This window comes from Ovis canadensis, chromosome 2, assembly GCF_042477335.2.
Source record: "Ovis canadensis isolate MfBH-ARS-UI-01 breed Bighorn chromosome 2, ARS-UI_OviCan_v2, whole genome shotgun sequence".
NCBI classification, from domain to species: domain Eukaryota; kingdom Metazoa; phylum Chordata; class Mammalia; order Artiodactyla; family Bovidae; genus Ovis; species Ovis canadensis.
In genome coordinates this window covers 23,298,192-23,442,370 of record NC_091246.1, presented here as the reverse complement: position 1 = coordinate 23,442,370, position 144,179 = coordinate 23,298,192, and the positions used below count along the sequence as shown (strand labels likewise).

The window sequence follows — 144,179 nt, the reverse complement described above, 5'->3', positions numbered from 1 at the left end:
AATTTCACTGCTTGACAGAGCCATTAAAATGACAATGAAGGGATTTTTTAAATGATGGGAAAACAAAGAGGGAACAAGAAATGTTGGGAAGCTCTACAAGTGACGGGGTGGTGGCTGCCTCTATAGGCACACACACACATACACACACACATACACACACACACACACACACACACACATGGAGGATCCTGGCCAGCACTGGGGAAGCAGAAACCAACTGGTTTTAGCCGGGAATCCTGAAGACCTGAGAACTGGCAGCTCCAGAAACCCCTTGAGGTGGACACGCAGCACCCATGAGGACTGGGATCTGTACATGAAACCAACCCTAGATTCCCTTCCCTGGCAGCTCATACTGTAAAGAATCTGCCTGCACTGCGCCTGCAGGAGACACTGGCTTGATCCCTGGGTTCTGAAGATCCTGTGGAGAAGGGAATAGCAACCCACTCCAGTATTTTTGCCTGGAGAATTCCATGGACAGAGGAGCCTGGCAGGCTACAGTTCATGGGGCCACAGAGTCAGACAAGACTGAGGGACTAACACAACAGGTTACCTCTGCACCCTGTTACCCTGGGTGTCCCACCTCACTCAGAGGTGGCTGGTGGTCTTTCACAGTGGGAGAGACACAGTTGAAGGCGGGGTGCTGAAGTGAACTCCAGGAAATCATGGGAAAATGTGTTCTCCCTGCCAGCCCCCAGTCCTCTCCTGCCAGTGGGGATGGGAGGGTGTTACCTGATCAATGTGACCAGCCCAGGAAGAAAGTCTCACGGCAAAACGGCCCAGGAAGATCACTCTAAAGGGAACTCAAAGTTAGCAAGCCCACTGGGGTTCCATCTGGTCCCCCCAAACCCCATCAGTGTCCTGTGAAGAGACAGGAAGATCCTGCTTTCATGGAACTAGACCAAAACACTATGAGAGAAGAAGAGAAAGGAAGGGAGGACAGAAAGACTCAGAAAACAAGCGTGATGTGAGTATGGTATGTGTGTTTGTGGTGTGTGTGGTGTGAATGTAGTGTGTGTACGTGTGTGTGGTGTTGCCTGTGTGTGGCATGTGTCTGTAGTATGTGGTGTTTGCATGTGATTTGTGTGTGGTGTGTAGTGTGTGTGTCTGTGGTGTATATGTGGTGTGCTTTTTGTGTGTGTAGTGTTTGTGTGCTGTTTATGGTGAGTGTGTGGTATGTCTGTGTGATGTGTAGTATGTGCATGTGGTGTGGTATAGTATGTGTGATATTGTGCATAACTGGTGCACATGTGATGTGCGGTGTGTATCTGTGTGTGTAGTGTGTGATGTTTGTATGTGGTATGTATCCATGTAAGGTGTATGTATAGTGTGTGATGTATATGTGGTGTGCTGTGTGTTGTGTGTGTGTCCACATGTTCTTCCAGAGGCTGTCCCACACAAACACATAATAAGCAACATCTTTCTCAAGTGAAATTGCTGTGGAGACCTCCTGGGATTTGCACATGGTTCTGGATTCCCCAGCCTGCAGCTAATACTTCCTGCTTATTGGGCAGCCTGGGTGTGAGAAAAGATGCCACAATTATAGGCTCAGTATAAATGATTTCAAAAAATTTAGTAGACAGACACCTGGTAGAGCAGTGCTTCCGTAAAATCAGCATACACAGAGAGACCCAGGAGTTTCGATGGAATGCAAGGCTAGGGTGGGGCCACTACTGTGGTCTGAATATTCGTGTGCCCCTAAAATTCACATGTGGAAACCCTAACCCTCAGTGTGCTACTTTGGTGCAGCTGTAGGGTGGCCTCTGCCGGGACCTCTCCCTCCCTCCAGGTGCTGAATGCTTACCACACACACAACCCCATGCAGATCCCAAGCTGAAAGCAACGTGATGGTCCAGCCTCAGGGGTAAGCATGGTGCTTGGGCTCTGTCATGGCAACTAATGAGCATGTTTGCCAGGAGGAACTTATCTACACTTTTTAAGAAGTCTGGTTGTGGTTAACACACACACACACACACACACACACAAAACATGCATGCATATGTGTGCATCCACCCACCAGGATGTTACACCTACAAGAAATGTCCACACACCGCCCCCAAAATGTGTGATTTGAATTACTATAATCCGATCTTAAATTACTTCATCACAAAAAAAGCAGTGGTAACCATTGTTGTTGCTGTTCAGTCGTTCAGTCATGCCCGAATCTTTGCGACCAGATGGACTGCAGCACGCCAGGTTTCCCTGTCCTTCACCATCTCCCAGAGTTTGCTCAAACTCATGTTCACTGAGTAAATGATGCCATCCAACCATATCATCCTCTGTGGCCCCCGTTTCCTCTTGCCTTCAATCTTTTCCAGCATCACGGTCTTTTCCAATGAGTCTGCTCTTCGCATCAGATGGCCAAAGTATTGGAGCTTCAGCTTCAGCATCAGTCCTTCCAATGAATATTCAGGGATGACTTCCTTTAAGATGGACTGGTTTGATCTCTTTGCTGTCCAAGGGACTCGCAAGAGTCTTCTCCAGCATCACAGTTCAAAAGCATTAATTCTTCAGTGCTCAGCCTTCTTTATGGTCCAACTCTCACATCCGTACATGACTACTGGAAAAATCATAACTTTGACTAGATGGATCTTCGTCAGCAAAGTGATGTCTCTGCTTCTCAGCCTTTTGGATAAGATCAAGTGATAACCATGTGATATGATAAAGAAAGTAGCTAACACTATAGTACTGGGGAAAATACCAAAATTAAGTGAAATATGCCATCTTTTGTTTTGAGAAGAAAACTGCACTTTTATGCTTTATTTCTGGGGCAAATAATGACCAGGTTAGCTTCATCAAATACATCTTTAGTCAATCCATGGGGAACTTGACTGATGGTGGGGAGAGCACAACAAGGTGACTGTGCTGTGGAATTCCCTGGCCCTGATATAATTAAGCCAATGACACAGCCTCACCCTCTTGGATTCAACTCTCACATTGTGGGTTACCTGAGCAGCCCAGCAGCCTTCTTCACTGTGCCCAGCATTGCTCTACAGAGGGCTTCCTTAGGTGATGTGGGGATTCCTGGGTCCCACAAGGGACAGCTTTGCTCCAGATTCCTGGTGAGGGACCCAGTGAGCCAAGTGGGTTGGCAGATGGAAACTGGGCTAGAGATGGGTGCCTGGTATTTCACGACTCCAATCACGTGGATCAGATCACGGCTGGCCACCTCCAGCACGCAGGCACTGCACACATCCCTCCAGCAAAGATACACATAACTGTATATAAAATAGATAACCAACAAGGACCTACTGAATAGCACAGGAAATTCTACTCAATATCTTATAATAACCTTATAATAATAATATAATAATCTTATAAAAATATAATAATCATAAAAATATAATAATCTTATAATAAGGGAAAAGAATGTTAAAAAAGAATATATGTATATTTGTATATATACATGAAAAAGTGAAGTCACTCAGTCGTGTCCGACTCTTTGCGACCCCATGGACTGTAGCCTACCAGGCTCCTCTGTCCATGGAATTTTCCAGGCAAGAATACTGGAGTGGGTTGCCATTTCCTTCTCCAGGGGATCTTCCCAACCCAGGGATCGAACCCAGGTCTCTACGTATATATACATATGTATGTATAAATGAATCACTTTGTTGTACACCTGAAACTAACACAACATTGTAAATCAACTACATTTCAATAGAAATTTAAAAAAATGAAAGATTGTGTGTGAACTTTTGTTTACCTGGATTAATCAGCATCTTTTAGAAGATGGGGAGATTTGATCTTGAAGATATGAGTATGCAGCCTTGAAATTTTCTTTTCTAAGATATGATGCTACTAAAAGTGTAAGAAAAAAAAGAGAAGAAAAATTCCCAAGAAGACCCATAATTAAAAACTATCCCTTTTGAAAAACAAAACAAAGTGTTTGAGAATGGTGTTTCTCGAGTGCTTCGCTTTCCTCATAAGGGCACTTGGTTTTCTGGGAGAAAAAAGGAAATCAGAGGACTCCAGGTGCAGATAGGTGTGTTTATTAAAGCGAACAGACTGTGCAAACTTTAGTAATAAACAGTCATGAAAGCGTATCATTAAAGACATCTCTCTTGAACCTCCCCTTCCCTTCCCCTCCCCATTCCACCCCTCTAGGTTGATACAGAGCCCCCCCACCCCCCTCACCCCCCCCCACACCCCCCCCACGTTTGAGTTTCCTGAGCCATATAGCAAATTTCCGTTGGCTATCTATTTTACATATGGTAATACAAGTTTCCAGGGGAGAGAGGTTCAAAAGGGAAGCGATATATGTATACCTATGGCTGATTCATGTTGAGGTTTGACAGAAAACAAAATTCTGTAAAGCAATTATCCTTCAATAAAAAAAATTAAACAGAAAATAAAATAAAGACATCTCCAGAAAAATTGTATCAATAAATATGCCATTTTACCTGAAGAGCTTGTATAATAAATACATGTTTTGCATAGATTTCCAATAGCTCATTGTGAACACACTTAAGCTCATGTGGAGAAAGCTATGCTAAGAATAATAAAAACAACTACCAACAATGCTAGAGGGAGGGCATTCCCTGAGCAACATTTTATTTCCATCACAGATGAGTGCTTCTGCTCTGAGAGAAACCACCAACACAGAGAAAGAGAATGCTCTTCTTCTCTGCCGGGTTGAGGCTGCAGCAACAGGAGTGACTGCACACCTGTCCAGGCTCCCCGGAGACCCGCCCCCTGCTCAACCGGAGAAATTCTGGAAGATGTCGGCTGCCTCCACCCAGTTCTGGAAGCAGGCCAGCCCCCGCTCCCGGATCTGCTTCCGCCCTTTGTCGGTGATGACCTCCCCACTGGGCTTCAGGATCACAAGCCTGGGGATGGCCGTGATGTGGTACCTGGTCCTCAGCTCGCTGTGGGAGAGAAGAGGGCGGCTGAGGGTCAGCATGGGACAGGCCAGTCCGCTGCACGTCTGCAGGGACCGGCGCCTCCCCAGAGCCTGCTGAGCCCGCAAAGCCTTAGCACCCAGCCTGCCCGGCGAGCCCTCCCAGTGGGCTGAGGATTCCTGTGGGCTCTTCTTGCTGCTGGCTGGTTCTCAGCCAATGCTGCCTCAGAGGGGCATCCGGTGATGGGACCTTTCTGCATCTGTGCTGCCCAGCGTCATAGCCATGGTCACCCGTGATAACTGAGCACTTGAAATCTGGCTGGTGAGCCTGAGAAACTGAATTTTTGGTTTTAGTTCATTTTGTTTGTTTGTTTATGTATTTTTTGGCTGTGCCAAGTGGCTTGCAGGATCTTAGTTTCCCAATCAAGGGTTGAACCCATCCATGGAAGTAAGACAGAGAAGGCAATGGCACCCCACTCCAGTACTCTTGCCTGGAAAATCCCATGGACGGAGAAGCCTGGTAGGCTGCAGTCCATGGGGTCGCTAGGAGTCGGACACAGCTGAGGGACTTCACTTTCACTTTTCACTTTCATGCATTGGAGAAGGAAATGGCACCCCACTCCAGTGTTCTTGCCTGGAGAATCCCACGGATGGGGGAGCCTGGTGGGTTGCCGTCTATGGGGTCAGGGTCGGACACGACTGAAGTGACTTAGCAGCAGCATGGAAGTAAGAGCACCAAGTCATAACCACTAGAAGGTGAAAAGAAAGTGAAGTCGCTCAGTCGTGTCTGACTCTTTGAGACCCTATGGACTGTAGCCTACCAGGCTCCTCTGTCCATGGGATTTTCCAGGCAAGAGTACTGTAATGGGTAGCCATTTCCTTCTTCAGGGGATCCTCCCGACTCAGGGATCGAACCCAGGTCATTGCGGGCAGACGCTTTACCCTCTAAGACACCAGGGAAGTAGACCACTAGACCACCAGGGAATTCCCTATTTCAGTCTATTTTAAATTTAAGTAGTCACATGTGGCTAGTGGCTGCCAAATGACAGTGCAATTTTAAACCCACAAGTAACCTAATAAATCTGGATCCTTCCTATCTCAAGAGGTTTAAATACATCAGGTACCTATAATGGGAAAAGTTAAAATTCCATAAGTTTTAGACAAATGCCAAGGCTTACTAGACTTTCTACCCTATAAATTCAAGGACATGCTGATTAACATTTTACCTTCACATGTAATAACCCCTCGTGTGACCATTTTACAAAATTATTTGTATTCATTTAGGGAAAGGAGTGGTCTGCCTTCTCAGTTTTGCAAATCTCCCCATAACCTTCACAGGGATTATTGCCCTCAGGACAGGACAGCTGGGTGCAAATCCCGTCCTGCTACCAGCTTGCCAGGGCCTCAGGTTAGCAGTAATCTGATTTCCCTTATCTGTCGCCCTCAGGGTTGTGAACCTGAGAGGAAGAAGAAATGCATTTGAGACCCTCCTGTTACCAAACCTCCCCTGTGACACCTCCATCAGGTCCTTCCTGCTGCTTTCTGGTGTCCTGCTCCAAGACAAATCTTAATTCAAACTAGAAAAAAAAAAACCAAAAACAGTATCTACACCCAACAGAGAAAATATGCCTTGCTTTCACGCATCTATGAAATGGTGACAAAACCAGTCATGTTGTTGGTCATAAAGGGATCTTAATAAGTTTCAAGTAATCAGTGCAGATTGCTTAATCAGACCATAACATAATGGAACTGGAAAGCAACAACCAATTTTTGGAATGAGTTAAAAACTAAATAACCATACGTTATCTATGAAATTGTAAAGCAGACTTACAAAATAATTAGAACAGGGCAATATGAATATACTATGGGTCCCAAGCTATAGGTACAATTAGACACAGAGAGTTGTCTTACATATTCTTGTCCAAAACTAAAAGGCCTCTATATAGATGAGTTCTGCGTTTAATTCAAGAAAACTGGAAAAACAATGATGAAGCAATTATAGAGAAAGTAGAAAGAAGGCAAAAGAAGATAGAGGACAAAAATCACTGGACTAGGAAATGAATCCACATGGGGTGAGCAACAAAACAAAATCTGGTTCCTAGACTAAGAGAAAAGCTCTATCGAGATTGAGAAGGAAAAAGGGACAACACAGGGACATCAGCAGTCAGGCAGGCCTTCGAGGAGTGAGGAGGAGGTCTGAAGACACTTCATTGCCCCAGCTTCTCTTCAAAGAATCACCCAGTGTGGACCCTACATCCCCACCCTGGCAGCCTCTGCCTGGTGACAGGTGTTACCCTGGAACCATGAAGTCATCTCTGTCTCCTCTGGGAGCTGTGTCCAGAGAGAGTAGACCAAGCCTCAGAAAGGAAAGAGCCTTGTTGCTGGGCAGAATGAAGTGATAACTCAGCGTTTTAACCATTTCAGGGAAATGTGAGAGTCCATTCCCTCCTCACCCTGCATGCAGTTCCAGCACTGGCTCCCTCCCTTCATCTAAAGCAGCACATCCTTATCCCTGGCGCAACTGCTTCTGGGTTGTCATGGCAACTTCTGGCTCCAGTCTCTTTCCATCTCAGCCACTGGTAGCCAGGCTGTTACCAAGCAAATCTCTCTACTTGCTTCAAGTATCCATCAAACAAGTGCCCTGCAGGTGCCAAGCCCTGAACAATGTCTAGTTCAACCTCTGGGACTACAGAGACCACCGCCCCCACCAGACACACACTCTGACAACAGGAGTGACGCTGGCTCAAGCTATGGAGGGCAGAGGCCTCAGGGGCCAGACACGCACCCGGTGTCCTGAGCTACTAGGAAGAGAAGTGAGAGGCTCCAGGGCTGGAGGATGCCGCATGTGTAAGACCTCTGGAGGTGGGAAAGTGTATGGAGTATTCTGGCATATTCACTGTCAAGTCTGACCAGAACACAGATGCAAACGAGACAACAAAAAATAAAATGAATGAGGGTCAAATACTGGAGGGGGATGTTTGAGACACGGACTGAGTGGGTCTCGCATGCCTGGCAGCATGCAACAGAAATTCCTGCTGGCAATCAGGGATTTTTCTTTATTCCTTACTTGGCTCTTGGGCTCATAAAGAAAGGGAGGGAAGGCAGGACAGACTCTGTCTTCAATGTTGCTCTCGCCCAGCTGCACACACAGGCATCAAGGCAGGACCTGCTGTCCTCTGGTTTTCTGATGACCTGCCTGAGGCTCATAGAGGACAGCAGATGACGCGTGTGGACCACTGGAAAAAGACAGCCCGGGTCCCTCACCTTCTCACAGCACCAAGAATGCCATGCTCTGCACATATTGAGAACTTCGAAAAAGGCCTCCTGGAGGCTTTCTACATTCTTTAGTTCTCCTTGGTGGCTGTTACTTTCATTTATGCTCACAATCTGATTTCAAAATGCAGGCTGGGATAAGCAAAATTTAGGGCTTAGCTCCAAGAATTTCCCACAGAATACCACATTTCCTAATTTATAAATTGCAATGACAGGATTAACAAAGTTTAATCTGGGAAGGGTAGGCCCCAGGAACTAACTTCCCAAACTGCTGCCCAACCCCCCCGACCGATCGGATTCCTCCTAGGTGAGGCTGGCAGCCGGAGATGGCCAGGGCCTAGTGCAGCCCCAGGCCGGGCCCTAAACAGCTCAGTACCTGCAGTGGACCAAATGCGCCTTGACCAGTTAATCCAGGAAGCAGAGAGTACGCTGTAAGCACCCCCCCAACCCCACCCTTATCCCCACCCCCAGCAAGGCTGTGCTGAGGCTCAGTGTCCCCTGGGAGAGGAAGCTGGAGCAGAAACAACTGGCTCCAGAGCCGGGGCACCCATCTCTCCACTTCAATAGCACATCTGTGAAATGGGCAACACGGAAAGTACTGCTACAGAACCAGCTGGCATAGCTCTGAACTGGTGCATCAGTGCAGTTCTCATCCATCACGTGCCCTGTCATTATATTCAGCAACTGAATACCTTGCCTACAGTCACCCCACAAGTAGATCCCACAACTGGACTCTGCCGAGGCCCTGAGCCCTTTGCTTGATTACTAACGCTGTCACTTTCAAAAATTAGTGTATTCTTTCAAAAGCGGTGTGTAACTTGGATGCTAAGCAAATCAAAACTCCTTTTACAACCACCACTAGATGTGAAGCTATAGGAAGTTTCAACCAAGTAAATCATGGTCATTTGGATGTCTCATGGAAGACTTTTCCTAGTCACGCCTTGAGTGAGGTCTTGGGGAGCAGGGAACCTGACTTGAAGGGCCTGGATCTCACCTCTTGCTTAGCATCAGCAAAAGCATGCGCTGGGGAAAAATTACTCCTCCAGGGAACTTTCCAAAGTTAGCTTTCATTTTTAAGTGTCCAGAAGGAAAACCGTTTCAGAATAATTAATTTGGGGGAATGCCGCAATTGAATACTAATTCCCAGAAAAATGTACCACGTGGTGTTATTAAAAAAAAAAAAAAATCCAGAAATTCACCTCCATATCTGTTAAGGGGAAAGTGGGGTAATGCACTTGGTGAAGAACAATTAACCTCAGTCTGGACTCTTACACCACAGGTGACCCCAACATGCCAGACAATCGGTGCCTGTGCCCCACTTCCCTCTTCCAATCCTCCACAAAGTCCTCCCATGTCCTCTCTCTTCCCTAACACACCACCCCCCACCTTCTCCCTCCTCCCCTCCATAGATCCCATGCCCACAGCCAACAGAACACCAGGGTTGGGACTTCCCTAGTGGTACAGTGGTTAAGTTTTTGAGCTTCTAGTGCAGGGGCTGTGGGCTCAATCCATGGTTGGGAAACTAAGATTCCACATGGTACACAGAATGGCAAAAAGAAATTAAATTTAAATTTAAAAAAAATAGAGCGCTAGGGTCAATTTCTAGTTTGTTCACAAATTCTGAAATCCATGTCACATATTTTTCTGAAAGCAAGGGTGGGGCAAGATCCCTTCAGAGAGCATGGATTTTTGTCACCTCTGACATCTGTCTCAAGAGTCCAGGAAGCTGCTGCTTCTTACAGGCATAGGGGCAGGAGACACCTTTATGAAATTTCGGTCACTGCCAATAAAACTGAAACTGCAATCTGGCTTGCAGGAGGTTCCTCCAGGACTTGAGTCCTGACCCTTCTCCCCAGCACCTGGTAGGCCCAGGCTACTGGGCCAGGGTAGTCCACCCATAGTCTCCAGTTCTGACCTGAGCATCCATTCTGGATTTCCCTCTCCTACTCTCCAGATAAGGGTTGGTATCTTCCCTGTGCAGTGCCGGTGTGCTCAATGCTGTGTCCGAATCTTTGAGGACCATACGGCCTATAGCCCGCCGGGCTCCTCTGTCCATGGGATTCTCCAGGCAAGAATACTGGAGTGGGTGGCCATTTCCTCCTCCAGGGGATCTTCCCAACCCAGAGATGGCACCTGCGGCGATTGTGTCTCCTGCATTGGCAGGCAGATTCTGTACAGCTGAGGCCCCTGGGAAGCCCTCCCTGCACAGTAGGGTGCAGCATCTCAGAGCTGTGATTTCTCGAATGGGCTCCCTGCCGCAGAAAAATCATCACCAGAACTTATACATTCAGATTCCCAGAGCCTCAGATCCACTGAGCCAAAGACGAGGGTGGACCAAGGTCCGCGCCCACCGAGTTCCCCGTCAGCCAACGCTAGAGCCTCCCTGGGAAGCCAAAGCAAAGAGGCTCAAACACGAAGGGGTGGGGATGGAGGCTATCAAAGAGGCCCTGAGAGCTGGGAGAAGCCCGGGGATGAGGGATTGGGGTGGGGGTTGGTGTGGGAGTTCCCAGCACCTCCCACACACACGGTCTCCACTCACTGCCGGTAGGGGTCGTGGAAGGGCAGCGCCAGCCAGGCACCGTGCAGTTCCTGCATGAATTCCAGCATTTCCTGAGCGCTGCCGTCGGCGGACACGAAGACCACCTCGAAGGGCGCGGGCGGCCGCGCCTCGTCCACGAGCTCCTCGTAGAAGTCGCAGAGCAGCGGCGTGAAGTCGCGGCTGGGCGCGCACCGGCCCGCGGCGAAGTATAGCGCCACTACCTTGTTCTGCAGCGCCGCTTCGGCCTCCACCCACGCGCCGTCGCAGGTCACCAGGCGCCGCCCGCCCAGCACGTCCACCATGGCCGGGCGCGGGGACACCTGCGAGGGGGGACACCTGCGGCAGAAGGACACCTGAGGGGAGAGGCGGGGCGGTGAGCGCGGGGCACGGATAGTAGCGGAGGAGCGGACCTGGGTGAATGAACTCAGGTGGCTGATCCCTGCGGGGGAACGGTCACCTGCGGGCGGGCAGCGATGTCTGGCTCCCTTCGCACCGCCGGGCGCCCGGACCTCGGCACCAGCCTGAGCCTCGGCCTCTGGCGGGAGCACGGACGTCCGTGCTGGGGTGAGGGGGAACACTCACAAACACCCGCGACCCCAGGTGTAGCGGCCGTAGCACCAACAACCGCAGCACCGGCCTCCAGGGAACCGAGCGGCCCCGCCCCTGCCCCGCCCCTTCTGCCTCTGCCCCGCCCCCTCCTGCCTCGGCGCCCCGCCCCACGCCTTCCTCCGCGACCCTCTGCACTTCCCACCTACCTGCGGAGCTCTCTGTCCTGCGCTGCTCGCCGCCTCCGCGCTCCTGGCCGGCGCACTCTTCTCCGCCACCCTTTCATGCCCTCCCCCTCCGCACCCTCCCCTGGGCCCCGCCCGCCGCTCCCTCGCCCTAAGTCCCCGGGGCGCTCGCCCCACTCGGCGCTCAGTCCCTCCCCACCTGCCCCAGGGGTCCCACCTGCGAGGAAAGGTAAGAGCGATTCGATCTGTAGGGGGCAGGGATCCAGCGCTGGGGAGACCTGGGCCCTGTTCTTTCTCGAGGTTTGCCTGGAAGTACTGCGCCCTGGCAGAGAGGGTCCCTGCAAGAAATTAGGGGCGGTTCTTAAAGAATGTTTTATTCGGAGAACCAGAGTATTACTGTGCCCGGCACTGGGATTCAGTAGCGAGCAAAACAGTTTCTACTTCCTGCCCGGGATGGTTGAGGCATTCACGCGGGGCTCATTTTAAAAGATTTAGCGCCAAAAAAAAAAAAAAGTTCAATGGTCAATTTAAATAGTATTCTGATGTTAATGCAAAAAAAGTTTGTGATGAGCAAAACATCAAACGTGTCAGGACAGGATCCCACCACCGTGCCGTTGGACGCCGACCGAGCTCCTCTAGCCCTGAGTCCCGGCTCGCGCCCTGCCTCTCGGTGCTTATGTTCCCGATGGGACAAGAGGGAAAAAAAAAAAACAAGGTGAATGAGGAAAACACAGAGCCCTTGCGATGGAGCGAGAAGGGAAAGGAAGCGCGGATGCGGAAGGCGGGGTCTCCCGCAGATGAACTTCCTGCAGCCACCCGATGTCCCCAGGGAAATGGGACGAAAATGCGCGGACAGTTTTCACTTCTAGCCCCACCTCCTCGGTTGGTTGTGTACGTGCGCTTGGCAGAGCCAGGTCTAAGGGAAATTCTGTCCGAGGGTTGATGCTGTTCCTTGAAGCATAGTGCCAAAGCCCTGATTCACTGTCCTCTTGGAAGAAGGGGGGATTTGTAGGCGAAACGGAGGGGAGGAAAAGATTGAGAGGAACTACAAACACTATAAATCTTGCATGTACAGGTCCCTGACATTTCTTAAAACTCAGAACTAAGATGAATGTAGCGAAACTAAATATCGTGAAGACTGTATTTTTCATCTGTTTGGCTTTCTTCGTTTATCACCATAGTGGGGAAAGTTGGGAACATTCCTTTTAGTGATGATGCCACCTGCCCACCGACAAAGTCCCGATTTTTGGTATAAGTATTATGTGCCCTCCCTGTGCTGGGGAAGGGGTAAATGTTCCTTCCTGGGAGCATAGCCCACTCAGTTACCATGGTGAAAGGGGCACAGCCTTCCAGGGAAGAGAAATCCTGGGGAGAAGAGCAAGCTAGCGCCTCTCCGCACCTAGGGACCCTCCTCCTGTGACTGCTCTGAGTGAGTGTGCGTGTAAGCAAGCCAGGGACCCCTCCCTCAAGAACCCCTTCAAGAGGAACATAGGCACAGCTCAGCTCTCCTCCAGCTCTGCATCTACTGAGTGTTCTCAACCAGTCTGTGAAGGGACTTTCCTAAGGCCCTTCCTGAGCCGTGATCCTGTGTCATTTGCTTCTGACCCATCGCGCTGGCTGATCCTTAAGGTGGGAGAGGGCTGCAGATGCTATGAGAGGAAGCCCAGGGCCCTTTCCTTGCCTCTTCTGGAATCAAGTCTCCTACCCCTTCTCCTCCACTGAGCACAAGAGCAGCCATAAATGGAGTCCTGGAAACAGGATAGGGTGACTAACCCCAGCTGAGACATGCAGCATCCGTTCATACCTGACTTCCTTCCAGGGCATCAAAGGGTGGCTGGATTGCTGGCCTCTGCTAACCAGCTTTATGTGTCCTGGATAATCTCAGCGGAACTGAGCAACATTCTTATTCCTAATGCTTGAGAGCAGCTCCATGAGGGCGTCCTCACACTTGCCTCCCTCCCCTGCCCCCTCTCCCAGACCCCTGCCATTACTCTAAAAATAGTTTACTGTTCACATACTCTACCTTATTACCCATTTCCCACCTGAATTTAAGGGCAGCATTTTCTGCACTGTCTCTGTCTGATAACTTCAATTCTTTTAAAGGCTTTCCTCTGTCAAACTTTAGACAGGCTCCTCTGAACCCTCTTCTCCACTAGGCCTTGTCCTCATGATAAGTCTAGAGTAAGATAGTCAAATAGCTAGTTTAAAAATCCCACTAGGAAATTATAAATAGATGGGGAACTTTAGGGGGCTTTGAGAGACCATTGTAAGTTAATGATTGTAAGTTAAGTTAATCAAGAAAGCAATCAGAAAATTGTGAAACAAAGCAGGCTTTCCTAATAACAAAACTGTATGTCAAGTCAGTGACACCTGAATCCTGCTGGTTGAGGTCAGTAAGTTAATGACCCCTAGAACATGTTCCTCTGTGTATGAACTAAAAACAAAAATAGGGCTTCCCTTGTGGTCCAGTGGTTAAGAATCTGCCTGCCAATGTAGAGGACACAGGTTCAATCCCAGGGTTGGGAAGATCCCACATGCCTCAAGGCAGCTGTGCCTGTGTACCACAAGTACTGAGTCCATGCTCTAACACCCAAGAGCCACAACTATTGAGCCCAGGCATCACAACTATAGAAATTCAAGTGCCCTAGCCTTCCGCAACAAGAAAGAGTAACCCCTGCTCCCCTCAACTAGAGAAAGCCCTCTTGCAACAATGAAGACTCAGAACAGCCAATGATTAAATAAATAAAAATCATATATATATATGGGAAAGGTGATATTCCAGAGTAGAAGACCCTCATTATACAGAAGCCTGAGATGATTAACCATATTTTAGCATATGTTACCACCCTTCTGCTGATTTGAATAGCACCTTGACAATCCAAGATTGACTACATAGCGATCGAAAAACTGTACCACCCAGGGTGGAGGTGAAGCTGATGATGGAAGCTTGATGTCTAGTCAAGAATGAGGAAGAGAGGACTTCCCTGGTGGTCCAGTGATTAAGAATGTGCCTTGCAATGCTGGGGGCACAGGTTCAATCCTTGACTGGGGAACTGAAATGCCACATGCCACAGGGCAACTAAGCCCATGCACCACAACTGGAGAGCCCATGTGCCTCAACAAAAGATCCTTCATGATGCAACAGAGATCCCAAATACTGCAGTCAAGACCTGTGGCAGCCAAATAAATAGATGAATACTTTTTTTTTTTTTTTAATTTAAAAATGAGAGGGCTTTCCTCATGGCTCAGTGGTAAAGAATCCACCTGCCAGTGCAGGAGACATGGGTTCAATCCCTGGTCGAGGAAGATCCCACCTGGAGCAACTAAACCCTGCATCACAACTTCTAAGTCAGTGTTCTAGAGCCTGGGAGCCATCCTGGTGAGCCCACGTGCCACAAATACTGAAGCCCACACACCTTAGAGCCCGTGTTCTGCAACAAGAGAAGCCACAGTAATGAGAAGACCATGCACCGCCCCTGCTTGCTACAACTAGAGAAAAACCCACACAGCGGCGAAGACCCACCATAGTAAAAAAATGAATTAACTGATTGATTTTTTTAAAAAGAATGAAGAAGAGATAGTCTTCTCCCCCATCCTACTTTTCCTTTAATTGTAAAAATGTAGCCTAAGTTCTCAGAGCAGAGCCCTTTTACCTGCCCATGTGTATCCTTCACAAGCATCTTATACAAATAAATCACTTCTTTTTTTGAAAATTTGTTTATTATATTTTTAACTGAAGGATAATTGCTTTATAGAATTTTGTTGTTTTCTGTCAAACCTCAACATGAATCAGCCATAGGTGTACATATATCCCCTCAAATAAATCACTTCTTATTATCACTTTGCCTCTCCCTGAATTCTGTCCACGCTGAAACATAAAGAACATGAGCACCACTGAGCTCTGAGATGTGTTCTGTGGTTTCATTCAGGGCCCCTCATTGGCCTGCCTCAGCCAGTCCTCGCCAAGAATCCTGCTGTCATCCCTCACCCCTGAACTGACCGCCCCGGCCTGCCTTCAGCAAGAATCCTAGGTAGATTTAGCGAGAGTAGCCCACCCTTGATGTCTCCTCTCAGTAGTTTTCCATTCGATGACTCTTGGTGATGGACAGGAAGGCCTGGTGTGCTGCGGTTCATGGAGTTGCAAAGAGTCAGACACGACAGAGCCGCTGAACTGACTGACTGACTGACTCTCCTTTCTTAGGCATAAATCCCCACTTGTCCCTGCCTTAGGAATTGAGCTCAACTCTTTCCCCTTATTGCAGTAGTATGAATAAAATCTTATTTGCCTTTAACTAGGATCTGGCTCTGTTTCTTTTGAACAGTCTTCAAAGACTGTGACACCTCAGTTTGCTTATAACCATGGCATAAACTGACAGGCAGAATGTTTCCAGAGCTAACTACTGGCTGGCTGGGTATGTGGGGTCTTCAAAGGCTCTCCAAGGAGAAACGCTCCAGTAAAATCATGGCTCTGCATTTCTGTGTTCAGCATGCACACTCTCTCCACTTCTGAACGAGGCTATTCCTCACTAGAGAAACTCCTTTTCTAAGCAGGAATGTTTGAGAAGTTCCCATCAGTGCACTTCTGCTCTGTCCTGTCTTTTGTTGACACACTGAATTGCTTCTGCATGACAAAAGAGGGACGTGTGAAGAGCATGGTACCCTCAGCTGCTTGACATAAAGTTGACTTTTTCTTTTCATTGCCAAAATGTACAGATGATGGTTCATTTCTTTGTACTACTGCTTACAAATATATAAATAGAACTATGAAAACTTTTTTCTGCTCTGATCAGCATAGCAAACAAATTAGATATCCTAGTGTGCAAATATTACATTCTGAATTTCCTGGCTTTAAATATTCATGCTTACTTATTTTCCTGTATTTAAATATTTGTTCCTAAGGATTGGTATCATGAGGTTTTCGTGACTCATTTTCCAAAACAGTGGTTGGCCCATTGCAGGGAAAGGACGTTGAAGTGACAAACAGAAGCCTGGGTTTATCAATGATGAGCTGTGGGGCCAGGGGCAAGTCATCCTCAACAGATACCAGCTTCTTAGAGATGATAATGTTTAGCACTTCACACAGGCCTTGTGATGGACAAGGAAGTGGTCCTTGGTCCCATTAGTTCTTCCTGGTGATGCTTTTAGATAATTCTAGAAGCAGTTGGATTGCTCCACCAGATGGCTTAGAACAGAAAAGTGCAGGTGCAGAAGATGGCAGTGTGTCTCACATAGCTTGGGCTACCATAACAAAGGACACGCGCTGGGCAGATCAAACAACAGAAAGTTACTTTCTTACAGTTTTGGAGTTGGATGTCCAAGTTCAAGGTTCTGGTGAGAGCTCCCTTCCTGGCTTTTCAGCCATCTTTTCACTGTGTCCACACATGGCAGAGAGAAAGAGGTGAGGAGAGAGGAGGAAGAGATATCTTTCTTCCCTTATAAAGCCATAGTCTATTGGATTAAGGCTCCTTAATCCAGTGACTTCTTGTGATATTGTTATTAATAACAACAAAAAAAATCTGTATTTGGTCTTTGTCCCCCAATCCTGGTGCAGAGCTCCTAAAGCCCTTGGGATTTCCTAAGTGATGAGAGGAATAAAGGTATCTTTTTTATGTTAATGGGGTGCTTTTTTATTTGAAATGCTCCAGAGGACAGGGCCTGGTTACCAAAGGAATTAACCAGGTGCTTAGAAGGTTTGAGCTTTCAATCTCAACCATCCTATCCCTTGGGGAAGAAAAAGGGAAAGGAGGTTGGATCAATCTCCAACAGCCAAAAGTTTAATCATTCTCTCAGCAAGTTGGAGAGTGTGGCCAACTATATGGTATTACTCTCAGTTCCCACTGTTGTTGCCACCAGGGTGAATAATCAGATATTGGATGTTTCAGCCAATTGAATCATCAGGACAGAGGGTCATTGTAGTCACTGTTACCAACAGTTGCATCAGCATCATACACATTGGATGTCAATCATTAAGTTCATTAGGTTGTCCAGTCCTGACAGATGTCATTTGAAGTGTGAGTGGCTACCAAAAGGTATTGAAAACCCTTGAGAGAATACAACAAACTAGATGGGTTAATATGATGAGGATGAGGAGAAAAATAGCCAAGGACTGAAAAATTCCCGAGCAGAGATTCCCAGAAGCCAAGATTTGTTTTCAAGCCAAAATTTCACCAATAAAATAACTTAGGTTATGATCAAATACAGGTTTTACTTGTCTAAGTCAATCTATATTATCTTTATTTATTTACATAGATACAGCATAATGTATTAGCAAACACACATCATTATAATTTAGGAAAGGATGAACATGGGAATGTTTTCTTTCAAGAGGTGATGTTAGGTGAGCATCCGCCTAAATTTGGCCTCTATGCTATGCTGGCAAATAGGTATGCAAACAGAAGAAAATCAAAGGTTAAGAGTTCAAGCAAATTATAAATTCAGTTCCCAAGCTTGGAGAACAGCTAGTTTGAGAAAATGTTTAGATTTGCGTTTGAAGCAACTTTAGATGATGGAATGAGGGTGGCAGTTTCAATCGGATGGATTTTCCAGGTTTGCAGTTTGACAGTCTTTAATCATGTCCTCACGTGTCCCATACGGCAATGGAAATGGAGGTTATCCACATATGGTCTGTTGTAGTGAGTGCTCTGAGGTCTGTAAGTGGTGATAAAATAAAATTCATATTCTATGGCAAGATGAGAAAAAAGTTAAACATAAAACTTTTCTTTCCTCTCTTGGGCTCCTCCTTCCCTTTTAGTGTGTACTGTGCATTCACATTAACCAGACCTCGTTAGGAGATAACCTCCCTCCTTAACCTTTTAAGGGACCACGATGACCCATTATACATGGATGTGGTTGCATGAACTGTCAATAATACTTCATTTAACGTATAGCCCTTAATCTTAAGCTTTCCTAGTGACTCGATGGTAAAAGCTAATGCAGAAGGAGACGGGGGGTTCGATCCCTGGGATGGGAAGATCCACTGGAGAAGGAAATAGCAACCCACTCCAGTATTTTTGCATGGAAATATTCCATGGACAGAGGAGTCTGGAGGGCTACAGTCCGTGGGGTTGCAAAGATTTGGACACAACTTAGCAACTAAACAAGAACAACAACCTCTGTCTCAAAAGATTAAATAACTTCGGTCTGACCTCTAACAGGTAGAACAGTTCTTGGAGCTTTCTGGATGGCTGTTCCCACGTTATAATTCTCAATTTGGCTCAAACTATTTCTTAGATCAACTGATCAATTTTTCTTGATATGTATGGTGTAGTCAGCAGAAAATCAGAGTTATCCAACAGAGGACACCTGGAACCTACCGGAAACCAGCATAGGACCCATTGAACCCCACTACCTTTTTAGTACTGCTCAGGTATTCTGATGAGTTCTCCTGATATTGCATCCCGTTGTTTGAGTGATGGTCCTGAAAATTTTATTCCAGCTGTTTTCCTTAAGACTTGAAGTTATAAGGGGCACCAGTGCATTTCCTAGGCAGGGACCTAAAGGCATCTAGGCAAGACATCCAGGGAAACATGGATGGCTGGGGTTTTGTTAAGTTTCTTTTAAACTAGTTGATATATGGTCTGAGTAAAACTTCTGCTGATGAAATGAGAGACTGAATTATTCAGCTCCAAAGAACAAGAGAGACTGACCTCTACCACCATCAAGTAAATACTGCTCACGGTGAGGTGAGGAGGTTCAAGGGCTGAGACAGAGGCTGATAACCTAGCACTTGGAGCACCGATGGCAGTTTTAGACTGTCACAGGGAGAGACTGAGAAATACTGGAGTTGAATTTATCCAAGGGTAACCCCCTGGGGATCTAGACTCAGAAGCAGCCACATTGGATCTACCACACTGTCCTCAGAAAGTTGTTCAGATCATATCTCATGTCTGAATTAGCCTACCAAATTAATAATGGGAAACTGTACTCAAAAGCCCAACAGCTCCCATGCAGACAGTCACCTGTGGGAATACCGCTGGGTTTAAGTATGCTTACAAGTACTTGATTAGAAATTAAAGGAAATCAGACCCCGAAATGGCAAAATTTGGGTTCTTCTGGCTCTCCAGAAATTTTTCACATAAAATTCTTATTTAGTTCTTGTTTAGTTGCTAAGTTGTGTCTGACTCTTTGCCACCCCATGGATTGTAGCCCTCCAGTCTCCTCTTGTCCATGGAACATCTCCAGGCAAAAATACTGGAGTGGGTCACACTCTTTTGGATCTCTCTCTGCAGGGTCTACTGGAAATAACAGCGGTAAGTTTTTCTCTTTTCTAAAATTAGATTAGCAGAGGAAAATATTTGTAGGCCTAAAAAAAAAAAAAAAAAAAAGAGCTAGCTCCTTGTATCCTCTGAATTCAAAAGTCTTCAAATTGTTAACATTTTAGAGAGCTCTTATTTCAAACCACTGTATCTATTTTAATTGGTATACAAGAAGCCCCAAAAGGCTTCAGAATTCCAAAATAGCCTAATGGAAAGATTTGCAGATGGTTAACTAAAGGTTAATGACAAAAGGGACAAAAACTTTAACTCCTACTCCTTTTAATACTCCTTTATTTGAGTACTTATTCTAATAATCCTCTCTCTCAATTGCCTTTGCACTCTAAAGACACTATTAAATGGTTGCTTTTAGAAATGGGACTGAAACCCTGTAACTCAGATTGCGACTTGAACCAACAAACCAGTTAGAGTACTTGTCATGTTATCAGGGTCCTTTCATGAATCTCTTTGAAGATGAAGCATTTTCATCTGTAGTTGATTTTAAGTGCATTCAGAGAAGAATAGAGAATGAAAAATACCTGTCTGTGAGTGACAAAAGGCTTAAAAATAGCCATGGTTAAAATTGACCAAAATAATAATAATCATAGTGCAGCTGAGAAGCAAACATTTATTTTGTGATGTTGGGCTTCCCTGGTAGCTCAGCTGGTAAAGAATCTGCCTACAATGCAGGAGACCCCGGTTTGACTCCTGGTTCAGGAAGATCCCCTGGAGAAAGGATAGGCTACCCATTCCAGTACTCTTGGGCTTCCTTGGTGGATCAGCTGGTAAAGAATCTGCCTGCAGTGCAGGAGACCTGGGTTTGATCCCTGGATTGGTAAGATTCCCCTGGAGAAGGGAACAGCTACCCACTCCAGTGTTCTGACTTGGAGAATTCCATGGACTGTGTAGTCCATAACTGAGTGACTTTTACTTTCAATACTATAAAATAATAACTGAAAATTGTGACTGATAACATTATAGCAGGACATATTGGATTTTTAGGAATTTCACATAATTTCTGAATTATTTATGTTAATATATAACCATGTAAATAAAATCTAAGAAAGTTAAACAGTTTTTATTTGGATTATGTTTCCTATGTAACTTAACATGTCAAATAAGCCTAATAACCTAATAAATTAAGCCTAATAAATTATAGGGAGGGAGAGCAACTCTATTGAGATCTTCCAGGGACCCTCTGGAAAAAATCCCAAAGTTACTTTGAGGTCAAAAAGACTTTGATAATTGATTTTGGGAACTGTGTCAAAAATATGAAAATGTTTAAGACACTTGATCAAATAAGATCACAGTTCACTGTAAAACAACACTATGTTATTCATTCAACCAAAGTGACAATGAAAAGATTTCAAAGGCAAATACAGAAAGTTGTATAGAGCTGACCCCTGAACAACGTGAAGGCAGGAGCACAACCCTCTGTGCAGTCAAAAATCCACATGTAGCTCTGCAGCTGGCCCTCCAGATCTGAGATTCTGTATCCTTGGATCCAACCAAACTTGGAACTGTAGTATCATAATACCTATCTATTTAAAAAATATGAGTATAGGGGAACCTGTGCAGTTCAAACTCATGTTGTTCAAAGGTCAGCTGTAGTTGTAAAAAACCCTAGCTCTTTTCATAGAGAAGACTCAGTTTTCTCAAGTAATCAGACTCAATAAAGACAACATGAAGCACAGGAAATTATTTTCATAAACAACAGAATCTTTGTTTTCTAGGCAGACTACTTAAAAAGTAAAGAAAAACCTTTCACAATCAGCAAAGCAGACTAAGAGTCTAACTAAACTTTGTCCTTGTAGCAAATGAAAGAACATTGTTTTAGTTTTACATAAGTACCCTATTTATAGACAGCATATTAAAAAGCAGAGACATTACTTTGCCAACAAAGGACCGTCTAGTCAAGGCTAGGGTTTTTCCAGTGTTCATGTATGGATGTGAGAGTTGAAGTGTGAAGAAAGCTGAGCGCCAAAGAATTGATGCTTTTGAACTGTGATGTTGGAGAAGACTCTTGAGAGTCCCTTGGACTGCAAGGAGATCCAACCAGTCCATCCTGAAGGAGATCAGTCCTGGGTGTTCATTGAAAGGACTGATGCTAAAGCTGAAACTCCAAAACTTTGGCCACCTCATGCGAAGAGTTGACTCATTGGAAAAGACTCTGATGGTGCGAGGGATTGAGGGCAGGAGGAGAAGGGGACGACAGAGGATGAGATGGCTGGATGGCATCACCGACTCGATGGACATGAGTTTGGGTGAACTCCGAGAGTTGGCGATGGACAGGGAGGCCTGGTGTGCTGCGATTCATGGGGTCACAAAGAGTCGGACACGACTGAGCAACTGAACTGACTGACCCTATTTATTAAAGCTCATTTTTTAAAAACCCTTGTATCTATTCAATTTTGGCCAGTTGTGATCTCACAACATAAAATTTATTTTCCATAAACCTCCTGCAGTTTTCTATATCCATTTAGGTTTTGTCTTATTTTTCTCGAACAACCAGTCATTTTATTTTAGACAATATCCCTCTCTTTTAACAAAAACACATCCTATATTACTTGCATTCTCTTCATATAAAAATATATCCCATTTTCTTCCCATATGTTATATACAAAGTTGTTTTCCTTTGTTCTTATTGTTACCAGTTCTATTTTTACATATTGATGATAAATTTTAATGATTACAATCTTTACTTCCCAGTGAGAACTAGGAAGCAGACTATCGCCTATTAACATCATGTAGTAAATTAGCAAATGTATAAATACAATGACTCCTCTGTACCCTCTAGGGATTGACTGCAGACCCCAGTGGATACTAAAATTGGCAGATGCTCAAGTCCTTTACAAAAAATGATGTATATCATTGCTGTTGTTGTATAGTTGCTAAGTCGTGTCCAATTCCAAGACCCCAGGGACTATAGCCCACCAGGCTGCTCCAGCCACGTGATTTTTCCAGGCAAGAATACTGGAGTCGGTTGCCATTTCCCTCTCCAAAATGATGTATATTTGCAAAATCTACATACATTCTCCTATACACTTTAAATCATCTCTAAACTACCTACGATACTTAATGCAGTGTAAGTGCTATGTATATAGTTGCCAACATGTGGCATACTCTCTGAATTTTTTTCTGAATATTTTTGATCCACAGTTAGTTGAATCCATGCTTGCAGAACCCAAGGATGCACAGGGCCAACTGTACATAATTATAAAAATACATACTTTGTAGAGACATGTTTTTCATAGCATCGTTTTTTTAATGTGTCAAATGATATATTGATCACAGACCCAGATATCTACTGTCTATCCATAAAAATTAAAAAGCTAAAAGTAGACAAACTTCTGTTTAGTGATCAAAAACCTAAACATTCAAAATATATCCATTATATAGTTAAACTTAGTGTAAATTTTCTTATTTAAATTATTCTTAATAATTATGCCTAGATTAGACATCAAACAGCTAACCATTATCTTAAGTTATTTTTCTTATTGACAATTTTGTAATGTAGAGATAGCATGACCTAATTTGAATAGTAAACCCAGGTAGGAAAAATTGTATGTTTGTGTTACATTTAATGCTGACAATTCTGAAGACATTCCTGTTTTATTAAACCAACACACTTAAACTAGATTTTATTTACCCAAGATTATACCAGATCATGTGAACTTAAAAAATATTTGTGTTAGATTCTATATTTCTGTATTTTACAAAGACTTTTTAGAAGCATTTATTCTTCTTTTAGCCAATTAAATAGAATACTTAAAAAAATAGCACATACATAATATAAATACTTAAATAGATACACATAAAAATATAGACTGACACAGAGACCTTATAGCTTTCATTTAAAAATTTTAGCCATGTCTCAGGTACAATAATACAAAACCCAAAAGAATAGCTGGATACTCTCTGTGTTTCTGGCTGCTGGGCTAAGTTAAGTTTACCTACTCAGGTGACCAGTTTTTTGCTAAAGTTTTTTTTTTTTTTTTGGATGTTGTAAGGATTCTTTTAGAAAAGATATTTTTGGAACAAGTTTGTTTTTGTTTCTGCATACTAATCAAAGACTGCTTTCCACTCTCTCTGAAAGATGTGAGGTTCTTTTTTCAAGGGTGCCCCTTCAGGTTGACTTGTCTAAATTGAAGTTTCCCCAAAGTGGCCATTAACAGTTCCAAATTATCCAAAAGTTCACCCATTTCCCCAAAAGGCACAAGTTCCTGGTCCATAATGGGTATATATATGGGAAACAGGATCGGTTTTTCTTTTGGCCATACCACACAGCCTGTAGGATCTTGGTTCTCCAACCAGGGATCAAATCCAAATGCCCTGCATTGAAAGCACAGAGTCTTAACCACTGGACTGCCAGGGAAGTCTCCAGAAACAGGTATTCTTGAGGACAGTGAAGAAAGAGTTTTATACCAAGTAGAACCCATCTTTACATTTGAATTCCCTAAAACAATCTCTGGGGAGAGTAATCCTGTTGCTGTTAAGCCACTGAGTCAAGTCTGACTCTTTTGCAGCCCCATGGACTGTTGCACACCAGGCCCCTCTGTCCATGGGATTCTCCAGGCAAGAATACTGGAGAAGGTTGCCATGCCCTCCTCCAGGGAGGGGATCTTCCTGACCCAGGGATCGACTCCTCCTGCATTGGCAGGTGGATTCTTTACCACTGAGCCACCAGGGAAGCCCCAATAATCCTACTGCTGCCTAAAACACAGGGAACCACAGATTTCTGCCCTTCAGAGAAGGGGGACTTACCAAGAAGCTTCAACAAACAAAATACAGGTATGTAAAATAAAGTCAGAGTTCAAAATGCAAAGAGAGTAGCCCTGGGATCCAAGAGGAATCCTTGCCCTCTGAAGCCAGCAGTGGAATCCTTGCTTGCCTTCTTCTGGCTTCCAGTAGTTTGCAGCAAATCGATGGTGTCCCTTGGCTTGCAGATCCATCTCTCCAGCCCTCCACCTTCACAAGGCTTTCAGTGACACCAGTCACACTGGATCATGGGCCCAGTCTCCTGCAGTAGAGCATCATTTTAACTTTAATCACATCTGCAGTGCCCCTATTTCCAAATAAGGTCACATTCTGAAGTTCTGGGGATCAAGACATCAACATATATTCCTTGGGGGACATGATTCAGCCCATTACCTGAGTCTAGAGGAAGGACAGTTATTTCAAGGAGGAGGATTGGGAGACTTTGTATAGAGAGGAGCCCAAGAAAGAGGTGGTGGGAGCTGAACTCAAGCAGATTGGAGAGAGGAAATGGCAAGCATCTCGATTTGGCTCGGGTGGACATTTGTCGGGAGGGTGGATGGAGAGGATGATGGAAGGCTGATGGTGCCAGCTCAGGCAGGGCCCTGGATGCCTGGTATGTGTGATGATGATGGCATTTAATCCATGATATGTGCCAGGCACTGTGTTATGTGCATGCCCTGTTTCGTGTTATCTTATTCAGTCCTCCAAAAAGTCTCATAAGGTATCGCAGAAACAAAGCAATATATGTAGCTGCTCTCTTTACAAAAAGAAACTGTAAAATCAGAAATGTGGACTTTTGTTTTATGAAAATGAGAAATGGTGAAGCCCAGAAATACTTTCCTTGTTCAGGCACTGAGGCTTCCCCTCACTAACCCCATCCTCCATTCTTTCTGCTGCCAATCCTCCACCCCTAAGAAGTGTGAAAACCGAAATGCTTCCTTTCTGAGCCTCCTGCAGGCCTGACCAGTGGGAAGTAAGGCTTTTCCTGGGATCTTCCTCTCAGTGATACAAAAGGAATAAGCAGAACCCCCTGTCTGGTGCTTACCTATCTCCAGAAGGCTGGCAAGACGGCTTATAAGAAAAATAAAACACTAATTAATATTGTTGTATGTTATATATGATGGGACTTCCCTGGTGGGTCAGACCAAAAAGAATCTGCCTGCAAGGCAAGAAACATGGGTTCGGTCCCTGGATTGGGGAGATCCCCTGGAAAAGGGAATCGCTACCCACTCCAGTATTCTTGCCTGGAGAATTCCAGCCAGAGGAGTCTGGCGGGCTACAGTCCATGGGGGTCACAAAGAGTCAGACACAACTGAGCAATTAACATGTTGTATGTGAAAGTCATTAAGAGAGTAAATTCTAAGAGTTCTCACAACAAGGAAAATTTTTTATTTCTTTAATTTTGTATCTATGAGATGAAGCATGCTCACTAAACTTATTGTGATGATCATTTCATGATGTATGTAAGTCCAATCATTACTTTGTACACCTTAAATTTATACAGTGCTGTAACATATCTCAACAAAACTGGAAGAAGAAATAAAAATCAAAAAGAGAAAAAGTAAAATGAAAGAAAGAAAAAAGAAAAAACCTATCTTAGGAGTTTTCAAAGTATGTTCTGCAGAATACTGTGTGACCCAAGAGCCTTTCAGATGGCTTACAGGGTAGAAACTTTTTTCATAATAACACTAAAATGGTATTCATGTTCATTGTATTGACATTTGCCCAAATGATACAAAAGAAACAATGGGTAAAACTGCTGGCATAACCTCAGTCAAGCCAGCAGGACCAGACTGTACTGTAGATCATATTCCTCCCTCACACGCATTCACACACTTAAAAAAAAAAAGGCCAGTTTCACTCATGATGATGCTATAAGAGTTATTAATTTATTAACTCTCAATCTCTGAGTACAAGTCTTTTGTATTCTGTATGACAAAATGGGAAGTTCACAAAAAGGACTTTTGTTACGTCCCAAAACACTATGGTTTTCTTGAGGAAAAACACTTGTGCAATTGTTTGAATAGCAAGCCAAACTAGCCACTTTTTCATGGAACATCATTTCCTCCTGAAAAATAATTGGCAGACAAACTGAATACTTAGACTTGAGTATTTGGCAGATGTTTTTTCAGAAATGAAGAAATGGAGCCTGTAGATTCAAGAAAAATGACTGACATTTCTTGTTGCCTGTGATACTATTCAATCTCTCAATCTTGAAAAGCTTATAACAAGAACCATGAGCTCAAGAGACTTTCAATCATTAAAATACTTGAGAGGTGGGTGGTGATATTAACAATTGTGATTTTTTTCATGTACTATAATAATTGGATCAACATTTGGAAGTTCCACGTACCTCAGTTCAGTTCAGTCGTTCAGTCGTGTCCGACTCTTTGCGACCCTATGAATCGCAGCACGCCAGGCCTCCCTGTCCATCACCAACTCCTGGAGTTCACTCAGACTCATGTCCATCGAGTCCGTGATGCATTCCAGCCATCTCATTCTCTGTCATCCCCTTCTCCTCCTGCCCCCAATCCCTCCCAGCATCAGAGTCTTTTCCAATGAGTCAACTCTTCGCATGAGGTGGCCAAAGTACTGGAGTTTCAGCTTTAGCATCATTCCTTCCAAAGAAATCCCAGGGCTGATCTCCTTCAGAAAGGACTGGCTGGATCTCCTTGCAGTCCAAGGGACTCTCAAGAGTCTTCTCCAACATCACAGTTCAAAAGCATCAATTCTTCAGTGCTCAGCCTTCTTCACAGTACAACTGTCAACTCTCACATCTATACATGACCACAGGAAAAACCCTAGCCTTTACTAGACAGCCATTAGTCAGCAAAGTAATGTCTCTGCTTTTGAATATACTATCTAGGTTGGTCATAACTTTTCTTCCAAGGAGTAAACGTCTTTTAATTTCATGGCTGCAATCACCATCTGCAGTGATTTTGGAGCCCCCCAAAAATAAAGTCTGACACTGTTTCCACTGTTTCCCCATCTATTTCCCATGAAGTGATGGGACCAGATGCCATGATCTTCGTTTTCTGAATGTTGAGCTTTAAGCCAACTTTTTCACTCTCCACTTCCATTTTCATCAAGAGGCTTTTTAGTTCCTCTTCACTTTCTGCCATAAGGGTGGTGTCATCTGCATATCTGAGGTTATTGATATTTCTCCCGGCAATCTTGATTCCAGCTTGTGTTTCTACCAGTCCAGAGTTTCTCATGATGTACTCTGCATAGAAGTTAAATAAGCAGGGTGACAATAGACAGCTTTGACATACTCCTTTTCCTATTTGGAACCAGTCTGTTGTTCCATGTCCAGTTCTAACTGCTGCTTCTTGACCTGCATACAGATTTCTCAAGAGGCAGGTCAGGTGGTCTGGTATTCCCATCTCTTTCAGAATTTTCCACAGTTTATTGTGATCCACACAGTCATAGGCTTTGGCATAGTCAATAAAGCAGAAATAGATGTTTTTCTCAAACTCTCTTGTTTTTTCCATGATCCAGCAGATGTTGGCAATTTGATTTCTGGTTCCTCTGCCTTTTCTAAAACCAGCTTGAACATCAGGAAGTTCACGGTTCATGTATTGCTGAAGCCTGGCTTGGAGAATTTTCAGCATTACTTTACTAGCCTGTGAGATGAGTGCAGTTGTGCGGTAGTTTGAGCCTTCTTTGGCATTGCCCTTCTTTGGGATTGCAATGAAAACGGACCTTTTCCAGTCCTGTGGCCACTGCTGAGTTTTCCAAATTTGCTGACATATTGAGTGCAGCACTTTCACAGCATCATCTTTCAGGATTTGAAAGAGCTCCACTGGAATTCCATCACCTCCACTAGCTTTGTTTGTAGTGATGCTTTCTAAGGCCCACTTGACTTCACATTCCAGGATGTCTGGCTCTAGATTAGTGATCACATCATCATGATTATCTGGGTCATGAAGATCTTTTTTGTACAGTTCTTCTGTGTATTCTTGCCACCTCTTCTTAATATCTTCTGCTTCTGTTAGGTCCAGACCATTTCTGTCCTTTATCAAGCCCATCTTTGCATGAAATGTTCCCTTGGTATCTCTCATTTTCTTGAAGAGATCTCTAGTCTTTCCCATTCTGTTGTTTTCCTCTATTTCTTTGCATTGATCACTGAAGAAGACTTTCTTATCTCTTCTTGCTATTCTCTGGAACTCTGCATTCAGATGCTTATATCTTTCCTTTTCTCCTTTGCTTTTCACCTCTCTTCTTTTCACAGCTATTTGTAAAGCCTCCCCAGACAGCCATTTGGCTTTATTGCATTTCTTTTCCATGGGGATGGTCTTGATACCTGTCTCCTGTACAATGTCATGAACCTCATTCCATAGTTCATCAGGCACTCTATCTATCAGATCTAGGCCCTTAAATCGATTCCTCAGTTCTACTGTATAATCATAAGGGATTTGATTTAGGTCATACCTGAATGGTCTAGCAGTGTACCTCAGTGAACCAATATTTTCCAAATGGCCAATGCCTTTTGGTACAAAACCATGCACAGATTGAAAAATCTGTTCAAAGTGCAAGATAACTGATTTTATTTTAATGGAGGACAAAAAGTCCATTGATATGATTTCAGATTGCATATTGCAGCTAACCTTTAAGAAGCTACCACTAGTCAAGTGTTGATGTCATATCAAAGAAGGATATTCACAACTATCTGAAAGGCTCTTAAAATTCTCCTCTCTTTTAAAACTACAGATCTAAATGAGGTTGGATTTTCTTCATATACTTCAATCAAAACAGCCTATCAGGCTTCCCTGGTGGCTCAGTGGTAAAGAATCTGCCTGCCAATGCAGGAGACTGGGTTCAATCCCTAATCTGGGTAGATCCCATATGCCATAGTATGCAGCAATGCAACTAAGTCCGTGGGCCACAACTACCGAGTCTGTGCCTTAGAACCCTCAAGCACCAACTGCTGAACCACATGCCGCAATTACTGAAGCCCACACGCCTGGAGCCCATGCTCCACAAGAGAAACTGCAGCAATGAGAAGCCTGCACAGAGCAACTAGAGAAAGCCTGCGTGCAGCAATGAAGACTCAATGCAGCCAAAAATAAATAAAATGAAAAATAAATCTATCACAGAAGATTGGATGCAGAAGTAGATATTATAATCCAGCTATCTTTTATTAAGCCAGCCATTAAAGAGATTTGCAAAAAGGCACACAGTGACACTCTTCTCCAAACAAAATAATTACTGGTAAAAAATCATTTTGTAAAAAATATGAGTTAACATGTAATGGGTTTATTAGTGTTATTTTAGATAGCACTAGTGCTAAAGAACCCACCTGCCAATGCAGGAGACTCAGGTTCGATCCCTGGGTCAGGAATCTCCCCTGGAGGAGGGCATGGCAATCCACTCCAATATTCTTGTCTGGAGATTTCAAAAGACAGAAGAGCCTGGCGGGCTACAGTCCATAGGGTCACAGAGTCAGATATGACTGAAGCAACTTAGCGTGCAGCACGCACGTAAAAATTTTTATTATTTTTAAGTTCTAATACAGTAAATAGGAATACATTTACCACACATGAATAAAAGGTCTTTGGCTCCTCAATCATTTATGAGACTACAAAGGATCCTGAGAACAGTAGTCTGAGAAGTCTGCAGTCTTCAACGTCAATGCTAATGTCTGTTTCATGCTACAGAAGAATTCATTTTTGTAAGTAGTGCTGGAAATCCCTTCTCTTGTGCTGATCAGAGGAGCTAAAGAATAGAGACTATTGATGATCCAGGGCTAATCATGATAAAGCAAGCCAATTGCACTAATCAAACTGAAGAACAGAAACAAGAGAGAGTTTACCTGCACCCTCTTTCCCAAAGACATTTTGCTGCTTTGATGCCTCTCCTTTCACTGCAAAGAGATCCACCTGTCTCTGCTGCTCCCACCTGTGCATACACCTTTAATGTCTGTGTGATTGTCTAGGAAAAGTGAACCGTATTTTACAGAATTATGTGAAGTTACAAAATACACCTAGTGTAGATGACATTGATTGCTTTAAAACCACTTCTTAATCACTTCACATTAAATTTATAATGGAGCTGGACTTTCTGGGCTTCTAGCCCCATTCCCAGGCTGCATGAACCTGACCTCAGCATCCACCTGCCAGCAGCACCCCTAGCTCTCCTCTGCTTCTGGGCGGGCCTTCACATCCAGTTCAGGCCATGCTGCCCATTGGGGGCACTTTCCTCACTTCCACTGTGTTTGGTGATTGTTGGTCTTTTTATTTCAAGATAACGAATCTAAATAGGATTTGGAGATAGTTCAATGCAAAGGGAAAAAAAAAGAAAGAAAAGCTGCAACTCCCCAGGAGCACGGGTGACTCAATGGCCAAGCAGAACTCAGGGGCCCTACGCTGATTCACAGCACAGATGGGGATCCAGCCTTGGGGAACCCCAAAAGTCAGGGCCCTTTCCCTGGGGACTCAGGCTCAGATCAGCCAATGTGCCCAGCCAGGCTTCCCCACCCTCATTTCCTCTTTCCAGTTTCACATTGTCTTTTTTTAACTTGTCTATTTCTATTGGTTGATTTAAGTCCCTTCTGGAGCAAGGAGGGAGGAAGATGAGTGGGCTGTGAGACTGTTAGTGACTTATCACATTACTGACCTGAGACATGACAATATGTTTTGACAGAATGATACAGTTAACATCACTGTGTGAAGCTGTTGGAGCTTAACACTGATTATTATACAACTTATGATTGTCATTATCATTCACGTTTTGCTCTGTTGGGTTTTTGTTCCAACTTCGTGTATATTATAAACATAAGTTAATTACCATTAAATTTTCAAACATGATGCATTGCAAAATTTTGAGTGAAGAAGAATGTTTCAGTGAATTTTATTCAGATACTTTCTCTGATTGTCTGAGAGACATATATACCAGTGTCTCAGAAGATGACAGTTCTTCAGAACATAGTTCTGATTCAGATGATGTGAATATTAGGCCAACAAAAAGACAAAAAACTTCAGTGATTGATTCTTATATGGAAAGTGAAAATGAAACTCATGGTGCTGGAGAAGACTTTACAGGTGTATCACGGGTAACTACTGAATGCAAGAACCCGCAAAGTGTTAGTGAAGTAACAGAATTAATTTTCAACCAGCCAAAGTAAAAATCGCTGGCCACAGGCATTACTTTCTGCAAAAATCTCCCAGTTAATAATGAGTTAATAAAGAACTGTCCAGTTTGGGCAGAGATGGAAGGATGTGTTTCCAGCTCTCACTTTTAGCATTCTAAGAATCCCCATCTCTCCAGCCTCTCATGTCTGTCCTAAGGGTTCTTTCAGACACGTTGGGAGAGCAGTTGGCCTGATTTTGGCAGGAAGTTTGATAAGCTGGGTGGGAGTAAGAACAGGAAGCATGAACACAGCTATAATATTTGATCTTACTTCATCCTCACATCCATCCATACAGGAGGCTCTGCATCAGACCAAACTTGGTGGCCTCTAGGAGCTAGCATTTGGATAATGAGAAAACCATACAACTCTCAGGCCTGCTCACATTTTTATCAACACCAAGCACAAAGCAATCATATCCAGAAGCCAATGGTATCCCCACCAAGGAAAACTATCTTCAATTCTTAACTAAAAGGTCAAAGACAAAGGCAAGTATTCTCTATGTAGAATTTTTCCATCCCAACTTCTGACATGTAGAGGCAACAGCATCTGGCATCTCTCCATAGACGCTTAGCTTCTGGTGTTCTTTTTGGCCCCTCCATGGACTTTTCTTATCTCATCTGTGTGCGTCTTTAAGCTTTTACTGTAAAGAAAAAAAGGGATTTGGAAAATCACATAAAACAAAGATGCAGCTTAAGATAAACATCCCCATGTAGGCCACAACACAGCCTTGCTGCAGACCAGGAATGTCCTGCAGGCCTCTCTCCCTTCCCAGGAAGGGGACCGAAGTGTCCTGGCGTGCTGCTGGCTCAGGGTCTGCTTGCAAGGGCAGACTTTCTTCCTATCTTTTCAGGCCCTCCAGGGGCCCAACATACTCATTCTTCTCCCTCTAGGTCACACAGAGATGGGAGGATGCCACCCACTGTTAGAACAAATGTGATCTGGGGGCTCAGCGCACTCATTAGCCCCATTCTGACACATGCAGACAGCAGTTCTTGGGGTCCGCTGAAGAAAAGGAGTCTGACGGCTCTTGCAGGCAGCCTCAGACCAGCCATAGAATAGTGGACATGGGTAGCGCAATGGATACAAAACTAAAAAGACACAGTTTCCAACTTGCTGCCTTTAACTTGCACAGGAATGAGAATTACTAACCTAGTGCGGTAACCAGACTCTGACAATGGTTGCCTGTGGGCAGAGCAGCCTGGCTTGCTACAGTCCATGGGGCTGCAGATTAGGACACATCTGAAGCAACTAAGCATGCATGCACACACGCAGCAGTTGTAAACTACTCTCCTTAAAAAAAAAAAAAAAGAACAACATGCATCTGCCTTTCAGTTTGCTGGCATGGTAAGCCTTGCAGTTGCTACAAGTGTTGGCCTAAGGCAGTGCCCTGGTTAGACAGTGAACTCTACAAATGTGACTGCCCCCTGCAGGGAGTACTGGCCTCTCTGGGGATATTTCTCCAGCTGAGCCACCTTTACAAACTACTAGTCATGTCTGACTCTTTAGGACCCCATGGACTGCAGCACACCAGGCTTCCCTGCCCTTCACTATCTCCCAGAGTTTGCTCAAAGTCATGTCCATTGAGTCAGTGATGCCATCCAACCATCTCATCCTCTGTCACCCCTTTCTCTTCCTGCCCTCAATCTTTCCCAGCATCAGGGTCTTTTCCAATAAGTCAGCTCTTCACATCAGGAGGCCAAAGTATTGGAGCTTCAGCATCAGTCCGTTCAACGAATATTCAGCGTTAATTTCCTTTAGGATTGACTGGTTTGATCTCCTTGCAGTCCAAAGGACTCTCAAGAGTCTTCTCTAACATCATAATTAGAAAGCATCAATTCTTCGGTGCTCAGGCTTCTTTATAGTCCGACTTTCACATCTACACATGACTACTGGAAAAACAATAGCTTTGACTAGATGGGCCTTTGTCAGCAGTAATGTCTCTGCTTTTTAATACACTGTCTGGGTTTGTCATAGTTTTCCTTCCAAGAAGCAAAACATCTTTTATTACTAATTGCATGGCTGCAGTCTCTGTCTGCAGTGATTTTGGAGCCCAAGAAAATAAAGTCTGTCACTGTTTCCATTTTTCCTATTCTATTTGCCATGAAGTAATGGGACCAGATGCCATGATCTTACTTTTTTTAATGTTGAGTTTCAGGTCAGCTTTTTTACTCTTCTCTTTCACTTTCATCAAGAGGATCTTTAGTTCCTCTTGCTGTCTGCCATTAGAGTGGTATCATCTGCATATCTGGACTTGTTGATATTTTCCCCAGAAATCTTGATTCCAGCTTGTGATTCCTCCAGCCTGGCATTTTGCATGATGTTCTGTGTAGAAGTTAAATAAGCAGGGTAACAGTATATAACCTTGATGTATACCTTCCCCAATTTTGAACCAGTCTGTTGTTTCATGTAAGGTTCTAACTGTTGCTTCTTGACCTGCATACAGTTTTCTCAGGAGACAGATATACTTCCTGATGCAGAGAGAACTTTCAGATGCACAAAGTGGATTTAGAAAAGGCAGAGGAACCAGAGATAAAATTTGCCAACATTTGTTGGATCATAGAGAAAGCAAGGGAATTCTGGAAAAACATCTATTTCTACTTCATTGACTATGCTAACGCCTTTGACTATGTGGATCACAACAAACTTTGGAAAATTCTTCAAGAGATGGGGATACCAGACCACCTTACCTGCCGCCTGAGAAATCTGTATGCAGGACAATAAACAACAGTTAGAACTGGACATGGAGCAAAGGACTGGCTCAAATTTGGGGAAAGGAGTACAACAAGGCTATATGTTGTCACGGTGCTTATTTAACTGCTATGCAGAATACATCATGTGAAATGCCTGGTTGGATAAATCACAAGCTGGAATCAAGGTTCTGGGGAGAAATATCAACAACTTCAGATATGCAGATGATAGCATTCTAGTGGCAGAAAGCAAGAGGAACTAAAGAGCCTCTTGATGAAGGTGAAAGAGGAGAGTGAAAAAGCTGGCCTAAAACTCAACATTCAAAAAACTAAGATCATGGCATCTGGTCCCATCACTTCATGGCAAACAGAAGAGGAAAAAAATGGAAACAGTGACAGACTTTATTTCCTTAGACTCCAAAAATCACTGTGGACAGTGACTGAAGCCATAAAGTTAAAAGACACTTGCTCCTTGGAAGAAAAGCTCTGACAAACCTAGATAGTGTATTAAGAAGCAGAGACATACTTTGCTGACAAAGTTCCAGACAGCCAAAGGTATGATTTTTTCCATTGTAACAGCTGGACCATAAAGAAGGCTGAGTGCCAAAGAATTGATGCTTTCGAACTGTGGTATTGGAGAAGACTCTTGAGAGTCCCTTGGACAGCAAGGAGATCAAACCAGTCCATCCTAAAGGAAATCAACCCTGAATATTCATTGAATGATCTGATGCTGAAGCTGAAGCTACAATACTTTGGCCACCTGATGTGAAGAGCCAAATCATTGGAAAAGACCCTGATGCTGGGAAGGATTGAGGGCAGGAAGAGAAGGGGACAGAGGATGAGATGGTTGGATGGCATCACTGACTCAATGGACATGAGTTGGAGCATATTCAGGAAGATGGTGAAGGACAGGGAAGCCTGGCATGCTGCCATTCATGGGGTCGCAAAGAGTCAGACACAACCGAGTGACTGAACAACTGGTGGCTCAGTAGTAAAGAATTCATCTCCCAACGCAGGAGACCCGGGTTTGATCCCTGGGTTGGGAAGATCTCCTGAAGAAGGATATGGCAAACCCACTCTAGTATTCTTGCCTGGGAAATCCCATGGATAGGGGAGCCTGGTGGGCTACAGTCCATGGGGTTGCAAAAGAGTTCAACACAACTTAGTGACTAAACAACTGACTTTTTAAAGTGATCTTCAATAGTTTCCTATATTTGCCTTTCCTATGTGATTTTCCCTTTTCTATGGAATCTTGCTCCTTTTCTATTTAGAAAACACCTTTCAATATTTCTTTTAGAATAGGTTTAGTACTGTTGTGTTCTTCTAGCTTTTGCTTTTCTGAGAAATTCTTTCTCTCTATGCTAAATGATAATCTTCCTGGGCAGAGTATCCTTGGTTGTGGGTTTTCCTCTTTCAGGACTTTGAATATATCATGCCACTCCATTCTGGCCTGCAAAATTTCTGCAGAGAAATCAGCTGATAGTCTTATGAAGGTTCTCGTGTGACTGACCCATTGTTTTTCTTTTGCTACCTTTGTTCAGTCATTAAGTCGGGTCCAACTCTTTGCAACCCCATGAACTGTAGCACATCAGGTTTCCTTGCCCCTCACTATCTCTTGGAGTTTGCTCAAACTTGTGTTCACTGAGTTGGTGATGCCATCCAACCATCTCATCCTCTGTCCCTGCTTCTGCTGCCTTTAGAATCCTCTCTTTAAGTTTAATTATATCAACTCTTTATTTTAATTATAATATTTATGTCTTAGTGTGGGACTGTTTGGGTTCATCTTATTTGGGACCCTCTGTACTTCCTGCACCTGAATAGCTATTTCCTTCTTGAAGTTTGGAAATTTTTCAGCCATCATTTCTTCAAATACATTTTTGATCCTCTTCGGGCTTTTCTCCTTCTGGTACCTGTATTTTTCATGCTTTATATTATCCCACAAATCTCATATGTTGCTTTCATTTGTTTTCATTTGCCTTTTTGTGTGCTGTTCTGATTGGGTGATTTCCATTATTCTATTTTCCAGATCACTTACTTGTTCTTCTGTGTTACTTAGTTTGTATTAACTGCTTCTGGATTGGTTTTTATCTCAGCAGTCGAGTTGTCTAAGTTTGATTGGTTCCTTTTTATAGTTTCTAGTTTCTTGTTAGAGTGATCTGCATTTCTATTTAAAATCTTTATTTCCTTCAGCATTTTTATTACCTCTTTTTTGAGCTCAGTGTCTTGTAGACTGGTGAGATCTGTTTCATTATTTGTTCTTTCATGGGATTTTTCTTTTTCTTTTAATTGAGAGTGATTCCTCTGATTTTTCATTTTACTTTCTCTGCCTGTATAACTTTAGGAGAAAATTATCTATTATGGTCCTTGAACGGGTGTTTTTCTGTGGGAGCATCTTGGTGTAGACTGCGTGAGTCCAATATTTTTGATTTTGTCAGTGTGTGCTGGCTGTTTCCCATGTGATGTGCTGTGCTCAGTTGGTCAGTCATGTTCGACTTTTTGCGACCTCAAGGATTATAGCCCACCAGGCTCCTGTCCATGGGGTTTTTCAGGCAGGTATACTGGAGTGGGTTGCCATTTCCTCCTCCAGGGGATCTTGCCAACTCAAGGATGGAACCTGTATCTCCTGCATCACCGGCACTGCACATGGATCATTTACCTCTGAGCCATCTAGGTTCCACTCAACAGTGGGTGTAAATAATGCTGTGATATCAAGAGCCAGCACTGGTTATTGGGCAGGGGCTCCTCTCTGTTCCATAGCCATCACAGCCCTGTCAGGGGCAGGGTCTGCTCCCCAGTTGTTGGAGTATAAGCCCTGATGGATGGATTAAATAACATTCTGTTGCCTTTGACTGCATGCTCTGTCCCAAAGGAGGTGAGTGCTGAAGCAACTGAGGTCCCATTTACCAGCTGTGCTGTAGTCCATGGAAACGTGGAAGCAGCCCAAGGTCACATCCTTTTCTCCATTGTGTTTCTCCTACACCTCGTCCTGGGCTGGTGCTGGGGGCCAGGGCACTGTGGCTACAGGGACCAAGGTAGTTGTGCTGCCGCATGGGACCTGGCCGCCTCTATAGCAGGTCTCTCCCAGGACCTGATCATCCCAGATCCAGTTCTAAACAGTGGTAAGGGGTGGGCAGAACCAAAGCACTCCTGCCAGGAAAGGAACTGCTGCATATTCCTCCCCAGGGGCTGTCCATGTAAGACGTGTGTTTCTGAGGCACCACCCAGATGTGCATGCCAGCAACCCCTGCTTCTGCTGGACCTGTGCCCCACTGTTAATACACTGACAATGGGCTCCAGTGGAGGACCACACTTGTCATTCCCATGCTAACGATGGGCTCCAAGGTTCAAACCATATCACACCCCAGCCCACCAGGCTGTCTCTGTGCAGCTAGATCGAGTCTTCTCCCAGGCCCCATCCACCCCAGATTCAGTGCCTAGTTGCTGCTGGTACTGGAAACCCCATCTGGTATGCATTTTGGGCTGGGAAGTACAGCAAGGTAGCAGTCCATCTCTCTCTGCCCTGATTGTTGGTAAGCTGGCATGCATCCTGCGAGCAGGGTCCTGACCACTCCAACCCCTCTGTCTGGCCTCCCAGCAGGCAAGGGGGATCCCCCAGAAAGTACCCATCTGTGTGTACCCATCTGTGTGATCCTCTTGCCCAGGGTCCTACTGTTCCTTAACAGACTTAGGTCCTCGGGACTGGACGAGGAGTGGACAGGATATCTGGGACAGCAGCACCCATCTTGCTGTCAGGCTATGGGTAAAACTGATCATGGAGAAGACAGAGGCGACCCTGATGTACTACGCCTCATCACACCTCCCCTTCTGAGAGCCTTCAGTTATGGGAGATGATCCATTCCTGTCTGAGCCAATGTTTTCTATCACTGTTGTGGAAAATACCCTAGGTGTTACTTTGTCTAAAATTTCTATCTTGTATAAAGTATCATGCCAGATACTTTTCCTACTGACTGTGATGGAATCTCAGGGAGACGAGGCAGTTCAGAATCATGATTTGACAGGTGTGTCTAGTCAGACCCGCAGTGCCTTTGCCCTTTCCTGGGGTCACTGTGGTGGAGGTCACACTCACTCCCTGTGACAGCCCCTTAAAGAGGTCCTAAAGGGGGCAATGAGCCTATTTTAAAGGTGGAGATCTGAAGCCTGACCACCACACCCTGCATGACAGGGCATGAAGGCAGAGATGAGTCGCCTGTTAGGACATGAAGAGCTGAAATGATTTCTTGCTAAGAGATGGTTAGTTTCCAATTAGATTCCTCATGTACAATAATGGAAACCATTAGCTCAAGGTACCTGTGTCAACTGTCTCCAGACTCCCCATGTACAACGTCCTTCAAGCCTCTAAAAGCACATGGTGAATGGCTGGCACTCTGTCCTTTCCGTGTAACCCCTGCCACTGCTCACTTGCGTGCGCTCTCGCTCTCTCTCTCACACACACACATATACACAGGACCTTGACCTACTGTCATGGCACCCAAACTTGTTTTGCCAGAACAGAATATATATTATGTTGTTGCTTTGCTTACAGAGGATCCCCTAAAACACAGGGCTCTGTGTACTACCCCCTCGCCTTCTCTGCTGCAGAGATCTGGTCCACAGGCAATGACTCTGTCAGAGAGGACTATCGTTTTCAGAAGCCAATGGGCAGCCCCATAGACATCAATTGTAACTACAAATGGAAATCCCTGTAACTAACAGTGCATGGAGGGCTCTCTGATAGATCACAAATATGTGGCATGAGGAAGTTCATGCTTATGATCAGTTGCTTTGCCCTGTCTGACTCTTTGTGACCCTATGAACCCTAGACTGGCAGCCTTCTCTGTCCAAGGACTTCTCCAAGCAAGAACAGTGGAGTGGGTTACCATTTCCTCCTCCAGGGGATCTTCCCAATCCAGGGACTGAACCTGAGTCTCCTGTATCTCGTGCATTGGCAGGCAGATTCTTTACTACTGAGCAACCAGGCAAGCCCCCATGAGGAAGTTAAAGTCTTTACTGAAAAGAGCTGATCTTACACAGAGGTCTGTGAGAGAATTAAAACAGAGAAATACAAAGTGGGAGTGCGTGTTGGAGGATACAGGACACAAGCAGGTGTAGCTCTCACTGGTCCCCTCTGGCCTGAGTACGCTAACACTGACGATTAATTATATTGCCTGAGATGGTTGTTGAGATCAAACTTCATCCTGCCCAACTCTCCTTCTTTGCCACCCTCACTGCCCACCCTCCAGTTTCTCTAACATAACAACCTATGTGCTTCCTCACCCCAGGGCCTTTGCACATGCTGTTTCTTCTGCCTCTCTTCACTTCACTAGTCCTCCTCCCGCTTCAGGACTCTGCTTAAATGCCCTGTCCCAGCAAGTCCACCTTCAACCTCTGGACCATGTCAGTTCAGTTTGGTGGCTCAGTCGTGTCCAAATCTTTCTGACCCCATGACCCGCAGCACACCAGGCCACCCTGTCCATCACCAACTCCCGCAGTTTACCCAAACTCATGTCCATCGACTTGGTGATGCCATCGAGCCATCCCATCCTCTGTCGTCCCCTTCTCCTCCCACCCTCAATCTTTTTCAGCATCAGGGTCTTCAAATGAGTCAGCCCTTCGCATCAGATGGTCAAAGTATTGGAGTTTCAGCTTCAGCATCAGTCCTTCCAATGAACACCCAGGACTGATCTCCTTGAGGATAGACGGTTTGGATCTCCTTGCATTCCAAAGGACTCTCAAGAGTCTTCTCCAACACCACAGTTCAAAAGCATAAATTCTTCAGAGCTCAGCTTTCTTCACAGTCCAACTCTCACATCCATACATGACCACAGGAAAAACCATAGCCTTGACTAGACGGACCTTTGTTGGCAAAGTAATGTCTCTGCTTTTGAATACGCTGTTTAGGTTGGTCATAACTTTCCTTCCAAGGAGTTAGTGTCTTTTAATTTCATGGCTGCAATCACCATCTGTGGTGATTTTGGAGCCAAAATAAATAAATAAATAAATAAAGTCTGACACCGTTTCCACTATTTCCCCAACTATTTGCCATGAAGTGATGGGACCAGATGCCATGATCTTCGTTTTCTGAATGTTGAGCTTTAAGCCAACTTTTTCACTCTCCTCTTTCATTTTCATCAAGAGGCTCTTTAGTTCCTCTTCACTTTCCACCATAAGGGTGGTGTCATCTGCATATCTGAGGTTATTGATATTTCATCTGGCAATCTTGATTCCAGCTTGTGCTTCCTCCATCCCAGCATTCCTCATGATGTACTCTGCATAGAAGTTAAATAAGCATGGTGACAATATACAGCCTTGACGTACTCCTTTTCCTATTTGGAACCAATCTGTTGTTCCATGTCCAGTTCTAACTATTGCTTCCTGACCTACATATAGGTTTCTGAGGCAGGTCAAGTGGTCTGGTATTCCCATCTCTTTCAGAACAGTTTATTGTGAGCCACACAGTCAAAGGCTTTGGCATAGTCAATAAAGCAGAAATAGTTGTTTTTCTGGAACTCATTGGCTTTTTCAATGATCCAGCAGATGTTGGCAATTTGATCTGTGGTTCTTCTGCCTTTTCTAAAACCAGCTTGAACATCAGGAAGTTCACGGTTCACGTATTGGTGAAGTCTGGCTTGGAGAATTTCGAGCATTACTTTACTAGCGTGTAAGATGAGTGAAATTGTGCGGTAGTTTGAGCATTCTTTGGCAGTGCCTTTCTTTGGGACTGCAATGAAAACGGACCTTTTCCAGTCCTGTGGCCACTGCTGAGTTTTCCAAATGTGCTGGCATATTGAGTGCAGCACTTTGACAGCATCATCTTTCAGGATTTGAAATAGCTCCACTGGAATTCCATCACCTCCACTAGCTTTGTTCGTAGTGATGCTTCCTAAGGCCCACTTGACTTCACATTCCAGGATGTTTGGCTCTAGGTGAGTGATCATGCAGTCGTGATTATCTGGGTCATGAAGATCTTTTTTGTACAGTTCTTCTGTGTATTCTTGCCACCTCTTCTTAATATCTTCTGCTTCTGTTAGGTCCATACCATTTCTGTCCTTTATCGAGCCCATCTTTGCATGAAATGTTCCCTTGGTATCTCTCATTTTCTCGAAGAGATCTCTAGTCTTTCCCATTCTGTTCTTTTCCTCTATTTCTTTGCATTGATCGCTGAAGAAGGCTTTCTTATCTCTCCTTGCTATTCTTTGGAACTCTGCCTTCAGATGCTTATATCTCCTTTTTATTTCTCCTTTGCTTTTCGCTTCTCTTCTTTTCACAGCTGTTTGTAATGCCTCCTCAGACAGCCATTTTGCTTTTCTGCATTTCTTTTCCATGGGGATGGTCTTGATCCCTGTCTCCTGTACAATGTCACAAACCTCTGTCCATAGTTCATCAGGCATTCTGTCTATCAGATCTAGTCCCTTAAATCTACTTCTCACTTCTACTATATAATCATAAGGGATTTGATTTAGGTCATACCTGAATGGTCTAGTGGTTTTCCCTACTTTCTTCAATTTAAGTCTGAATTTGGCAATAAGGAGTTCATGATCTGAGCCACAGTCAGCTGCTGGTCTTGTTTTTGCTGACTGTAGAGCTTCTCCATCTTTGGCTGCAAAGAATATAATCAATCTGATTTCGGTGTTGACCATCTGGTGATGTCCATGTGTAGAGTCTTCTCTTGTGTTGTTGGAAGAGGGTGTTTGCTATGACTAGTACATTCTCTTGGCAAAACTCTATTAGTCTTTGCCCTGCTTCATTCTATACTCCAAGGCCAAATTTGCCTGTTACTCCAGGTGTTTCTTTGGAGAAGGCAATGCAACCCACTCCAGTAGTCTTGTCTGGGAAATCACATGGACGGAGGAGTCTGGTAGGCTACAGTCCATGGGGTTGCAAAGAGTTGGACACGACTGAGCGAGTTCACTTTCACTTTCATTCACGGGAGAAGGAAATGGCAACCCACTCGTGTTCTTGCCTGGAGAATCCCAGGGACAGGGGAGCCAGGTGCGCTGCCATCTGTGGAGTCGCACAGATTCGGACACGAGTACCGTGACTTAGCAGCCAGGTGTTTCTTGACTTCCTACTTTTGCATTTGAGTCCCCTAGAATGAAAAGGACATCTTTTTTGGGTGTTAGTTCTAAAAGGTCTTGTAGATCTTCACAGAACCGTTCAACTTCAGCTTCTTCAGCATTACTGGTTGGAGCGTAGGATTGAATCACCATGATATTGAATGGTTTGCCTTGGAAACGAACAGAGATCATTCTGTCATTTTTGAGATTGCATCCAAGTACTGCATTTCAGACACTTTTGTTGACCATGATGGGTACTCCATTTCTTCTAAGGGATTCCTGCCCATAGTAGTAGATATAATAGTCATCAGAGTTAAATTCACCCATTCCAGTCCATTTTAGTTCACTGATTCCTAGAATATCAACGTTCACTCTTGCCATCTCCTCTTTGACCACTTCCAATTTGCCTTGATTTATAGACCTGACATTTCAGGTTCCCATGCAATATTGCTCTTTACAGCATCGGACCTTGCTTCTGTCACCAGTCACATCCACAGCTGGGTATTGTTTTTGCTTTGATTCCATCCCTTCATTCTTTCTGGAGTTATTTCTCCAATGATCTCCAGTAGCATATTGGGCACTTACCGACCCGGGGAGTTCCTCTTTCAGTATTTTATCATTTTGCCTTTTCATACTGTTCATGGGGTTCTCAAGGCAAGAATACTGAAGTGTTTGCTGCTCCTTACCTTGGACAGGGGCTATTTCCTCACAGCTGCCCCTCCTGACCTTGAATGTGGAGTAGCTCCTCTCGGCCCTCCAGAGCCCGCACAGCTGCCGCTCCTTGGATGTGGGGTTACTCCTCTTGGCCCGGAATGCACCCTATCTACTGACAAATACATGGCATTAAGACTTACCTGTACAGTTTATAGAAGACCAATGAGACAGACAACCACCCAGGTTAGGTTATGCTAAGGCCTTGTCCGCACTATCTGCCACAGCAGCTACAGGCCACATGGAGCTATTTTTATTACAATGAAACAAAATTAAAAATTCAGTTCCTCAGCCCCAAGGACCATTTTGGGTGCTTAGAAACCACATGTAGCTAGTGCATTGGGCAGCACAGACAGAATACGTCCCTCGTCCCCCAAGGTTCTACTGGACAGCCTTGTCTAAGCTGCTCAGTGCAAGCTCAGCTTCCTAAAGCACAGGTATGAGTCTTACTAGTCACTCAAGTGGCCCCATCTGTAAAATGATGATAGTGCCTAACCTTGAAGAAGTTACTGTAAGATTTTTATATCTCATATATGAAACATACACACAGAGCAACCAGTTTCCCAGCACGTACACACGTGGTGTTTTGCTGCCTGATAAATCTGAGTAACTACTGGGTCTTGGTCCACTTGAGCTGAGCTGCTGTGACAGAAAACCAAATACTGGGTGGCTTATAGACAAGAACTGCTCACAGTTCTGGAGGCTATAAGTCCAAGATCTGGGCACCAGCAGGAGGACCCCCTTCCTGGTTCATAGACGGATGACTTACTGCTGTCTGCCATCACATACACAAAGGGGCAAGGGAGATCTCTAGGGTCTCTTTTGTAAGGTCACCAAGCCCATCAGGGGCTCTACCCTCATGCCCTAGTCACCTCCCAAAGGTCCAACCTAATACCATCACATGGAGCATCAGGATTTAACACAGTAATTTTGGGGAGACACAGCCTACACCATGGGCTCAAGTTTCTGTCTTCATGGAGACACACATGCTTCTCCTTGGAGTCCTTATTTGTTTCTGATATGAGATACAGAAACCTGTATACCAGTCAAGAAGCAACAGTTAGAACTGGACATGGAACAATGGACTGGTTCCAAATTTGGAAAGAAGTACGTCAAGGCTGCATACTGTCACCTTGCTGATTTAATTAATATGCAGAGTACATCATGCAAAATGCCAGGCTAGATGAAGCACAAGCTGGAATCAAGATTACTGGGAGAAATATCAACAACCTCAGATGTGCAGATGACACCACCCTTGTTTCAGAAAGTGAAGAACTAAAGAGCCTCTTGATGAAAGAGGAGAGTAAAAAAGCTGACTTAAAACCCAACATTCAAAAAATTAAGATCACGGCATTGGTCCCATCACTTCGTGGCAAATAGATGGGGAAACAATGGAACAGTGACAGACTTAAATTTTCTTGGATTCCAAAATCACTGCGGGAGAGCCATGAAATTAAAAATGCTTGCTCCTTGGAAGAAAAGCTATGACAAACCTAGACAGTGTATTAAGAAGCAGAGACATTACTTTCCTGACAAAGGTCCATATAGTCAAAGCTACGGTTTTTCCAGTAGTCATGTACAGATGTGAGAGTTGGACCAAAAGAAGGCTGAGCACTGAAGAATTGATGCTTCTGAACTATGGTGTTGGAGAAGACTTTTGAGAGTCCCTTGGACAGCAAGGAGATCAAACCAGTAAATCCTAAAGGAAATCAACTCTGAATATTCATTTGAAGGACTGATGCTGAAGCTGAAACTCCAATACTTTGGCAACCTGATGCAGAGAGCTTACTCATAAGAAAACACCCTGATGCTGGGAAAGATTGAAGGTGGGAGAAGCAGCAGATGACAGAGGACAAGATGGTTGGATGGCATTACTGACTTGATGGACATGACTGTGCAATGTCTGGGAGATAGTGTAGGGCAGAGAAGCCTGGTGTGCTGCAGTCCATAGGGTCACGAAGAGTATGACCCGTCTGAGTGACTGAACAGCAGTATCTCTGATCCCTTAAAGGCCTGAGGAAATCTGACTCTGAAATCCTTGCAACATTCCTGTCCTACCCAGGATTTCTCTCCATCTTGGATTCTTCCAAGATGTTCTTCTGAAATGCATGGTCATTTCAGAAGACTTTACCCTGATTTCAGCTGCTTTACCCTGGTTATGTCTGAGTTGCTTGTTACTCCCTTAGAAAGTGTTTATTGCTCACCATTGTGTTGGTAGCCATCCGCGGATGAGGGGCAAGTGATAAATAAGTGATAACGTCTCTCCACCAGAATCCTCTGCAAGCCACAGATTGCATGCTTCTCTTTCTAGGTCCTTCATCCACAAATCCAAACCACCTTGTAGGGAATTCCCCAGCAGTCCAGCAGTTAAGAGACTGCATTTAAACCACAGAGGAGACAGGTTAACTAAGACCCCCACATGCTGTGTGGTATGCCCCTTGGAAAAAAACACCTTTTATTCTTGAGAGACTTTCATCTCTCAAAGATGCACCAGTAAATCCCATTTCTTAGTAGCAACCACCAGGCAACCGGATTTCTAAGGACTTCCTTGGAAATGATTAAATGTGGATTTGTGAATTTTAAAAGAATTTCAACTTACTGCGAAGTCATGAAACACCCCTGGAGGAGGCCTTCCATCCACAACTGCTGTGGGTCCCAGACAGAGAGAAGGATAGAGGCAGTGTGAGTTACTCATTAACCATTAATTCCATGTTGTGGTGACCAACCTCTCCAAAATACATTATTTTATTTTTTTTAAAAAGACATTAAAACCTAGGACTGATATTAGGTTTTACTCTTTTGTACATAATTTAGACAAGAGTATCACTGATATTCAGAGAGACGAATACATTTATACAGACATGAAATAAAGCAGTTTTGAAATGACTAGCATCAGAGGCTTCTGAGACATGGGCCATAAAACAAAGCACAGGCCAAGGCCAAGGCCAAGGCTGCCATAAGAACAGAGGTGGGTATCACCTGGCTGCCTTTTCCCTTGGACTCAAAACCCTATGTTCTTATGCTGTGAAAAATGGCAACCAGTTCCTAAGTGTGAACATCTGTCATTACAGTGTGGGCATTCTTTTCAGGGCTTGTTTTCATGAAACACTACACATTTGGGGACACATGGTGCACGCTAGGGGAAACAAAGTTCTCATGGCAAAGTGCAGTCAGCAGAACCTAGAAGTGATCGCCCATAAATGTGGCATGCTGCAGTTCATGGGGTCACAAGTCAGACACGACTCAGGGACTGAGTAACAGTAACAACAAAGAATGGAGAGGAAGTCCCACTCGAACGTGGAAGGTGGCTCTCTTCCTTCTGCATTTGGATGCAGCTGTCTTTCTTGTCTGGATCTTGAAGGAGGAAACACACCCAAACCTGAGAAGAAATGAGGAACTGGCAGTCACTGCCCTTGAGGTCAAGGCTGTGGGTGGCATTAGCCGACCACTAACTTACTGAGTAAAACATCCAGGCCATGGAAACACCAGGACAGCAGGGGCAGACTGCAAAGGACGTGCAAAATGCCCAAGAGGAATAGCACGGTGTTCCCAGTTATGACTGTGGAGGAATTCCCTTACAATAAAGCAACTGGAAACTGACATGGAGAAACCTCATAAAGTAGCACATGCAGAAACTGTTCAGTTGCTGTCATGTCTGACTCTGTGCAACCCATTAATTGCACCACAGCAGCCTCCCCTGTCCTTCACTATCTCCCTTCACTTGCTCAAACTCATGTCCACTGAGTCAGTGAGGTCATCCAACCATCTCATTGTCTGCTGCCACCTTCTCCTCTTGCCTTCAACCTTTTCCAGTATCAGGATCTTTTCCAGTGACTCAGTTCTTCACATCTGGTGACCAAAGTATAAGAGATTCAGCTTCAGCATCAGTCCTTCCAATGATGAATGACTGGAATGATTCAGGGTTGATTTGCATTAGCAATGACTGGTTTGATCTCCTTGCTTTTGAAGAGACTCTCAAGAATCTTCTCCAGCACCATAATTCAAAAGCATCAATTCTTTAGTGCTCAGCCGAAGAAATCGTTGTTGTTCAGTTGTTAACATGTCCGACTCTGAAACGCCTTCAACAACTCTTGGACTTTGGATTATGGTCCAACTCACATCCATACATGACTACTGGAAAAACCATAGCTTTGATTAGACGGACCTTTGTCGCAAAGTTTTGTCTCTGCTTTTTAAAACGCTTACTAGGTTTGTCAAAGCTTTCCTTCCAAGGAGCGAGTGTCTTCATTTCATGGCTGCAATCACCATCCACAGTGATTTTGGACCCCAGGAAAATAAGTCTGCCACTGTTTCCACTTTTTTCCCTTTTATTTGCCATGAAATAATGTGACTGGATGCTATGATCTTAGTTTTCTGAATGTTGGGTATTAAGCCAGCCTTTTCACTCTCCTCTTTCACCGTCATTAAGAGAATCTTTAGTTTCTCTTCACTTCCTGCCATAGGGGTGGTGTCTTTTGCATATCTGAGGTTGTTGATATTTCTCCCAGTTATCTTGATTCCAGCTTGTGCTTCATCCAGCCTAGCATTTTGCAAGATGTACTCAACATAGAAATTAAACAGGGTGACAATATACAGCCTTGTTGTATTCCTTTCTCAATTTGGAACCAGTCTGTTGTTCCATGTCCAGTTCTAACTGTTGCTTCTTGACCTGCTATATATAGGTTTCTCAGGAGACAGGTAAGGTGTTCTGCTATTCCCATCCTTAAAGAATTTTCCACAGTTTGTTGTGATCCACACAAAGAATTTAGCATACTCAATCAAGCAGAAATAGGTTTTTCTGGAATTCCTTTACTTTCTCTGTTATCTAACAGATGTCGTCAATTTGATGTCTGGTTCCTCTGCCTTTTCTAAACCTAGCTTGTACATCTAGAAGTTCTCAGTTCTTGTACTGTTGAAACCTAGCTTGAACGATTTTGATCCTTACCTTGCTAACACATGAAATGAGCACCAACTGTGTGGTTTTAACATTCTTTGGCATTGCCCTTCTTTAGGATTGGAATGAAAACTACCCTTTTCCTGTTCTGCAGCCACTGCTGAGTTTTCCAAATTTGCTGGCATATTGAGTGCAGCACTTTAACAGCATCATCTTTTAGGATTTGACATAGCTCAGCTGAAATTCCATCACTTCCACTAGTTTTGTTCCTAGTAATGCTTCCCTAAGGCCCACTTGACTTCGCATTCCAGGATGTCTGAGAGCTCTTAGGTGAGTGATCACACCATCGTGGTCATCTGGTTCATTAAGACTTTTTTTATACAGTTTCTCTGTATATTCTTGCCACCTCTTCTTAATATCTTCTGCTTCTATTAGGTCCACATCGATTCTGTCCTTTATTGTGCCCATTTTTGCATGAAATGTTCCCTCAGTATCTCTAATTTAAGAGATCTCTAGTCTGTCCCATTCTATTATTTTCCTCTATTTCTTTGCATAGATTAATGAGGAAGGCTTTCTTGTCTCTCCTTGCTATTCTTTGGAACTCTGCCATCAGATGGGAATATCTTTTTCTCCTTTGCCTTTCACTTCTGTTCTTTTTTCAGCTATTTGTAAGGCCTCCTCAGACAACCATTTGGCCTTTTTGCATTTCTTTTGCTTGGGGATGGTTCTGGTCAACACTTCCTATACAATGTCACAAACCTCCATCCATAGTTCTTCAGGCACTCTATCAGATTTAATCCCTTGAATCTATTCGTCACCTCCACTGTGTGATTTGATTAAGGTCACACTTGAATTGCCTAGTGGTTGTCTCTACTTGAAGTCTGAATTTTGCAATAAGCAGCTCAAGATCTGAACCACAATCAGCTCTCTATTGTTTTTGCCTATTGTATAGAGCTTCTCCATCTTCAGCTACAAAGAATATAATCAATCTGATTTTGGTATGAACCACCTGGTGATTTCCATGTGTAGAGCTGTCCCTTCTATTGTTGGAAGAGTGTTTCCTATGACCAGTGCAGTCTCTTGGCAAACTATTAGCCTTTGCCCAGTTTCATTTTGTACTCCAAGGCCAAATTTGCCTATTATTCCAGGTCTCTTGACTTTCTACTTTTGCAGTGAAGTCCCCTATGATAAAAAGGACATCTTTTTTTGTGTTAGTTCTAGAAGGTCTTGTAGGCCTTCACAGAACTGTTCAACTTCAGCTTTTTCAGCATTAGCGGTTTGAGCATAGACTTGGGTAACTGTCATGTTGGTTTTGCCTTGGAAACAACTGAAATCTTTTTGTCATTCTTGAGACTGCATGGAAGTACTGCACTTCATACTCTTTTGCAGACTATGAGGGTTAGTCCATTCCTTCCAAGGGATTCTTGCCCACAGCTGTATATATAATGGTCATGTGAATTAAACTCACCCATCCCCATCCTTTTTAGTTCACTGATTTCTAAAATGTTGATGCTCACTCTTCCCATCTCCTGTTTGACCATTTCCAATTTACCTTGATTCACAGACGTAACATTCCAGGTTTCCATGCAATATTATTCTTTACAGCATCAGACTTTACTTCCACCACCTGACACATCCACAGCTGCATCATTTCTGCTTTGGCTCAGCCTCTCATTTCTTCTGAAGCTATTTCTTCACTCTTTCCCAGGAGCATAGTGGACACCTAGCTAGCTGGGGGGGTTCATCTCTGTGCCATATCTTTTCACCTCTTCATATTGTTCACGGGCTTCTCAAGGCAAGAATGTTGAAGTAGTTTGCCATTCCGTTCTCCAGGGGACCCCGTTTTGCCAGATCTCTGCAGCATGACCCATCTATCTATCTTCAGTGGCTCTACAGAGAATGGCTCATAGTTTCGTTGAGTTTTACAAGGCTGTGATCCATGTGATCATTTTGGTTAGTTTTCTGTGATTGTGGTTTTCACTCTAGGGCTAGGAAATAAAAGCACTAAGAGACTCGGGAGTAATTTGTGTGAGAGAAAATGGTTACATCAGCCAACATTTCATCATAGTAAATGTACCTGCTTAGCCATCAGCTCCAACAGGCAACCTGGGGCTCGGTAGCGGCTCTTTTCTCTGCAATCCTCAATGTGTGGTCATCAATGTGTGGTACTAAGGTGAAAGGGAGCTATTAGATCTTCACTGGCCTTCACAGGCACCACTCAGAGAAAGAATTCCCACGTTGAAAAATAAGAAGTGTGCCTAGCTGCCACAGCAAACCCACCATCAAACACATTCTCCATTAACAGTCAGGGAGGACCATCTCTCAAAGCTGTAAATCCACTATGGTCACTTGGGATTTGCACTTGACACTTTTTGTCTATGACCATTTTCTTCTGGGGCCTCCTGACCGTTCACAATAGGAGTGTAACTGAGACAGTGGTTACACAACTGATCTTTGTGTACGAGCAATTATCTCACTACTCCTCCTTCCAGGAAGAAGTTGGGGGTAGGTGGATATTGTGACCTGAGATGTGAGTGTCTTCTCAATGTCCCGCAGACAGGACACAATCTCTTTACCAGGGGCTACACTCACCACTGGCCCTTGAGGCCTGGGCTGCTCCCTCGACTTTACAGATGCTGTGAGGAATGACAGATGACAGCACCAACTCTTAGTGACACCGGTCACAATGTTATGGACATGCCCTGCGGGCAGTGAGAGGCCCTAATGGAGGCCCTCCTGACTCCACTGTGGGCCTCTGCCCAAGCACTCAGCTTCACACACATTTGTCAGGCACTCGGGAGCTGGCAGACAGCTCCCAAGGTGGAGAGCCATTTAAAGATGGGACTCTCGGGTGAACCTGAGATGGATCTGCTCAGAGTGTTTCTTCTAACACATAAAAGTAACCTAGGTACTGTATTAGCTTACTCCTTTTTTCAGTAACATACTTTCATATACTTCCCTCTGGGGGGGATTTTCTGCTCAAACCAACTCACATCAGAACTCTTTCAAAAGGTGTGAGTAGTACTCTGAGGGGACTTCCCAGGGGACTAGATAGAACTTTACTATCTGAAAAAATCTGTGACACAAGAATCTTAAAATCTTGCCTTTAAAGATCATAAAAAATAAATAAGTTAAGCACAAAATTATATTAACATGACCCTGAAAAAAAAATAAAAGTATGTCTAATTTATGGAAGTTATGGTTTCTACAAAGTGCAAAGGAATTTTGTTAATAGGAAGGGAAGTTGCTCCGTCATGTCTGACTCTTTGCAACCCCATGGACTGTAGCCTACCAGGCTCCATCTATGAGATTTTCCAGGCAAGAATACTGGAGTAGGTTGCCATTTCCTTCTCCAAAGGATCCTCCCAACCCAGGGATCAAACCCAGGTCTCCCACAGTGCAGGCAGACGCTTTACCATCTGAGCCACCAGGGAAGCCCCATTTGTTAATATGGTTAGCTACAAAACAAACTTAATTTTCTTGGAAAAATTAACAATCAATCTCAGAGTAAAAGCTTCAAATAAATTTTGAAAAATGTCTAATTCAGTTCAGTGCTGAAGGAGCATGAAAACTACTAAGCCGAACCTAGGATGCTTTCCATAGTATAATGAAAATATTTTAAAAAACTGGTACACAAAGGTCGCATTTTAATAGTTTCTCTCCTCAAAATATTTAAAATGTTTTGAAATCCAGTAAATTCTGCCACATCAGAAAGATAAAGCAGGTAAAGTTGGTCTTTTCTCCAAAGGAGATAGAGATAAGAAAACAGAGCTACTGTAGTAAGATGGCGTCTAGACAAAAATCATGCCTTTTACCCTTATTCCATGTGAAACCAGAACGGTTTTAAGCACTTTGGAAACAATGACAAACAATTTTTGGATCTTTTAAATTACAAAGACAGAAACTGAGGGAAAGATTTTGGATTTTTCTGATAGTAATGGTAAGTAACTTGAAATCTAACTTTGTACCTCATGATAAAACTATAAAGGGTGCGTAAAACCTTAGAAGCACAGGTATGACAACCCAATCAGGCAGGTCCTGATCACAGCCAAACAAATCCTGCTAGAACAAGGAACACGAGTTTGTCCTGCTGCCTCGCAGAAAGCCCTTGGCTGGAGGACGCTGGGCAGTTAATAGCCCTAGCGGATTCCAATGTATTAGCAGTCTGTTGGCCAATGGTGGTTGGCTGGGAGACTTTTGACTGAGAACATGTTGCAATTTACATTTTACTTTGTTTTCTCATTCTAAAAGTTACACCACACCCTTCTTTAGTGTCACAGAGAACTAAAATGCTTATATGGCAGTTGGAAGCCACTCCATGGGGCACAGCCTAATAGGGATGACACTGGGTAGGAACAAACACCTTCATAAACTTCATGTTCATCAGCCAAAGTAACTGTTGACATAAGGCAACTTGTTGAACCAGGTGAGCAGTGAGAAGCCTGAGATGTAGTAATACTTAGAAAAGATACAAGCTAATTGCTATCTAAATTACTCTGCTACTAGTTTAAAAGTCATAGTTTAAATAAGGTCACTTATTCTGAGGTATTTTTGCAAAAAAAAAAAAAAGTTACCCTTTCCTAATGAACAGGAAATCATAATTTATTCTGGATAAACAAATGAGCAGTTCAGTTCAATTCAGTTCAGTTGCTCAGTCGTGTCTGACTCTTTGCGACCCCATGAATTGCAGCACACCAAGCCTACCTGTCCATCACCAACTCCCAGAGTTCACCCAAACTCATGTCCATTGAGTCGGTGATGCAATCCAGCTGTCTCATCCTGTCGTCCCATTCTCCTCCTGCCCCCAACCCCTCCCAGCATCAGGGTCTTTTCCAATGAGTCAACTCTTCCCATGAGGTGGCCAAAGTACTGGAGTTTCAGCTTTAGCATCATTTCTTCCAAAGACCACCCAGGATTGATCTCCTTTAGAATGGACTGGTTGGATCTCCTTGCAGTCCAAGGCACTCTCAAGAGTCTTCTCCAACACCACAGATCAAAAGCATCAATTCTTCAGCACTCAGCTTTCTTCACAGTCCAACTCTCACATCCATACATGACCACTGGAAAAACCATAGCCTTGACTAGACGGACCCTTGTCGGCTTGAACATCTGGAAGTTCACGGTTCATGTATGGCTGAAACCTGGTTTGGAAAATTTTCAGCATTACCTTACTAGCATGTGAGATGAGTGCAATTGTGCAGTAGTTTGAGCATTCTTTGGCATTGCCTTTCTCAGAGATGTTTAAAAAAACAAATCATGCAAAGAAAGAAACTGAGCACAGAGATATTTTCAAACAGAGAACAGAGAGCAGAGTGCAGATATCTGCCCGATGCTAATTCTGTTAGGCCTTGTGAATTTACCCTGTAAAGTCCAGCTGCTGAACCCCAGTGTCACCCAAAGTCCCAACTTAAAACCACCATAAAACTCATGCACTGATGAATTTAACCACATAACAGTGACGACAAGTTTTAGGAGCCATCTCAGTGAAATGTCCCTCTGAGGTGGCAGTACACTGTATCAATTTATATCACCTGAAAAAAGAGAAGAGAACCCAGAGGGATTGGGTGGGGGAAGAGGTAGGTTCAGGATGGGGGGAAACATGTATACCTGTGGCCGATGCATGCTGATGTATGGCAAAAACCGTCACAATATTGTAAAGTAATTATCCTCCAATCAAAATTAATTTTAAAAAATAATTTTTTTTAAAAAAAGATCAATTTTCCACAGGAGACTTAAAAATTCACTGAAGGGTAGAGAATTTTCAAGGGCAAAGTAACAATGTACACCTGTTTTGTTCTATACAGTATTTTAGGTGTCTTATGAAATTATTTGTATATTTTCCACATTTAAAAAATACACTACAGGCAAATGTATATTTCTACTACTATCTGAAGAGCATTAAAGCTGAATTAGTTTAGAATTGACTTATGTACAGGTTATAATAAACCCTTACAACATAACAACATTTGAAATTTAACTCTTAAGTCTGTATAAACCCTCACCTCCAGTTATAACTTCTAGACCAAAGGTCTAGAATGTTCCCTAAACATTAACCCTTTAGAGGAAGGCAGCCTGCTGTCTTCACTTTCTCAGAACAAAACACACTCGTCAACCACTTCCCAGGCGCCTCACGGAACATAGGCAATGGCACAGTTATGTACCAGCTGCCAGCTACCATTCTCTCACAATCTTGAGGGTTATTTCTTTTAGCACCCCTGAAAAGAAAATGAAATTTTGTTGCAGTTTAAATAAAGCTGTTAGCATTATTTAGAGTATAGGACCCAATGTTAAAAATCCATACCAGAAATTAATGATGGAATGTCAAATACTAAGGTGAATTTTAATTGCCATAAATCTCCACACCACCCCTGTGATCATGCAGAAACATAATTAACTTTTAAAACCTCTCCAAAGTGCTCGCTTCGGCAGCACATATACTAAAATTGGAACGATACAGAGAAGATTAGCATGGCCCCTGCGCAAGGATGACACGCAAATTCGTGAAGCGTTCCATATTTTTAATAAAGCAAAAATAAACAAATGGGATCTAATTAAAATTAAAAGCTTCTGCACAACAAAGGAAAATATAAGCAAGGTGAAAAGACAGCCTTCTGAATGGGAGAAAATAATAGCTAATGAAGCAACTGACAAACAACTAATCTCAAAAATATACAAGCAACTTCTGCAGCTCAACTCCAGAAAAATAAACGACCCTATCAAAAAATGGGCCAAAGAACTAAATAGACATTTCTCCAAAGAAGACACACGGATGGCTAACAAACACATGAAAAGATGCTCAACATCACTCATTATTAGAGAAATGCAAATCAAAACCACAATGAGGTACCACTTCACACCAGTCAGAATGGCTGCGATCCAAAAATCTGCAAGCAATAAATGCTGGAGAGGGTGTGGAGAAAAGGGAACCCTCCTACACTGTTGGTGGGAATGCAAACTAGTACAGCCACTATGGAGAACAGTGTGGAGATTCCTTAAAAAATTGCAAATAGAACTACCTTATGACCCAGCAATCCCACTTCTGGGCATACACACCGAGGAAACCAGAATTGAAAGAGACACATGTACCCCAATGTTCATCGCAGCACTGTTTATAATAGCCAGGACATGGAAACAACCTAGATGTCCATCAGCAGATGAATGGATAAGAAAGCTGTGGTACATATACACAATGGAGTATTACTCAGCGGTTAAAAAGAATTCATTTGAATCAGTTCTGATGAGATGGATGAAACTGGAGCCGATTATACAGAGTGAAGTAAGCCAGAAAGAAAAACACCAATACAGTATACTAACACATATATATGGAATTTAGGAAGATGGCAATGACGACCCTGTATGCAAGACAGGGAAAGAGACACAGATGTGTATAACGGACTTTTGGACTCAGAGGGAGAGGGAGAGGGTGGGATGATTTGGGAGAATGACATTCTAACATGTATACTATCATGTGAATTGAATAGCCAGTCTATGTCTGACGCAGGATGCAGCATGCTTGGGGCTGGTGCATGGGGATGACCCAGAAAGATGTTATGGGGAGGGAGGTGGGAGGGGGGTTCATGTTTGGGAATGCATGTAAGAATTAAAGATTTTAAAATGTAAAAAATAAAAAACTAAAAAAAAAAATAAAATAAAATAAAAAAAAAAAAAGAAAGTGAAAAAAAAAAAATAAAAAAATAAAACCTCTCCAAAGACGGACCAGTTTCAGACCGTATTAGAGAAAAAGCAAAGGTGGTGATTAAAGACACAGTGAACCAAGGCCTTGTCTGGGGTGGGAGGGAGGAGAGTGGTCGTTATGCTTGCACATAACAGTTACATTTCATGGGTGCAACTGTCCTGGTTTAAAGACACATCTCCCCTCATAGGCGGCAAATCATTCTGAAAGTGGACACTGTTTAAATTACTCTGAATCGGGCTCCTGGCTGACACCGCAAAACTCTAGCACCACGTTTAACAAAAGCACCGAGGAGGCAGTTCAACATTCATGAACCCTATGACAATGTGAGAATACAAGCAAAGCTTTATCCATCAAGATTGCCTTTACAGTCTACTTCTCAGTCACAATAAAACGGAAAATACGGAACAGCCACTAACCCTTCAGCAGTGATTTTATAACAATTTTTACATATGCTGGGAGATGCCAGTGTTCTGATAAAACATAAAAACGGAAATCTTCCCAACTGACGTTACATAAGTGAAACTAAACTTAGGATCTCAAAGATTATAAAATCAAAGCAAAACATGGCAATGCCTGAAATGACGGTGCCACTGCCTGTGTAAGGCTCTGCCACTCAATGAAATCCCAGCACCAAAAGGGACTTGTCCTTCCTGCATCAGGCTCAGGTCTGCATCACTGGAAACTCACAGGCATCTTCAGTATGTGGGGCAGGATCCTCCCTAATTAGATGAGGAAAAGAAGGTACAAAGGCTAAGTAATCTGCCTAAGTTCACACCAGTAGAAAGTGAGTGACTAGAACTCAGATTTGGTTCTTCTTTTAATGCTTTTTAGTACACTAAATTTATCCATCTCTATTATATAAAACCATAATTAGTATTAATTTTTAAATAAGTAGACTGTAAAATATAATGCCCTCCCAATAAGATTTCTTTTCTATTGTAAGCTTAACAATAAGAAAATCCAACATGGTGCTACAGATTGAACTGCATTCCCTCAAAATTTACCTGGCACCTCAAAGTGTGACTGTATTTGGAGACAGGGCCTTTACATAGGCCATGAAATTTTCCAGACAAGAATACAAGAGTGGGTTGCCACTGCCTTCTCGGGAACTTTCTGACCCAGGGATCAAACCTGGGTCTCCTGCATTACAGGCAGATTCTTTACAGTCTGAGCCACCAGGGAAACCCTTTAAATAAGCAGTTAAGGTTAAATGAGGTGGTTAACAGTGGACCCTAATCCAATGTGATTGATGTTTTTACAACAGACCAGGACATGGACACAGGGAACACCATGTGAAGATGGAGGGAGAGAACACGTCTGCAAGCCAAAAGTTAAGGCCTCGGGAGAAACCAGCCTGCTGGCATCTCAACCATGGACTTTCAGCTTCCAGAACTGAGAGAACAAATGTCTCCTGTTTATCAAGCCCCCAGGTCTGTGGTGTTTGTTACGGCAGCCTGACCTGATGCATATAATATGCAGAGCAGTAGCAGAAAAAATTCCTCCACTGGTCTACCGCATGTAATTTGAGCAGAGCATGGCCCTTTTCAAAAAACTGCAATTATCAAATTTTTAAAAAGGGCCAGTGACAACAGCTTTTTTTTTTTTTTCTTTTTACAAATGCTTGTGAATTAAAGAGACATCCAGTAATGGGTGTTAAGATTCCTGTGCTCTGTGTGATCTCCCCCTTACAAACTGATCAGAAGCAGTTGATTGTGGTTGTAGGACCATACAGACCATGGACTCCATCCCTTGAGACGTGTTTTCACTGCTCTCCTCTGCTGGACTGTCTGAAAACAACCACTCCTTTGTCCTTCTAGTGTGACAGATCAGATTTGGAATAAAGAGAAATTCAGTGGTTACAACTACTTAGCCATGGTACTACAGGACGTGAAGCAGTACTTTGCTCAAAACAGGTCCCCCATAAATCAGACACACAGAGAGTCCACCCCAAAGTCTAACTCTTGTGAGAAAAGCCAGGGTCACCAGGGACTACTCTCCTTGTTTTTCTAGTGGGAGAGTGCACAGGGCACAAGTGGTCACGTCCAGATTTCTTATAGATCCTTTAGGAGACAAATTCAAGGCAAAAGCTTTAAAGCTACTTTCACAATCAATATCTGAAGACAATTTAGAATGCTGAATTTCAATCTTCAGTTGTTAACTCTTTATGTTAATGTCAAGAGTTTTAAACGGTCTTCCTTCTCTACTTTTCACATCATGATCTATCTGCTCTGATTCCAACATGAAGACACAGAATTCAAAAGCTCTATGTAATATGCCAATCCTATAAGGGATTTCCAGGTAGTTCACATGGTACTTCAAGCTCTTATGTTTTCCCAGAGGATGAATTTTCAAGGCATAAGCTACAAGTAATGGAGGAGGATGGAGATAAAAACAGAAGCAAGAACGTGCCTGACAGTACACATGGCAGCCCACTCACCTACTGTTAACAGCCAACATAAGAAAGAAATGCACGCAAAGGCCCAAACTTCCGGGTTGCTATCACTAGAGCTGACTAGTGTCAACAGACCACCTGGTCCAGTGCCCTTCACATGAAAATTAAGCAGAAAGAATGCAATGTTATTTTAAGCAAAATAATGTGCCAAGGCAGTACCCCAAAACCATCTGCCACTGAGTTACCAAAACCTGAGTTTTATGGACAATGTAAGGACAGAGACTATCTAAGAATATCTGGAGAAACAGTTAACAGACTCACTTCATCTTCTGAAATTCAGCAGCCTAAGAACTTGAGAACTACATATAAATCCAGCAACCTAAGGACTATATATATCTATCTATCTATGAATGAGAAACTAATTACTCTAATTAGATAGGAGTCCAGGTTTAATAGGGCTATTAATTTAATGTTTGAAGTGTCTTGAAAATATAAAATAGTACCTATATTCTCGTGTTGAAAATTGTTAAAATACTTCCCGTATACTCTCTCTCTAAATAATAGATATTTTTGTATCTTTTATTAGCTGTCATTTTGGGTTATAATTCTCACTATAAAGAGGCATAGCTTTCTACATAGCTTTCTGAAGAGACATAGCTTTCTAGTGACTTAATCACTCCACTGAAGTAATTCCGATGCAAGAATGAAGCAGCCTGCAGTCTTGACACAGTGTTGGGGGTCTGAGTTTCCTTTGCTTCTGTAATCCTGGACAAGGGGCCCCACCCTCATCTCTTTTAGATAAGCACAACACGAAAAAACATCATGCCTTCTTCACAGGATTAAGAATGAAATGAAGGGCATTCCCTGGCAGTTGAGCAATTCAGATTCAGTGCTTCCACTTCAGGGGGCATAGCTTCAGTCTCTGGTTGGGGAACTAAGATCCCACATGCTGCGTGGCATGGTAAAACACACACACACACACACACACACACACACACAAGCCAACAGCAAAACAAAACACACAACCAAAACAAAAAGCACTAAATGAACTGGGTGGAAAGTGCTTGGTAAGGTACTTATTAAGCACTTTTGCTAGTGCTTTATTAGTGTCAAATGCTTTTATCATCACAGAGCTGACAGCACCGAATGAAGAAACAGTGGAAAGCGCGCCCACCCCTGCAATTCTCCTCCAGTGGCGACTGCTTTAGACTCAGTTCTTCAGTTTACAAGTAGCAGCCAGCAACCGCCCACCTTCAGACTACGCCTGCCTTGTTATTTTGGGGAAAAAATATTTCCGGAGCTGCACCTTCAGTTACTGCAATGCGTGATTTACCTCCAGGAAGAAGACTCTAAGATCTCACTCAGGGGGAACACCTATGCTTCCAGGTCCATCTCCTTCCCGTATCTGTCTGTGGCTCCTCCCACCAGAGCCCGAGCGGTGACCCTGCATCCCCCTGGCCATGGCCTTGGCAGTGGCCACTGTGGCTGCCACGTCAGCCACTCTGCCAGCAGGAAAGGTGACCTGTCCCACCCCAGCTTTAACCACAGATCCTTGGGCCCAAGAGGGTAACATTAAAAAAAAAAAAATCTAATTAAGTGTAGGAATACCATAAATTCTACTTTTTCCTCTGATAAAATTATCCAGGAAGATAAAACAGGGTACATACAGTTTCAGTACTTATATGCCTTGGTGCTTAAAATGAAGATTTTTCACTACAGAATCTAATTGTTACTTAAGTATTAATAAAAACAATATGCAATTACAGCAAGAAAAGATATGAAACTATAAAACACATTATTTAATCCTATTTAAAACAATTCTTTTAAGTTTAAAATTTTATGACAAACTGAAATTTCTTATTAATTGTTAATCATGAAGTTTAATACTTTGGACTATATAATATATTGGGGCTACTGATTACTGCCCCTTTTCTTCTTAGGTAGTATTAATTATCATTCAAATAAAAATTCTACTTCTTTTTGTTCCTATATGTATACCTGACATTTACATTGGTGAAAAGAGGGAAAAAGGTTAAAGTCTTCAAGTAAAACTTCAAAAACTCTTTTCACAGAAGCAGTTTTAACACATCACAGTCTGCTCATAAGCACAAAATTTGCAGTCAAAAGTTGCACATAAAGGGTTTATTTTAAATGTTTTAAGGATAGGATAGAGTTACATCATAATTATAAAAATTACTTACAGAATTAACAGCTTTATATTGTTTATACTTCTAAATGCAGAGAACAGGGAACTGTCTACACATTGTATAAAATAAAATTAAAATTAAAAATGAATTCAAGCTTGAAAGATGAGGTCATTTACCTAATTTTAAAATGCGAACACGAAGACCTCTGAACTATACACATTCGTTCAACTGCACTAATGATGGAAAATACAAAAAGCGCAGCATTTCCAAGGAACCACAGACATTTCAACCATAATTGTTTTCTGTTATAATAATTATTCCTGTTTTGTCTTTGGAGAACTTTCTTTTTTTAAGACAATCAGCTTGATAATGTTTTCAGGCACTACAATTTGTGACAATCAAAACAGTCTTCTAATGGGTCCACGGCGTTCAGAGATTCAAGCCCAATGCACTTCGGGGTTTGGCACGTAAAACAATAATAGAAATGAAATCTGGTTTAGAAGCAACTGTGATTGTTTTAAGAATGCACAGTCCCTTCAAATGCTGCAAGACATACACAACAGGAAAATCACCTTCTGTTGGCACTACATTTGCTTCACCAGTGCATTTATATCCTACAACCACTAAAACAGCACAGTTAAGCAAATATACAGAAACTGAAAACAAATAAAAACAAAGATAGAAAACAAAAAACCTAAATATATTTAACATGCAATTTTAGTTAGTTACATTGAACATTCTACTTAGAATAGAGCATGCAAAAAAGGATGGTCTGCTTTTAAGGTCTTCCTTTGAAGCTTTACGTGGCAGCCAGACATCACACACGCACACACACGACACAATAATACTATAGCAGGTCAATGAGAAAGGCCAATACATTTTATACAGAGATTCATGTCTTGTGTTGTCACAAGTCCCATGATAATTTTGGAAATTAATGTTGTATTCCTAGAACAAGGAACCAACATTCCGATACCAGGAAAATGCAAGCAATGCATGCAGATCTGAAACATGAGCCTAAACGAAGCCTGAAATACTCAGCTGGGAAGCAGAGTTAGTCACGGCATCAGGAAGTGTGGTTTAAGCCACCAAAAGAAAAAGAATGAAAAAAAAAGGGAAAATAACAACATAAAACCCCTTCCCCTTCCTTCAACCCTAAAGGCAATAAATGGAACAATGATTAAAATAATAATAACAAATCACATGTCACATTTATCTAGAGAGTGGCAGATCATGTGGTATATTAAAAGTTCCTAAAGGTACTTGCAGAAAAACCACAATGCAAGTCATTGAGTAATGCAAGAATTGTTTCAACTGATCCAACCCTCAAGATACCACCAAAGGACTTTGTTTTTCAGCCTATTGTCACTGTGTCCTGTTCATGCGTGCACAATGGACAACTCACTCTCTTGGCCATTCGTGTCCTCTTGGACTCAGGGAGCTGGGCTCAGCCTTGAGACTCACATGCAGGAGCTCTTACAAGAGCCACCAGCAGAACAGATGATAGATCTGTAGTGTGACACTTGTTTCAACCACAGAAGGAACACCTACGACCTAGGTACTCACTGCATGGAGAAGCTCACCCCTGACCACCCTGGGTGAGGGCACACTGCAGAGAACCAGGGTGCTGGATTTACATGGCACACGAGGTTACCGTACACCAGCACGACACGGCAAAGCCTTCCTGAGCAAAAATGGGCATCATACAAACCACATACAGCATGGCCTTGAAACTAACATCAAGAACAGTTACGAGAGGGGTCACACAGATGTGGTGTTTGATTGCCAGCCTATGTATTTAAGCTTTCCGCACAAATCTTAGGTAAGATTTTCAACCTCTACAAGACTGGTTTCACAAACCATCTTTCTCCCAGCCAGCTTTCAAATTGCCAGGGATCATCCAAAACAAAGTGGTAGGCTGATGTTTTGCTGCTAAACGAACCACTTTTGCAGTTATATTTTAGTTCAAACAGCCTTGCAGGGAAGGTTTCAAAGGCTAAGGGCTGCTATCAGTCACACCCACAAACCAGTGCAGGTGACCAACCCTGATGTGGCACGACCCACCAACTGGAATCAATCCACATTATTAGCACACCATGAGCAAGAACACACAGCACCAAAAGAGGTGTCAGGAATTTAAGCTGTTAATTGTCTAGATATTCTTTGAGGGGGAAAAGCCTTCTGACCATAATCATACACCAGTAATAACAGTAATAATAACAAAGGGATCTGAGAGAACTTGGTAAAAGACAACAATGCCATTCTTACATTTCTAATATAAAAGTACTATGTTCTTCCAGGAACCTACCAAATACACATAAACCACTGATATACTGTTGCCTTTTAAATCCATGTACTAAAACCCAGACTAGTACTAATTTGTACAAATAGTGGACCAAATGCATCATCCAAAATACACCAGTATTACACAATGTGGACCAAGTACCTGGGCTTTGCTTTAAAAAAGTATTTAAGATTAAAAAAAATGTAAACAAAAAATGTACAAAGCTTAGAATTAAAGGCAGCCTTTTACGTAGATTCCTAATTGTTTTGTAAATTCTAATGTGGGTCATTAAACACCCACAAGTGATTCATGTTTGAATTTACAGTTTAAAAACTCTGGATTGAAATGGCGCTCTGAACTTCTGACTTTCAACACAAGCTGAATGTCCCCATGTTCTTCCTGTGCCTAGATTTAATTTTTAAATACACAGCAGTGATATAAAGTCAAGAACTCCTGTTAAACTGGAGAAAATTATTTAACTCCTACCTCAATCCACAAAGAACTGCCAATGAAGTGTGTGTGTGTGTGTGTGTGTGTACACAGATCTGTGTGTGTGTGTATATATATATTATATATGTATACACACAGATATAGATAGGTAGAGATATACATACATATATATCTTAAAAAAAAAAAGGCAGTAACAAAAATGCAACCAAACTATGCTTGCATTGTGGCAGCAGAATAAGTGTTAAGAGTGAAGGGGAAAGTGGATAAGATCTATTACGGTTTTAAATGACTATGATACTAGCTTAATTTTTACCAGACTTGCCTGTAACTCCCTTCCAAACAGACAGACTTCTTTTAAGAGGAAGGAGTTCCTTACACAAAATGCTTTGTGTTCACATAAATCTGTACGATTCAGAACAAAACCAGTTCTGCTGGCAGAGATTGTGGGTTCGCAGGGACATTTAAGCTTTCATTAAACTGGAAAGCAATCAAGTCTTTATGTCTACAAATTATACATTTAATAGTTCCACAAATTTGGTAAAGTTTGTGATGACATCTAGGATGTTTTCACCAAATCGTAGACATAAATATGGAAATCATCATCAAACTTGATGAAATAGACAGATGGTTTGGCTTCTACTTGATGAATGACCATGCCAGTCCTTTTAGAGCCATCTTCTTTGGCATATTCCACTTGTTTGCCCACCAGGCTGTCCACAACTTCTCCCGGTTCCCTTTCTGCTGGAGGTGAATCATCTATATTTAAAGGGGGGAGAAAAAAAAAAGAATTTAGAGTCAGTTTTTAGATACACACCAACTCACATATTTTAATAATTTTTAAAAATGTTTTTAATATCCTGCATTCATCTTGATTTTCTAGACCAAGAGTCAGCAAACTTTTTCTTCAATGGCCAAACAATAAATATTGCAGGCTTGAAGTCATGTGGTCTCTGTACCGACTACTCAGCTGTACCTCTCTGTGATGACACATCTGTGACGACACAGATGACACACAGATGAATGGTGTGACTGTGTGCCAATAAAACTTTATTTACAAAAATCTAGATATGTAAACAATTTCAAAAATCATACCAGAAATTCCTTTGGCTCATATTTAATTATAGCTATAATTACCTAATGAAGTAATAAGGACTAAAAGAAGGAAAAGGGCAAGAAAAAACTAAATACAGTTCACCCTTAAACAACAAGAGTTTGAACTGTATGGGTCTACTTATACCGGGATTTCTTCCCAACAGTAAACAGATCTGCAGTTGGTTGAATTCATGGATACAGAGGAATCACAGAAATGAAGGGCTGCCCATAAGTTATATGCAAATTTTCAACTGCTCAGAGGGATCAGTTCCCCCCCGCAACCCCCAAGTTGTTCACTTGTCAGCTATAATAATATCTTTCTTTTAAAAAAAAAAATTTTATTGACATGTGAGTGAGTGAAGTCGCTCAGTCGTGTCCGACTCTTTGCGACCCTATGGACTTGAGCCCACCAGGCTCCTCAGCCCATGGGATTCTCCAGGCAAGAATACTGGAGTAGGTTGCCATTTCCTTCTCCAGGGGATCTTCCTGACCCAGGGATCAAACCCAGGTCTCCCACATTGCAGGCAGACACTTTAACCTCTGAGCCATGAGGCTGATTTACAATTGTTATGTTTTATAACTTCTTAAAAATTAGTCTGCACTGGTGATTTCCCTGGTGGTCCAGTGGTTGAGAATCCACCTTCCAATGCAGGGGATGCGGGTTTGATCTCTGGTCGGGTAACAAAGATCCCACAAGTCACAGGCCAACTAAAGCCCATGGGTGCTGCAACTAGAGACCACAGGCTCTGGAGCTTGCATACTACAACCAGAGAGAAGCCTGCACATTTCACAAGGAAGATCTCACACACCACAACTGAGACCTGATGCAGCCAAAAATACATAATAAATCTAATTCCTTTCAGTGGAATTCTTGCTTTACTTTGAAATGATTTTAAAGCAGACAATGCCTACTGGGATTGCTGAGAATGTAGTACACACTTAAAATGCCTAAGAATCCCTGCCTTATCTTGGGACTCCTTAAAGCTTTTTTGCCTCAACTTCATTTCATTACACATGGTCCTCCTAACCCAGTTTCAAAATAAAAGAGATTTCTCATGCTATAAAAACAGGTGCTAGGTGAGTGCAACTGAATCTGAGAGGATGAACGGGGCACCTGAACAGTTTTAAAAAGTCCCTAAGAAAATCTTGAGTGTTGGAAAACATTGCTCACCCTATGACCTAACAAGAACTCTGTAAATTCTAGGAAAACACATGAAAATGAGAGCAAATTATCACTATCAACAACAAAGAAACAATGTACAAAGGGGAAAGGGGGCTGGCAAGGGGATGGCGCTAGGCAGTTGCATTTTTATTTTAAGAAACCCCTTACTGGTCCTGAGTAACTTTGTTGCTCCTTTCCTATGGAGCAACAGAGAGCCTGCAAGTAGGAGGACCAGGTATCCTGGTTGTCCATGCTTATGCCAGCCATCCTGACACACTAGTAGCAGTGCGCCTTTTAATTTCCACATGTGTCTTGGTCTGGACCATATCTTGTATTTACATTAACAGCAGTTTGCTCTTTGATTACAATAAATTCTCTCACTGAATGATATAATCCAGAACCTGCAATTCTGATCTCACATAATACAAATAATCCACATGAGCATGTTATCAGTTCTGGAGGAGTAAAGAGGAAATCCAAGCTGAACGCTTCTTCAATAGCGCTCTTGTGTCAAGTAGCAGCATCGTACCACACCACACTTTCATGGCACCTCATATGGATGAAGAAATCCCATATACATGAGTGCCATACGTTTTATAGTAACCATGAATGAAGCAAGAGACTCAAACAAAGGCCGCCATGGAGCTCTTTGTACCAGAACATCATCAGAGATTGTAACAGCAAATAAACTTGCATACCACTCAAAAGAAAGGAGTGAGAGGATAAAGACATGGTCAGTACAGGCAATGGGTAATGTGCAAATGACCCCATACTTTCTATTATCAAGTCAACAGCACCTGCTTTAGGCCTTTCTCTACAAAAACGTTAAAAATTTCATATAGGTTGGAGAAAAGCTTTTAAGGAATGCTCTCATCACTAAATTTTTGCCTATATAAACACTTTCCATTATACACTTACAACAAATATACACAAACTAGGGGAAACAAACAACAACAAAAAAAACCTCTAAGAAGGCAGAAGTCAGGGCCAGATGACCATGAGTGGGTTCACTGAGCAGCATGTTCAAAGGGAGAGCTTAAAAAAAAAAAAAACCACACACACAAAAACAAGGAGAGGATATCACACTGTTAATATATCCATTGTCTATCAGCCACATTTGTCTAAGGCCAAGACTTCATGTGTTTAAGGAAAAGCTATTGAGTAGTTAAAAAAAAAAAAGGCTTACCTAAAAGTGAAATTAAGAAAATAATTCTAATCACAACAGCATCAAAAAGAATGAAATACTTAGGAATACATTTAAAAAGTGCAAAGCTTAGAAAACTACAAAACATTATTCACAGAAAAATAAAATCTCAATGAATGAAGAAACACCCCATGCTCACGGGTCAATAGCTTGACATTGTTAACGATGGCAATACTCTCATGCCAAACTGACCGAGAGATTCAACATAATATCTTAACACAATCTCAGCTGACTTCTTTGCAGAAACCGACAAGCTGATTCTAAAATTTATATGAAATTGTAAAGAACAGCCAAAACAATTCTGAAAGAAAAGAAGGAAGATTCACACTTCTTGATTTTAAAACTTAAAGAATGAAGTTGGACCTAACATCACATCATAAACAAAAATTAACTCAAAATGTATCAAAGATCCAAGTAAGAGTTAAAGCCCAACATATTCAAGGCTTCTAGAAGACATGAGGTAAATCTTTATAACCTTAGACTTAGCAAGGGATTATTAGATATGACTAAAAAAGCATGGGCAACAGAAGGAAAAACAGACAACTTGGATGTCATAAAATTAAAAACTTTTGTACTTCAAAGAAGGCTATCAAGAAAGTAAAAAGACAACTCTGAGAAGGAGAGAAAAGTATCTGCAAGTCATGCATCTAACAAGAAAATTGTACCTAGACTACTGCCTCTAACTCAGTAACAAAAAGACAGCAGAACTGAGACTGCAGGCCAAGACCATGAATAGATTTCTCCAAACAAGACACACCAAAGGCCAGTAACACAAGAAAAGATACTTGACAACTTTAGTCATCAAAAATATGAAAACCAAAATCACAATGAGGTATCATTTTACTACCACCAGGATGGCTAGATTCAAAAAGGCAAGTTCAGAGACGAACGAATAAACAAAATATAGTATATTTACTCAATGGAGTTGTATTTGGGCGTTAAAAGAAATGAAGTATGGACACACACGACAACATGGATGAGCCTTGAAAACACTAAGCTGAGTTAAAGAAGCCAGTTAAAGGATCCCAAATTATATATTCTATTCATATAAAAACCCAAAGTTCAGAACAGGGAAAGGAAAATATTCTTGACAAGAGGGTGAATAATTTTACAACCTAACTAAAACAATCACTTATCCCTAATAATTAAATATTTCAAATGTATCCCCATAAGAATTAATCAAAGACCTTGTTTTGAAATTCAAATTCCTTTTGAAGTATCAAAAGTAAAAGCTGTCGATTTATACTTACTAGAATCGGGCATAATACGAAGGTCGCCTTCTTTATAATCATCTAAGAGCTGGTACATGTATAAGACAGGATCTTTCTCATAGGTGATGTAAAACCATGTGTTCATGATAGGGGCGCGTGCTAAGACCATTCCCCTCCACTCGTCTTTAGAGCCATCCTCTGTCTCAAACATGTGCTCCACTGCTTTGCCAATCATTGTGTCAGCTAGGTGCGCATCACTGATTCGAGATGTTGCTAGGGATGAAAAAAGCAAACGATGATTTATAAAATATGCACTGTGAAGACTGAACTTACTCAAAGAAATGATTCTGAAATACACTATCAGGCTTCAGAATCACGTGGAGGGCTGTATGAAGGACAACCACCAAATTCACATTGCTGACCCAGCCCAGGATGGATTCCATGGAATTACTATCCCCCAAAGTCATGTTACTGAGAGAATCTGTTTTTCTTTGAATTCATCTGCTCTTGGCACTGTACTTAATTAAAAATTTTAGCTGTTTATTCAAGGTATAAAGTATTTTGGTTACAATAATTTTTTTAAATTATTAATTATAAACTTACAGAAAAGTTCCCAAATTAGTATTGTCCCTATGTAACTTTCACTCACCTTCCCCTTACATTTACATTTTAAAAATGGTCATTTATTAAAATCAAGATATTAACCTTCAAGGCATAGGTTTTTACTCTTGCCCCTACAATCTATTTTTTACAGTAATCAGAGTGGTATTTGTGGCAGTTACACCAGATTATGTTGATCATTTGATTAAAATACTCCAGCATTTTCCTTTCATAATCTGAATAACAAACTGTTTCTCCAGAGCCAAAGCCCCTCAGCCATCATTCCCTGCTGGTCCTCTGCTCTCCTGTTCTGTCACCTCCCTCCTACTGCCTACACCTCAGCAGCATGGGCATCTTTTTCTGGGATGCCCTTGGGCTGACCATGGCCCCCACATCCTCAGGGCCTGGCTCTTCCTGAGCAGGTGTGCTCCCTGAGGCTCTCTAGCACCATGTAATGAAAAGTGCCCCACCGCTCGGTCACCTGAGTTTTATTTCTTAAGGACATTCACCACTATCTATAATCATCTTGTTTTACATGTTTGTTTATTTGTTTTTAGACTGCACAGTGATGACAGCAGAGGCCTTTCCCATCTTATTTTCAATACTGTGATCATATGGGTTCAACACTGCTGTGTGAATTAATTATTTCAGAGGAAAAGCAGGTTGTTCTAGATTGTCATTAGGAACACAGGTGAAAAATGACAAGCTTCTTTTCTTTTTTAATACTGAGATAATTATGGAGGAATCTATTGATGTTAAGATTTTTCCATTCTTCATATTTCAGATAATTCTTTAAGGAAAAAAAGGCACTCCTATCTCATTCATGAGAGCTTCTATTTTTGTTTAAAGATACTGCTATTCAATTTTATCAGAAAGACACTCTAAATACAAATGGTAGTTTTGTTTACATGTGCAATAATTCCCAAAAACAACAGATTCTCTGCTGCACAACACTAAAGCAAAATCTCACCAGTTTCTCCAAACCAGAAGGTATCAAACTTTCTGATCTCAGGACTCCTAAAATTTTTAAGTATTTGTTTATATGGATGATAAATATCAGTATCAACTATTTTAAAAATTATAAATGATGTATCTAAAGATATTTTAAGATACCCACAGAAATACACTTTTAAGGAAAAGTAACTATTTTCTAACAAAATTTTTATATATATCTAGCTTTAGAAACAGGCAGACTCATATCTGTTTCAAACTCATCAGATATCAAACTCATATCTGTTTCAATATTCAATCTTTTTTGCATGTACTTTTAGTTGACATTTAAAATCACGAAGATATGCTGTTGAAAAAGAGTATTTTATTCGTCTTTTCAAATAATTCTAGATATTCTTCTCTGATAACACATCAAAACTCAGCAAGTCTTGATTTTCCTTAAAGGCTAATTGCACTGTAGAATCTGAAATCATTATCAATAACCTTCTGTCAAACTATTAAATTAAAATTCGTCTGCAGAATACATAAAGAATTCCTATAACTCTGCAACAAACAAAACAAACTGAAATAATCCAATCAAAAAATGTGGGCAAAGGAACAGGTATTTCTGCAAAGATGACATATGAATGGTCAAAAAGCAAAACCAACAGAAAATAACAAATACTGGGGAAGATGAGAAATTGAAATCCTTATGCACTGTTGGTGGGACTGTAAAATGTTAATGGACACTATGGAAAAACAGTACGTATACAGGCACCTCAAAACAAAATTGCTGTATGATTCCACTTCAGGGTAAATGCCCAAAAGAACTGAAAGCAGTGCTTGAAGACATATTTGTACACCCATGTCATAGCAGCACTATTCACAATAGCCCTGGAAGAAGGAACCCACCAAGAGTCCAATCAAGGATGAATGGGGAAAAAATGTGGCATACACATACAATGGTATATCACTCAGCCTTTGCCTGGAGAATCCCAGGGATGGCGGAGCCTGGTGGGCTGCCGCCTGTGGGGTCGCAGAGTTGGACACGACTGAAGCGACTTAGCAGCAGCAGCAGAAAGGAAGGAAATCCTGTCACATGCTACAACATGAATGAACCTTGAGGACGCTATGCTAAGGGCAAGAATCTAGTCACAGAAAAGCAATACAACATAACTCTACTTATGATGTACCTAAAGTTATCATATTCACAGGAACAGGATGGTAGGTACAGAGGCTGGTGGGAGGGGGAAAATGAGTTGTTTAATGAGGAAAGAATTGCAAAATAAAAAAATGTGGAAATCTATTCCATAACAATGTGAATATACTTAACATCTCTGAACTGTACACTTGAAAGCAGTTATGGCAGTAAATTTAATGTTTTGGGGTGGGGGGGGCAGGGAAGGAAAAAAAATTTAATGTTTTACCATAACAACAAAAAAAACCTGTTGGTCTTTGAACGGATCTTTCACCAATACATGATTTGGTAACATCATGCACTGTTCGTATCAAAAATACATTCACTGAGCTATGCAGATCTTTGGAAACCTCAGTATATAACTGTGAAAGGATGAGAGTGATAAAGGCAAATTATACCTTAAGATTATTATGAATTTTGATCTCATAAGGCACATGAATATGCTTCAGGGAACATCAACAGTCCTAGACCACACTTTGGGAATCAGTACTCTGTGATGTCACTTTCTCTCACCTTTAGCTTAAGGTTATGGAAAACAAAACTAACTTAAATGTACTGCCTAAAGCAAATTAGGAAAAACCATTTTATTTCTACATGGAATATAAATGAAGTCCAAATAACTTTTCAGAATAAAGTATCACAGGGAATACTATAATTAACTGATAATTATATTAGGCATATAACATACTGCTGCTTTGCAAACAGGCCTTTGGATTTCCTTTTGAAAATTGAACTAGAAAGAAGAACATTAATAAACCCTTAAATCTCATCACCAGAGACACTCATATATTTCTGGATATCTTGGTTGGTAAAATCACTGTTTTTTTAATAAATCAAGCTAAGTTTTTTTGCTCTATGATCACAAAAGAACTAACATAGGTCATGTGGAAGAATGCAGTAAAATCTCAAATAAGCTAGCAGTCTTGCCCTTGAAGGGGTCAGAAAAAGAATTATGATAATTAATGAGCACAAATAATTGATATAAAAGTGAGGGTACTTTTTAAGCCCTGAAGGGAAGATTCTTCCCTGCTAGTTTCTGATGTGGGAAATGGACTGCTCTCAAGATCAAGAGGAAAGAGGACATGCCTCACAAGGAACAATTTGTTCAGTCACTTAAAAGAGATAAAATTTAAAATGCCAAAGATTTACTATTACACAATTAGTTGCCTGTAGTTAAAAACACAAATTTAAAGACAGACTTCTGTGAAAACAGAACTATATTTATATAGGATGAGTAAAGACAACATCTGCTATCTAAAGCGAAGATTAAAAAGTAACTTGCTGCTCTGCTGAACTTAACCTGATGGGGAAGCATTGTCCCAGGAACACAAGGGTAAAAACAAAGGGACAGGGGACTGGGTAAGCTTCTTCCCTTGACAATCTGATTCCAAAATTCTATCCTCCAGGTACAGAACTGCTGAAGCTATATTTATAAAAATACAGGCTTTTAAAGGACAATTACAAAAACATAAACCAGATTCAGGCAATGGCAGCATCACTGTAAAAATGCAAATACTCTGAAGAAAGGAACATTCATTTGGGAGTATTCTATTGCTCTTAAAAATAAAACCTATTTTACTTTATTCTTAAAAATAAAACCAGTCATTATGCCTAAGGTATGCAAGGCAAAACTGATTCATATGACATTTAAAGTCATTCATAGCTCCTATGACCATCTGTGTATATAAAAAATAAACTGAGGCTGTCATTAAAAAAAAAAAGGAAAAAAGCCATTCATTTCCCACAAACCTTGCAAAACAAACCCTTAAAAATATGATAAAATTCACATGCATTGGTTGTTTAAGTGCAATGATCACTTTTGTAATAATATACAATGAAAGATACACTTCACCTAAAAGATTCTAAAATAAACACATGAAATTTTTCTTAACTACTGTATGATAAAATAAGTATACTGAATATTTGAGCTAATGAGAAATACTCTTACCCATCAGAGTCCAGATAAACTGTGAGCAAAATGTGGGAAATAATCATATTAAAAATTATTAGATTGTCAACTTCTTAGGGAACAATTTTATACATCCTTATATCCCTCACAGTTCCTCTGAACTGTGGTTTCAGGACATCTGTTCAGCAGTTTTCATGGTCTTAGGTGACTGATTTAAATATGTATCAGAAGTACTTATTCTCCAATAAAAAGACAAAATACCAGTAATGCAAATAATCAAAAAGCATCCATTTCAGAAATCCTTTTTAAAGCATATAACACACAAATAGTAAAGAGAACTTACCAACTCTATCAGGGAGGACTTCAAGCGCAGAAACTCTTTCATCTTTATTAAGTTCTAGTCCATAAACACAGTCAAATCCATCGTATTTTATAAGATACAAAGAAGGGTTTACAGGCACCTGGTCCAGAACGGTTCCTTTCCACTGGGTGACAGGGCCATTCCCTTCCTTCCACCCATGCTGAATCCTGCAGCCTACGATGTTCCGCCGAGGCTGGGAAACAGGTTTGCTTGGTCCCACACTGCTCCGATGTTTTCTGTATTCACACATATACACACGTAAGGTATCTTCTCAAAGTATGCACTCCTACCAACACAACTACTGCTACCTAGCATGCTCTCATCAGAAATGATCCGGTCCTGTGCAGGCTAACGCTGCCACACCCAGGGTTCAGGTGGCTCCAGCCAGCCATCTCGCAGTCCCACAGCCTTGCAGTGGTGGCTCACAGGGGGCCCATTTCAAGCAATAGGAGCTCCCTGTGCACCTTAAGTGTGGAGGCAGAAAAACACAGGCCTAGCCCGTAGCAACTAAGCCCTAAAATTAAGCATCAGTTTTTCAGCTTTCTGAGTTTCTTTTAATGCAATCAACTTACAGTTATCCAAATTAGTCAAAGAAAGACAAGGGCTGACTACATGAAATACTGCATGTGCATATGGCTTTATGAAACAGAAATCCATTTCTTGTCAAAGGGAAATGTGTAACTATTCAATTTCAACCATTCTTATGCCCACATAACTTTATTCCCATTGGCTTAAACAATAAGAATAAACTATACATTTCACTTTTTCTTAAACTAAGCCCAGGCTGGCTTATATTCATGCATCTATACCATCACTACTTCTCTAGAAAGCACATAACCTTCAACCCTTAAATCTGTAGCAAATAATGTAATATTAAAAATTATTCAAGTGACATACATCAGTTACAAACAATTGAAAAACCTACATACAATGTTTACAAACAATACACCTGGCTCTTGATGTGAGGTGGAAAAAACCTTCATTTCATGGAGCAATCTAAAGACAAGGGGCAAGACTCAGCTTGAATGAAAGCTGAAGGCCGAAGCCATGATGGCACATGGATATATGCCAAAAATGAAAAAATTTAGAGAGCAGAAAAGAATTGCTTTTCTGCTACACTTTTATAGGCATAAAGCTCTCATCTGGTAAACCATAAAAGTGGGAATAAATGGCATAAATACAAATGTACCTTAAAAAAAAAACAAGCAATTTATTACAGGATGTAATATTTAAAATTACAATTATATATATTTGAAGTAGAACAGCTTGGTAAACTTAGTGGGTTTGTAAGCAGAGAAAACAGATTATACAGCAAACCATTAAAGCTGCCTTAATAAGGCCTATAATCAGTTGACACAATCCTTTACCTAAGAGAGGGAACACCATTTGGGGAACATCTCAGAAGGAAAACTTCTCCAGTCGGGCTGTAAAAGGGTTCACAGATTACATACAGGATTGTGAGACCATGAGACCAGAAGACACTGTGTCTGCCCAGCCCTTAAGGCTTTGCACACACCCAGCCAAAAGGCCTTCCAGGAAAGGCAGAATCATGCACTGAGGCCATAAGCTGAGACTAACATCCTGAACAGGATGAGGCCCGGGGATAAAGGAAAGATGAGGTTCAGGTGCTAGGCAGACCTCAACAGGTAATACAGAGGAGACCACAAAGAAGTGTATTAAGTGTGCATGGGAATACTGAAGAGCTCTGCAGCACAGACAGCTCTCCTGGTATAATGCCACCCCTTCCCATGTACAAGAGTCTCAGGAGAGGACCATGGTGGCAACAACGGGCAATGGAAGCAAACCCAAGAACATATCTACAAGGTAGATGGAAACTATCACCTAATACTATGCACACACAAAGGCCATGAAACAGGAACTTACATCAGAAACAGAAGAGCCCAGATGAGAGGCAGCCACACGAGAGAAGATGCAAGAAGAATCAGACACAGTCAAGAAACAAGCAGCGATTTGAAATCTTTTCAGAAATGAACACTAGACTAGAGGAACATGGAAGAAATTGACACCAAGGAGCATTTAAGGAAAATTGTTGTTCTTCAGTCATTAAGTCGTGTCCAACTCCACAATCCCACAGACTGCAGCACATTAGACTCCTCTGTCCTCCAGTATCTCCAGTTTGCTCAAATTCATGTCCATGTAAGGAAAATAGATAATAAAAAAAGAAGACAGATGGGAACAGATAAGAAATTCTAACTTCTATATAACAGAATCACCCAACAGCTAAAATCAGAACAGAAAAAATACTAAAATAATTCAAGAAAAATATCCTGAAAGACTGAAATGTACAAACGCATCCCTGGTAAAACTGACACAGAACTACTGACGCTAAGACATCCAGTAAAACAAACAAACTGTAAGGAAAACAACATCTCCTGGGCATCCAAGCAGAAGAATGGCATCACGTGTAAGGAAAAGCAAATCCCAACGTGACAGCGACCCTGTGTGCCTCTAGACACCCAGGGTGATGACCTTCCAAGTTCCCAGGAAAGCAAACGCGAGGTGGTGATTTCAGTCAGCCAAGAATGCTATACTATCCTCCAGGTAAAAGTACACCGATAACACTGTGAACAAATAAGGACTTGAGGAATATCGTTCTTACAGATGCTTCCTGAAGAAGTTAACAGTTGGCCATCATATCTATGGGTTCCACATCCTGATTCAACCAAATGTGGACAGAAAAACAAAGTTCCAAAAAGCAAAGCTTGAACTCACCACATGTAGGCAACAATTTACATACCATCTACATTGTATTTACAACCATTTACACAGTATTTACTCTGTATTAGGTATTATGAATAATCTAGAGACGATGTGAAGTATATAGGAGGATGTGTGTGGGTTATGTGCAAATACTAGGCCATTTTATACAATGGACGTGAGCAACTGTGGATTTTGGTATGGTGTCAAGGGTCCTAGAATCAATCCAATCTTGGTATCTTGGTATCAATCACCCAGATACCAAGGAACCACTGTATAGGACAGTTTCAGATAATCAAGAACGCTTAGAAAGCTTTCAGCACAGAGCTGATAATAAGTAAAAGTGAGCATCTTTTACTGCAGAACAAACATAGGGAAAAGAGCAATATGTAACTATTATCTGCTCTGACAACAGAGTTAACACCACTCTGAAAAGGGGAAGGAAAGAAGAATACCTGTAAAGTACAAGACGTTCGCTAAACAAAAGAGTATGATTGGAACAGAGTACCTTATATTAAATGGAGATAAAGCAGAGAAGCGGGAGCTAAATTCAATACTGTTCATAGTAAGGAACCAATCTATAAAACCTAAAATAAATAAAGATTGGTTAATTTAAAAAGACTGCAGTATAAAACTTACTGGAGAGAAACGCCTTAATAACATACTATCAGTCAGTAACTTGTAACTACTACTAATACTCAAACCTAAAAGTGAACTCAAGACCTCTTCATACTCCCTGAAAATGGGCCACTACACCCAACTGGCCTTCTGTGGGGATATATGGCTGAGAAGGTGATTACATTTCTTCTTTAGAATACAGGTATCTTTTCGAGCATTACATTTTTCTCCAAATAGACAATTACCTATCTTCTTTTGATCTTTAGGAAAAAGTCCTTGTGATTCATCCTGTGTACAGGATCAGGTTTTCTTCAAAGCAAAGGCAGAGGTTGGTCCCCAAAACTCACTGAAGAAAGAATTCAGTCATATGCACCATTTTATAATTCACAGACATTCTATTATTACTACCAAAATTATAAGCAAATATAGCATCTTTACCAGCATGATGATTAATTTTAATGTGTCAAGTTGGCTGGGCCACAGTACTAAGATACCTAGTCAAACATTACTCTAAATGTTTTCTGTGAAGATATTTTTCTACATAAAACTAACACGTAAATCAGCAGACAGATTGCCTTCCATTACATAGGTGAGTCTCATCCGATCAGTTCAAAGTATTAATATCAGCTCGTCCCTGGATCTCCAATCTCTGTGCATAAAACATTGGTGCTGTTTCTCTGGAAAACACTGACTACAAACAGAAAAGATTCTATCCTAGATTCAGAGGCATGAAATTTTCTACTACCATGATTCTCAACAAAACCAAAATAAACTTAGCAACTGAGAGCAGAAAAGGGCAACTGGAAGACTCAGAGCAGTTCAGCCATCCCTCCTTCCCACACTCACTAGTGGCATCCTTCTGTAACGTGCAGTTGCCTCTGAAGAGGGAGATGCATGGTGCTCTCTTTAATCACATTTCAGAACAAGCATTCTCATCCTGGTCGCCTCCAGTGGAAGTACACGAGACGCTCCTCCCCTCTTCCAAACAACAAGAGGGACTCAAACCTAGTTAGCAAGCAGCCCTATTCAGAGTGGTTCCTATATCCTTTAATTCTGAAGAAACATGACCCTTCCTTCTTTGCATGGATTTTCTCACTTTTTTTAAGGGAATTTTAATCATCAACTTTTGTTACATAAATGTGGTAATAATATGCCTGGATTACTCCCTGGTTTGGGGAACTTCCTGCAAGCCATATGGCACAGTCAAAAAAATACAAATAAATAAATAACCTACTTTTTAAGCTTACAATTTTCTACTAGAGTACACAATTAAAACCAAAGCAAGACGAAAACTAACCCCCCCCCCAAAAAATTAAATAACAACAAAAAAATTCCTAGTAAAGGAAGGAAAAAATTTTTTTAAACATCTTAGCACCTTAGTAACCCTTTCCTCACCACTTTCACCACACTCACTATCAGAAATTTAGTCTTTTGTTCCAAATTGTTATTAATCTTGCTCAGTTCAGTTCAGTCACTCAGTCATATCCGACTCTGTGACCCCATGAACCACAGCACGCCAGGACTCCCTTTCCATCACCAACTCCCAGAGTTTACCCAAACTCATGTCCATTTAGTCAGTGATGGCATCCAACCATCTCATCTTCTGTCGTCCCCTTCTCCTCCTGCCCTCAATCTTTCCCAGCATGAGGGTCTTTTCAAATGAGTCAGCTCTTCACATCAGGTGGCCAAAGTATTGGAGTTTCAGCTTTAGCATCATTCCTTCCTAAGAAATCCCAGGGCTGATCTCCTTCAGAATGGACTGGTTGGATCTCCTTGCAGTCCAAGGGACTCTCAAGAGTCTTCTCCAACACCACAGTTCAAAAGCATCAATTCTTCGGTGCTCAGCTTTCTTCACAGTCCAACTTTCACATCCATACATGACTACTGGAAAAACCATAGCCTTGACTAGACGGACCTTTGTTGGCAAAGTAATGTCTCTGCTTTTTAATATGCTGTCTAGTTTGGTCATAACTTCCCTTCCAAGGAGTAAGCATCTTTTAATTTCATGGCTGCAATCACCATCTGCAGTGATTTTGGAGCCCAAAAAAAAAACAAAGCCACTGTTTCCAGTTTCCCCATCTATTTGCCATGAAGTGATGGGACTGGATGCCATGATCTTCGTTTTCTGAATGCTGAGCTTTAAGCCAACCTTTTCACTCTCCTCTTTCACTTTCATCAAAAGGCTCTTTAGTTCTTCTTCGCTTTCTGCCATAAGGGTTCTGCTGCTGCTAAGTCACTTCAGTCATGTCTGACTCTGTGCGACCCCATAGATGGCAGCCCACCAGGCTCCCCCGTCCCTGGAATTCTCCAGGCAAGAACACTGGAGTGTGTTGCCATTTCCTTCTCCAATGCATGAAAGTGAAAAGTAAAAGTGAAGTCGCTCAGTCGTGTCCGACTCTTCGTGACCCCATGGACTGCAGCCTACCAGGCTCCTCCATCCATGGGATTTTCCAGGCAAGAGTAATAGAGTGGGTTGCCATTGCCATCTCCGATAAGAGAGCTGTCATCTTCATATCTGAGGTTATTGGTATTTCTCCTGGCAATCCTGATTCCAGCTTGTGCTTCTTCCAGCCCAGCATTTCTCATAATGTGCTCCGCATATAAGTTAAATAAGCAGGGTGATAATATACAGCCTTGACGTACTCCTATTGGGAACCAGTCTGCTGTTCCATGCCCAGTTCTAACTGTTGCTTCCTGACTTGCCTACAGGTTGCTACTATCTTAAAAATAATTTTTTAAAAACATTCCCTTATTTAGTAGTAAACAAAGAGGATTTTTGTTGCTTTTTGCAACATTTATTTTTTTCTCGTGCATATTTGCTCTTTCTAGATATATTCTCTGGTAGTCAGACAGGGTTCACAAATGCAAACTACAAATTCCTGCAAGCCTCAAAATACTGTTATTTTGTTCTCATCCTTGACTTGCCTAGGTATGCAAGGCAGGCTCAAATTCCCTTTGCCTTCAGTACCCTTATTGCAAAAAGGTATTTTCATTGTCTTTATCTTACCTTCCAGAATCACACATACCAGATGCCAATCTCATCCTTGCTCCTTTGAGGGTAACCCATCTTCCTCTTCAAGCTGCTTTTAGAATTTTGTTTGTTACTAGATTCTGAAATGTCCCTAGTACTCGTGACATGTTTCTAAGTATCCCTCACTAGGACTTGGTCAATTTCTTGAATTAGGTAAAATAGGCTTGAATTTCAGCCTATCTATTGAATATCTTACCTAATATTTTGATTTCTATGAACTGATCATTTCTTTATCTTAAATGATTTTTCTTTGTAATGAGTGCAACACCTGATGTGAGGATAATTTTCACTTTCCTGGATTCCTTATGAACTTCTGGGTTCAGCCTTGTCTTTGCTGCATCTGCTGCCATCTGGGTGGCAGCATTCTTCACACCTGCAGGAGAGCAAGGTTAACGCTCCTGTTCTATGCATGACTTTCTTTGGTGCTGTCAGAGTTCCTCAGGTGCCTGATGATTCTTGGTGTCCATATTTTCAGATGCAAGGAAAGATATAAAGTGGTATCCGTAGTTGAGATGTGTTTCTTCAGGCCAAGTCAGGGTCTCTGATGTCTCAGTATGAAGTATAGGTTCTGACAAAGCAGCCAGGACCCAGGTAATTTCAGAGCAGCTGAGACTGTGTGGAAACTTCCAGCCAGGAGAGAACACCTACTGCCTAATGCGGCTGGTTTCTCGCCTGTAATGACGAAGGTAACTGCGGCCAGCCTGTGCTGTCCCTAACCTGAATAGATGCTAGGGTCTAGTTCGAACATTCAACTTTTTGGAGGTCTTCTTTTTCAACTCAAACTTGTTGGGAGTACCTTACCTTAGCTTAGCTTTTATGTTGATATAAATCTATTCCTATCTGCTGTGTATCTTGCAGAGATTTCTCAGTGTTCTGATCTGTTGGTGGGATGATCTTTCTGTATCAATAACAAAAACTGCAAACTTAATGCAAATTATGGTGAAGTGCTATTTTCTATTTGCGTATAGAATAAATACAACCCTCCTAGTGAACGAACAAACAATCTGGCATCCACTGTCTCAGTGATTTCATGTCTAGGAATTGATCAAAAGAAAACAATGGACAAGCACAAAACTAGAGCAAACAGTATGTTCTGAGCAGTGTTTGTACCACGGGAAACCTGATATGAAGTTCAATAGGTCTCACTGATTTAGTAAGTAATACTGTATCTATATGATGAATAACTACATAGCTATTAAAATCACAGAAAAATATAAAGACATTTTAAAAATATACACAATCATCCAGATATGGAGGAAAAAAAACTTTTAAAACATACATTAAATTATTTACAGGGATAATCTCTGGATGACAGTGGATCAAAAATAATTAAGCTGCCTTTCTCTGCATTCACCTGTTATTTTCAAATTTTTTTATGACTTAAGTACTTTACTTTTATAGGCAGATAAAATACAACTTATAATTATGCTTAAATTAATGCAATGGGTTCCTAATTCTGCAAGAAACTATATATAAAAATAGATTTATATATATTAGCATTATAAATTCCAAATTTTATTTCTGTTGCCTTTTTAGTCAAGAGTAACTTCACTTTTAGAATACCATTTCACTAATTCTAAAAGAAGAATTAAAGATCTAATATAGATACCATTTTTGCCAAATTTATTTAATCAACAACCTAATTTGATTGAAAAGGTAGAGGCAGGAAAGTATGAACAGATGGGACTTCCTGGAGGTCCAGTGGTTGGGACTCCGAGCTTCCACTGCAGGAGGCACGAGTTTGAGGAACTAGGAGCTGCACAGCAAAGTGCAGCTCCCAAAAAAAGAAAAAGAAGAGAATGAATGGATGCCTCAATGAATACTAAAGACAAAAATGGTAATTAAACTAATACAATACTTCTAAAAATCGTAAGCCAAGCTTTCCAATTACTGCTCCCTGAATGTCCAAACTGTTCAAATACCCTTACAGCCAGAGTTTACAAGTATTGTTTTAAAATATTTTTAAATATGTTAAACTAGTAATTATTAATGTTAAGAGTGAAAAAATATTTGCTACTTTATTTCTGTATGTATTTGAAATTTTCCATACTAGAGAAGTTAAAAATTACATATTAATTTTTTTGTTTTTTAATTCTAATCACTAATTCAGATTCAAAAATCGGTAAGAAAAATTTTAATAAAAATTAAAGCTTACTTACATGAGTTGAAATAGTATATATAAAAGTAAACAATAAGAACACGTCAGATAACTGGCAGAAGATACAAAAAGATCAAAAACACACTTAGATGGTCATATCTCTAGGTAGTTCAATCTAACAGCAATACAGGGCTTCCATGCTGGTCCCACTGTGGTTAAGAACCTGCCTTGTAGTTCAGGGGACACCGGCTTAAACCCTGGTCGGGAAGATCCCACATGCCGTGGAGCAATTATGCCCGTGCATCACAGCTACTGAGCACCCACCTAGAGCCTGCATGCTGCAACTCCTGAGGCCCTCGTGCCCCAGAGCCCACGACCTACAAGAGAAGCCCCTGCAATGAGAAGCCTGTGTGCCACAGCAGAGAGTAGCCCCCGCTCTCTGCTAGAGAAGGTTCATGCTGCAGCAACAAAGATCCAGTGCAGCCAAAAATAAACAAAACAGAACAGAAAATAAACATATTTTTAAAAAGAACAGTACAGGGAGTTCCCTGGTGGTCCAGTGGTTAGGACTTTAAACTTTCACAACTGAAGACTGAGTTTCAATCTCTGGTTGGAGAACTAAGATCCCACAGGCAGTACAAAAAGGGATGCAAGATTAACAATTTAAAGCAACTAACTTTTTTAAATTTAAAATGAGAGTTTCTGGAATATGGTGATTTTGCTTTATAGGTTCTCCTTGGATATGTTATTTTTAATAGCCTTAGTGTCTGGCATTTTCTTGGGGAAAAAAGTCTAAAATATTCTTGACTATCACTTACCAGGTAGTCAATAAACAAACAACAACATTATAAACAAATACCAAGACATCTCATTCAACTGAAGACACATGGAATTATAGCGCCAAGGGCAAATAAAAGGCTGTATTGTGTCAGGATCCAAACAATTCAAGGATAAAAGCAGAGAAACCAGAATTAAACATCTATAATCACTTTCCTTGTCATCTCCATAAGTTATAAACAGCTTTTCCTATAGTTTCAATGGGAGTAAATGGTGACCAAGTATACAGCATCCAATCACCTTTCATTGCTGTAATTGTGTATATTAATTTCCAAACAACTTGACTTTGTTATCTGATGTGCTTTAAGATATCAGTTCTGATGATGGTTTAGGCCAGTGCTTCTCAAGCTTAGGCATGCATCAAATCACCTACAGTTTCTGAAAACAGTTACCCAAGCCCTGTCCCAGAAACTCTGGGTTCCATTTTATTCTGCAAGTCTGAAGAAGAACCAAAGACTTTCTAACAAGCTTCCAAGTGCACTGCTGACCTAGGCACCACACCTCTGGCAGCAGAATTGATTCAGAGTAAACAGTAACTTTTATACATCCACGTTCCCAAAAAGGAAAACCAAGACCACAGAAAACACTTCTGTACTTTGCTCAATATTTTAAATAATGGTACTGAAAACAAACTAGTGGTTACCAGTAAGGAAAGGGAAGGTGGAGGGGCAAAACAGAAACAGGAGATTAAGTATAAACTCCTGTGTATAAAACAAACAAGGATATACTGTACAGTATAAGGAATCTAGCCGATATTTTCTAACAACTATAAATGGAGTATAATCTTTAAAAGTTGTGAAACACTATGTTGTACACCTAGAACATTGTATAACTCAATTATATGTCGATTTAAGAAACAAAATCTGTGCTCAAAGACCTTTCACCCTTTATCTAGACTCCCTTAATGACTTAAGTTGACTACCATTTCTCATCAGTAAATATCTTACTTTTATAGTCAACATTTAAAGGCACCGTACTTCTTACATTTTTAACTATTATAATTCTCCTATAATAAACCAGTAATGACAGCCACATACTGCATACTTTGGTGTATGACCTCTTTCCCGATTTTTTTAATACTGTGAGATAGAAGCAGCTTCCTTACTGTGTTCCAGCAGATTTCAAAAGAAAATAAATCAAAATAATTGTCTTTTTGCAAGATGCACAGTAGCAAATAGAGAGAGGAAAAAAAAAAAAACTGCTTCTCTAGTACTTGTTGCTTGTTAAGAGTTCTACAGCTGAAACTGGCATTCCCAGCTTAAACCGACAATAAAAAAACAGAATGGAGAAAGTCAAGTTTTCTACCCATTTCACTCTGGTTTTTTCATTATTTTGTCTACACACTGCACACTGAGAGTATTCAGAGATGTTCATGGCAAGCATCCAAATGCCTCAAGGGTTTTCCAAAGCACTATTCACTTTCACTGGTGTGAATAACAGAGCTACTGGCAAACTGATTAAAAAGTATTCCACATTTAACCAGTTTAAGATTGATAATATCATGGTTCATTTAGATGCTTACTCCAACTGTGATCTAGGTCTGTGTGCTTGTCACAGAAATATTTTTCATATACGAGACAACAAAACATACAGTTCAGAAACAGGACATGGTATCAACAGTTACTATAGGTTCCAGAATCATACCGTCCTAGCTATTTCTTAGATGTGATGACCGCAGACTCAAACTTTCTTCTCACAGAAGGGTTCAAGGTCTCTACTTGACAAGGGATGTCATGAATGAGACTAAAACAGGGACAAGAGGAGGAGGAGGGGAAGAAGCACAGTGACAGCCTTGGTCAGTGACTACTGGTGTCTTAGAAAAAGGAAAACAAACATTCCCTAGAAATCCTCAATTCAGTGTGTTAACAGCTCCTGATCCATTTTTCAAATGTACATTAGTGGAAAAGATACCAAAGCCCAGTCACACCTCCCTGAAATGTAAATCTATCGACTATCCAAATTACGGAAGCAAAAGAGCCAGACCCACAATCGAAAACTGAAACGAAGAATCACTACAGCTACATCCACCTTATTTGTTCCCCAACTACACCTGCCTTCAAGATGTACCTTCAGTGAAGACATAATTCCCAAACAACCTTCTGGGAAGCCAGAAAAGAAATGTCCACCAGCTTGTCCCCAAATTACACCAAGGACCCTGGCTCACAAGAAGCACAAAAGTTTCTATTTACTTCAAAAAATGAGAACGAGACTCAGCTATGCAACATTTCCGGGTGCAGAGACACTGCTCCAGGCACTTTGGATCTGATTACCAGAATCCCCTCACACCCACAGAGATAGGAGGTGCCATTTGCAGGACCTGGGCTCTGCCAGCCCTTGTCTCCTGGGTGTTCCTTTGACTCTCTCAAGCAAGCAGAGGCATGTGCACAGGGAGTTGTTATTGCACCGTCCCCCTGTACCAGCATGGAAAGCGAGAGGAGGCATGACCACGGGTCAGCGGCTGCACACAAGGAGTCTGAGTGCCTTACTCTCTGGAGGGCCACAGTGGAGGCAGGCAAGGAGAGAGCGAGGCTCCAAGTTCTGCTTTCCTGTATTTGTTTGCTATAAACACTTCATCTGTAATGAAAACCCAAAAACCTCACTGTTCCAGTCCAATACCATGACTTAATACAAGTTAAGCGAGCGTTAGGCATACAAGGGATTTGGTAAAGCCCACAGCTGGGCCAGTGGGGCTTCCCACTCCAAGGCCAGCCTCTCCACCACCCATCATCCCCACTTACCCATTCAAGGACAACAGTTAACAGCTTTCATTTGTGATATGCGGAAACTTCTGTTTCAGTTTTTTTCCACCCCACCCATCCTCAAATTTGCACTGACATCAGAAAAAAATAGGAAAATGACTGGTAACTTTTCAACTTCTCCTTTTTGCTATGTTCAAAACTTCTACTCTTTAAGTAAGACAAGCACACCTCATATTAAAGCCCTAGATCACGTTTCTTGCATCATGTAACATATGGGATGAGAGATTCTTTAGCTGTACATGTATGAACTTCAAAAATTAAATGCATAGGTATTTATTCCTTTTTAGGGGAAAAAAGATAAAGAATGCTAGTTTCGCAAAGTTAATGTGTAATTTGCTTTCATCTCCCATTGTATTTAAGTTTTTTTTTTAATTACCTCTATTTATACCAAGAGATGGTTTACTACTTATGGTAAAGATAACGAGTGGAGATATATTACATAAATTATTAGATCACTAGATATGACAGAACTGTGAAGATGATGGGCAAATAAGTGAAATTTGAGAAATGTTTTATCAAACCTCAGGACTTGCCCTATCTTCATATTTTTACTTTTCAAGTCATTTCTTAAACTGAGTATCACATATATTTATATTACATATCCAAGTTTTCCTTTAAATAGAGACACGTTTTGGTTTAACTACCAGCAATTAATGAAAGGCACCTTTATTCATCCAGACCTTCTATAACAGCCCAGAGGACTCTCACACTCTTCGACTACTAGACTGATGACCAAGTGGCACAAGCATTTCAATATGAATAATTTGAAAATAATTGTATAATCAGTCTTAGGAGGTGTGAGGGTCACAGTGAGGGTCTCCCATATTTAACAACCTTATGATGAACACTCATACAATCATAATTGATTTGTTAGAGAGGATTTCATGGTGCAGTAGCCATCACAGTACCACAGTACCAGTGGATGTTGTTAAAATAGGAACTCAATTTTCATTCTGGACATAACTATACACATACAAAAAAATTGCAGGAAGGAAAAAAGTTGCTTTTACACTCTAGTACCTACAGGATTTAAGATGCATACAACTTTGTCACTTAAAATTGTCTTTCAACATGAATATGCTTTCTCTACATTACAATATCTTCATTCGTTTGAAAATTTTATGAAGAAGTGAGTGCGCCTGGCAGAGTGCTAGCTAGGTTCTTGATGAACAGGGGCGAGATAGCACACCATTATTCAGTGTGCAGCGAGGCTCCATGTGAGGCTGGCTGCTCTGAGGATTCAAGAGAGGGCCTCAAAGAGATGACCCCACAGCCCATGTAACCAAAGGCCATAGTGTGCTATCTAAAAAGGCAAGTTTCTGTAAAATAGATAACCAGTGCAAGTTCAACCCATGAAGCAGGGCACTCAAAGCCAGTGCTCTGGGACAACCCAGAGGGATGGGGTGGGAAGGGACGAGGGAGTGGGATTCAGGATGGGCGACATGTGTGCCCGTGGCCAATTCATGCCAACGTATGGCAAAAACTATCACAGTGTTTAAAGCAATTATCCTCCAACTAAAATTAATTACTTAAAAAATAAATAAATGAAAAGGCAAGTTTCAGAGCCGCTTACTTGTGGGATGTCCTTTTCTTCATCATGCTTGCAGACACACCAGCATGGCCTAAAAGAGAAGTAAGTATATGTCAATGAAAACTGGATTAAAAAATTGTTCAAACTCAGGAAAAAGTTAACTTATGAAAAACTGCCATATAAAGGATGCAATTAAAATAAACCACAAGGGAATTCCCTGGAGGCCCAGTGGTTAGGACTCTGCACTACTCTGCTTTCACTGCTAAAGGTCCAGGTTCCATTCCTGGTTAGGGAACTCTGTAGAATCCCACACGCCACAAGATGTGGCCAAAAAACAAAAAACCCCAAAACAGCCAAAATGTAAGAAAACCATTTGCTTACTTATCCTTTAGACGGAAGATATAAGGGGTTCTGGGAAGATAAAACGACAGTAAGAGCACTTTATCTGCCTAAATTGCCCATGAAACACAAAAAAGCAAAATCACATGGATAAAAACTACAGCCAAAAAAGGTGACAATCCTAGTCATAAAGCACTAAAAGGTATAGAACTCATTTTCCTGCCACAAACAACTAGAAAATGGGACAAGAGATATGAAACATCTGGATGCAGACATCAGGACAACAGGCAACACAGGATGATGGAACCAGGAAGCTGAAAACCCACACAAGGGCCCCTACACCAACCAAGTGCATCCCAAGGACCATTTGAGGACAATGGTGCATGAAGGGTAACCAAGGACACTGAGGTTGTGCTACACTGAGAGTCAGATGGAAGCTAAGGAGGCGAGGTGAGCTGGGAGCCGTGGGTCAGAGCGCTGGCAAGGAAAGAGATCTCACGGGGGCTCCAAACATCTGGAAAAGGTATGGTGGTCTTCAATCTTTGGCTAGATACTAACTTGCAAAGGCATGAGAGCTGTTCAGACTCCATCTAGCCACCTCTTTGAGCACACAGGACAATCAGGAAAAACCATAAAGATAATTCCTTGGCAGGAGGATGAAGCAGCCCTAAGAAGGAAAGCTGCTACAGACACATCCCAGAACTTGCTTGCCAAAACAAAACTCTAATATTCAGTAAAGGACACCAGTAAAACCCAATGCTCCACAATTGGGTTGGACACTTCAGATGTCTAACACCCCAACTACAAGTACTAGGTCTGTGGGAAAGCAGCAAACTGTAACCCCATAAGCAAACAGGTTATAACCAAAACAATGTAATTAGCAAGCAAAGATGCTAAAAGAATGATTAACAACTATGCTCTAACAGTTAAAGGAAGACATAAACACTTAAAACAGATGAATGGGGAAGGAGAAGAAACAAATGAAACTGATGAAAAATACATGATCCAAAATGAAGAAGAAGAAGAAGAAAAAAAAAAATACACAAGATGTGGTTAGTAGCAGATCAGACCCCACAAATGAAAAAGCAGTGAATGTGAGACATTGTAACACAACATAACCAAAATAGAACACAAACAGCCTCAGTGACTTCTAGGACAATAGCAACTGGCCCAGCACAAATGAAATGGACTCCACAAAGAGGACAGAGGGGTGAAGAAAAAGTCTGACAAAAATAATGGCAGAAAGGTTTTCAGATGTGGTCCAAGTACACAAACATAGAGCCAACAAGGTCAATGAAGCCAAAGTAAGATAAAAAACAAAGGGTAAAACCACAAGGCACATTCTTACCAATTTCTGAAAACCAGTGACACAGAAAATACTTTTAAACAGCCTAACAACAAAAGACATCTTAAATTTAGGGAAACAAAACAGTGGCTCCAGATTTGTTGTCAGAAACAATGTTGGCCAGAAAAAGCAGTGGAATAAATCTTTAAGGTGCTGCTAAGATAAAGAAAACAATCTACTTGTGAATACTATATACAGCAAAAATCTTTCCAACCCCAACAATATTTCAATAAATATAGTTTAAATACATCAATTAAGAGACCATACAAAGAAGGAAGGAACAATTATTAAAACCAAAGGCATCAGGCATCAAAAAGGATATCCCAAAATGATAAATAACAGAGTCAATTAAGAAGCCCCAACACTTTCCTTTCCAGGGTGTGGGAGGTAAGATGGCAGTGCAGATTTCCAAGAAGAGAAGTTTGTCTTTGAAGAAGATGGCATCTTCAAAGCTGAACTGAATGAGTTTCTCACTCAGGAAGATGGCTGAAGATGGGTACTCTGGAGGTGAGGTCCGAGTTACACCAACCAGGACAGAAATCATTATTATGGCCACAAGGACAGAGAATGCTCTTGGTGAGGAGGGCTGGCGGATCTGGGAATTGACTGTTGTAGTTCAGAAGAGATGCAGCTTTCCTGAGGGCAGTGTAGGGCTATATGCCGAAAAGGTAGCCACAGGAAGTCTGTGTGCCATTGTCCAGGCAGAGTCTCTGCCTTATACGCTCCTAAAAGGCCTTGCTGTGCAAAGGGCCTACTATGGTGTGTTGAGGTTTATCACGGGGCCAAAGGCTGTGAGGTTGTGGTGTTTGGGAAACTCCAAGGATAGAGGGCTAAATCCATGAAGTTTGTGGATGGCCTCATGATCCACAGTGGGGACCCTGTTAACTACTATGTTGACACCTCCACACACCACGTGCTGCTCAGACAGGGTGTGCTGGGCATCAAGGTAAAGATCATGCTGCCTTGGGACCCAACCGCTAAGACTGGCCCTAAGAAGCCTTTGTTTGATCACAGGAACACTGTGGAACCCAGAGATGAAAATGCTGCCTACTGACACCATGAACAGGAAAGTGGGACGCCAGAGCTGCCTGCCAGGCCCTAGCCAGTAACCAAGGCAAGACAGATTTCCTTGGCCCCTGGGTCTGGAGCCTGGATGTTGCTCTATAAAGATCCTTAATAAAATATTTTTAAAAGACAAAAAAAAAAAAAGAAGAAGAAGAAGCTACAACAGGGCTGGTGGTCCTGTGGTTAGGGCCCCCAGTTCTCATTACTGAGGGCCTGAGTTCAATATCTGTTCAGGGAACTAAGATCCCACAATCATGTAGCACAGTCAAAAATAAACAAAACAAAACAAAAAAGGAAGCTGTAACGAGCTTGAAAGTATATAAACCTAATTATAGTATACTGAAATATATAAAGCAAAAACTGATAGAATAAGAAAAATTGGCATACTCATATTTAAAAATATAAACACTTCTCAGTAATTGATATAACAAGTGGGTAAAAACATAAGAAAAGGATATAGGAGACCTAAACATCACAAACAGCCAACTAGGCTTAGATGACATTTACAGAATGTTAATTCAGTAATGCCAAAATAAACCTTTTTTCCAAGTTCACATGGGACATTAACCCAGATACACCATATGCTACTCAGAATGCAAACTCTCAATACACTTAACGTGAAACCATACAAAATAAGTCCTCTGACTACATCAGAATTAGAAATAAATATTTGTAAACACCCCAATATCTGAAAATTAAACAATCTTCTAAAACTGCATGTTTCAAACACAAAGTCACAATGAAAATTCAAATATTTTGAATAAGAAAACAACAACTTATCAATATCTACAGAGTGCTTCAAAATGTATACCATATTGTTCAAAATTCACACTAAGTAACATAATCCACCTGTGTGGAGGAAGAAGGCTTCTGGGTTATCTGCAAAGTTCTCTCCTTGGCATTACATCAAGATGTGCAGTTTTTAAACATAAATTTATGCAATTACATAACAATTCTAAAAAGATAAATGAAAAAGGATATATATAGTCAGTTGGTCTGTACAGGACTATCCATTCTACTTCACAGATGAAAACTGCCAAACATGATCCCAAATGCTAAGAGAGCCATTCCCCCTCAGTTTCACCCAGCATGCTGACATACACTGATGAAGTGGGCAGCGCATACATGAAGACACAGGCTGAACAGAGACGGAATCTACCTGAAGCATCTCTAGAAGAGCCCTTTCAGCCGCATGAAGTGCAGCTGCAAATGCCTATGGATGGTCGTCCAGCTGATCCTGTCAACCCACAATAAATTTCATAATCACACTTTACGCCCACTTCACTTTTAGTCTCAAAGTTCCTCCTTAGTACAGAGGATATTAGTATCTCCACCCTCAGAGAGGCTCTAATGAAAAAGTAGACAATAAATAAGAACAAATGAGTAATATGAACAGAAAAATGGAATGTTTAAGAAAAAACAGACAGACATGGCAGATGGGCTTCCCTGACGGTTCAGTGGTAAGGAGTCCACTGCCAGTGCAGGAAACATAGGTTTGATCCCTGGTCGGGGAAGATCCTATATACTGCAGAACAGCTACGCCCCTACACCACTGCTGTCGAGCCTGTATTCTAGACAGACCCCAGGAACAGCAACTACTGAGCCCACGGGCCTAGAGCCAGGACTCCACACAAGAGAAGCCACTGCTGTGAAAAGCCTGCACAGCAGAGAAGACCCTTTGCGACCCCATGGACAGTAGCCTACCAGGCTCCTCCATCCATGGGATTCTCCAGGCAAGAGTGCTGGAGTGGGGTGCCACTTCCTTCTCCAGAGGATCTTCCCAACCCAGTGATCAAACCTGGGTCTCCTGCATTGCAGGCAGACACTTTACCGTCTGAGCCACCAGGGAAGTTCTAAAGACGATCCAGAATAACCAAAATAATATTTTTTAAGATCAAAGAGATTTAAGACACAGCAGAGATCAAAAACACCAAAGCAGAAATGAAGAATGCTTTGATAGACTCATTAGTAGACCGAGTAGACTCAGCTAAGGAAACAACTTCTGAGCTTGAAGATATGTCAAAAGAAACTTTCAATACTGAAAAGTAAAGAGAAAAAAAAAGATGAAGATGCAGGGAAAAACAGAATATCCAAGAACTGTTAAATAACAACATAAGGGTAATATGTACATAATGAGAATATCAGAAAGACAAGAAAGAAACAGGAAAAAAATATGTAAAGTAATAACGACAATTTGCCCCAGATTAATGTCAGACACCAAACCACAGACAAGGAAGCGCAGAGAACACCAAACAGGAAAAGTGCCAAGGAAACAAAAATAAAACCTAAATAGGTTTTTCATATTCAAATGTGAGAAAAATCAAAGATAAAGAAAAAAACCTCTTAAGAAGCCAGAATTTTTAAAGAAAGCAAAATTAAGAATTAGATCCTACTTCTCCTCAGAAAGCATGGAAGCAAAAAGATACTGGAGTAAAATATTAAATTTTGTATTCTGCAAAAGTATCCTTCAAAGTGAGAGAAATAGACTTGCTCAAACACAGATGAGGGAATCTGTTGCCAATAGATCTGCCCTTCAAAAAAATGCTAGAAGAAATTATTCAAAGAGAAGAAAAACAAGATAGCTCTGAAACTCAGATCTGCATAAAGGAAGAACATTAGAAACAGAATAAGTGAAAGTAATATAAAAACTTTTATTTTTTTATTTTTAATTGAACTGATAAATTTGTTCATAGTAATATTAGCAACAATGTACTAGATGATTATGGAGCTTATATGAAAGTGAAAGACAATAGTACAAAGGACTAGAGTGGAAGAATTAGAATGCTTTGCTGTCATAAGATACTCTCACTACCAATGAAGCTCTACCGCATTATTTGACAGTGTACCAGAATTAGTTGTATACTGCAAACTCTAGAGCTTAAAGTTTTTTTTTTTTTTTTTAAGTATAACTGACAAGGTAAGAAAAGAAAGTAAAGGGAATCAAGCACATGCTCAATTAAAACCATAAAAGGGGACTTGCCTTGTAGTCCAGTGGTTAAGAATCTGCTTACCAATAGAGGGGACACGGGTTCTATCCCTTGTCTGGGAAGATCACATGTACCACAGGGCAGCTAACTAAGCCTGTGAGCCACAACTACTGAGCCAACCCACCAAAACCACTGAAGCCTGCTTGTTTCAGAGCCCAAGCGCCACAACTACTGAAGTCCACCGCCACTCCCGAAGCCTGCGTGCCTGAGTGCCTGCGCTCTGCAACAAGAGGAGTCACCACAATGAGAAGCCTGAGGACTGCACCCAGAAAGCAGTGCCCACTCACAGAAGCTAGAAGGATGGCTGTGCACAGCAAGGACAGCACAGTGCAACCATAAGTAAATAAGCAAGAAAAACCGTAAAAGGCAGAAAAAGAGGAGAAGACAAAATATGAACCGAGAAGAAGGGCAATACAGCAGTAAGGATGGCAGGCATTAATCCAATAATCTCCTGAAATGCCAGTGGTCTAAGTAAGCACTCCAATAAAGAGATTGTCATACTGAATGAAAAAGCAATCCCATATTGTAGATGTTCTATAAGAAATTCACTTTAAAAACAAAGATATATTCAGAGTGAAAGCAAACAGATGGAGAAAGAGGTACTAAGGTAACAAAGATCAAGAGAAAGCCCTTAAAGGGGTATTTGGGTTTCCCAGTAAAAGTGAAAGTCACTCAGTCGTATCCGACTCTTTGTGATCCCATGGACTATACACAGTCCGTGGAATTCTCCAGGCCAGACTGCTGGAGTGGGTAGCCTTTCCCTTCTCCAGGGGATCTTCCCAACCCAGGGATCAAACCCAGGTTTCCTGCATTGCAGGTGGATTCTTTACCAGCTGAGCTGCCAATCTCTCTCAATGTTGAGAGAGATTTAAGAGCAAAGAAATTCACTGGGGATACAGAAAAGCATTATGTAACGAGTATGGTCTCAATTCTCCAAGAAGACATAACAATCCTTAATGTGTATGTACCTAACAACAGAGCATCAAACTAGTTGAGGCAAAAACCGATAGGAACTACAAGCAGAAATAGATGAATTCACTATCACAGTTGAAAACACTTCACTATCTCTATCAGAAATGGACAGCTTCAGCCTTAAGAAAATCAGAAAAAGACATAGCTGAACCCAATACTACCATTAATCACATGAATAAAACTGACATATATATAGCACTTTACCCAACAACTGAATATACCTTCTTCTCAAGATCCCTTGGAGTATTCATCAAGAGGGCCTATATTGTGAACCATCAAACACACTTTTAACAAATTTAAAAGAGGATAAAAGAAATATCCTCAGACCACAATGAGATTTACACTCAGTAATAGAAAGACAGCTGGAAAATCCCCAAACACTCGAAGATTAAATAACACACTTCTAAATACATGGTTTGAAGATGAAATTTTAAGACAATATTTTGAACTAAATGAAAATGAAAGTACAATTTACTAAAATCTGTGGGATTCAGATAAAGCAGTGCTCAAAGGGGTATCTGGGCTTCCTGGGTGGCTGAGATGGTAAAATATCTGGCTGCAATGCAGGAGATGACCCCTGGGTTGGGGATGATCCCCTGGGAAAGGGAATGGCAACCCACTACAGTATCCTTGCCTGGAGAATTCCATAGACAGAGGAGCCTAGCGGGTTACAGTCCATGAGGTTGAAAAGAGTTGGACATGACTGAGTGACTGATACTAACTAAAGGAAAATTTATAGGACTAAATGAAATGCATATATTGGAAAAGAGGAAAGATTTAAAACCAAAAAGCTACGCTTCCAATTTAGGAAACCAGAAAAAGAAGAGCAAATTAAATGCAAAGTAAGCAGATATTATAAAACTTAGAAATCAACAAAATTTAAATTAGCAAGTCAACAGAGAAAAATCAACAAAAACAAAACCTGGTTCTTCAAAATGATCCAAACTGATAAATCTCTAGCTGCGCTAACTAAGAATAAAAGATACAAATCACTAGTACGAAAGATGAAAGAATACATCAGTACTGATTCCACATACAAAATATATATATGAGGTAAACTACAAGAAATTGAAGACAGGAAGACTCAATATCATCAAGATGTCAGCTCTTCCCCACCTGATCCATAGACTTTAAACACAATCGCAATCAAATTCCTAGTAAGTTATTTTGAGGATATCAACAAACTGATTCTAGAGTTTTTACAGAGAGGCAAAAAGACACAACCAACAGGACATCGAAGCTGAAAAACAAAACTGGAGGACATTACTGGACTTCATGACCCGCTATATAGCTACATTAATCATTGTCATTACATCATGACAGTGTAAAAGAATTGGTGAAAGAATGAACAAATACATCATAAAAAAAAAAAACCAGAATAGAAAGCCCATAAGAGATCCTCCATAAATACAGTCAACCGTCCTTTGACAAATGAACAAAGGTAATACAAATGAACAGTGTTTTCAACAAATGGTGCTGAACAACTGGACTTCTACATGCAGAAAAGTGAATTTAGACACAGACCTTATATCCATCACAAAAATGAACTCGTAACAGATCATATACCTAAATGTAAAATTAAAAACTATAAAATATAAAATCCCTAAAAGGTAGTAATAGGAGAAAATCTAGATAACCTTGGTTATGTCGAACACATTTTAGATACTGAGTCTGCCAAAAAGTTCATTCAGTTTTCATATAAGATAGCTGCGGTAGTGCTTGCTAAGTCACTTCAGTCATGTCCAACTGTGTGACCCCATAGACGGCAGCCCACCAGGCTCCCCCATCCCTGGGATTCTCCAGGCAAGAACACTGAAGTGGGTTGCCATTTCCTTCTCCAATGCATGAAAGTGAAAAGTGAAAGGGAAGTCGCTCAGTCATGTCCGACTCTTCGCGACCCCATGGACTGCAGCCTACCAGGCTCCTCTGTCCATGGGATTTTCCAGGCAAGAGTACTGGAGTGAGGTGCCATCACCAGTGCTTAGCTGTCTTTAACTTCATTTGAAACAATCCTGTTAGACTGTATTGTGACAGCTGTCATCTCAGTGTGCATCAAAAAAAAAAAAAAAAAAAAAAACCTTATCAAAATTGGTGAAATTTTGTGTAGCCATTTCCAGTCATTTTAATACTGGAGACAGAAGAAATATTATTTCAAGAAAACACAACTGATTTGTGCAGTGTATGGAGAAGGTGCTGTGACTTATCAGGTAGATCAGTTGAAGTTGATAGCCATTAAACCCAGACATTAACCGAGAAAGATCAATGTATGTTATACCACGTGGGAGACAGCCAACATACTCAAAACATCCAAACCAAGCACTGAAAATCATTTGCACCAGCTTGGTTATGTTAATCACTTTGGTATTTGGGTTTCACATAAGTTAAGTGGGAAAAACCTTCTTTCATTAAAAAAAAAATCGTTTTTGGTTGTGCTGGGTCTTTGCTGTGGCACAGCAGCTTTCTCTAGTTGCAACAAATGGGGGCTGCTCTCCAGCTGCAGGCCAAGGGCTTCTCATTGTGGCGGCTTCTCTTACTGCAGAGCACAGGCTCTAGGCATGTGGGCTTCAGTACTTGCGGCACAACTTAGGTGTCCTACAACATGTGGGATCTTTCCAGACCTGGGACCAAACCCATGCCCACCACAAGGGCAGGTGGATTCCTGATCACTGGATCACCAGGGAAGCCCCATGAAGAAACAGTATTTCTGCAAGCAATTCTACTTAAACGTCATGAAAACATTCTGTTTTTAAAACAAACTGTGACGGGTGATGAAAAGTAGTCACTGAATAATAACTGTAAGAGACTGTGGAACAAGCAAAAGGAACCACCACACCAAAGGCTGGTCTTCATCCTAAGATTATATAGTATATATGATGGGATTTGTAACGGAGTCCTCTATTAAGAGCTCTTTCTGGAAAATCAAACAATTCCAACAAGTACTGCTCCCAATTAGAGCACCTGACAACAAGTATCCAGAATTAGTCAACAGAAAACACAAAATCTTTTCATCAGGGTAACACAAGATTGCATGTTTCTTTGATGATCAGGCAAAAACTGTAACAGCTTTGCTGGGAACTTCTGATTCATATACCATTTCACCAGACACTGCACCTTAAAAATTCCATTTATTTCAGTCTTTACAAAATTCTCTTAATGGAAACAATTTCAAATCCCTGGAAGACTGTAAAAAGCACCTGGAACAGTTCTTTGTGCAAGAAGATATAAAGTTTTGGGAAGAAGGAATTACAAAGTTGCCTTAAAAAATCACAGAAGGTAATGGAACAAAAAACAATGAATATGTTCTTGAAGAAAATGAAAAAAGTGTCTTTTATTTTTACTTTAAAACCAAAGGAACATTTTGGCCAACCCAATACAATGCCAAAGGTGCAATCCATGAAAAAAATAACTGATAAGTCAGACTTAATTAAAATGTAAAACTTCTGCTCTATGAAAGACAATGTCAAGATGCTAAGAAAATATTTGTGAAAGACATATCTGATAAAGTACTATTATCTATAACATACACAACTTTTAAAATTCAGCAACAAGAAAACAAACTGATTATAAACATCCTTTAAAAAATGAACCAAAAACCTTAATATCCACCTCATCAAAGAAGACAGAGATGGCAAATAAACACATGAAAAGATGCTCTGTATCATAGGTCGTCAGAGAAATACAGGCTCAAAACAATGAGACACCACTAATACACCTATTAGAATGCTGAAACTGACAACAGCAAACGCTGGAGAGGATGTGAAGCAACTGGAATTCTCATTCAAAGCTGATAGAAATGCAAATCTGGCAGTTTCTAACAAAACTCTTACGATATGATCCAGAAATTATGCTCCCTGACACTTACCCAAAGGAGGTGAAAATTTATATCCATATAAAAGCCTACACATGGATGTTCATAGGACTTTTATTCATAAGTGCCAAAACTTGGAAGCAATCAACAAGACATCCTTCAGTAGGTGAATGGATAAACACTTGGTACTATATCCCAACAACAGATTATTCAGTACTGAAAGAAAAAAGAGCCATCAAGCCATGAAAAGACATGGAGGAAACTTAAATCCATAATACTAACCTGATAAGTTTACATATTTTATGACTCCAACTATATGATATTCTGGAAAAGTCAAAAACTATGGAGACAATGAAAGGCCAGACAATAAAAGGTTAAGGGGGAGGCAGGGATGAATAGCTGCAGCAAAGAGGAATTTTAGGGCCGTGAAGCCACTCTGTATGATACTCTAAGGTGGATTTGTGTCATTACTTATTTGTCAAGACCCACAGAGCACACATCACCAAGAGCGAACACTACGGTGACCTACAGACTTAGGATGATGATGCGTCACTGTAACAACTGCATTTATTTAACAGAAGTACAACTGGGCGTGGAATGCTGCTGCCGGGCAACACTGAAGAGACAGGGAACATGTGAGGAACCATCGTACCTGCGGCTCAATTTTGCTATGACTTGAAACTGCTCTACAAAATAGTCTAATTCTTAAAAATTCTTTATAAAAAATAAAGAGGTACCAGACTTATTCTTTGACCATCAACACTGGGCTAGATTAACAAGAGGTTAAGTGATACCTTCAAACCTGAGGTAAAATTACTTCAAAGCCTGAATTCTGTAATCAGATAAATTACCAACTGGCACTTACATTCACGTATGGGCTCAAAAATTTACAGCTTAAATAAATCTCTCAAAATTATTGGAAGATACTCCAGAAATTGAGAGGAAAGCACTGTAGACACACAGGACTCAAGAAGCCATGTTGGAAGCCCAGCACAACTCCTGAGAAGCAGGCTGGGACCCACACAGCTGGGAGCAAGAGACAAGGATGCAAACAGGCTTTCTCCAAGAAGCCAATACCACACAACAGCGTGTAGATAAATTAGTCACAACACAGACAAACTTACTATCTCTGATATTAAAAGACTTTCACAAAGCAGGGCAGAAAAAATGCGTGCGGTAAGAACAGAGAAAGGCCAAAGAGACCTTTAAAACTACAGTGATACCATTCCTCATCTCAGATGGAAAAAAACCTACACTGCTGATGACATACATCACTGGCAAGACTGTGTAAGAAACACTGACAAATTACTTGCTGGTAGATGTGCAAAGTGGTACAAAGCCCATAAAGGGGAAGGTGATGGTATCTTACATAACTATATATATATATATTTAAGATCTGATTCAGTGCTACCTCAAGAAATCTATCCCAATGACAGTGGTAAGACAAATGGGCAAGGCTATTCATTGCAGTTATTATTTCCAATAGCAGGAGAGTAGAAACAACACAAATGTCCAAACAAATGACTACCCTACAAACTAACTTCATACTACTACACAATGGAATACTATTCAGTTGTAAGGAACCATGAGCCATTTCTCTATATATTGCTAAGAGGTCACAACTACATACTGTTCAGTGGAAAAGGCAAGTAACAGAAGAACAGGTAGGTATGTATATATTAACTGGGCACTAAGCTTATTTAACTTATATGCAGAGTACATCATGAGAAACGCTGGACTGGAAAAAACACAAGCTGGAATCAAGACTGCCGGGAGAAATATCAATAACCTCAAATATCCAGATGACACCACCCTTATGGCAGAAAGTGAAGAGGAACTAAAAAGCCTCTTGATGAAAGTGAAAGTGGAGAGTGAAAAAGTTGGCCTAAAGCTCAACATTCAGAAAACGAAGATCATGGCATCCGGTCCCATCACTTCATGGGAAATCAGTGGAAACAGTGTCAGACTTTATTTTTTGGGCTCCAAAATCACTGCAGATGGTGACTGCAGCCATGAAATTAAAAGACGCTTACTCCTTGGAAGAAAAATTATGACCAACTTAGACAGTATATTCAAAAGCAGAGACATTACTTTGCCAACAAAGTCTGTCTAGTCAAGGCTATGGTTTTTCCTGTGGTCATGTATGGATGTGAGAGTTGGACTGTGAAGAAGGCTGAGCACAGAAGAATTGATGCTTTTGAATTGTGGTGTTGGAGAAGACTCTTGAGAGTCCCTTGGGCTGCAAGGAGATCCAACCAGTCCATTCTGAAGGAGATCAGCCCTGGGATTTCTTTGGAAGGAATGATGCTCAAGCTGAAACTCCAGTACTTTGGCCACCTCATGCGAAGCGCTAACTCATTGGAAAAGACTCTGATGCTGGGAGGGATTGGGGGCAGGAGGAGAAGGGGACGACAGAGGATGAGATGGCTGGATGGCATCACGGACTCGATGGACGTGAGTCTGAGTGAACTCCGGGAGTTGGTGATGGACAGGGAGGCCTGGAGTGATGTGATTCATGGGGTCACAAAGAGTCGGACACGACTGAGCAACTGAACTGAACTGAAGATTAGTTTGTTATTCACAATGGCTTCATGACACCCATCTGAGGATCACAGATTTTCCAGCAGAAAACAGAACAAGACCCTACACTAGGTAGCAACAGTTACATCTATTTGTTGATTGAAGTGAGGAAAAATAAGCATAATTTGCAAAATAAGCTGTTCTATGATTCACCTAACAGTACAGTCGTTTGGACTGTCGTAAACAGAAACAGGCAAGAAAAACTATATACACTCAAACTGTTTTAACAAACTCATCCAGACACAAGTTCCAAAATAATCAGCATTTTTTAAAATTTACTTTTACTGTATTATTTATTTATTTTTGGCTGTGTAGGCTTTCTCCAGTTTCAGTGCAGACTTCTCACTGCAGTGGCTCTTCTTTTTGTGGAGCACAGGCTCAATAGTGGTGGCGCACGGGTTTGATCGCCCCTTAGCATGTGGGATCTTCCCATGTCTCCTGCACTGACAGGCAGATTCTTTATCATTGAGCCACAAAGGAAGCCCTTTTTATGTGCATTTTTGAAAATTGTTATTAGAGACAATTTCAGTAAACCTGAGAACTGAAAAGTAAAGAATATGAATGAGTCACTATACATCACACCTGTAGCTTTCTAACAATCAACTCATCCACTGCCTATTCATGTAACTTTTAAAGATGTACATGCTTTAGCTAGGCAAGAGTACACACTAAGAAACAAAGGCACAGCAACCAAGAAAAAGGAGAATCTAACATAAAAAAGGAAAAAGAAACTCCAAGGATGACAATGTTGTATCAGATCGAGAGAATAATCAACAGAACAGAAAATGACAGAAGGTGCTAGAAAAAACTCTTCAGAAAAACAAGGACAGATGGATTATCTATTACATTCGGTATGCAGGAAATTATATTGAGAGGAGTTTCATAAAGCTGTCCGAGGTTCTAGGAGACTCCAACTTGCAAAGAAACTTAAACAAATAGAAAAAACAAAAATAAGGCAATCACAAAACTCCAAGAAAAACATAATGTACCAAAAAAAAGTAACCATACTGCATTACTTGGCTCAAATGTTCAATATTTATGTAGTAATCATGACAGAAACAATAAATACATTTTTAGCCAAAGCTTTTTTAGAAGTTTAAAGAAGTAGTAAAACTGTCAAGATGACATAACACTATGCATCAGTTTAGTTCAGTCCTCAGTCGTGTGCGACTCTTTGCAACCCCATGAATCACAGCACGCCAGGCCTCCCTGTCCATCACCAACTCCCAGAGTTCACCCAAACTCACATGAGTTGGTGATGCCATCCAGCCATCTCATCCTCTGTCGTCCCTGTCTCCTCCTGCCCCCCAATCTCTCCCAGCATCAGAGTCTTTTCCAATGAGTCAACTCTTCGCATGAGGTGGCCAAAGTACTGGAGCTTCAGCTTTAGCATCATTCCTTCCAAAGAACACCCAGGGCTGATCTCCTTCAGAATGGACTGGTTGGATCTCCTTGCAGTCCAAGGGACTCTCAAGAGTCTTCTCCAACACCACAGTTCAAACGCATCAATTCTTCGGCATTCAGCTTTCCTCACATAGAAAATCCTAAAAAATGCTATCAGAAAACTACTAGAGCTCATCAATGAATTTGAAAGTTGCTGGATACAAAATTAATATACAGAAATCATTTGTATTTCTGTATACTAACAATGAAGCATCAGAAAGAGAGATTAAGGAAATAAGTTCATTTACCACTGCATCAAAAAGACTCTAGGACTTCACTGGGGTTCAGTGGCTAAGAGTCCATGCTCCCAATGCAGAGGGCCTACATTCAATCCCTGCTCATGGAACTAGATCCATATGCCACAAATAAGGGCTCACATGCCACAATTAAAAGATCTCCTATGCTGCAATGAAGATCGAAGATCCTGTGGACCACATCTAAGGCCTGCTGCAGCCAAATAAATTCATTGTTGTTTCTGTTCAGTCGCCAAGTCGTGGTCCGACTCTTTGTGACCCCAAGGATGGCAGCACACCAGGCTCCCCAGTCGTTCACCATCTCCAGGAATTCGCTCAGATTTATGTCTGTTGAGTTGGTGATGCTACCTAACTACCTCACCTCTATCGCCCCCTTCTCCTCTTGCCCTCAATCTTTCCCAGCATCAGGGTCTTTTCCAATGAGTCTGCTCTTCACAACAGGTAGGCAAAGTACTAGAGCTTCAGCATCAAGCCTTCCAATGAATATTCAGGGTTAATTTCCTTTAGGATTGACCACTTTCACTTTCTTGCAGTCCAAGGGACTCTCAAGAGTCTTCTCCAGCACCATAATTAAAAAACATCAATTCTTCATCACTCAGCCTTCTTTTGGTCCAACTCTCACATCCATACATAACTACTGGAAAAACCATAGCTTAACTGGACAGACCTTTATCAGCAAAGTGATGTCTCTGCTTTTGAATATACTGTCTAGGGTTGTCATAGCTTTTCTTCCAAGGAGCAAGTGTCTTAATTTCGTGGCTGTAGTCACTGTCCGCGTTGATTTTGGAACCCAAGAAAATAAAGTCTGTCACTGCTTCCACCTTCCCCCATCTATTTGCCATGAAGTGAGGGGACCGGATACCCCCTTAGTTTCTTGAATATCAAGTTTTAAGCTGGCTTTTTTACTCTTCTCTTTCACCTTCACAAAGAAGCTCTTTAGTTGCTCTTCACTTTCTGTCATTAGAGTGGTATCATCTACATACCTGAGGTTGTTGATATTTCTCTTGGCAATCTTGACTCCAGCTTGTGAGTCATCCAGCCCAGCATTTCACATGATGTACTCTGCATAGAAGTTAAATAAACAGGGTGACAATATACAGCTTGTCATATTCCTTTCCCAATTTGGAACCAGTCAGTTGTTTCATGTCCCACTCTAATTGTTGCTTCTTGACCTGCATACCAGTTTCTCAGAAGATAAGTAAGGTAGTCTGGTATTCTTATCTCTTTAAGAATTTTCCAGTTTGTTGTGATCCACAAAGTCAAAGGCTTTAGCACAGTTAATGAAGCAGAAGTAAATGATTTTCTGGAATTCCCTGGCTTTCTCTATGATCCAACAAATGTTGGCAACCTGATCTCTAGTTCCTCTGCCTTTTTTTAAACCAGTCTGTACATTCGGAAGTTCTTGGTTCACAAACTCCTGAAGTCTTGCTTGAAGGATTTTGGGCATAACCTTGCTAACAAGTGAAATGAGTACAATTTTACAGTAATTTGAACACTCTTTGGCACTGCCTTTCTTTGAAACAGGAATGAAAACTGACCTTTTCCAGTGCTGTGACCATTGCTGAGTTTTCCAAATTTGCTGATGTATTAAGTACAGCACTTTAACAACATCATCTTCTAGGGTTCTAAATAGCTCAGCTGGAATTCTACCACCTCTCCACTAGCTTTGTTGGTAGTAAATGCTAAGACCCACTTGACTTCACACTCCAGGACTTCACAATCCAGGATTTCTGACTCTAGGTGAATGACCACAAAATCGTGGTTATTCAAGTCATTAAGACCTTTTCTGTATAGTTCTTCTGTTTATTCTTGCCACCCTTCTTACTCTGCTTCTGATAGGTCCTTACCATTTCTGTCCTTTATCATGCCCCTCCTTACATGAAATATTCCCGTGATATCTCCAGTTTTCTTGAAGAGATCTCTAGTTACACAAGCCTCTTCACCATGAGAAGGCTGTGATCCATGAACAGGAGCCAAATTAATAAATAAATACCAAAAAATAATAATAAAGCATTAAGAAGAGAATTTATCTATAAATAAAGCCTAAGGAAGCAGAATACCAGAACTTCAAAAACTGTAAAACATTGATGAAAAGAAATTGAAGATATACTGTGTTCTTGGAATAGAAGAACCAATAATGTTAAAATGGCCACACTACCCAAAGCAATCTACAGCCAATGCAATTCCTTTCAAATTACCAGTGGTATTTTTCATAGAACTAGAACAAAAAATTTTATTTGTATGGAAGCACGAAAGAATCCAAATAGCCAGAACAATCTTGAGAAAGAACACACCTGAGGAATCACGCTCCCTGACTCCAGATTATACTACAGAGGTACAGTAATCAAACAGTATGATACTGGCACAAAAACAGACATAGAGATCAATGGACAGGATGGAAAGCCTAGAAATAAACTCACACACTTTGAGTTTGTGAGTGGCAAGAATATACAGTAAAGAAAAGACAGTCTCTTCAGTTAGTACTGCTGGGAAAACTGGACAGCTACACGTAAACGGATGAAATCAGAACATTCTCTTAACACCATATACAAAAATAAACTCAAAAGGAATTAGATTTAAATGTAAGACTGGGTACTATAAAACTCCTAGAGGAAAACAGAACACTCCAACATAAATTGCAGCAATATTTTGGAAGGTGGGGGGAACGGGTTGGGGGTGGCTGGCTCTGTCTCTACAGTAATGGAAATAAAAGCAAAAATTTTACAAATGGGATCTAATTAAACTCAAAAAGTTTTTGTACAGCAAAGAAAACCATAGCAAAGCCAAAAGTCAATCTACAGACTGGAAGAAAATATTTGCAAATGATGCTACCAACGGGGATTAATTTTTAAAATATACAAACTTCATACAGCTTAGTATCAAAAAACAAACAACCCAATCAAAAAAGAACAGAAGATCTAAACAGACATTTCTCCAAAGATGACACACAGATGGGTAACAGGCATATGAAAATAAGCTCAACATTGCTAATTATTAAAGAGATGCAAATCAAAAGTACAAATAATGAGGTACCTGACTGATAGACACCAGTCAGAATGGCTGTCTTTAAAAAGTCAATAAACAATAAATGCTACAGAGAGTATGGCACTCTTCTACACAGTTGGAGAACGTAAATTGGTACAGCTGCTATGGAGAACAGTACAGAGGTTCCTTAAAAAACTAAAATCAGAGCTACCATATGATACTGGAATCCATGCATCTCAATGTTCATAACAGCACTAATTACAACAGCCAAGACCTAGAAGTACCCACCAACAGATGAACGGACCAAGATGCGGTACACATACACAACAGACTGTTACTCAGCCATAAGAACAGGTGAGATGACGGCACTGCAGCTACACGTACAGACTAGAGATCATCATAGTAACTGCAGTCAAGGAAAACTATCGCATGCTATCACCCACATGCGAAAGTTAAAAGTAACACAAGTGAACTTATTTACAAAGCGGAAATAGACTCACACACATAGAAGACAAACTTATGGCTACCAAGGAGATATAATGGGAGGAGGGGATAAATTAGGAGTTTCTGATTAACATAAACACACTATCACATATAGAATAGGTAAACAAGGACCTACCATACAGTGGAGGGAACAATCAGTATCTTGTAATATCCTAACATGGAAAAGAATCTGAAAAACAGACATGTATATGCAGGTGGCGCTAGTGGTAAAGAACCCGCCTGCCGATGCAGGAGACGTAAGAGACGCTGGTTCAATCTCTGAGTCAGGAAGATCCCTTAGAGAAGAAAATGGCAACCCGCTCCAGTATTCTTGCCTGGAAACTCCCACGGACAGAGGAACCTGGTGGGCTCCAGTCTACAGAGCTACAAAGAGCTGGACTGAAGCAACTTAGCAGCAGTCGCGGCAGCACATATACAACTGACTTGCTCTGCTGTATACCTAAAACTAACTCACCACTGCAAATTAGCTGTATTTCAATTGAAAAATAGACTCCATTTTTTTAAAAAAACAAAAAGACTAATGAGAGAAAAAGATGTTACGTGAAAAAGAATCCTCAACAGGTTTCAAAATCTAATAAAGAGAAATTTGTATACTCATTATTTACAAATACTGAAGACAAAAATCAAAATGAACAGAATGCACAGAATGCCTACTTGTTGATAAAAGTCTTTGGCACTATTTGACAATTCACTCATGAATTTCTATTGATTGGTAAACATAAATATCGAGGTTTTAAAAACATCTGAATATAGTAAAAATAGTTGTTAATCTGAGTATTAGGCATATCCATCTACTATTTCCATTCCCTGTACTTGTAAGTATGATTAAAATATGTCATAAAGAGAGAAAATTTATATTTGATAAACTAGTAAAAATGGAGGCTAACTCTACGGGAGGAAAACATGAAAAAAAAGTTTTATCAGGTAAAAGGACTTGTGGCTCAACATCATTAGGTATATATAAACTACCACTTGAGAAACCGATTAAAATTCAACATAATTATACAAATAAAATCTAAGTGATTTAAAAAACAGAAATCCCTATTATGTTGAACTATGTATATAGAAAGTGAAGTCACTCAGTCGTGTCCGACTCTTTGCAACCCCATGGACTGTAGCCTACCAGTCTCCTCTGTCCATGGGATTTTCCAGGCAATAGTCCTGGAGTGGATTGCCATTTCCTTCTCCAGGGGAATCTTCCCAAACCCAGGGATCGAACCCGGGTCTCCCGCATTGTAGACAGACGCTTTACCGTCTGAGCCACCAGCAAAGTCAATTATGTATACAGAGATAATGCAAATATTCAATTTTCAAATTTTTATTGATCACACATGCCCTAATGACAAACACTGTCACGTATTAGGCTTTGCCCACTGTGGCGGTTTTAAAACATGACCATAATTCTCTGACACTTCTCCCATCGAGCAGAGTGCATGCCCACTCCCTTGAACCTGAGCAGACCTTTGAGACTGCGTCAATGAACAAAACGCAACAAAAGTAAACCCATGTAACTTTCAAGACTCCCAACAGAAGACACCATGCATTTGTGCCTGTTTCTCTTCAAGTACTTGCTCTGGGAGCCTTAAGTAATAAGTCCAGATATCCAATGGCCCACAGTGGAAGAGAAATATCCTAGGAGCCCTATACACTGAAGGCTTCCCGTTTCAGTTTTGAGATGGCACCAGACTAAGGGCATATCTGAGCCACCATAGCAACTCTGGAATGTCTGTCTAGGTTTCTTGATGCATGAAAATAAGAAACCCCCTTTCTAGGTGAATTTTATTTGTTAATGGGCACATCTGTTACTGATGTAAGGATTTAAAAGTAACAGAGCCTACATTTTTGTTAACAGGAAGAATGATTAAGATAATTTTATAAATAATACTGATCAAGGGATCATTAATCTAAGAGTATAATATGTAACAGTGAAAAATAAATGACCCCAGGATCTTACACATTAAAATATTAAACAAAAGGTCATCTGTAATTTACAGAGTACCCACTCTGTCTTTAGTGCTATGCCACGTGCTCTAAGAAATTATCAAAGGATAAGAAAATGTAAGATCAAAGTACTGGCTAGGACTAAACAATCGCTCCCTTAACAATAACATCTCCTGGTTTAGTCCTTTCAATTACTTATACCATACTACAAATCACTTTAATCAATTCTCTCTCCTAACTAAGAATATAACTTTAAATCAATAAAGAAAATAGGAGTGATGAATTCAGAATGGTGTGCCTAAAAAACTTGGGGTACAATTACTATTTCAAGCTACAGAAACATGATCAACAAAAACTTTTGTCAACAGCAATTTTTGAACCATGAGATGAAATAAACATTTTGTTAAAATAGTATGATTAACAAAAACAATGCTTTTTGCAGAGCAGCTGTAATGTGGTAGGCATGTAGCTAAGCACCTAACATACAAAAACACATTTATTTCTTCATAATAAGCCCAGTAGATACATAACAGTACTATTGTTTAGATAAAGAAAAACAAGGCTTAAGAAGATACAAAATGCACCAATGTTTACACAGCTAGTAAAAGAGCAGGATAGGACTTCCCTGGTGGTGCAGTGCATAAGAATCCGCCTGCCAATGCAGGGGACACAAGTTTGATCCCTGGTCTGAGAAGATTCCACATGTTGCAGAGCAATTTAAGCCCATGTGCAACCTGAGCCTATGCTCTAGAGACCGCATGTGGCAACAGAACCTGCGCTCTAGGGCCCACATGTGGCAACGGAACCTGTGCTCTAGGGCCCACCTGTGGCAAGGGAACCTGCGCTCTAGGGCCCACCTGTGGCAGCTACTGAAGCCCGTGTGTCTCGAGCTTGTGCTCTGCATCCAGAAGTCACGGCAATGCACCACAAAGAGCAGCCCCCGCTAGTAGAAGCTAGAGAACCTGTACGCAGTAACAGAGACCTAGTGTAAACAAAAATAAACACGCAAATTATTAAAAAATTTTAAGAAGTAAAGAAATAAGAAAAAGAGCAGGACAGAACCGATCAGAGAGTTGGAATCAGAACAGTAAACTCTCAGCTGACTTACACTCCAGTCTGTCACCATGACTGCAAGTTAATCTTATCAACAAATGTACCAGTTGAATCAATGTTTGCAAGAGAGGAACTAAAATCAAAGAGATAAAAGGAACTGAAAATCTTAATCCCTGTGGCTCCTCTACAAAGGAATTACGAACTCCATAGCGAATAAATATAATAAATTCTAAACCACAGCAACCATTTTAAGATTACTAGTAATTTTGCTAGCTGAATTCTCAGATTCACTTATATTTGACAGATGTTTTCAATATTCAAACATATTTCTGGAATGGAGAAAAATATAAGTCCAAAAGAGAACACTGGGCTTCCCTGATGGCTCAGTGGTAAAGAATCTGCCTACCAACACAGGAGACGCAAGATGGATCCCTGGGTCAGAAAGATCCCTAAAGAAAAAAATGGCAACGCACTCCAGTATTCTTGCCTGGGAAATCCCATGGACAGAGAAGCCTGCGGGGCTACAGTCCATGGGGTCGAAAAAGAATCTGACACAACTTAGTGACTAAACAACAACAACAGAAGAATATATTACTTACCTATTTTATTCTGTAGCCTATAAGATTTTTACCTTTTAGTTTTCTAGGGTAGACAAAAACCATGCAAAGTCTAAACTTCTAGTATCAGCTGTATGCCACAAAAATAAGAATTTCTATTAAACATTCATTTCCATACATTACATTCCAGTCAAGTTCTTTCAAGTAAATACACAAAAAACTGAGTTTACCTTTTTTCCTATTAAAAACTCTAAATCTCACTAAATCTAATACTCATCTAGTCATCTCACTTTCACTTCTTTCAAAAACCAGTGATAAAACCTTTACTTACTATAAACCTCTTAAGTATTTACAAGTCACTTGCTAAATTTACTGGACATCCATAACTTACTGCAAAAGACCACAGGAAAAACTAATGATTCCGTACCTTTCAAAAACCTAAACCTATGTTTTTCACATGTATAAAATACTAGAAATCACACAAAGCTTTAAGAATAGCAAACCACTAGGAATTACATGAGTGCATTCCCCATTTTTACAACTGTTTCAAATTTATTATACTAAAGTAAGTGTAGAACTGCACTGCCTACCTGCATCAGCTCTGGACCGCTGGCCAGGTGTCTTTCCGAATGGGGTCTTCATTCATCTGTATTTAAGTGAGCAGCACAGCTGCTGGACTAGGGTGAAAATTCAATATGCTCCAATTTGAAACTTTTCACAGAATTTCAATGTTCTTGTTAATCCATCATCCCAAGCGCCTTTTTTTTAACAAGTTCAGCAAAAATACGTGAAATCTTAAGTACTCTGTAAAACAGTGAAATAACAGTTCATTACTAGAGCATCACACAAGAGCAAACTTCTCCAAGTAAGCCATCAAACGTGACATTATTTTCAGTAACATCAGTGAAAACGCACTTTGCCCAGAAGCAATTAACTTTAATTTCTCAGTCCTCAGTGCCAAGGACTGCACAGAGAAGCAAGAGAAAAGGAAGTACTAGACCCTTCAACAAAGAAAAGGGCAGTTCCTTGGCAGTCAATTGAACATAATACAGCCTTGGGCTTCCCACACTGTATCCCAATCCATTTTGCTGGCAGAAGTCAGAAAAGGGTAGACATTGGTATGTCAAAAAAGATTTAGAACGGCACAGCCCATCTTCTTGATGGGACACAAAAAGACCCAGCAAGCCGCAGCAGTGAGGAACAGGCGCAGCAGGTACACAGTGGAACAACCGCTGGAGGATGAGGCAACACTGGAATCTACTTCAAGCCTGAGCCGCTGCCAGGTGGAAGGTCGGTAAACCAAGATAAGGGACTAGTCAATGAGACTTAGCAGTTCCCTTTCTGCTCCCAAGATTCCAGAAACCAGAGGGAAAGATCCACTAACTCTGGAGGAGCCTTAAAGAAATTTTCATTCATTCCCATGCAAAAAGTTAAATCATCTTATAAAAATGGTTTATCCTTTAAACCAAATTTGGGTCCAGTTTACAGTCCACGCAGTAAAACATCTATGGAAACATATTCTCATAAAACACAAAAATATCTACCACAAATTTCAGCTCACAAACTGAACCACCTGACTACATTCAGTTCTCATGTATTAGTTACCATATATACAACTTATAGGCATGTGTTCACAGGTTTAAGAACCAAAGGGAATGCATTTTCTAGAGACTAAAATGTAACATAATAGTTAAAATAATTTAATAAGTCTAAATAACAATGGGAAAAGGAATCATTTTAACTGGTAAAAAATTCTTAACTACACAAATAAAGCTTCAGAAAACCTCAAGGAAATTTAAAATCAAATGGACTTTATAATTCAATGAATACTCAGAACGACTATTGTTTGAAGCTAAGGTGGAAGGGGAGAGACACTACACAAGCAAGCAAGCAAAGGAGATAGTATCTCAACTGGCAGTAAGTCACAGGGCATCCCTCAGAGACATGGCGGGTTCAGTTCCAGACCACCACAATGAAGCAATTATTGTCAACTGTCAACTACAAACTGGTGCTTGCCAAGGGCGTTTGCCGTCTGCCTCTGCGGAGACTGAACACTGGGCTGCTGCAGCTGCTGACCTTCAACACCCCCTGAGGGAGTTCAGGGTAGAGAATAAGGCACTCTGTGCGCCACAGAATCTGGTGGAACAGGTCTTTAGACAGTTGGATATTTTCAAGAACTGATTTCATTACCCCAATCTTTGTATCTCCTCATATCTAGAAAAGCACTAAATCCCTTCATGAAGACATCAGCTCCTCATGACTAGCAGAAAACCTCTTATTAGGTTAAGAGCTTGATTGCACTCAACTACCCCTTCACCAAAATCTTTATATTCACTTTCCCTCACTACCTCTTTGGAGCAGTCTCTCAGAGCTGTACGAGATGCTGTTTCCCTGGCTGCGGTCCTCATTTTGTCCCAAATAAAACTTAACTCACAACTCTCATGTAGTTTTTAAGTCAACACAATAAAGTGAATCACATGAATTTTTTGTTCCCAATGCATATGAAAGTTACGTTCACATTATACTGTTGTCTATTAAGTATGCAGCAGCATTATACCTGAAGAAAACTACATACATATCTTGATTTTAAAAGATTCTATTGCTAAAAAAGCTAACCATCATCTGCCAATGCCAGGTTGCCACAAACCTTCAATACAATGAGGTATGCCTGTAATGAAAAAAAAAAGGAAGCAGTACCACCAAGTCCACACTCATCCTGCTTGCCACACAACAGGGCAGAGAATCCAAGAGACAAGGTGTAGAGACGAGCTGGCTGACCAAGGAGGTGGCGACTAACATCTCAAAATAACCATCCTGTCTGGGTCTGGATGCCAGGTTCTTTTATAGAACCCAAGAGAGAAGCAATGAGGAACCACAGTCAAAAGGCAGAATAGAGAGGGAGGCAGTGAGGACGTAAAGTATAAAGGGTTTTCAGTCTTGCAAATATCTCCAGGAATGGCCAAGCCTCTGGAAAGAATGTGTAAATCTTTTCTTTGCAGCCATTCACAGGTGGGCAGGGTCAGATTATCTATGAGCTGAACAAGGCATTGTAGTTTAACAGGCAAACAATAAAGTTTGTGGAAGTAATGGAATTCCAGCAGAGCTATTTAAAATCCTAAAAGATGATGCTAGTGAAGTGCTGCACTCAATATGTCAGCAAATCTGGAAAACCCAGCAGTGGCCACAGGACTGGAAAAGGTCAATCCTCATCCCAATTCCCAAGAAGGACAGTACGAAAGAATGGTCCAACAGGACAATCGCACTCATCCGCCATTCTAGCAAAGTTATGTTCAAAATCCTCCAAGCTAAGCTTCAGCATTATGTGAACCGAGAACTTCCAGATGTTCAACCTGGTTTAGAAAAAGAAGAGGAACCAGAGATCAAATCGCCAACATTTGCTGGATCATAGAGAAAGCAAGGGAATTCCAGAAAAACATCTGCCCCTGTTTCACAAACTACACTAAAGCCTTTGACTGTGTGGATCACAGCAATCTGTGGAAAACTCAGAGATGGGAATGCCAGACCATTACCTGTCTCCTGAGAAATCTGTATGTAGGTCAAGAAGCAACAGTTAGAACCCTGTATGGAACAACTGACTGGTTCAGGATTGAGAAAGGAGTACAAGGTTGTTATTGTCACTCTTGTTTATTTAACTTATATGCAAAGCACACAATGAGAAATGCTGGGCTGAATGACTCTTACGAGCTAGCCCAGGAGAAACATCAAAACTTCAGATATGCAGACGATCCCACTCTAATGACAGAAAGTGAAGAGAAACTAAAGAGCTTCTTGATGAGGGTGAAGGTAGGAGAGTGAAAAGGCCCGCTTAAAACTCAATATCGAAAAAACTAAGATCGGTCCCATCACTTCATGGCAAATAGAAGGGGAAAAGGTATAAGGAGTGACAGATTTCTTCCTCTTGGGCTCTAAAATCACAGATGGTGACTGCAGCCATGAAATTAGAAGACCACTGCTTCTAAGCAGGACAGCTATGACAAACTTAGTGTCAAGAAGCAAGGGCTTCATTTTGCCGACAAAGGTCTATATAACCAAGGCTATGGTCTTTCCAGTAGTCATTGTATGGATGTTCGGGCTGGACATTAAAGAAGCAGAGCAAGGAAAAACTGATGCTTTTGAAATGTGATGCTGGAGGAGACCCATGAGAGCACCTTGGATAGCAAGGAGATCAAACCAGTCAGTCTTAAAGGAAATCAACCCTGAATACTCTTTGGAACAACTGAAGCTGAAGCTCCAATACTTTGATCACCTAATGCAAAGAGCTGGGCTACTTCCCCAGTGGCTCAGTGGTCAAGATTCTGCCTGCAGTACAAAGGCTGCAGGTGACATGGGTTCAATCACTGGGTTGGATGTTCCCTTGGAGGAGGGCATGGCAACCCACTCCAGGAGAACCCACTGAACAGAGGAGCCTGGCTGGCTACAGTCCATGGGGTCACAGAGCTGAACACAAATGAAGTGACTTTGCACACACACACAATGCAAACAGCTAACTCACTGGCAAAGACCCTCATGCTGGGAAAGATTGAAGGAAGAAGGAGGAGAGAGAGACAGCGGATGAGATGGCTGGATGGCATCAAGGATTCAATGGGCATGAACTTGGACAAACTCTGGGAGATGATGAGAACAGGGAAACCTGGTGTGCTGCAGTTCATGGGGTCACGAAGAGTACTTGGCGACTGAACAAGAGGCAGAGAGGCAGGGTCCTTTGAGGCAGGCCATTAAGTAAGATTTGAAAGGCAAAACGGTTGTCTGAGAAGGCCTTAGAAATAGCTGTGAAAAGAAGAGAAGCAAAAAGCAAAGGGAAAAAGGAAAGATACTTCCATTTGAATGCAGAGTTCCAAAGAATAGCAAGGAGAGATAAGAAAGCCTTCTTCAGTGATCACTGCAAAGAAATAGAAGAAGACAATGGAATGCAAAAGACTAGAGATCTCGTCAAGAAAATTAGAGATACCAAAGGAACATTTCATGCAAAGATGGACTCAATAAAGGACAGAAGTGGCATGGACCTAACAGAAGCAGAAGATATTAAGAGGTGGCAAGAATACACAGAACAACTGTACAAAAAAGATCTTCACGACCCAGATAATCACAATGGTGTGATCACTCACCTAGAGCCAGACATCCTGGAATGTGAAGTCAAGTGGGCCTTAGGAAGCATCACTATGAACAAAGCTAATGGAGGTGAAGGAATTCCAGTTGAGCTATTTCAAATCCTGAAAGATGACACTATGAAAGTGCTGCACTCAATATGCCAGCAAATTTGGAAAGCTCAGCAGTGGCCACAGGACTGGAAAAGGCCAGTTTTCATTCCAATCCCTAAGAAAGGCAAGGCCAAAGAATGCTCAAACTATCGCACAACTGCACTCATCTCACACACTAGCAAATTAATGCTCAAAATTCTCCGGGCCAGGCTAACTTCCAGATGTTCAAGCTGGTTTTAGAAAAGGCAGACGAACCAGAGATCAAATTGCCAACATCCGCTGGATCATGCAAAAAGCAAGAGAGTTCCAGAAAAACATCTATTTCTGCTTTATTGACTATGCCAAAATTTTGACTGTGTGGATCACAACAAACTGGAAAATTCTTAAAGAGATGGGAATACCAGACCACCTGACCTGTCTCCTGAGAAATCTGTATGCAGGCCAAGAAGCAACAGTTAGAACTGCACATGGAACAACAGACTGGTGCCAAATCAGGAAAGGAGTATGTCAAGGCTGTATTCTGACACCCAGCTTATTTAATTTATATGCAGAGTACATCATGAAAAGAGTTCATCCAGAGTTCATCTGGGCTGCATGAAGCACAAACTGGAATCAAGACTGCTGGGAGAAATATCAATAATCTCAGATATGCAGATGACACCACCCTTATGGCAGAAAGCAAAGAACTAAAGAGCCTCTTGATGAAAGTGAAAAGAGGTGAGTGAGAAAGTTGGCTTAAAGCTCAACATTCAGAAAACAAAGATCTGGTCCCATCACTTCATGGCAAATAGATGGGGAAACAATGGAAACAGTGAAAGCCTTTATTTTGGGGGGCTCCAAAATCACTGCATATGATGACTGCATCTATGAAATTAAAAGACACTTGCTCCTTGGAAGAAAAGTTATAACCAACCTAGACAGCATGTTAAATAGCAGAGACATTACTTTGCCAACAAAGGTCTGTCTAGTCAAAGCTATGGTTTTTCCAGTAGTCATGTATGGATTGAGAGTTGGACTATAAAGAAAGCTGAGCACCAAAGAATTGATGCTTTTGAAATGTGGTGTTGGGGAAGATGTCTTCAGAGTCCCTTGGACAGCAAGGAGATCCAACCAGTCCATCCTAAAGGAGATGAATCCTGAGTATTCACTGGAAGGACTGATGCTGAAACTGAAACTCCAATACTCTGGCCACCTGATGCGAAGAACTGACTCATCTGAAAAGACCCTGATGCTGGGAAAGATTGAAGGCAGAAGGAGAAGAGGATGACAGAGGATGAGATGTTTGGATGGCATCACCAACTCGATGGGACATGAGTCTGAGTAGGCTCTGGGAATTGGTGATGGACAGGGAGGCCTGGCGTGCTGTGATTCATGGGGTTGCAAAGAGTCGGACACGACTGAGCAACTGAACTGAACTGAATGACTGAACTTAACTGATTAAGTAAGATTACAATAACAGCAACAAAAAGCAAGTTGAAGAAACAGGTCCAACATGGAGTCAGAATTGGCTGGTGTCTGTAGAAGCAGCAGCACCTTCTCTAAAGGTGACTCTTCCCCCACGGAAGGTTCCCAACCTGTTCCTAGGGGCTCTCCCACATAGACTGATTTCCTCAGCTCAAGGTGTCATGACAGCAAAGACAGACATCCACCTTTCCCAAGAGTCCACCCAACAGCCATGCAAGCCTCGCACAGCTCTACCTCCTTCGCACTAGAAATCGAGGCTTCCACATTCAACTCTTCCCAGATGCTGTAGCTTCCCCTACTGGAACCCTACAGCCCCTATCCTCCAACTGTCCAAACCTCTCCATCAGTAGCTCCCTCCAAAGTGGTTGTTTGTGTTCTCCACTGTCTTTACTTACAGGATCTCTCCTACCCCCACACCCTAATGTGGAGGCATGTGCCACAGCACTCACTAGTAATAACAGGCCTCCCTTTTTCTTCAAAAGAATTGATGCTTTTGAACTGTGGTGCTGGAGAAGGCTCTTCAGAGTCCCATGGACTGAAGGAGATCAAACCAGTCAATCCTAAATGAAATCAGTCCTGAATATTCATTGGAAAGACTGATGCTGGCCACCTGATGCGAAGGGTCCACTCATTAGAAAAGACGCTGATGCTGGGAAAGACTGAAGGCAGAAGGGGATGACACAGGATGAGACGGTTGGATGGCATCACCAACTCGATGTATATGAGTTTCAGCAAGTTCCAGGAGTTAGTGATGGACAAGGAAGCCTGGTGTGCTGCAGTCCATGGGGTTGCAAAGAGTCGGACACAACAGAGCAACTAAACTGAACTTTTTGTTTCAGACCTCTATCTACCTGTTAACCCTCTAGTCATCTGAACACATTTTTGAAAATTTGGTTCCTGGTTTGCTTGTTTTCCATTACTTTTTTTGCAGCATAAGATCCTTTGAACAACATGCCCCCCTGGTTCTAAGACATCTTTACTTCAATCTATCCAACGCCAGCCAACGATCTCCACAATCACAACCTCACCCTTCTCATTAGCATCACTCCAATATCTCTGGAACCTTTGTTTTAAGCATCTCACACTCAAAACAACCTCTAGTCACTCCACTTTTCCTATACCAGCCACGCTACTCCCAACAGTTACTTTATGCAACCACTGCCTCCAAACGACGGCCTGATTTTTATCTCCTTGGGTACTAACCGCCCTCATTACTCAGCTTAGATTCCACAGATGGTCAACTACATAGTGACTCCCTTGCTTGTCTCTGGCACTTTCTGCCAAAACGAACTTCTTGCTTACCATGGCCACAATTTGAGCCATTAAGCATGGCTGAAAAACAAGTGAGCTTTTGACAATACCATGCCCACCCTCAGCAGGTAAGCTTCCTTTTTGCTAGTCAGATGGAAGCAAACAAAAGAGAACTACTCATTTTCGCACTACCAAATTTGTTAGCTGACTGGTAGCTCCTCCTACTATAGTAACAGACGAACTGTTTCAATTCAACCCTTTCATATGTTTTGCAAATCCCATCTTCTGTATCAATTTCCCTTACCACTAAAAAATTCTCAACAACACCTAACAAAGGATGTATAGTATTTTCCAATTTTAAAAACAGCTCACGACTCTGTTCCTTTTCTGACATTCTCTACAAAGCTACTTCAAAGATTAAAGAATATTTTAACCTACACAAGTATCAATGTTCCCTAACTTAATAAATCAACTTGGTTCTATAACATAAAAAATTTGGCTTACTGATGATCTAAAGGCACCCTTCTCACTAGCAGATATAAGCTTGTCTTTGTATGATTTTCTATTGCTTACCACTGCATTAAAATTTTCAGGTTAAACTTGTTATAATACTTTCACAGAAAGTAAAACACACAGATTGAAGAGCTGCAGCAGGAAAGGATACAGGAGCTTTTTTAATAACACAAAAGTCCTTCCCCATTTTTGAGTTGCAATTACTATTCCAAACTGCCTGATTTTATCTTAGAAATGATATAGCAAAATCTCATTTCTAAGATAGCTGCTGCTGCTAAGTCACTTCAGTCGTGTCCGACTCTGCAACCCCATAGATGGCAGCCCATCAGGCTCCCCCATCCCTGGGATTCTCCAGGCAAGAACATTGGAGTGGGTTGCCATTTCCTTCTCCAATGCAAGAAAAGTGAAAAGGGAAAGTGAAGTCGCTCAGTCGTATCCAACTCTTAGCGACCCCGTGGACCGCAGCCTACCAGGCTCCTCCATCCATGGGATTTTCTAGGCAAGAGTACTGGAGTGGGGTGCCATTGCCTTCTCCTCTAAGATAGCAGGAGTCACAATTTTTTCAAATATCACAGAAAATGTTATCAAGTGAAGTTTAATTTGATGGCCATAAAAAAGATAGCCCTGTATTCAGGACTCAACCCAGCAGACTGCTAACCCCATGAGGCAAAAGGCTTCTGGAGAATAATGTTGCATAGTACCAAAGAATCACCCCAAATTACCCACTGGTTATGAACAGCGCTTGACAGTGGAGGGACCAAACCATTCAACACCACTAATTATGAGCCAACCACACTTCGGAGTCCTCCAGACATGATGTAATGCAAAGCACACCAGGCACAAGAGCAGGTAGGAAAGCTTCTACATGACAAACAGGTCATATTCTATAAAAGTTCAATGTCATAAGAAAAAAAGGCAGACATACTGATCTAGATTAAGAGACTAAAAGCAGACAAGTAAACCCTAAATGAATGGTTTGGAGGCGGAAAAGCTGTAGAAGACACTGAAGACAAACGGGGAAATTTAAATAGGGACTATATAATAGATAACCCCTTATCACATTATTGTTAAACTTTAAAAGCACAGTGACATTATAGTTATGCACAAGAATACACTTATTTTTAGGAAACGCATACTGAAATTTCTACAGGTAGGGTGACATAATGTCTGCAAGTGAATTTCAAACAGTTCAGGTGAAGAAAGCAATACATACAATCAAGTGAAAATGACAAAATATTAATTTCTGAATCTAAACAAAGAACATACTAATGTTATTTTCCAAATTCCTACTTCAATATAAATTTAAAAAATAAATAAAATTTTTCATAATGAAATTTGGAGAAAAGATGATCTTGGATTTCCCTTTGCTAAATCCATCTGTATTAAATATAGCTAGCTATCCTGGTATGCAATTTTGCTAGACAACTTTTAAAATGTTACGAATTTAGTTTTAGAGCTCAAAATTCGTCTATAACCATCTCAAAGGTTGTTTGTCCCCAAGCACATGCTGTATCTCACACACTGATATACATTAACAACTCAGACCCTACACAGCCACCATGAGGCACACACACTATAGCTGTTCCATTTTGGAAATTAAAAACCTATGGCACCGAAATTAAAACAGCTCACAAGTGGGCTGCAAGAAGTATTACTGAGATATATTTCTTACTTTGAAAGTAAACCCAGGGACTTCCCTGGTGGCCCAGTGGTTAAGACCCCGAGCTCCCACTGCAGGGGGCATGGCTTCAATCTCTAGTCAGGAACTAAGACCCCACATGCCACATGGTGTGGCGCACAAACCAAACAAAAACTAAAAACACAGATTGTGCCCATAAAGGAAAAGGACACCACACACACACACAAAAAAAAATCAATGACACAGCGCTGTTGTCGCCAAAAAGGTTAAGAAATGAATGTTTCAAATTTTCAGATGTAAAATTAAGTAATAAACACAAAGCAGAAGTTACATATCAAAATATTTGCTGCCAGCTGCTATCACCAAACAGTGCTATTTATAAATTCCTAAAGCTGCTTAAGCAAAAGTGCCATGTTCCAAACAAGTCTCAACACCAATGCAAAACTACACAGGAACACTAAAGGCCAAACACATCACGTGTAAGCTGAAGTTTGGGCTGCCAACAAGAGTCTTAAAGTTGTCATCATAGAGGGTTCAGAGTGTGGGGGAGAATTTATGTTAACACAAATATTTATATGAAAAATGACATATGGCTAAAATCTGAATAGGACCTAAACATTAGACAAGAAATAATTTTCTTAACTAAGATATTGAAGATACAAAGAAAAACACCCAAATCTTAAAAGTGTTATGGTGCCTGCAATTTACTTCAACTTTCAAATGGCTCAACAAAAAATATTAGTAGAGCAAAATGTTAGCAAATGAAATCTCAACGGAAAACATACAGGTATAATTAAGCCATAGCTTTAACCTTTCAATGTAGAGGAAATTTCACTTTAAAAGCTTGGGGGATGGGGAACAGCAGACAGAGAACAGCAGAGTTTGGAACTAGTGGCAACAACACAGATTCACTACACGCACTCAACAGTCTGTAGCTTATTTCCTAAGATGAGATTTTTTTTTAATAAATTAAGAAAAGGTGCCAAAATATTTGCAACTCCTGAATCTGGATGGCAAGTATTACAGATGTTCAAATGCCTTTTTCAACTTTTCTACATGTTTGAAAATTTTCACAATAAAATGGTAAGAGAGAGAAAAAGATTCAACAGTTTCAGATTTTATAAATCTGGAAAGAAAAAGCATTGGTTTACAACTTAGAACCTTCCTAAGTACCTAAACGAATTTACTAGAAAGTCCAGTCAATGGATGGCAGGTAAAACCAGCACTCCAGGCCTCCGGTGCTGACATACCTTTGGCTAAAACTTTAAGATTAAAATGAAGGGCTCAATTTGAACACAACATCATTAACTACCCAGTGTTTGGCTACAGTATATACCAAGAGTATACTTGGAAGGCCTTCAGAGCCCCAAACTATCAATATAAACAAAACCATTAAAACAGTCTAAATCACTAGACATCTAAACACCAAGTTCTAATATAAGAGCTCTTAAGCATGGACAAAATTCACAAGTACCATGAACCTGGACAAGGGAAAAATCTTATCTTCATTTTCCTTTTACTTGCATCATGTGTATGAAACACAATATTATTTGAGTATCCCTGATTTTCTCAAACAATAGAAATCACAGATCTTTCCAACCCTCACTGCATATGTTACAGATCTCAAAATAGCTTTAAAGCTCATGTACTCCTTCTAAATTAAGTTGCATGGCCTGCCACAGAACAGACATGACCAGAGCCATCAGGGAATTAGTCATCCAACTATGAAAACAGAATTGGTGACTGCTATAAGACAAAGAGTTTGGCTGGCCTTCGTCCCAGTTCCTAGGAAGTACCCTCTAAATCCTTGGAATGTATTTAGTAACAGGAGTGCTTTTGATTTATGATCCCCTAGATAGTTTGTGCTAACAAGATGACTCACCAAAAAGATCAACTAGGGGATTAGAGAATTGGGATTTTGAATCCCCTGACAAGTCAATTTTCAAGGAGAGACGCTAAAGATTGAGCTCAACCTTATGGCAAATGATTCAATCAGCCATGCTTACATAACAAAGCCCCAATAAACACTTTGGACAGCCAAGCTTCCCTGGTCAGCAATACTCCAGCCCTACACACCATTACATATCCATGTGCAGGTCAGTGAAACTCCTGACTCCACCAGAGAAAACTGGATGATCCCCACTCCGACCATTACAGACCTCGTCCTATGTGTTTCTTCTTTTGGATGGTCATGGATTTGGATCCTTTTCTGCTACAATGAAACTATATCATAAGGATAGCATTTTCCTGAGTTCTATGAGTTCTTCTAGTAAATTCTCAAATCTGAGGTGGTCATGGGAACCCCTGACTTTGTAGCCCAGGTGGTCAGAAATGTGGATGGCTTGTGGACCCCAAGTTTATTGCTGGTATCTGCAGTGAGGGCAGTTTTATGGAGGACAATGCTTCAGCCTGTAAAGTGTAGCCTCACTCTGAGTAGCTAGCATGTTAGGATTATATGCACTGACCCACAGATCTATAATGCTCTCCTGTATTCCCTATCATAAATTATTAATGGCTCAATATGCTACAGTCCATGGGGTCGCAGAGTCAGACACAACTGAATGACCGAACAACCAACAACAAATGTGAAAGGTCAAAGACCACCTCAATTCACTCTTCTGGTAAGCATCAAGAACTACCATTTCAGCACCTTAAAATATAAAAATTGTTTACCTATATGTCTTATCTGCAACATAATATATTAACAAAAAAGCACTATTACTAAATTAAAGTTTTCATATTTTAGTTAACTATTTAAATGTTTAAATTTATTTCTCTTTTGCTCCCTTGTATTTAACCTACTGTATTCAGAAACATTCTGAGAAGGTATCCATAGGTTTCGCTAGACTGCCAAAAGACCCATGACAAAACCACTCCTGCCTTAAACCACTGGCAAAAAAACAACTCTGAATCTTTGGTGTGTCTTTACAAAGATACACACAGGAATCACTATAAAGAACAGACAACCCTGGTAGTGATGGACTACCATCACTGATGATGGACTGGTAATTTAGACCACTCACCTGAAAGCTAGAATATTTAAATAAAATTTGAAAGAACAATACTAACAAGAACTACTGGGAACCAGGGTTTCTTATAGGAATGGTTAATTCCAGGTAAGGGGGAGGAAATACACGAAGAGCTTGGAACATCTTGCTCATACCAGAAGCCAGGAAATTATCCAACTTAAGAAAGTATCACTGGAGTGGTGTCACAGAGACAAAGGGGGTTCTTTTACACTATTTTCTTGACTTTTATATTGTTCACCCTCTGTATCTGTAACTTCCACATCCACAGATTCAACCTACCTTAGATAAAGAATATTCAAAGGAAAAAAAAAATTCCAGAAAGTTCCCCCATAGCACTGGTAACTACTTACACAGAATTTATGTTGCATTTGCAACCATTTATGCAGTACTTACGTTGCATTTGGTATTATAATTTAGAAATGACAAAGTATATGGGAGGACGTGCATAGGTTACGTGCAAAAACTATGTCATTTTATGGAAGAGATTTGAGCATCTATGGCTCTCTTCAGGGGATACTCGAACCAATCGCCCACAGATATTGAGGAACAACTGTGTATGACTGAAAATGTCCACAGACCAAAACTTGAAGACACACACTGACATATACCCTAATCACATGCTTGCAGGTATCAAAGAATTTGAAGATAGTGCTTCCAGAGATAGGGCCTTGAGAGGTAAACCCCAAATTTGCAACCACTTTTATCCCTGAGGGTAACAGCCAAGTGTTTGGGGCAGCTAAAGGTTAAAAACTTTGCAAGGTAAGGGAACCTCATTCCAAAGGCCAGAACCCAGGGAATACCAAAGAAAGGAGGGGGCTAGTAAATCCATCTCTCTGTAAAATGGAATCCTGAACTGCTCTTGGGATCTGAGGGAATGGTAAGAGACCTAGCTGCAACTCATCTCTACCTTAAAACTTAGCTGAAACTATCCTAAACCACCTGATCCCTCAGATGTCTGCCAGAACAACCATAAACCCTCTCCAGGAATACCATCCCAGAGCCCAAATTATCTCAATTGAAAAAATATAATCTACTACATGTGCAATCATGTAAATTAACCCATAAAGAGACAAAATAAAAATCAGCTGAAACAACAACCACCACCAAAAAAAGCAAGACCCACTAACGTCTAAGGAGGCTCTTGATGAAAGGAAACAGGAGAGTGAAAAAGTTGGCTTAAAGCTCAACATTCAGAAAACTAAGATCATGGCATCTGGTCCCGTCACTTCATGGCAAATGGGGAAACAATGGACACAGTAGCTGACTTTTTCTGGGATCCAAAATCACTGCAGATGTTGATTGCAGCCATAAAATTAAAAGACGCTTGCTCCTTGGAAGGAAAGTTATGACCAACCTGCTGCTGCTACTGCTGCTAAGTCACTTCAGTCATGTCCAACTCTGTGTGACCCCACAGACGGCAGCCCACCAGGCTCCCCCATCCCTGGGATTCTCCAGGCAAGAACACTGGAGTGGGTTGCCATTTCCTTCTCCAATGCATGAAAGTGAAAAGCGAAAGGGAAGTCGCTCAGTCGTGTCCGACTCTTTGCGACCCCATGGACTGCAGCCTACCAGGCTCCTCCACTCATGAGATTTTCCAGGCAAGAGTATTGAAGTGGGGTGCCATTGCCTTCTCCATGACCAACCTAGACAGCATGATAAAAAACTTTGCCAACAAAGGTCTGTCTAGTCAAGGCTATGGTTTTTCCAGTGGTCATGTATGGATGTGAGAGTTGGACTATAAAGGCGGCTAAGCACTAAAGAATCGATGCTTTAGAACTACAGTGTTGCAGAAGACTCTTGAGAGTCCCTTGGACTGCAAGGAGATCCAACCAATTCATCCTAAAGGAGATCAGTCCTGGGTGTTCATTGGAGGGACTGATGTTGAAGCTGAAACTCCAATACTTGAGTTTTGAAACTCCAATACTTCTCATCAGCCACCTGATAAGAGCTGACTCATTTGAAAAGACCCTGCTGCTACTGCTGCTGCTAAGTCACTTCAGTCGTGTCCAACTCTGTGCAATCCCATAGATGGCAGCCCACCAGGCTCCCCCATTCCTGGGATTCTCCAGGCAAGACTCCTGGAGTGGGTTGTCATTTCCTTCTCCAATGCATGAAAGTGAAAAGTGAAAGTAAACTCTCTCAGTCGTGTCTGACCCTCAGCGACCCCAGGGACTGCAGCCTTCCAGGCTCCTCCATCCATGAGATTTTCCGGGCAAAAGTACTGGAGTGGGGTGCCAGTGCCTTCTCTGGAAAAGACCCTGATGCTGGGAAAGATTGAGGGAAGGAGGAGAAGGGAACGACAGAGGATGAGATGGTTGGATGGCATCACCAACTCAATGCACATGAGTTTGGGTGGACTCCGGGAGTTGGTGATAGACAGGGAAGCCTGGCGTGCTGCGGTTCATGGGGTCGCAAAGAGTTGGACACGACTGAGCGACTGAACTGAACTGGGCTGTTGGCTACTGCAGTTACAAAATTATCCTTTAAAGTAAATTATGGGAGGAAGGCTACAGGAATAAATAGCTAAATGCAAAAATATCTGCAACTATCACGTTTGAAGTGATTAAAAATAAGATATAAAACTCTGGTAGAAAACTACCACAGAACCAGATTTTCCAGAAGTGAAAAAACACAATAAACTCAATGGACAGATTATCAGTAAGCTAGCTAGTCTCAAGCAGCAGCAGACTCATTAAAAATTAGTGAACAAAGGGAGATCAGAAGAAATACCAGGAATGAAGCATGCAAAGGGTAAATAAAACATCAGGAAAATCTCACAAGTGTTTTAATGGCATGGAGGGTTGGGAGACAGGGCAGCAGAAATACATTAAAAGACAATGACTGCAAACGTCTCAAAAGAATAAAAAGCATTACCGTAGATTCAGTAAGACCTGTAAACACAAAACATAAATTAAAAAATACATAAAATACAAAATACAAAAATTACAAAATATAAACACACAAAATATAAATTTAAAAAATCACAAAAACTGTTCAAAACGAAAGACCAAATTAATAAAAAGCATGAAGTAAAAAAGATTCTATCCATGACAGCAAATACTAAACTGACAGTTTACTTGAGGAAAAAAAAAAAAATGAAAGCTGAAGATGTAATTCAGTAACTTCTTTCAACACCTTAGAAGAAAACCAACAAGTTAAAATTCCATACATATCAAAAATATCCTTCAAAAAGAAAAGTCAATTTGAGATATTTTTAGACTAACACAAACTCATAGAGTTCACTATTAGGAGTCACACAACAGGGGAGAAACAGAGTGTTCTTCAGACAGAAGTAAAATGAAACTGGAATTGGACTGACTGGAATTACAGCAAGGAATGAAGAGCAAGGAAAAGGATTAAGGTAAACGGCTAGTACTAGGGGACTCCCTGGAGGTCCAGCGGTCAGGACTTTGCCCTCCAATGCAGGGGACATGCGTTGATTCCTTGTCACTGAACTAAGATCCCACATGCCGTGGGACAACTAAGACCGCTCGCTGAAACTAGTGAGGCTGCACGCCCCAAATGGAGAAAAGTCCACAGGCAGTTACGAAGAGCCCGCCTGCGGCAGCAAAGATTCCACATGCCGCAACCAAGATCTGACACAGTCAAATGAGGGGTTTTTAAAAATAATAAATAAATGGCTATTACCATACAAATTAATAATGTATGAGATAAAATATACACAGAGTTAAAATAGCACCAACTGAGCTACATAAGTGAAAATAAAATAAATGGAGTTTCAGCGTCCACAAAGAGGGGGAAACGACCAAAAGTTAGATTTTGACAAGTCAAAGATGCATGTTTTAAGTAACCTTGAGGTTAGCAGAGTTAAAAAAAAAAAAATCCAAAGAAATGAGGGAAAAGACATAAAACAGGCACAATTAACAGAAAACACAAGAACATATTTAAACCCACTGGAGAAGGAAATCGCAACCCACTCCAGTATTCTTGCTTGGAGAATCCCATGGATGGAGGAGCTGGTGGGCTACAGTCCACAAGGTCGCAAAGAGTAGGACACGACTGAGCAACTTCACTTTCATGTCAGTCATTTTGTTAAATATCAATAGACCAAACACTCCACAAGAAATATTGTCAGACTAGATTTTTTAAATCCCAGCTATGTATTGTTGACAACAGAAAAATCCATGGAAAGTATGCAGAAAGACTGCAAGTACAAGTTATAAAAACTAAAAGGCACACACTATACCTACTCATCAGAGAAAAGATAATGCAATTACATTATATCAAGCTAATCAAACTTTACCTCTAATAATACTTTTGCCTTAAAGGACACATTATTTTAAAAGACTCAATGGTGAGGAAAATATACAATGTTAAACATGTATACACTTAGTAACATAACCACAAAATAGATAAAGCAAAAATTATCATTAAGGAGATACCAATACATTTGTCTTGATAACCAATACAACCAGTAAACTGAAGGGATAAAAGGACAAGAAGAATTTAACACAACCAGCAGAGCTGACTAACAAATATAAAACAAATGTTCAAGCACATTCTTTCCAAGCACACACAGGTCATTTACAAAAACTGATCAGAGCAGTGACGTTGCACACAGCAGGCAGAAAGGACATGCGCGCCCGCACTACTCCCTCCTCTTCCTCTACTCTGTATTTGTGGTAGCAGCAGCAGTGTCCATGCTCTAGTCGCCAACAAGCAGCTCTTTGTCTGCGCACAGGAGCTACACACTCTCCAGGTGAGCAGCCAGGAGACAGTCGCCCAGATCAAGGCTCATGCAGTCTCTCGCTGGAGAGCACTGCTCCAAAAGATCCAGTCCTGCTCCTGGCAGGCACGCCCGAGAGGATGAGGGTACCCTGGGCCAGTGTGGGTTAGAGGTTCTGAGCACTCTGCAAGTAGCCAGCCTCATGCTTGGTCCATGGGTCCCTGGCCCCTGCTGGGGAAGTAAGGGTCAGACTCCGAAGGTGCCAAACAAGAGGAAAAGGAGACAGACTGAGCCAAGAAGCCTACGCAGTAGAACCAGCACTGTCAGTGTTGTGCCCATTTTGGGCACGAAGGGCCCCAATGCCAACTCTCAAGTCCTCCATAATCTTGGCTTTCTCTAATAAAGCCACTTAGCCCAATCATATTAAAAAAAAAAAAAGAAAGAACCTGATCAGATTGTATGTTAGGCCATAAAGCAAGCTTCAAAAAAATGTCATAAGCTTTTAATTATATAGTATTCTGACCACAAAGGAATCAAAACAGAAATCAAAAAAAAAAGCACATAGAATACAGAAGATTCTTAGAACAAAGAAACTATTCTGTATGTAATTATAATGGTGGATACACATTACAAATGTAAAGGCTCCCAGACTATATAAAACCAAGAGTGAACCCTGGTGGTCCAGTGACTAATACTCCATGTTCCCAACACACGCAGCCCAGGTTTGGTTCCTAGTCGGGGAACTAGTACTAGATCCCACATGCCACAACTAAGAGTTAGCATGACACAGCTAAAGATCACGCACGCATCACTGAAAATGGAAGATTCGCATGCCGCAACTAAAACCTCGTACAGCCAAACAAACAAACAAATACATTTTTAAAAAGAACAGAGAACCCTATGTGACCCTGGATGACAATGACGTCAACATAGGTTCATCCACTCTAACAAATGTACAATCTGGTACAGGATGCTGCTAATAGGAGAGGCTGTGCTTGTGTGGGATCAGGGGGTACAGGGAACTCTGTACTTTCTACTCAGTATTGCTGTGAACCTAAAGCTGCCCTTAAAAATAAAAGTGTATTTGGAAATAAGGAAAAAAAAGTTTACCTACCTGGCAGGCTAGGTTAATAAGTATGCTATGATTACAAATAACTCTCAAAATCTTGGTTGCTCAAGACCAAAGAAATTCCCACTTCCTGCCTTCTCCCTCTTTTCTCCCCTCTTGCCTCCTCCCACACCCTCAGCTCTCAGTTTGCACTAGACACATAAAGACCTGCACTGCAAGAAGCTCCGCTTGTAAACATGATCGCTGGCAAGAGGGAGGGAGCATGGCAAATCTCACCACTACTCTTAAAGCCTGTGTGACAAGTCTCTTCAGCTCACACTTCACTGGCCAAGACAAATCACATGACTACTTAACTTTGGAGGCAGAAACTAAAAGCAAAAATACTGCCACATGCTCTCAGAAAAGATTTAAACTTAATACTGTTGAGGATGTGGAGTCACAAGAATGCATTCACCAGAAAAGAAACTGATAGGTATACCCACACTGAATGTTTGGCATTATCTAATACTGAACATAGGCATAAAAGACCCAGCAATTCTACTCCTAAGTCTACCCAACAGAAAAGCAACCAAGAGACATGTACCTGAATGTTCAGAGCACATCCACTTACCCAAGCCCCGTGACACTCATGAAATGAGCCTCCTGGATCACTTATTATCAGGAGATGCTCGGTTCTAAATCCAACATGGCCCTTGCCCTAGACCAATACTTCCCACAGGCTGTTCTAGCCAATGACTGGCCGTAGGCAGGATGCTAAAGAATGCCCGTTTCAGCAGGACAAGGGACTCCTCTGGTCCCAACTTTGGCTAGAGGACATGTCACTGGCCTTGCTAAAACTTTCTTAGAACAGCACTTAAGTCCTAAGTTACCAGACATTTTCTTCAATTTCTTTCTCTTCCACATGCATCAGACCTGCAAGGGGCTGTTCACTCTCTCACAAGTATTTCTCCCAATACTGCAAAACCTAATCCAAACTTCCTTTCTTGTCCTTGGGGGAAACTGAACAGTCTCAAAGTGGGAACAACCTAACATTTATCAGCAGGAGAATGAAGAGCCATGGATAATACATGAGTAAATCATTAAATTCATAAACCACAACTATACGTGACCTTGTGAATGAATGACAAAAATGAGTAACAGCTGCATGGGTAGTATGTCACAAACCACAGATTTGTAATTACTTCTGTACTTTCAGTATATTTCACTGAAAAAAAAAAACAAAGGTAAGACTCTGAGAAGTCAACTGTCCTTAAACCAAAAAGGGAATTGGCTACTATTAATCAGATACAACCGCTATGGAGAACAGTGTGGAGGATCCTTCAATAACTAAGAATAAAAGTATCATCCGTGTGTACTCAGTTGTGCCCGACTCCTTGCGCCCCAATGGACTGCAGCCCACCAGGCTCCTCTATCCATGAAACTTCCCAGGCAAGAATATCGGAGTGGGCTGCCATCTCCTCCAGAGGATCTTCCTGACTCAGAGATCGAACCAGTGTTTCCTGAGTTTCCCACATTAGCAGGCAGATTCTTTATCACAAAGCCACCTGGGAAGCCCAAAGGTGATGCTGAGGGTGATGAGGGCCAAAGGAAACAGTGATTCCTTCCTCTTTTTCTCCCTCCCTCTCTCCCGCTTCTTACCTTCACCTTAGTATCCATCTGAGTAGACATCAATGCTACTCTCAAAACTACCATACATGACTCAGCAATCCCACTACTGAGCATACTCCCTGAGAAAACCATAATTCAAAAGGCCACATGTACCCCAATATTCACAGCAGCACTGTTTACAACAGCAAGGATGTGGAAGTAACTTAGATGTCCGTTGACAGATGAATAAATAAAGATGTGGTGCATATTTACAATGGAATATTACTCAGCAGCCATAGAAAGGATCAAAATTGGGTCATTTGTAGTATGTGGATGAACACAGAATCTGTCATACAGCAGAGGGAAGTTAGAAAAACAAACATCATATATACATGGAATATACATCGAATCTAGAAAAATGGTACTGAGGAACCAAATTGCAGAACAGGAACAAAAATGCAGATGTAGAGGATGGACTTTGGGTGGGTGGGGGGTGGACTGAGAGAGTCACGCTGACATATACACACTACCATCTGTACGACAGCTAGCTACTGAGAGGCTGCCACAGAGCACAGGAAGCTCGACTTGGAGCTCGGCAATGACCTAGACGGGTGGGACGCAGTGGGTGGGAGGGAGGCTCAGGAGAGAAGGGATACATGCATACTTACAGCTGATGCACGCTTTTCTATAGCAGGAACTACAGAAAGTTGTAAAGCAACTATACTCCAATTAAAAAATGAGAACAGAGCATAAACAATTTATATTTCAGTGAAACCACTTTCCAAAAAATTCTACCAAATTATAGTCCCACAGTTATGTAAATTATTTATTTATTTAAAGGTAATGCATTTTAAGTGAACACTACTTTATGGGCTAAAACTTGTGGTGAAGAGTAATTATGAAGAGAAAGCACGTAAGATTGCTTTTATCTCTTACTGATTCCATTTAAAAGATTCATGAGATTAGATCTGATAGAGTGCCTGATGAACTATGGACAGAGGTTTGTGGCACTGCAGGGATCAAGACCATCCCCATGGAAAAGAAATGCAAAATGGCAAAATGGCTGTCTGAGGAGGCCTTACAAATAGCTGTGAAAAGAAGAGAAGCAAAAAGCAAAAGAGAAAGGGACCGATATATCCATTTGAATGCAGAGTTCCAAAGAATAGCAAGGAGAGATAATAAAGCCTTCCTCAGTGATCAATGCAAAGAAATAGAGGAAAACAACAGAATGGGAAAGACTAGAGATCTCTTCAGGAAAATTAGATACCAAGGGAACATGTCCTGCAAAGATGGATTCAAATAAAGGACAGAAGTGGCATGGACCTAACAGAAGCAGAAGATATTAAGAAGAGGTGACAATAATATACAGAACTGTACGAAAAAGATCTTCACGACCCAGATAATCACGATCGTGTAATCACTCACCTAGAGCCAGGCATCCTGGAATATGAAGTCAAGTGGGCCTTAGGAAGCATCACTATGAACAAAGCTAGTGGAGGTGATGGAATTCCAGTTGAGCTATTTCAAATCCTAAAAGATGATGCTGTGAAAGTGCTGCAATCAATAAGCCTGCAAATTTGGAAAACTCAGCAGTGGTCCCAGGACTGGAAAAGGCCAGTTTTCATTCCAGTACTTTAGAAAGGCAAGGCCAAAGAATGCTCAAACTACCCCACAATTGCACTCATCTCACACGCTAGTAAAGTAATGCTCAAAATTCTCCAAGCCAGGCTTCTACAGTCCAGCATGAACCGTGAAATTCCAGATGTTCAAGTTGGTTTTAAAAAAGGCAGAGGAACCAGAGATCAAATTGCCAACATCCACTGGATCACTGAAAAACAAAGAGTTTCAGATAAACATCTATTTCTGCTTTACTGACTATGCCAAAGCCTTTGACTGGGTGAATCACAATAAACTGTGGAAAATTCTTCAAGAGATGGGAATACCAGACCACCTGACCTGCCTCTTGAAAAATCTGCATGCAGGTCAGGAAGCAACAGCTAGAAATGGGCATGGAACAACAGACTGCTTCCAAATAGGAAAAGGAGTACGTCAAGGCTGTATACTGTCACCCTGCTTATTTAACTTTTATGCAGAGTACATCATGAGAAACGCTGGGCTAGAGGAAGCACAAGGTGGAATCAAGATTGCCGGGAGAAATATCAATAACCTCAGATATGCACATGACACCACCCTTATGGCAGAAAGTAAAGAAGAACTAAAGAGCCTCTTGATTAAAGTCAAAGTGGAGAGTGAAAAAGTTGGCTTAAAGCTCAACATTCAGAAAACTAAGATCATGGCATCCAGTCCCATCACTTCATGGCAAACAGAGAAACAGTGGCAGACTTTATTTTGGGGGATTTCAAAATCACTGCTGATGGTGACTGCAGCCATGAAATTAAAAGACGCTTACTCCATGGAAGAAAAGTTATGACCAACCTAGACAGCATATTGAAAAGCAGAGACATTACTTTGCCAACAAAGGTCCATCTAGTCAAAGCTAAGGTTTTTCCAGTTGTCATGTATGGATGTGACAGTTGGGACTATAAAGAAAGCTGAGCAACGAAGAATTGATGCTTTTGAACTGTGGTGTTGAAGACTCTTCAGAGTCCCTTGGACTGCAAGAAGATCCAACCAGTCCATCCTAATGGAAATCAGTCCTGAATACTCATTGGAAGGACTGATGTTGAAGCTGAAATGCCAATACTTTGGCCACCTGATGTGAAGAACTGACTCATTTGAAAAGACCCTGATGCTGGGAAAGGTTGAAAGCGGGAGGAGAAGGGGATAACAGAGGGTGAGACGGTTGGATGGCATCACCGACTCAGTGGACATGAGTTTGAGTAAACTCCCGGAGTCAGTGATGGACACGGAGGCCTGGTGTGCTACAGTCCATGAGCTCGCAGAGTCGGACACAACTGAGCAACTGAATTGAACTGAGTCCATTTAAAGAAAAACTTTTTAAGATTATACAAAAATACCAGGGTCACCAAAAATTACCTATTATAACCCAATGATTAATTCTAAATAAAAAAGAACATTTAACAGACCTTCCAGCCCAAGATGGAATTGTCACCACAGCATTTACAGATCCCAGTTCAGTGTCCTGTCCACATCAATAAATTTGGCCTAACCCAACTTTACATTCCCTCCACCATCATCTCACACCCTTAACATCCATTCCCACAATTATTCCCCAGGCAAACTCTTTTGGAGGGTAGGTCTACCTCTTCATGAATCACACCTGGCACCTCATCCTTTGGGGCCTTCTGGGAGGATTCTAGGTGAAGCCAAATGCAGGTTTTTCAGACAGAGATTAAGTTCAGACAGGGGATGAAAAGGCTGTTTCTAGTAGCAAAGGTAGCCCAACAGAATTTAGGTGTTCAAGATCTCCAGCCAAATCAGAAACTGACCATGTGTCTCTAATCCAATTTTCAGGATTCCACTCCTAATCAATCCAAGTTCTCACCTACTAACAGGGAATTCAATTTGCAGTATTAGGGCAGTCACAGAAGCTTTCAGGTCCCTTATGTGGAACCCTCACTGGGAATTTAAAACCCTGAGCTCATCATTTTGCTTTGTAATGTTTTAACTTGGCCAGGCTAAACTGCATTCCCAGGCTTTCCCTTCTATTTGTTTCAGGACTGGGTGGGCCACAGAGACCACTATGCCGCAGACGGAGGGCATCTGGCAGGACATCTGCACTCACTAACTCCCCATCTGCCTCACTGATGAGAGGCTGCAACAGCTACTCTACCTTCCCCCAGGCTCCCTGGGTCTCTGTCTCCTGGGCCAAGTGTGTGTGGTCAGCTCCAAGACAAAGGCCCAGCTCTTTTGGATGCCCACACAACCAATGTCAGAAGTAACACAACTGACACAGCTTTCCATCCGTCTTGCTGTGGCTTCCAGTCTGTTTTCTCCCCCAAGGCACTTCCACCTTTCTTTCTCAAACTCTTGTCCTATGGACTACAACTCTAACATGAGGCACACAAGCTGCATCGCCAGCTCCTACACTGTATTAACTGAGATCTCTGGATAAGACTATCTGACAGACACCTGGAGAGAAAACCACACATTTAACCGTACAGCCTCAATCTGCCTCTGGACAATGCTAGCTAGGGCCCAGCAGGTGTGAGCTGTCAGAACCCAAGAACTGAGCTAAGGACCAGAAAAGCATTGGTGGACAAAAACAATTAAGAATCTCTACTTTCATGAAGCTCAGCCTTTTTGAGAAAACAAAACCTCGTTAAATCATGTGAACAAACGTAACCCTGTAATTTTGATAAGCACTTGGAAGGACAGCAATATCTCTACTATAAGGACATGACGAAAGTCAAAAAACTTCAAAACCTTCAGAAAATTGATGGTTACTATAAGTGAGTGATGGATATATGGAGATTCTCTATTCTACCTTTATTATAAAATTTACAAACACTTTCATCAAAACAGCTTTCATCAGAAAGTGATGCTTGAGACAAGGAAGACAGACTAAGAAGAACTGAAATATGAACAGAAAAGCATTCCAGGAAGAGGGAAAGAACAAGGGCACACTCCCTAGTGGCAGAGATGACGACGGGCACCGGAGATATGAGAAGCACCTGCGTGGCTGGTGCAACGGGAGAGGCAGGGCAGGTGGGGCCAAGGCCCAGAGGATGAAAATCATGCACACCCTTGAGGCCGCTATGAAGCTCTGTCCTTAAAGCAACGGGAAGCCACTGAGAATTTTACCCAAACGGTGATATAATTAGATTTGCCTTTTTTTTAAACAGGTAATTTCTGACACTAACAAATTATAATATAGACATATTTACCTTTTACCCAACAATCTCACTATCTTGAAACTATATCTGATCAAATACAAAACAATGTATCAAACAAGGTTATTCATTGCAATAATTTTTTAACAGCAGCAGAGTATAAACATTATATACACATTTAGGAAATGAACTACAAGCACAAAAGAGTACTTACCAAGAATATAGAAGTGTATATGAAGTGATCTCCAGAATATATTAAGTAAAAAGGAAGAAACAACAGTGTATACAAGCTTTTTGGAAACACAAACTTTTTTTTTTTTTTAAGAAAAGCAGGTAAAAAAAATGTTTCCTTATATAGCAAAACTAAGTGGAAAAATAAGCCAGAAATTAAAATGGAGGAGGAGAACCTTTTCGAGACAGGAAAAGAAGGGAAAATGTGAACACACCTTTATAATGCAGATTTGACTGTGGAACTGTATAAATGTTTTACACACAGAAAAAAATACGTTTAGAAAAACATTAAAGCAATCCTTAAATGTTAGGGATTTCATTCAAATAAACCAAACTAATAATCAAATTGATTACAAAATCAGAGAGAAAATGTCTTCAAATAATTCTATATTCAGAATGTAAACATTTTTAAAACAAAGAGAATAAAATAGAAACCTACAATCATTCTACTGTTAAAAAGTTTTCGAACTACTATGCTTATACTGTAGGATAAAGGAAAGTAACTAAAGTTGATAAGAATGCAAATTTTTAACATTAGAGAAGGATAAACTCAAATTAAAAAACCCTATCAAGTTAAATGTGAACTGGAATTAGCAACACAAAATCAAAACTAGTATTTCCCAAGTCTGTCCAATGACAGCAAGGGCATCTCAATGGCAATAAGAACACACAGCACCAGATTTTGGTATCTAAACTCCACTGCCTGATTAAAAAGAGCTAAAAGAACTGGTTGATAGATATTGGGCAGAAGAAGCACAAAGTGAGTTTCAGACACCTTGTAACATGAGCAAGAAACAGTTCAAAGGTTAACAGGGTCACATCCAAGGGAAGAAAACTAGTTTGAAAGCACCAAGCCGTGACCAAACTAGGACAAGCTGAGGAAAAAGAACAATGACCACTTGATTAAGACACACTGCATACATAAAATTCCACAGGTCCACAGGGATCCTAAAGGAGAGGAAGCAAAGGGAAGTACACAGTAACAAATCAACCCTGTACACAGAGAAAAGAACATTCTTACCCTTGTGTCAAGACCTAAAACTCATGCTAGGAATATTAATTTAGATATGATTAGTTAATATATGGATAAGTAGGTCATACAGACTTAAATTGAAGAAAGTGGGGAAAACCAGTAGGCCATTCGGGCATGACCTAAATCAAATCCCTTATGACTATACAGTGGAAGTGAGAAATAGATTTAAGGGACTAGATCTGATAGAGAGAGTGCCTGATGAACTATGGACGGAGGTTCGTGACACTGTACAGGAGACAAGCATCAAGACCATCTCCACGGAAAAGAAATGCAAGAAAGCAAAATGGCTGTCTGGGGAGGGCTTACAAATAGCTGAGAAAAGAAGAGAAGCGAAAACCAAAGGAGAAAAAGAAAGATATAAGCATCCGAATGCAGAGTTCCAAAGAACAGCAAGGGATAAGAAAGCCTTCCTCAGCGATCAATGCAAAATAATAGAGGAAGATAACAGAATGGGAAAGACTAGAGATCTCTTCAAGAAAATGAGCGATACCAAGGGAACATTTCATCCAAAGATGGGCTCGATAAAGGACAGAAATGATATGGACCTAACAGAAGCAGAAGATATTAAGAAGAGGTGGCAAGAATATAACAGAACAACTGTACAAAAAAGAGCTTCATGACCAAGATAATCATGATGGTGTGATCACTCACCTAGAGCCAGACATCCTGGAATGTGAAGTCAAGTGGGCCTTAGAAAGCATCACTACGAACAAAGCTACTGGAGGTGATGGAATTCCAGTGGAGCTATTTCAAATCCTGAAAGATGATGCTGTCAAAGTGCTGCACTCAATATGCCAGCACATTTGGAAAACTCAGCAGTGGCCACAGGACTGGAAAAGGTCAGTTTTCATTCCAATCCCAAAGAAAGGCAATGCCAAAGAAGGCTCAAACTACCGCACAACTGTACTCATCTCATACGCTAGTAAAGTAATGCTTAAAATCCTCCAAGCCAGGCTTCAGCAATACATGAACCATGAACTTCCAGATGTTCAAGCTGGTTTTAGAAAAGACAGAGGAACCAGAGATCAAATTGCCAACATCCACTGGATCATGGAAAAAGCAAGAGAGTTCCAGAAAAACATCTATTTCTGCTTTACTGACTATACCAAAGCCTTTGACTGTGAATCACAATAAACTGGAAAATTCTGAAAGAGATGGGAATACCAGACCACCTGACCTGCCTCTTGAGAAACCTATATGCAGATCAGGAAGCAACAGTTAGAACTGGACATGGAACAACAGACTGGTTCCAAATAGGAAAAGGAGTATGTCAAGGCTGTATATTGTCACCCTGCTTATTTAACTTCTATGCAGAGTACATCATAAGAAACGCTGGGCTGGAAGAAGCACAAACTGGAATCAAGACTGCCGGGAGAAGAAATATCAATGACCTCAGACATGCCGGAGAAGGCAATGGCACCCCACTCCAATACTCTTGCCTGGAAAATCCCATGGACAGAGGAGCCTGGTGGGCTGCAGTCCATGGGGTCACTAAAGAGTCAGAAATGACTGAGTGACTTCACTTTAATGCACTGGAGAAAGCAATGCAACCCACTCCAGTGTTCTTGTCTAGAGAATCCCAGGGACAGGGGAGCCTGGTGGGCTGCCGTCTATGGGGTTGCACAGAGTTGGACACAACTGAAGCGACTTAGCAGCAGCAGCAGCAGATATGCAGATGACACCACCATTATGGCAGAAAGTGAAGAGGAACTAAAAAGCCTCTTGATGAAAGTGAAAGAGGAGAGCGAAAAAGTTGTCTCAAAGCTCAACATTCAGAAAACTAAGATCATGGCATCTGATCCCATCACTTCATGGGAAATAGATGGGGAAACAGTAGAAACAGTGTCAGACTTTATTTTGGGGGGCTCCAAAATCACTGCAGATGGTGATTGCAGCTATGAAATTAAAAGACGCTTACTCCTTGGAAGGAAAGTTATGACCAACCTAGACAGCGTATTGAAAAGCAGAGATATTACTTTGCCAACAAAGGTCCGTCTAGTCAAGGCTAGGGTTTTTCCAGTGGTCGTGTATGGATGTGAAAGTTGGACGGTGAAGAAAGCTGAGCGTCGAAGAATTGATGCTTTTGAACTGCGGTGTTGGAGAAGACTCTTGAGAGTCCCTTGGACTGCAGGGAGATCCAGCCAGTCCATCCTAAAGGAGATCAGCCCTGGGTCTTCATTGGAAGGACTGATGCTGAAGCTGGAACTCCAATACTCTGGCCACCTCATGCGAAGAGTTGACTCATTGGAAAAGACCCTGATGCTGGAGGGACTGGAGGCAGGAGGAGAAGGGGACAACAGAGGATGAGATGGCTGGGTGGCATCACCAACTCGATGGACATGAGTTTGAGTGAACTCCAGGAGTTGGTGATGGACAAGGAGGCCTGTCGTGCTGTGATTCACGGGGTCGCAAAGAGTCAGACATGACTGAGTGACTGAACTGAACTGAGGTCATATAGACATACATGTCTGTAACTATATAGACCATCTATAAATAAATATGTAGATCATTTGCAGACAGGTCCAAATAGTAAACCTAAGTTATAAGGATGTAACTATAAGCAAGCTGAACAACAAATATAAGCAAACAAATATAATCTACGTTTAACGAGTTTGTCCTGCCTTTTATTACTACAATCTAAAAACATTTTAAGTGGTATTCAAACACTTCATTAGTCTCTTTATTTACTCCCTCAACATATAGATAAAACAATACCTATGATGAATTGATCCTTTTCTATCACCCACCCACCCCCAAAAAAGTCAACACATTTAACATTTTACTGTATCCAGACAAACTGCCTTTGCTTCAAATTACTTTATCCTTATTCAACAGGCTAGACTCTTGTAAACTTGAGCTGGAACACTGGTAGATTCCTTCAATCCATCTTTCAGAAGGTTTAATGCCTTTCGATGGCTCCCCGCACCTGCCCACCACCACTACCCTTCAAATAAAACAGCAACCACCTTAATGTGATATGTTGAATTATTTAAAATCTGGCCCCAAATTCATGCCTAGACAGACTGATCATGTCAAACTTAAGTGGTGTCAGCAGTTGTATGATCAACACCCACAGGGAACTTATGATATCCAGAAGCCGTAGGAATCACTCACATGGAAGTAACAGATAACATGGAAGAACTTTTGATTGTAATGGTCTAACATTCTTCATGACTCTGCCTGTTGTTCCTTCATCTAGACTGCTTTCCTCTAACCTATATTCTTAACCCTGCAGGAACATCACCTTCTGTCCATATGCCTGTGTATCTTCCCTACCAAGCTGTAAAGTCTCTAAGGACACATCTTCATGTATCATGCCAAAAAATAAGCACTCAATAAAGATTTAGTTAAAAATTTAACAGAAGCACAACTATGCAACCTATTGTTGAAAAAAAAAATGCTAATAACTATAGCAAAGTTCAAAAGCATGGAGAAGGAGGAAATCAACAATGACTGGCACCAGCTGCTGCATTTCAGGAACTGTACTGGGAACTCTACACATCCGTTTCATTTAACTATTGTAATAGCCTTACATGATAGGTTTCATCCCAGTTTATAGTTGAAGAACAGCACTTAGAAGGGCTATGTGATCAATCAGGTATGTGGCTTTGGACCAGTAAGGAGTGGGGTTGGATTTCAACCCAGACTCTTCAGAGTTGAAGGCCATTCGATCTCCACGTCCAACTCCAGAGCTCACATCTTTTTCACAATGGATTCCCCATTTCCAATTTCTTTTTGTTCAAAGGAAAGAAAAAAACACAATTAAGCATCTAATAAATATAAGCAAGTATTTCCATGATATATATTTTTCTCAACAAATTAGAATTCTGCTAATTCAAAAGAAATATCCAACAACACTGTTATTTTTAATGTCTGCAATAATCCACCATAATTCTTCCAGAACAGTAGTATCCTTTTTATGTGTTTCTAACATACCAGAGGAAAAAATGCTAACAATTAAGGAGTACAGCCAATGGAGTTTAACTGTATACAATCAGATAAGTCATTGGGAAGAGAGAACACTGCATAATTAAATTTCTTCTAGTTAAGATTTCAAATTAATAGCTCATAATTATATCATATCAATACCGTTAAGAGTCAAATCTGAGGTACTCTTTCCCACAGGATGCACAGGCAAACAAAAATCACGTCAACCTTCCACTCCAGGATTTACGAGAGTGGTACCATTACCTGTAAGGACATCAATGACCAACATTTCACCATTACCTAGATTTCATGAGAGTTGCTAGATATTACACTAAAAACAACAAACTATACAAGGTGAAATATGGAAAACAATGTTGATACTATTTCTCAGCACCACTAACCGGATACTGTGAATTGTTACCCTGGGGGAAAAGGAAAAGAACAGAACAGTTTCCCAAACTAAGGTGACCAAGGACTCCTTTGATTTTCCTGCAGCATTTCTTAGCATGAGTGTCACAAAGAATACCACCTTAAAAGCTGCTTCATATATATACCCAAAACAAAGTAAATATTATGGCTAGGTTCTGAACTAGTAAATATAGAAACAGTACTGGGGATCATCGAAAATCTTCAAAAAAATAAAATAAAAACTCTAAGTTAATCACAGACATGACTGAAGATCTCTTTCCTTAATTCATTTCACAGCATTCTGAAGTAACCATTTTGCTACTCAAAGAAATTCTATTTTCTCACAAGAAACACACACCTACTATCTTCTGACAAACATTTAACGACCTTTACATGCAATTATCAAGTCAAATCCCATGAACACAGGGGCCTGGTAGGTTAGTCCACGAGGTCACAAAAAGAGTGGGACTCGACTTAGCTGCTCAACAACAAACCAAGTCTGATAATAAAGGTACTGTAAATTGTTAGCTACAATTTTTTGGTATTTGCTTCTTACCCAAGGATTGGGGGAAGGGCAGAAGCGTCCTCATCTCACTTGACCCTCATCTGAAATTTCACAGCCTCTTAAAAGTTCACAACCTCTAAGACCATTAACAGACTCAATCTGTCCTGGTATACACACCCTCAAGTACAGGTTTAGTTTTCATTTCCTAACAAAGGTATGTAGAAAGCAATTACTGTACTCTTCATCAATCCCTTCAGACCGCAGAGTTCCTTCCAGAAAATTCCAACAGAAGTTATATAGGAATTCGCATTTGGGGAGGTATGTCGTCTTTGGCAGAAGTCATGTTATACAGCGCAATCCTTTAACACTTTAATGTATTGAGGGTTGCTTTCTGACGTACAGCACATCTGTATTTGCTACTTCAACGTGCATGGAAAACCCTCTCCAAAACCAGGAATCCCAACCCAATCATAAAAAAAGCAAATAAGCGTGAAGCAACTGCGTAAACAGATTTGGGGTGCCTATTTCGTGGCATTATGGCTGAGGCCATCACTAAAATTCAACCCGGTAAAGTCGACAACGCATCCCCAACAGGAAAGACGAACAGAGCCAAACCGTAGGCACTGCGCAGTTTCCGCGCCGTGCGATTAATCTCAGCAAATGCTTGCGGAATGCGCTCAAGGTCACTCGTGATGAAAAAGAAAAGTGTGTGTGTGTTTGAGTGTGCGTGTGCAGAAACGCCCGCCGTCGGCTAGTCCCGCGCAGAGCTGCCCAGGGCGCGTGGACAGGCAGCCAAGGGGGCGGGGGAAATGGGGGGGGGGTTACCGAGAGCCCCGAAAAACCACCTTCTCCGCCAAGCCCACTGCTGCAGAACCCCGGGCAGCCAGCCGGGAGGTTACGCCGTCGTAGGTACACAGCCCTGGGTAGGAGAGCAACGCCAGGCCTCCGGAGGGTCCCGATCTCGGAGAACCCCCTCCCCTTTCAGTGGTCAGGTTCCAGCGCCCCTCTAGCTACAGAGACCGGTCCTCCTTTCCACCCCCACCTCCTTCCACCCTCCGCCCCAGCCCCTCCCCAAGCCCCGAGGGCCGTTCCCCTCCCCCATTACATCCCCTCCCACCACCCGGGGGTCCAGCCCCCACCCCCGCCCCAGGGGACTCCTACACCGCCCCCTCAGGCCCCGAGGGTCTCATTCCTTCCTCCCCCGCCCAGGCCGGGTTATGCAACACTCACCCGCCCCGCCCCCCCACGCCAGCGCCCGCCGCATTGCCCCCCTTCCCCGGGCCCAGCCACCCTGCGCCCCCCGCCCGCTCGAGTGCCGAGGCCTCCCGAACAAAGCGCGCGGGGCTGGCCGGCCGGGCCGGGGGCGGCGGCCATGTTGGCGGGGGCGGCGAACAAAGGCGCGCGGCCCGAGCCCGAGGCCCCCGCCCGAAGCCCGGCCGGCAGGGGGCGCTGTACAGGCGCCGCCCGCCGCCCGGACAATGCGCCGCGGCCCGCTGCTCCCCGGGCGCCACCGCCCCTCAACGCGCCCCGCCCGCGGTCCCGCTGCGGCGCCCGCTCCCCGGCGGTGCACAGGCCTCACCTGCTGGCCTCCTAGGCCGCCGTCCGCAGCCCTTGGGCCCTGCCGTCCCGCGCCGCGCTCCCGCCCCGGCCCGACCGAGCCAGACGGCACCGCCCCGCCCCCGCTCCGCTCCGCGGCCGCCGCCGCCCGCCCCCGACCGCACGGCGCACGCGCACTGCGCCCGCCGACTGCACCGGCAGCGCCACCCGGCCCCGGCCCAACGGGCCGTATTGCGCAGGCGTTCCAGCTGGAGGGCGGGCCCTAGAGGACAGAGGGCGGGGCCTGGCGGCAGGACCCGGCTAGAGGCTGCTCACCTGGCGGCGGGGCGGGACCGAATAAAGGAGGGCCTGGAGGTGGGACGGGGCCTGGTGGTGCAACAGGGCGGGGCCTGGCACCACTCACCTGGTAGCCAAGCACAGCGGACCCGGGCCTGGCGCCGGGGTGGGGCCTGGCAGCTAGGAGGGGCCGGGCGCGGCTCTCACCTGGGGGCGGGGTCTGGCTGGGTCCCAGCCGCGCTCCGAGAGGCGGCATTAAGGGCCCAGAGGCCTGGGGGCCGGGGACGGCGCGAGTTGCGCCGGAAGTCTGGCATCCTTAGAAGTTTCGTTTTCGCGCAGTGGGAGGGTTTTCACCGACTGACTGATCCTCCCTGTCCTTGAATTTAAGCAGCAAGTCGACCTGCGTCGCATACGCCGCCCCTTTGGAAGAAGCGGAATACAGTGACAAGGCCATCCGCTGACAGAGCTGTAGTGGCCGAGGAAACGCAGCACCCAGCGCTGAGGGCTTCCCAGTCGGGCCCCACCGCCGCACTGCGCCACCGCGGCCGAAATTCTGGTCTCGCCCACTCACCTGCCCTACCTGGCGGAGGAGGACGAGCTTTGCAGCGCTTGACAACGCACTCCGTCCTTGCCCGTATTCCGCCCCCTCCACAGACTTGCCAACTCGCTCGGCTTTCCGCAGAAGACAGGAGCCAGGCACTCTCAGGGTCACTCGCGAACTTGTTTGCCTTCTGTTTCACTCAAAACGCCCTTTGCGTGTCAGCTTGGTTGTTTGCAGGAAGAGGGGGAGAGGAAGGAAGAGTCCGGAACAGTTCTGACTCCTTCGGAGTGCAATGCCCGCAGGCTGTACCCGGGGTCTGAATCCCTACCCCGCACCCCAGCCTGGAGCTCTACCTGCTTCAATCCCAAGACTGGCGCTCACCTCTCCCCTCGTCCTCATACCCCCTCAACTCTCGCCCAGCACTTCCCTCCCCCACTTGCCCGGTGCCCTCCCTTCCCCCAACCCTACCACCACCCGGGCGTCCTCCAGAGAGTCACTGGGCGGACGTGGTTCCTAGAATGCGAAAAGCTTCGTAATAAACCGCCTGCCCCAATGTTGTCGGGTTAAATGACAGGCGTATTATTGGAAAGCGCTCTCTACACCGTAACCTGCAGCCCAATTGTCGCTTAGCATTGCTCTGTGGGATTTTGCTGGCACCTTTTTCTTCCAAGTAAGAGTGATACGTGCCTGTTGAAACAAAGTGCTCATCTCAGATGACACACTTGGCAAGAACTGCAAGTTCACAGGCCAACTAGAGGACCAATTTAGATATACAGATACACACAAAAGTGTGTCACTGTACTTACCAATGAGAAAGCGTTGGGAAATAAACTTGCCACAATGTTAGATGTTTATAACCCAGACAGTAGTGGAAAGGGAGAAATTTCCCTCTTGAGTTCTTATGCGGTGGACTAATGACAAAATTGACAGATTAGCAGGAGAAAAACAAATTTGAATGCATGCACATATAGGTCGCATAGAAATTGGATCTATGAGGTGGCCAAAGCAGGCAGATTTTATACTTTTTAGACAAAAAATAAACTTGTGAGTTGACAAATAGGATTGGGATGCTTCATTAGTGAAAAATGTAAACAAAATTTGGGCTTGGGATGGTAAATTTAACATTAACAAGGTTTGTTTATACAGGCTTTTCAGCCCGATTTCCTTGTTTCTGGTGATAAGGATCTCTCTGTAATTTCTGCTACAAGAAAGGTATTTGTTGTTCAGTTGCTCAGTCCTGCCTGACTCTTTTTCGACCCTCCATGGAAAACCAGACCCTCCATGGACTGTTGCTCCCCAGACTCCTCTGTCCATGGGATGTCCCAGGCAAGAATACTGGAGTGGGTTGCCATTTCCTTCTCCAAAGGCAAATTCTTTACTTCTGAGCCACCCTGAGAAAGGTATCGAAACCTTTAAAAGAATGAGGTAGCCCGAGGACACAACCAAATAGGTCCAAGATGGCAGATGAGTTGACTTCCACTAGACCTTGAGCTTCAGTATATGCTTACTGTAACACATCAGCAAGCTAAATGACATACCCACAGGTGCCATAAACAGTTCAAGGGCGAACCATAAAGGTCAAAAAATGGGTGGTGGTCCCTATTCCTGGAAATCCCCACTCCTTCCCCAAAAGAGCTAAAATACTCCTCCCACTCATTAGCTTATGAAATTACCCACCCCTGTAAAAACTGACAAGTCAGTGGAATGTTTCTCTCTAAATAGATCCACTTCTTATCCATCACTTTGTCTCTCACTGAATTCTTTCTGTGATGAGGCATCAAGAACCTGAGTTTCATTAAGTCCTGAGACCATGTGTGTGATCTCAGTTAAAACTGAGTTCAAGTCCCAATCTGAGTTGCATGGTTTCAGCAATTTTCACATGGGAGATTTTTTCCTTTTTTTAAGGAGACAGAGGGGAAGGTCAGAGTGTCCCTCTTGCAGTGACCCTTTCTTACATAACTGTGCATGCATGCTAAGTCACTTCAGTCAGGTCTGACTCTTTGCAACCCAATGGACTGTTGCCCACTAGGCTCTTCTGTCAATGGGATTCTCCAGCCAAGAATACTGGTGTGGGTTGCTGTGCCCTCCTCCAAGGGATATTCCCAACCCAGGGATCAAACCCCAGTCTCTTACATCTCCTCCATTGTTAGGTGGGTTCTTTACCACTAATGGCACCTGGAAAGCCTGTAAGTAACTTTAATACAAAATAATATTCCGTGGAAGCACATTTGGAGGCAGTCCACTGGGTGCCCCAAAAACCTCAACCAGAAGGCTATGAGTCCCTTCCTTTCCCCTTCTGACTGGAGAGGTCTGGCCACCTTGCTTCCCAGGAAGCTTCAGTAGACCCCACACTAAAGTGTCTTCCTATTAGTGGGGAGGGAGTCAGATTGTTGCAATACTCTTTCTTTGGAAGTGGGACCTGAAGAACCAAAGAGGACCACTTTCGTCTCAAGAATCCTGTTTCTCAAAAGGTACTCTCTTTCCATGCTCATTCTTGGCTTAACTTGCTTCTGAAACCACAGGAAAATCACCAGTTAGAGTACTATGCCCCTTCCAGGCTTCTTTC

The 144,179-nt window shown here is 41.8% G+C and overlaps 2 protein-coding genes, 3 long non-coding RNA genes, 1 other non-coding gene and 1 pseudogene across 15 annotated transcripts; 3 read left to right on the top strand and 4 right to left on the bottom strand.

Annotated features, from left to right (window-relative positions):
• Nucleotides 1-3,970: 3,970 nt before the first annotated feature.
• NXNL2 (nucleoredoxin like 2) lies at nt 3,971-12,098 on the bottom strand. Of its 3 annotated transcripts, none has more exons than XM_069575586.1 (3): nt 11,595-12,098; nt 10,647-10,999; nt 3,971-4,862 (listed from the first exon to the last, which is right to left on the bottom strand). In XM_069575586.1, exons 2-3 carry the CDS (start codon nt 10,946-10,948, stop codon nt 4,694-4,696), a joined length of 471 nt encoding a protein of 156 aa, XP_069431687.1. In that variant the 5' UTR covers nt 10,949-10,999; nt 11,595-12,098; the 3' UTR covers nt 3,971-4,693. The 3 variants fall into 3 exon arrangements, with proteins under 3 accessions (XP_069431687.1, XP_069431688.1, XP_069431689.1); XM_069575587.1 differs by lacking the exon at nt 11,595-12,098 and adding an exon at nt 11,402-11,479; XM_069575588.1 differs by lacking the exon at nt 11,595-12,098 and adding an exon at nt 11,104-11,299.
• Nucleotides 12,099-29,849: 17,751 nt separating this feature from the next.
• On the bottom strand, nt 29,850-43,083 carry LOC138433281 (uncharacterized). Its single transcript, XR_011254229.1, has 2 exons — nt 42,944-43,083; nt 29,850-32,156 (listed from the first exon to the last, which is right to left on the bottom strand). It is a non-coding gene; the product is annotated as an uncharacterized lncRNA (long non-coding RNA).
• Nucleotides 43,084-45,680: 2,597 nt separating this feature from the next.
• Nucleotides 45,681-51,217, bottom strand: LOC138433282 (uncharacterized). The gene is made up of 3 exons (XR_011254230.1): nt 50,455-51,217; nt 49,940-50,030; nt 45,681-46,347 (listed from the first exon to the last, which is right to left on the bottom strand). It is a non-coding gene; the product is annotated as an uncharacterized lncRNA (long non-coding RNA).
• Nucleotides 51,218-54,275: 3,058 nt separating this feature from the next.
• Nucleotides 54,276-54,382, top strand: LOC138434960 (U6 spliceosomal RNA). The gene has a single exon (XR_011255006.1). It is a non-coding gene; the product is annotated as a U6 spliceosomal RNA (small nuclear RNA).
• A 5,695-nt stretch (nt 54,383-60,077) lies between these two features.
• On the bottom strand, nt 60,078-142,182 carry SPIN1 (spindlin 1). 8 transcript variants are annotated; one of them, XM_069575578.1, is made up of 7 exons: nt 142,082-142,182; nt 141,644-141,835; nt 108,514-108,727; nt 86,133-86,181; nt 72,481-72,734; nt 67,540-67,773; nt 60,078-63,587 (listed from the first exon to the last, which is right to left on the bottom strand). In XM_069575578.1, the coding sequence occupies exons 3-7, from the start codon at nt 108,563-108,565 to the stop codon at nt 63,388-63,390; spliced, it is 789 nt and encodes a 262-aa protein (XP_069431679.1). In that variant the 5' UTR covers nt 108,566-108,727; nt 141,644-141,835; nt 142,082-142,182; the 3' UTR covers nt 60,078-63,387. The 8 variants fall into 8 exon arrangements, with proteins under 8 accessions (XP_069431679.1, XP_069431681.1, XP_069431678.1 ...); XM_069575580.1 differs by lacking the exons at nt 141,644-141,835; nt 142,082-142,182 and adding exons at nt 107,171-107,295; nt 140,819-140,989; XM_069575577.1 differs by lacking the exons at nt 141,644-141,835; nt 142,082-142,182 and adding exons at nt 137,933-138,130; nt 138,489-139,880.
• On the top strand, nt 88,167-88,828 carry LOC138433106 (small ribosomal subunit protein uS3 pseudogene; annotated as a pseudogene).
• On the top strand, nt 140,818-141,623 carry LOC138433277 (uncharacterized). Its single transcript, XR_011254227.1, has 2 exons — nt 140,818-141,150; nt 141,464-141,623. It is a non-coding gene; the product is annotated as an uncharacterized lncRNA (long non-coding RNA).
• Nucleotides 142,183-144,179: the final 1,997 nt, after the last annotated feature.

Coding starts and splice junctions, on each gene's coding strand:
- NXNL2 (XM_069575586.1), bottom strand. CDS start 10,948: ATGGTGGACGTGCTGGGCGGGCGGCGCCTGGTGACCTGCGACGGCGCG. Junction 4,863..10,646: donor TTCCACGACCCCTACCGGCA/GTGAGTGGAGAC, acceptor TCTCTCCCACAG/CGAGCTGAGGACCAGGTACC.
- SPIN1 (XM_069575575.1), bottom strand. CDS start 101,951: ATGCAGAGTACATCATGTGAAATGCTGGGCTGGATGACTCACAAGCTG. Junction 86,182..101,866: donor AGAAATATCAACAACCTCAG/GTATGTAGATGA, acceptor CTTCTCTTTTAG/GCCATGCTGGTGTGTCTGCA. Junction 63,588..67,539: donor TCGTATTATGCCCGATTCTA/GTAAGTATAAAT, acceptor CTTTAAATATAG/ATGATTCACCTCCAGCAGAA.